The sequence below is a fragment of the Lepus europaeus genome, chromosome 16, assembly GCF_033115175.1.
Source record: "Lepus europaeus isolate LE1 chromosome 16, mLepTim1.pri, whole genome shotgun sequence".
NCBI classification, from domain to species: domain Eukaryota; kingdom Metazoa; phylum Chordata; class Mammalia; order Lagomorpha; family Leporidae; genus Lepus; species Lepus europaeus.
The window spans coordinates 39845634-39989812 of NC_084842.1; the positions used below are offsets into that span (position 1 = coordinate 39845634).

A 144179-nucleotide genomic window follows, 5' to 3' on the forward strand; every position below is an offset into this window, starting at 1 on the left:
AAGCAGTTTACACGATGTGATCCCATTTTGGTTTTGCTTAACAAAAGGGTATTTCTATCCGATCAATCATATATTTGAGTGTTGATAATGCCAAGCACCATTCTCAGGGCTTGTGACACATCAGTAAGTAAAGATTCTTGTTATCATGGAGCTCATACTCTAGGATGGGAAAGAGACCATCAGTAATAAATACAGTCATATGCCACATGATGGTATTTCCTGCATATATGACAGCGATCCCACAAGATTACATCAGCTAATGACACTGCACCCATCTCTGGTTGTGTGTAGACACTCTACAATGCTCATACAACTGTGAAATCCACTAACAATGCACTTCTAAAAACATATTCTTGTAGTTAAGTAAAGCATGATCATACATAATATGTTATCATAGAAGTTCAAAGGGTGAATTTATCTCAGGAGAGTCAAGATGGTTGAATAGGGAGGCAGCTTACTGCTCTAGACTAGGGGAAGATTGCTTAAAAAAAAAGTGGAGAGAGTGCAGTCTCAGGGAAGAGTTACGGAGAAAATGGCAGAAGAAATTCCATGCAAATTAGAGTGAGACTGTGGGCTCACGTGGAGGGTGTGGACATGTACAACTCAGGACCCCAGCAGCCGAAAGCCTTAGCACCAGCTTTAGAGTGAGGTGAGACCAGACTTCAGCAGCCCAAGCCACTGGCGATAAAGCTGTGAGAAGAGCCTGGCAGGAATCCAGCTTGGAGCCCTCTGGGGACAGTTATCTGCCAACCTAGAGGGTAAAAAGGGGGTCATATTTCTCTCTCTCCAACCACTCAGCATTGGTGTCTTGTTACTAGCTGAGAGAGTGGGCACCATTTTGGACATATGCAATAGCTGTGCCAGGTCATATCCATTTGCCCAGCAACCAGCAGAGAGGAGATGCTTGAGTCTGGCTGTGAGAATTGACAGGGCTAGGCGTTTGTGACTTTGGGGAGCCTTGTGTGTTGGAACTGTGAAAACACTGTGGCTGCGTGGGAAGGCCAGGGTGTGGCTGGGACTTCTGGCTGTCAGTGTGGGCAGCTCCACATAGTCAGGGCTCCCTAATCCCTTGGTGAGGGTCATTACTGTGGGATCTGTGCTCACACTGAGGACTGCATGGATCCTTTGTGTGGTTCTTATAGCAGCATGGATGAGAATTGCACCCACTTAGGCTAACACCCAGGCATTGGTCTCCTTTGAGGAGAAGATATAAGCACGAGACTATGACAACAGAGCTGAACAAACCTCCCCTCTAATAAAAAAAAAATTACCACACCCATCTGGGGTGTCACCTTAGACACTCCCCTCACACTGAAGCACTGAACAGAGTTCCCTGGCCACACCCAGCACACGCCTCAGGGTATTCAGTGAGAGAGCAGACACTCCACTAAGCCACAGAGGAAAGTTCAAAGATAAAAGCCATCACAGAGGAAAAAACAACAAGTATCACCACAAATGCCTAATAATAAACACAGCAATTCAAGAAATCAAGAATAAGGAAGACACATTAACACCTCCAAAGGAACACAACACTCCAACAGCAGAATGTGAAGATGAAGAGAATAATGAAATGCCAGAAACAGAATTCAAAAAACTTGACCATAGGATTACTTAGAAGTAATCAGAAGCAAATTCATGAACTAAAGAAATCCATACATGACATGAATGAGAATTGAAATTTTAAAGAAAATCAAAATAAAATCCTGCAAACGAAGGATTAAATAGAACAAATAAAAAATATGTTATAAAGCCATAAGAACAGTCTCCAGGAGGCAGAAGAAAAAATATCCAAGTTAGAAGACAAATTTCTGGAAATTTTATAGTAGATCTCCCAAAAAAAAAAAAAAAAAAAAAAAAAAGGAAGATGGAGGAGGAGGAGAAATAAGAAAACTAAAAAACAATGTCAGAGATTTATGGGATACTGTCAAACAACCCAATATAAAGGGCTTTGGAGTCCCTGAAGATGTGGAAATAGAGAGTGGATTAGAAGGCCTTTTTCGTGAAATAATTACAGAAAACTTCTCTAATTTGGAGAAAGAAAAGGACATCCAAGCACAAGAAGCATATAGAACTCCTAATAGACATGACCAGAAAAGATCTTCACCACTACACATGACAGTCAAACTCTCCACTGTAAAACATAAAGAAAATGTGTACGAGAGAAATGAAGATTACTTTCAGAGGATCTCCTATTAGACTCACAGCTGACCTCGCATCAGAAACCCTATAGGCTAGGAGAGAATGGTGAGATATACTCCAAGTCTTAAGAGAAAAAAAAAAAAAAAAAACTGTCAACCCAGAATACCATGCAAAACTCTCAATTATGAATGAAGGTAAAATAAAAACCTTCCATGAAAACAGAAGTTGAGAGAATTTGTCACCACTTGTCCAGCCTTACATGAGATGCTTAAGAATGTGCTACACACAGAAACATCGTTATCACTATGAAAGAGGGTGAAGGCAGAAAATCTCCCAGAAATAGTACAAAGGAAATCCAAAGTAAACAATAGGAATATTTATGGAAAAGTGGCACAACCAAGTCATTACTTTTCAATAGTCACCTTGAATGTAAATGGCCTCAGTTATCCAGTTAAAAGATAGACTGGCTGAATGGATTAAAAAACAAAGCCCATCTATTTGCTGCCTACAAGAAACACAACTCACCAACAAAGTTGCACACAGACTGAAAGTGGAAGGATTGAAAAAGATACTCCATGCTAGAAGAAACCAAAAAAGAGATGTTGTAGCCATCCTAATATCAGACAAAATAGACTAACATGAAAACTGTTAAAAGAGATAAAGAAGGACACTATGTAATGATTAAGGGATCAACTCAACAGGAAGATGTGACTATTATAAATGTATGTACTCCTAATTACAGGGCACCTAGCTATTTAAAAGAAATGTTAAGGGATCTAAGGGGAAACCTAGGCTCCAATACAGTAGTAATGGGGGACTTCAATGCTCCACTTTCAACAATGGACAGATCAGATAAGACAGAAAATCAGCAAAGAAACAACAGACTTAATCAACACTATAGACCAAATGGATCTAATGGACATCTACAGAACTCTTCATCCCACAGATACAGAATACACATTCTTCTCACCAGTGCAAGGAACTTTCTCTAAAAGAGAAATTTTAAAGTTTTGGATCCAAGCAACTGGGGGGTGGAGTTGACAATAATAGAGACGAATGGACAATGAAGTTGGTTTGGAGAGCAAGAACTGGAGTTTAGTTTTGCACATGTTGTTTTTGAAATATTTACTGGACACCTGTGCTACGCTGTTTTCAACTTAGCGTCAGGGACACCCTCTTCTCAGTTATCTCCTAAAAGAGGCTGAGGATGACATCTCCCAGAATCCCCTTCTCCAGGTAAGTCAGTCAGTGAGAAACCTGAGATTGGAAATACAAAACAAGACAGAGGCTGTCATTCTCTGGAAGCACTTGCGATCAGAGTGAGGTCCAACAAGTTGGCTTTGGAGTGAGGTTTCTGAGCATTGCTTGCTCTGAGAATTCCTTGTCATTCACAGCAGAGAGTTGATGGAAATGTGCCAGCAGTTCTTAAACTCCAAGACATCCTCCAGATGTGTGCTTGCTGAAGGATGACTTGGGAGTGACAGCCTGTTTGACTGTCCCTCCCACAGGGCCTTAACCATTGTTTACACTTGTAATTCCCTTTGGGCAAACCTTGTCTGCTCAGAATGCACAGACTATCTTCTGCTTTCCTGACTGATACAGTGTGCAAGTGGACATGTGGACCAGGCAATTGAAAATGGGAATCTGGAGTCAGGAGAGAGGTCAGGGCTGGAGATAAGATTTAGAAAATATCAGCAAATAATGGCAGAGGTTTAGAGAGAAAAATTCAAGAACTGAGCCTCAAGCAGACCAACAAGAACAGGCTGTAGGAAAAAAGAGAGAAAAGTAGATGGAGGAAGGACCAATGAGGTAGAAAGGGCCGGGGAGCACGGAGGCAGGGAGGCAAGCAGGAGAGGATGACCAGCTGTGCCAAGCTCTGCCCATCCATCAGGGGAGTTACCCAAGGACTGAGAATCGCTCCACCAGATTACACAAGGTGGAGGTTATTGGACCTGGACAAAAACAGTTTTTGTAGAGTAGATGGTATTTGAAACATGGATAGTAGTTAGGTTTAAGAGAGAATAGGAGGAAAATAATTAACCTTATAAAAAGCCTGGTAATAAACATGGAAATGAACAAGCAGTATTACTGGGTCATGAGATTATAAATGAGGTTTCTCATGTCTGTCTATCAAGTAACTGAAATGAATATGAACTCCTTCTCTAGTAAGTAAAATAAAAATTATTGGGGTCAGGATGGTTGCAGATGGGTTAAGCTGCTGCCTGCAATGATCGGGTCTCATGAGCACTAGTTTGAGTCCTGGCTGCTCTGCTTCTGATCCAGCTCCCTGCTAATGCACCTGGGAAAGCAGTAGAAGATGGTCCAAGTGCTTGGACCATGCTGCCCATATGGGAGACCCCAATGGGTTTTGGCTCCTGGCTTTGGCCTGGACCAGCCCCAGCTGGACCATCTTGTCTCTCCTTCTATGTGTCACTCTACCTATCAAAGAAAATAAAAATAAATCTTAAGAAATAAAATTTATTATAACCATCTGCCCCTAAATGCTTTAACCACTGTCTTGCTCTTTCCTGAGGCTGGCACCCTCATTCCAAGGGGCTCAGGTCTGAGAAACAGAAAGTACAGATGCAAGGCCTCGGATGTCAGTGTCAGTTCCCAGGCATTGCTCCACCTTTTCCTATTCCCAAGAAGTCAGAATTCTCCACGACCTGTTTGCTGCTCCCAAACCTAAATTACTGAATATATCAAAAGTAATGGTACTCTGACAACTTCAAAATGCTTTTCAATAAATAAATGTTTCAGTAAGTGTTTAAAGACCACTTTCCAGACAGCAAGAACATGCTAAACATTATGGCATTTAACAGGATGAACGTGTTTCCCAAATGCTTAATTTACACCATGAACAGCATGTATTCAGGATAGTCAGAGCTTCATTCAGCAGATGGAGTCATTCAGCTCTACTCAGGAAAGAAAGCAAACATGAGGAATTTCAGCGCTTGAAGTTTGTAAGTCCATAAAAGGTTAAAAATGGGGACATTGAGGTAAAGCCACCATTTGTATTGCCTGCATCTCTGACATCCCTTATTGGTGTTGGTTTGTGTCCCAGCTTCTTCACTTCTGATCCAGCTCCCTGCTGATAGCCTGGGAAAGCAGTGGAAGATGGCTCATGTGTGTGGTTTTTTGTTTTGTTTTGTTTGTTTGTTTTTTGTTTGTTTGTTTGTTTTTGACAGGCAGAGTGGACAGTGAGAGAGAGAGAGACAGAGAGAAAGGTCTTCCTTTTCTGTTGGTTCACCCCCCAAATGGCTACTATGGCCGGTGCGCTGCACCGATCCAAAGCCAGGAGCCAGGTACTTCCTCCTGGTCTCCCATGCGGGTGCAGGGACCCAAGCACTTGGGCCATCCTCCACTGCACTCCTGGGCCATAGCAGAGAGCTGGCCTGGAAGAGGAGCAGCCGGGACAGAATCCAGTGCCCCGACCGGGACTAGAACTCAGTGTGTCGGTGCCGCAGGCAGAGGATTAGCCAAATGAGCTGTGGCGCTGGCTCTGGCTCATGTGTTTTTGCCCCTGCCACTCCTGTGAGAGACCTGGATGACCTGACTCTTGGCTTTGGCCAGGCTGTTGCGAGCACTGGGGGAAGTGAACCAGCAGATAGAAGATCTTGCTCTCCCTCATTCTCCCTCTCTCTTTGTAACCCTTTTCAAATAAATAAAATCTTTTTTAAAAAAAGACGTTTAAAAACAACTTGCAAAATCAAAAATGTGACATTGTGTAATACCTATGAATGTTACCCTATTATTGGGATTAAATCAGTTAATTTTTTATGTAGTTTCGTACAGGCACTCTTTTCCTGCTCTTGTATTGCCAGTACCTCTCACAGGAGCTGCACATAGCATTTAATTAACGTTTATTGAACTAATCGTCTTACTTGCTCTTGTTTACTGGAAAAGTCATAACCATTATCTCCTCTCTCCAGCAACTGCAAATTTAGATTTAATGAGTACAGACTGAGAAGCAGACAGATAAAGCTGGAGATGCTGCAAACATAGGGTGGAGGCAGGAGGACGTCTCCCTGGACTCCCTGTGACTTCCGTCACACTACTGGTGATGCACTACATTCCCTAGTCCCCGGGATAGTATTCTGGAGAAGTATCTGCTGATAAGAGGGTCTTCCGAGTACATGAGTGGGGAAAACAAGGATAAAAAATGGATTTGTCAATATAGATGACAGGAATAATCATACTGTCACATCTCGGTGAATCTTCTAACGATTGATGATAGACATGCGTAATAGCATCTTATAAGGCTCAGAAGTAACAACAGTGAAGCCAAGTTCTTTTCCTGCATCACTTAACTTAATGCCCCCAGAAAACTGGAAGCAGAATTATCAGTCCCGCTTTATAAATGAGGAATATGAGGTTCTGGGAGGTTGCCACGTAAGTGGTTAGGGGAAGCACAGGCCTTCAAACTCAGACTTTCTGTCCACAGAGTCGCAGTGCAAACCTCTGCCACCTTAGTGATGGATGGCCCCTGGTCAGGCAGAGGCGGAAGAGCCAGCCTCAGGTTACGGTCTCAGAAGAGGAGCAAATAGCATTACCAACATATTTGCGAAGCAGTGGTCAGAAGAAGAGATAGAATAATAAAATTATTCAGCAGATTCAGCAACACATAGGGACCTCTCACTACAGATGGATGCTTGACTCATAATTGCTCAAGAGAAAGGAGACTGAATTGAACCCACTCCCTGACTCAAAGACTCAGAAATATGCAGCCATAGATTTGTTGTCAGCTATCATCAAGAGAGAAAAATGAGCACCAAAAGCTGGTGGGAATTACAGCTTTTGGAACACTCAGGTTTCAGTCATTTGTGACAGTCTAGCAGATCTCAGAAGCCTGTTTGTAGGGCTGCTTCAAATCGTTTCACATTCTAAGCAATAGTGAAAAAAAATGCCGTTTATTTGAAATGTAAAGTGAAGTAACAAACATTGACCAGCAGGTGGCTGCCTTTCCTCATGCTGCAGCCTAAAAGCTTACAGAAGATCCAATTAAATTTTTGATTCTGAATATAGCTCTAGAAATCCAGATATAACACATATTTAGAAGAAATTATTAATATAATATTATGTAGTCATACTGTGGCCTGAAGTTTTATGACTAACGTTGTCTAAACCTGGTCATCCAATTAACTGCAAGAATACAAGATAATACAAGCAGTCATTAAGTGAATCATGGAGACATATTTCTACATTAATAAAGATTATAATGTCCAAACCATCGTAAGTCATAGTGAAGGTAATATATTTAAGCACTAATATTTAATACTTTTGCCTTCCTATGTGAGGCCTGTGTAATTTTCTATTACATATGCCAAAAGATACTATTTTAAAAAGTGTTCTCATTCATTCTGAAGAAGTATTAAAATCTATTTTCAACTTTTAGAATGGTTAATATACAGTTGAGATTTCTAAAGTATTAAAAAGTATATTTCACATACTATTCAAAATTAAAATGGCAAACTCCACTTGTTAATTCACAGCAGATTTGTCTTGACTCTCTACTGAGTCCATGACAGTATGTTATCACATTTTTTTCTTACTGACCTTATTTGCATTGAAGAAATCTCTGGCTTCACTAAGTAGTGTAATAAATTAACAAGCATGCTTCTAGCAGTATGCTGGGCACTGAGAAGCAAGAGAAAAGGTTCTTGTCTTCAAAGAGAACATAATTTTGTTACAAAGATGGTCCAGTGGATTTCATATCTCCGGAAACTTTCTCAAATTCCTAAATACGTGCCTACATGTACACTCCCAACAACATGTGTACATTATCAAAGCTGGCTTGATTTTTGCATCACAAATACTCAGTTGGGTACTCTCAAAGAATTCAGTCACTCATTGCCACCTGACTCTTCAATCTCTTCATAGTTAACAGTTGATTAATCCACTTTTCAAAATGAAGGTGTTTAAAACTTTGATCTCAGAAAAGCTCATGTGCCTAAGTATCAGGATTCCTTTCAATGATAGACCCAGAAAATATTCAATCTATGGATGCCAGGTGTCTGGTAAATGCATGGCATGATTGATCACGTAAGGTGGGACGTGTGTTTCAAGTGCCAGAAAAACCAGGAGAGAGAACAAACCAAATTATTAAAGGTTGGTAATGCAGATTACTGATGCCGAGCTGGGGAAGGTCTGGCCACAGCAGTCAAAGATTTCTTGATGGCAATGAAGGTGACCTATAACTGGGGTGATGGGGTGACTCAGAGAGAGAGAGAAGAGCCATTAGGATTGGGAGGAAGGCATGAGAAAACACAAAAGAGCCCTATTAGGGAACATTGGGAGGACTCTGCGCAGAATTTTGAAAATAACATGTTGTTTACTAGCCAGTGATCCTAGGTGCAAAATAAGGCTTGTACCAGAAGCTGACTGGTGTTAATCCTCTATAAATTATCCTCATGCCAATCACACTATTAGGAGTGAATTGTGTGCTCCCCAAAAATGGATATGTGGAAATCCCAAGCACAAGTGTTTCAGAATGCGGCCTTATTTGGAAATGAGGTTGTTGCAGATGTAATAAATTAAGATGGGGTCATATGGGGTCAGGTGGGCCCTAATCCAATAAGGCTGGTATTCCTATAAAAAGGGGAAATTTTGGACTCAGACATGCACACACGGAGAACGCCATATAAAGACTGGAGTTACGCTGCTGCAAGACATGGAACTGCCAGAAGCAGAGAGAGGCCTGAATCCGATCCTACCTCACACTCATGGCCCTGCAAACAGCTCATCTCAGACTTCTTGATTCCAGAACTTTGAGTCAATAACAAATTTCTGTTGTTTAAGCCATTAGATTTGTGGTACTTTGTTACAGCAACATAGCAAACTAATAACACACATCAACCAAAATGCACTACCTTTAGTTCAATACTTTGTATGCATGAACACATGCAGTGAAATCAGGATTAAGACAGAGTCAACCCATCAGAATTGCAGATGGGGTGTGGTGTTCCATGCAGACGCTGTATAAATTCAAAGACTGGGTAAATCTTTTGCCAATGTATAATTCAATGTGGCTGGTAGTGGAGGGTAGTGGAAAAAATAGCAAAAGGGGCCAGCTGAGGCTCCTCTCCTGGCCCTGCAGCATATGGAAGGCTGCCTGCACCAAAGAGGTATACCTGTCAGCTCATTAGGAATATCATCCCGGCTTTACATGTTCACACTGCCCCCCCCCAACACACCCTCCGAATTGCTTTCTTTGCTCAAACAGTGCACTGGCTGGCACATGTTCCACCTGGAATGGGGTAGCTGGGCTTTAGCTCTGACTGCAGACCTGACAGATGATCCAAGAGGCTCCTGAGCCTGACCCTCAGACCTGTGCCCATCCATCTTCAGTGTACGCACCGCACTGATTCTGAAGAAAAACCTCCATCTCTCCCTGTGTATTTGGTGCACTTATTTAATTAACTTCCCTGTTTCCAAAAAGGAACTGAGGTGACCATCCATAGAACCCCACTATCAATGGCACAGCCTGAGAGGGACGGCAGGGCTACACGTTCTATCAGGTCTGCAAGGTCTGCTCTGACGCCCAGCGGGAATGTGTGTTTCTTCTGTGATATTGGAACAACCTGCGCTTTCAATGACTGAAGCAAGTTTTATCTGCCATGAATTTCCCTTTACATGCAAGCAGGTAATCAAAGAAAAACCCAGCAGTATAAATGACAAGGAAAAGAAGTATTCACTTCTCATTTGTATTTTCAAGGTACCATCTACGTATTTCCCCATAGCAAACTCAGTAACACAATGTAACTCCTTATGTGCAGAATGTTGGGATTTTTGTGCTTCTAATTTGCTTTTCTATATATTCTGAAGGTGACAATTTCTAAAACATAAAAAAGATAGAAAAAACAAGATGAGAACTTCTCACAGTTTTGGATGCTGAGTATCCCACAATGGCCCATGTGTTAAAGGCCTGGTTCCCATGGTGGTGGTGTTGGGAGGTGTTGGCACCTTTAGGAGGAGTTCCCAGTAAGAACTCCTTGGGCCAGTGGGGGCTTTGCCCTGAGAGGCAGTTCTCCTGGGAACCTCTTACACTCTTGCAAGAGGATTGTTATAGGAGCCCAAGTTTGGCCCCACCCATTCTCTCTTCCCCTTCTCGCTGACATGTGATCCTTCCTCCACACCGGCCCCACCATGCACTATCCTGGGCCCCTCACCAGAGCTGATGCCAGGACCAGGTTGTTTGAACTTTGAGTCTCCAAAACTGTGAGTTCAATAAACCTCTCTTTACTTCAAAAGTAGCCTATATCAGAGATTTCGTTGAAGTAATGAAAAGCTGCCTATTAGATAGAGAACCAAATAATATGACAGGAAACCACAGAGTGTAATTAATGAAATAAGTGAATAATCTTTTCTAAAAAATAACTCTCCAAGCACTACAAATCCTGAAAAGTGTTTCTCATGGAGAAACACAATTTAAGAAAAAAGGTAGGGCAGTGACATTGTGGCACCAGCATCCCATATGGGTGCTGGTTTGACTCCCAGTTGCTCCAGTTCCTATCCAGCTCCATGCTAATGCACCTGGGAAAGCAGTGGAAGATGGCCCAAGTGCTGGGGCCCCTGCACCCCTATGGAAGATCCAGATGAAACTTCTGGCTCCTGGCTTCAGTCTGGCCCAGCCCTAGCCATTGCAGCCATTTGGGGAATGAACCAGCAAAGGGGAGAGCTTTCTGTCTCTCCTTCTCTCTTTTTTTAATGGCACCTTTCAGATAAATAAATAAATCTTTTAAAAATGAAAAAATAAAAGAGGGTAGAGTGAGAAAATATCTGCAACATGTACATTTTTTTACAAATTAATTTTCTAAACTTTAAAAGAATAAACCAGAGCCTAAAAATGTATATTAGTAACAGCAAAATGACCATAGGCATTTTCTCTTAGAGATTTAAATTTTTCTAAAGTATTCCCAAATAAGCAAACACACACACACACGCACACACACACACACCAGAACCATTTCTTCAAGAACCATCTATATGGATGTTTACATTCAAACCAGGATTCCATACATATATCCCCCACAAACCACTTCATGGAAGACACGGCATGCTCTGTCCTGAAAGTTTCACTAAATTTCATTCAAAAAGAAAAACTTCTCAGTTCTTCCTCTGAGCAACACATTGCACTAACATTGTACTGGAGTTGGCCCCTTCTTAGGCTGCCAACCAGTTGTCCTGCTGTGAGCTGACTCCTCCATCCTGGGAGATGTGAGTCAGGGTAAGACTAACAAAGGGCGACACTATGTTCTAGATGAGTTGTTTTTCTGTTACTCATATGAGCCCAGCTCATAAACCCAGCAGGACTCAACCCAGTGTATTTTGAGTCTCCACCTTGGCTAAGATGGTGCTGTGCAGGACACCACGACAGCAATGGTTTATTTTTGTGTAGAGCATAGCAGTGAACATTCAAACACAGAATTCCCTTTGTATATGAGATCACAAACACTTGAAGGTGGGAGTCTTATCCCCATTTTCAAAATGAAATGCAACTCCAGTAGCAGGGCTACACAACTGCGAGAAAACGTTTGTGGCAGCTGGCCAGAAGATGCTGCAGAATACACAGTGAGTAAGACTCCCTCCCAAGTAATTCAAAGTTGGGAGGTCCAGCTACTTTGCCATCAGGTAAGGCCAGGCCAGCAGGAAAAGGGATTTTTTGTACTGTACTCTGGGTTAGAAGTATTAAGTATAATCAAGTGCAAAGAGCAGAAAACTTCATGGAGCCCACAGAACCCACACTCTATCATTCAGTTTCTGATCAACAATATGGCAAGTAATAGAAAACCATTCTGAAGCTGAAGTTCTCCATAGAATATTCAGGAATAATCTTTGTGAAGTTAAGATATCATGATCACTGATATTTGGAAGCTAAACTTTAGTCAGCATTCCTGGTATCTAAACTGTCAAGTTGTTTGGGGCTAAAAGTTGCACCAGCTTTGACAATTCAGTTCCCTTAAGCAGGTAAAATGAGGACCTTCGATGGCACTTAGATTAATAAGGATATCATTAAAAGAAAGGCTTAGATACATACAGTGAACACACACAAATGGATCAGAAATATTACACATTTTTCCAAAAGCATTATTAATAATGAACTTCAGACATAAAAATATAATCAGCTGCCCTCCAGATTTTGCATGTTTTTCTTTATAAAGGTGACAAGCTGCACTATATACTACGCCATATGCAATCTGCCTTGTGACCACCTTAAGATGGTTAGAAGGGCTGGCACTGTGGTGTAGCAGGAAAACTTCCGCCTGCAGTGCCGACATCCCATGGGCGCTGGTTCGATATCTGGCTGCTCCACTTCCAATCCAGCTCTCTGCTATGGCCTGGGAAAGCAGTAGAAGATGGCCCAAGTCCCTGGGCCCCTGCACTTGCATGGGAGACCCAGAGGAGGCTCCTGGCTTCTGGCTTTGGATCGGCTCAGCACCACCTGTTGAGGCCAACTGGGGAGTGAAACAGCAGATGGAAGGACCCCCCCCCCCCGCGCCTCTCCTTCTCTCTGTGTGTAACTCTGACTTTCAAATAAATATATCAATCTTAAAAAATATGCTTAGAAAGAGTCTTTCTGGGCCGGCGCCATGGCTTAACAGGCTAATCCTCCACCTTGTGGCGCCGGCACACTGGGTTCTAGTCCCGGTCGGGGCACCGGATTCTATCCCGGTTGCCCCTCTTCCAGTCCAGCTCTCTGCTGTGGCCCGGGAAGGCAGTGGAGGAGGGCCCAAGTCCTTGGGCCCTGCACCCGCATGGGAGACCAGGAAAAAGCACCTGGCTCCTGGCTTTGGATCAGAGCGATGCGCTGGCCGCAGTGGCCATTGGAGGGTGAACCAACGGCAAAAAGGAAGACCTTTCTCTCTGTCTCTCATTATCCACTCTGCCTGTCAAAAAAATAAAAATTAAAAAAAAAGAAAGAAAGAGTCTTTCTAAGACCCAGAACAAAGGAAGGTAAATTGCAAACATAAATGATATCTTGGATTTGCTGTCAAGAGGCAATATATTGTGAGCTGAGAGCAATAACTAGCCAAACAGGACTTCATCAAGCAATTCTTTGCTGAATCAAAACCTTTCTGGGCAAACTCCACTCCAGGATGCCTAAAGCATGGAGCCACATCAACTCTGAAACAATTTCAGTGAACCAGAAATTTCATGGACTTACAGTTTCACTTCACATCAGGTGAAGCCATATTTATAAGATAAAGGGCACTAGGTTGAATGACTTCCATTTCTAGCCCTTTCCAAATAAGATACAGAAAATGTGACTCTTCCCTATGTTCATCCTTAAAGTGATGTGTATTAAAGTTATATGAGTTTAATATTAAAGCAAAATGGAGTAAATCCTGGGGGCACACAGGAAGCCCAAATGTCTCCCCAGCCTCTATCACCTGGTCATCAAGTAGACACCTTACAGGCAATGACTGTGACTGCCACCCAGACATCTGCATAGAGATGTTCCTGTCATCCCTCTCTTTGGAAATTCTGTGCACATAAGAACTACTGTAGGCCGGCGCCGTGGCTTAACAGGCTAATCCTCCGCCTTGCAGCACCGGCACACAGGGTTCTAGTCCCGGTCCGGGCGCCGGATTCTGTCCCGGTTGCCCCTCTTCCAGGCCAGCTCTCTGCTATGGCCTTGGAAGGCAGTGGAGGATGGCCCAAGTCCTTGGGCCCTGCACCCGCATGGGAGACCGGGAGAAGCGCCTGGCTCCTGGCTTCGGATCCGCACGATGAACCGGCCGCAGCGGCCATTGGAGGGTGAACCAAAGGCAAAAAGGAAGACCTTTCTCTCTGTCTCTCTCTCACTACCCACTCTGCCTGTCAAAAAAACAAAAACAAAAACAAAAACAATAAAAAACAAAAACAAAAGAAAAAAAAAGAACTACTGTATAACAGCAGGCATTGTGGCACAGTGAGTTAAGCCGTCATGTGGGATGCTACATCCCATAACAGAGTGCCTGGGATTAAGTCCACCTGTGCTCCTGATCCAGCTTCCTGCTAATGTGCACCCTAGGATAAAGACAGTGATGACTCAAGTACTTGGGTCCCTAGCACCCTTATGGCAGACCCAGATGGAGTTCTGGTCTCCTGGTTTTGGCCTCCAGCCTGGATTTTGCAGACATTTGGGCAGTAAACCAGCAGATCTCTCTCTCTCTCTCTCTCTCTCTCTCTATATATATATATATGCCTTTCAAATAATTAAATATAAATAAATAAACTTTAAAAGAGAACTACCATATGGACAATATACTCAAACAGGTTTGTTAAATTTTATGGTCAATATAAGTGATTTTCTAGGTTAATCTTTACTACATTATAACTTTGAAAGCTCATCCTGCATGAAAAGCCATCTCCTCAAATATCAGTTACTTTTAATTTTAAAAAAAGTAAGTTTTGTTTTAGGCAACTATTCAAAATGAAGTCATTGCTTTTTCTGTCATATACCTCCTTTCCCAAAGTATACCAGTTTATTTGAAAACTGTATAAATCACTACTGAGTTTCTATTGTCATCGTAGACATTCAGCCAGTACCTCTATGTAATATCCAGGATATTACCTGAATGCAGAAGCCACAAGAACATGAGACATGTACATTAAATGTAGTTTGCATAATGAACCAGTTTTAATATTATGCAGATACAAATAAAATCATTTAATTTGCTGCTTATCAAAACTCTTTATACTTATTAAAAATGTAAAATTCATTGTTAAGGTTGCTGGCATTTTTTCTTGCTGTAATTATGTCACTGAAAATGCATTCATCATACTTAGTGTTTTTATTAATCTTTCATCATAAATAAATCATGGGATGAACATCACTCTCCAATTTGTTTTATGGCTAAAAAAAATAAGACATCCTAGCTCTTTCGCAAATGAACTGTCACTATAAATTATGCTATGACCCTAAATGGTTACACAAATCTGGAATATGTATTTTATAATAAATTAAAATGTATACATTATACTTGAATTTCCCACATATTTGCAGTACTAGTCTCATTGGTCCAAAATTTTACATCTAATCTCTTCTAAAAATTCATCAGTTATAGAGTTCACTTCTTGTGATAACATTAAGAGCAAATCACATAGATGCCCATTGTAATCCATAAGCTGTACACTGGAAATTTATATTCATTAAATAAAAGTTAAAAAAAAAATCACATAGATGCTCCTATAACATTACCCAACTTACCACTTCATAGACATGGTGGTGATCTATAGTCAGCTTAATGTTTAGCTTAACTTTAGCTTAGTGTTTAGTTTAACTCTCAGCTTACCTGAGAGTTAACGTAACAAATGAAAAATTTTCTCTCCCTAAAACTGTCAGTATGCATTTATTTATACTAAATATACTGATTCTGTTAAAAAGCGGCACTCCATGGATGAGAATTTGAACTGAAGACATACCCACACCACTTCTTAATTTTTTAGGTCCTGTCATTCCATTCATTCTGATGTACCTGTCATAAGTAGCCCTAAGCTACTCTTACGGAACTTACTGCTCCAACTGCAACTCCAGAGAAAGCTCCAGCTCTGAGAAGCTGGTGGGATTTGGAAAGACTCTAAGGAAATCCCCAGCCCTCCAGGCCCTTAAACAGGACAAAGAAAGATATAACAGTACCTCAGCACTGCAAACCGGAAGGCCATCAGCCATGCTTGGTGCAGCAGTACAGTCAGAGGACAGTGGGGAGTCCTTTGAGCCCCAACACAGGCTTCAACCTCTAATGCCACCATGAGGGGCTGGGAGGTTGTAGTTAAGATCAATGGCAAATGACCACCACATTCTTCCATCACCTCAACCCTGGTGACATAGGACACGGGCCAGGAAGCAGCTGAAGCCTGAAGCAGGACAGGATCCCTCCAACAAAAGGTCCCCATCACCCTGTGTTTTCATCTTGCTGTCCCTGGCTCCAGGCACTGCCCATGTAAAAGTATGTGTAGACCATCACCTTTTCCTATGGGAGGCGAAACCCTGACAGAGCCAGGGCAGAGCCACTCTTGGGAAGCCAGGGAAGTTGAACAGAAGAACTTCAAAGAGGAGATAGTAACACAATGGCCTCATCAAAGCTGGTAATGCTGCTTAATATGATTTCTTATTAGTTACATGTATTCTATAAGCAGATCTTAAAAGTATGCAAAGGTGCATTCACTGTGAGTCAAAAAGACAGAAGTCCATGAATCAGGTATTGTGGTGAAGGGAGAAGGCCATGCCAAGATGGCCACTGGCAAGCGAGCGTCAGTTACTCAGGAATGGCTTCAAAACCCACCTGGCAACGGAGCCTGCCTGGCAACAGGCTGTGATTGGTTAGGGCATAAACTGCCCCTTGACCGGATTGGCTGCCTTGGCTATATAAGCTGCTGTACCAACTGAAATAAACGAGTCTGTGGGCTGCTCGCCTCTGGCCTGCTTTCACCCGACTCCCAGGGTCTGTATGGTGACTCCGCGCCTCTTGCCCCCACCACGCTCCTCCTCTCAGAACAAATCCACAACAACAAGGTATCTCCCATGTTTCTGATGTACCTGTCATATTCCATCATGCTTTTAATAACTTGTTCGACACAAGTATTATTTAAAGGAAATCTATGCCTGAGCCAGAATCTTCTAAGAAATAATCAACCACTTAATAACATTGTCTTGGAGCCTGCATTGTGGTGCAGCTGGTGAAGCTTCTGCTTGTGACACCAGCACCCCCTACTGGAGTGCTGGTGCAAGTCCTGGTTGCTCTGCATCCATCCAGCTCCCTGCTATGGCCTGGGAAAACAGCGGAAGATGGCCCAAGTACTTGGGCCCCTACCACCCACAAGGGAGACATGGATGGAGTTCTGGGCTCCTAGATTCAGCCTGGCTCAGCCCTGTCTGTTATAACCATTTGGGGAGTGAAACAGTGGATGGAAGATCTCTTTCTCTCTGTGTCTCTCCCTCTCTTGTTCACTCTACCTTTCAAATAAATAAAGAATAAATCTTTAAAAAATAAAAAGACTTGGCCTTTGAAAATTGTACTGAAAGGCAAAGAAGGAATGCTATCAGAGGGCAACAGCTTGGCTTGGATCTGACAAGTGTCTAAAGTCCTTCCAGCTCCTCGTTTCCCCATCAGTGTTCTCCTGAGTCATCACACAACATTATGAAAGGACAGCGAACTCTCAAGAAAAATAAATAGCTTGAGTATGAGTGAAAACAAGAGACAGAAAATCGGGTTAAGACCTTTAGAACTCAAAGCAGCCAAGTGCCAAAAGGAGTACAAAGTCAAAATAAAAACAACTCCAAGCTGTGAAACGAATGGAAGCCAGAGTGAAGGGGCATGGCTTTCCTATAAGTGACTACTTTGGGATCCTTTTATAAGATTAACACCTTCCAAGCTGTCCCTGGTGACCTCAGAATGTGGGTCCAGCGCTGGGAGGATTAGAGGTTGGTAAATAGCTAACAGATAACGGGCAGTTTTGCTCCAAGTGAACTCATTACCCATTATGTCTCTTATGGGCAATAAGCAATAGTGGACTTTTAATGTAATTAAATCTAATATTCATGCAACAGTCAAAGATTCTGAAGAAGGCTAGGTATTCCCCTTTTAAGCTTAGTCCATTTTCAGTAATTAGAACTGAAGGCAAAAGCATACACATGGCACTATTAATCACTGAAATCAATCATGTCAAAGAGATCTGCATGGTCCTTTTTTACTCTGCTGTTCTCTCCCTGTCATTGCCAGCCAATGTCATTACATTTATTAGTAATTCTGAGCTGCACTTCTTATCCCATACACTCCTTTCTGTGAGCAGGAAGTCATAATTTCTATTCAGTTTAAGAAAATTGTCCCCATTTCGTTCTTACATACAATCACAACAATCCTCAATTTTAGGGACAGTTAAGTTAAACATGTCTTTAAAATTCCTATTAAAGCAGTAAGGAAGGCTTATTGAAAATAATAGCAGAGGGACTGGCGCTGTGGCACGGTGGGTTAACGCCCTGGCCTGAAGCGTCGGCATCCCATATGGGCACTGATTTGAGACCCGGTTGCTCCTCTTCCGATCCAGCTCTTTGCTGTGGCCTGGGAAAGCAGTAGAAGATGGCCCAAGACCTTGGGCCCCTGCACCCATGTGGCAGACCTGGAAGAAGCTCCTGGCTTTGGATTGGCACAGCTCCGGCCATTGCAGCCAATTGGGGAGTGAACCGTTGGATGGAAGACCTCTCTCTCGCCTCTCCTCTCTCTGTGTAACTCTGACTTTCAAATAAAAAAATAAATCTTAAAAAAAAAGAAAATAATAGCAGAAATGCTAAGCTAGTCAAACAAAAAACCTATGAACCATGATACTGAAAAAATAACCACTACTTTTCAGTTAGGTTGTTCATTCCAAGTTGTTCATATACTTTGCCAGACATTCATCTGAACATATTAGTATCTTGGTCTTTTTGCTGCCTGACCAAAATCCAGGAGAATTATATTGGTAATAGATCTGAAATATCTCAACAAAAAGAAAAGCAGGATCAATACCACATAGACGTGAGACCAAAGTCTTAATGGCATTCCCGACCAACCAAGAGGACTGACAGTATCTGTATTTTAAAATGTCTACCTCCAAGACATCCTAACAAGTGGCTCTAACACCAGCTACACTCTGTAAGTCAACAAGGCATCTGTTCTGTGCCAGAAATCATGCTGGATTGGATTGAAAAGACTCCTAAAGAGAAGCTGCAGAGCTGAGATAAGTATATGCCTGAAAATCAAGTGCAGTCCAAATAAGGAGGACTATTTCCTCAGGTGGGTAATTGCAGTTAAAACATAACCTCCACACAATTCCTCAATAAAGGAAAACTATTCATAAGCAGACTCATACTTGATAGAGATCAACATGAACAAAGCAATCACTCCTGGAATTCAGTACAAATTGTATTTACCTGGGGGGAAAGAGCAAGCATTTTAAGGGTGGGCGTTCGGCACAGCAGTGAAGACACTGCTTGAGACACCCACACCCCATGTTAGAGTGTCTGGTTTGAGTCCTGGCTCCATTCCCAATTTTCACTTCACTGCTAATGCACACCCTAGGAGGCAGCAGGTGATGGCTCCAATAGTTGAGTCCCTGCCTTCTATATGGGAGCCCCAGATCGAGTTCCAGAATCCTGGCTTTGGCCTGGCCCATCCCTGCAGGTGAGCATTTGGGAAGTGAATTCAATGACAGAAGACCTCTGCCTGTCCATCTCTGTCTCTGCCTTTCAGATGGAAAAAAGAAAAAGAAAAAAAGAAAAGAAAGGAAGGAAGAAAACCATACTGAAGTTTACCACACTTGGACTGTGCCTTTGTGGGGAAGAAAAAAGTTTCAATTGGTCAGGAAACTTCATTTCTGTGTAGGGTTGGATTTCAAAATTATGACATCATCCAAAGTAAATTTTAGTGCCAACCTTGCTTTCCTTTTGTAACAACTCACTTGTAGATGTCCTGGGGCTTCGGCTCCTCTCTGGTAGGGCCTGTCAGGGTGGGGCCTGGGCTTTGCACAACTGCTTTCCTGCTTTATGGAAACCTCACAGAGCAGAGGAGAAAGTCCTCAGAAAAGAAGCCATATGCCCATTTAAAACAAGGCTTTTTGGACTGGAAGTGTCCTCCAAATCCTTCCACAGGAAAGCCAATGTTCTCTACCTACCGACTGCCTGGCCAGTGCATTATTCTCCCAATTTTTGCCTCTGTGAGGACCCTGGGATCCCAAAAGACTTTTGTGACCCCCCTTCCATTCATCTTTGTCTTTTCTCTCCCTGCCTGTGCCACACTTCAAGGTTTCACCTCAGCCTTTGCCCTGGTAGGAGCTTGTGTCCACACCCAGACTTTTGGTTCCACATTTACCCAAAAGACAAAAAACAGAATTTGCTTTCCTTCCTCCTTAATTCTAGTAAAGTACTATTCAAAATAGACAGGGCCATGAAAACCACTCACACACAAAATCAGAAATCAACTTGCTGAGTTTACTACGAATTTCTCATCGAGCAGAAGCGAAGGCTAAGTTATTCCAGCTGAGGTTACAATGAAGTCGCCAAAACCTTCTGTGGGCCTTGAGAATCCTTATTCTGAGCAAAGTGGTTTCTGGGGACAAAGGATTCACCTGCGGGCCACACTCCTGGAGAAAACACGGATGTTGATTTCAGATGTTTGTCAGCCAGTGATGTCTGCTTGCCTGCTCATTTGATGATTTGGATCCCCTAACTCCAACCTCATATGGTGGGAATGGGGAAGCTTGGCCTCTCTCCTTCCTAGTGAAAGTGTATATATATAAGACTTGAATCTTCCAGAATCCAAGGACAAATCACTTGCTGTCAAGTTCTTTACAAAGAGTCCTCTCCGGAGCTCAGCCACCTCGCTAGTCAGTATGTCCAGAGCTATTTTATGCCTCTCTCACTTACAGCTTCCCTCTAACCTCCCCATGCAAACACTCACTCACTGCTTAGGAAATCCCCATCGCTGCACACAGGAGGCAGAATTCTGGTTCATCCTTTCTCTGACCAATATTTTATGTCCCTAAATCTGAGTCACTGTCTAGAATGAAGCTCTGGAGGGTGAAGTCTCATTTGTGTCATGGCCACTAGTGTCCCCAGCTGGCAAACTTGTGCAGGAGGGAGGATTCTGGTGTGGTCTTGGAGAGTGGTCCAGGAAGGGTGTGGATCTTTTGCCCCATGGGAGTTGCAGGCGTGCCGTTTGATCCTTTAATTGTCTGCTCTTTCCAGATGGAGAGCTACTTAGACCACACACCATGCATATCTCCAAAGGACCAACATTCATGCTCTAATTTCAGAAAGAGGAAGGAAACATTTGCCTAATACTGACTCAGCCTTCTTATTCTCCTGGGCCAGAGAGTCACAAGATATAGAGAGAAATATTTGCTTCCTTTTATTTTTTCCCCCAACTGTCTTCTTTAGTGTGTTCTTTCAAACTTCTAAGAAGAAGGAAATGGTATTTCAACTCAAATACAACTTTTAGTCCTCTTCCTGGAAGGGTATGAGATTGAAACTTCCAGTGTCCCACTCATTGTATGCCCAGGGAGGCAGAATTTAGGATAGAGGTGCAGGAGAGTGGCACCTGTCCTCCACTGGTTGGTGCCCAAGCAAAACCCTATGTAGCTCAACAAATGGAAAAACAGGTGGCTATTTCATTAGGTTAGTCTTCTACGTTTTCCAACCTCTCAAATATAAGCTAGGACTGTTCAACAAGTACGAACATATATCATGCATTTTTTAAATGGACTGATAATAGCCCTCCCATTCACATGTATCTTTTTGCCAAAGAAATCCAATACAAGTGGCCAGCATTGTGGCACATTTGCTCGAGCTCTCTCTCTCTCTCTCTGTCTTCCCCTCTCTCTCTTTCTGTAACTCTGCCTTTTAAATAAATGAATAAAATAAAAAAAAAATAGGGGCTCCATGAAGTTTTAGACCAGCAGTGATTATTTTCCATTTAATCTATATGATTTGGAACTATTTCTCAAATGTACTATACAGAAGCATCTGGGAAGCTTGCTAAAAAGCACTGCCTTTTGGACCAGTCTATCCAGCAAGGCTGGAATGCGTTCATCACCAACCAGGGGATGATGAAGGTAGTCTGTCCTCTATACTTAGTTCTAGGTGTTTTCAGCAGATAATATGAGCTGTTAGAGCTGCAAAAATTAGTTAATTCCTAAAGAGTTGATGTGCCCTCTGGGATGCCAGAGAAAAAATAAACAAAATCTATTCTGAGGAGTAAACACGTACTTAGAAGCTACACCAAGGAACAAAGTGCGGTGATAGAGAACAATGGAATTTGTGGCTTAATTAGCAACACCGTGCTGTGCTTCATGCAGTTACAGACCAATAAAACAAGTACAGCAGAGTGGTTTACAAAACCTCCCAGTTTTTAAAGTTGAAGAAAGTTCACTGGGTTTAAGGCAGTCAAACCTGAGATCTCAATCGTATTACCTAAAGGTGCATATCCACTCCACAGGTTGTATGTGATATGACTTTGTTCAGGTATTTTTTCTTTGTAATCTATTTACAACTTTCAAAAAGAGTTTTTGAAAAGTCATAAACTTTAAATATTACATGGATGCATATGTTTGTCTTTCATTTATTAAGCAGAATTCTAATGAGGACTGAAAACAAAGGCCATTGAGACATAGTCCTTGCTCTCAAGTTTGCTACAGTGTACTGGAGGCGATGAGGGAAAATGAATCAATGTTAGGTGTCCAAGTGGAGACGCAGCTGAAGCATTCATGAGGAAGTCACCTTGGAAGCTCAGAGGACATTCAACCTGGACTCAGTCTGAAGACGTAAGTTTCCCAGGTGAACAAAAGGAAAGGAGAGACAGAACAACTAACAGGTATGTGGAAGTCATATGATCTAATTCAGATTGGCTAAGACATGGGATACTAGGGGACACTGGCTGGAGACTTCTAACCTCAAAAGCAGGGACCTGTTCATACTCAAAACTGGGATCTTATCCTGAGGGTACTATGATTCATTTGTGGATTTTTAGCAGACATATTATATTATAATAAAATTTGCTTAAAAAGAAAAGTGTGGAGTGGGTGTTTAGCCAAATGGTTAAGATGACAAAGTTCCATATTCAAGTGCAATTCCCAGCTCCGGCTCCTGACTCAAGCTTCCTGCTAATTCAGACCCTGTGAGGCAACAGCGATGGCTCAGGTAATTGGTTTTTGCCACCCTTGTGGGAGACCTGGATTGCATTTCCAGCTCCCAGCTTCAGCCCTGCCTACCAGGGTGGACTGCGCCAGGTGACCAGCTGGCTAACAAGGGAGAGGTAGATGAACGCATCTAGGATAATACAGATTTATGATGTGCATGGCTGAAAAACTGGGAGTGCCAGCAATCAAACTAGGAAATATAAGCAGAACAGCTGCAGTTCACAGGTCCTGTAGGGGACATGGGGATCCAAGTTTCCTGAGGCGCAAACCTGAGCATGCCTGAAATAAACAACTATGGGAATGAACAACTGGCATGGCCACAGGGGCCACAGGGGGCACAGAGCCCCTAGACAATGGCAATCATCAAAGATGAGGGCAGAAAGATAAAGGTTACAAAACCATCCCCCAACCCCAACCTCCCTCAGCTGGGAGGTACAAAAGAGGAGAACCTGGAGAAGGAGGATGAGAAGGAACAGAAAGAAAGGGTCACATCATGAAAGCCTGGGGGAGCAGAAAGTTCACACAAGTGGGAATGGAGTACAGACTGTCAGACATCTTGCCCACCCTTACTCGGGCTAGACTACTTGTGGTGTGGATCTCTACCAAGTTCAAAAGCAGGGCGTGGGCTGTATCAACAATAATGGGATCTCAAAGCTCAGGAGGCACATGAGGGCGGTATCAGCACAGGTTAGGACTTGAGTGGGCAGCACCTAAGTGAACGTGTTCTTCCTGGAGTGACCTTCCACTAAGAAGATGTCTCCAACCAGGCGGAAGCTGATCTGGGGCTGGGTGAGGCTGAGACAAAACAAAGGTCAGCTCCTGCTAAGGTCATTTTCCATTGTTACACCACACTCCACTGGGCAGCTGATCCACCTGTCTTCTCCCTCCTCAGACAGAACACTGACAACCAACCCCGTTCCCCTCCTTGGGCTCAAAGAAAAGTTTTCTCTGGGTTCTGGAAGTTACTAATTTCAAGTCTGTAAAACCTTTCCTTTGTAATCTTTTTCCACGTGTCAGTCTTTCTTCTGTGCACGGGGATTGAAGGCAAGTTCCCACACCCACCTCAAGTATTTGTTAAGATAACAGGAGAGCATTTTGCAGCTTTTCATAGATTTTGGAAGACAAGGGTGAAGGGAGGAAATAGGCAATGCAGAAATGCCTGAGAAGGAAACCAAGTACAACACTGCTGCGGAATTATTTGAAAGTGGGGACACGGGTTAAATATTCATCAACAAGTGAAAATTTAGCTCTGTGGTGCAATTGTAAGTTATGGTTATTAAGCACTTAGATGTCGGTTTATTGGAAGAAAGTTCATTGATATAAGACGTAATAGTGAAATAAATAAAATTGTTACTGGAGACGCTATAAAAGTGATACCACCATAGGATCATTTCAGTCTTGCAGGGGAAAAGCAGGCTTCGGTTGCCTCCCAAGCTGGACACGGTGCTCCGACACCGCACGAGGCCCTCGGCGCGGGTGACCCGTCCGCGGCCCCAGGCCGTCGCGCCCGTCTGGAGCCCCCCATACGCCGCGTCCCGAGCGCCGGTGTGGTGAGGAGCGACAGCAGCCGCAGCCGCAGCCGCAGCCACCTGGGACGACCACGCGCGCCGTCCCGAGCATGCTCAGTCGGGTCCTGACCCACTTCTGCCCGTCGCAGGTCGGCGAGCGGGGTGAAGGCGCTGCCGGAATCCGAGAGGAGCCAAGAGACGGCGAGCAGCTGACAGCCTCCTCTCCCAGACATCGATTCCTGACCCGGCGGCGGACAGCCCGGGTCGGCTGCAGGCGCCACCGGGAGCGTCAGTCCGGAAAATCCACCTCTCCGGGTTTTCTTAGCCGCCGGAGCAGAAGAGGGCGGAGCCGAGCAGCAGGCGCGGGGAGGCGTGGCCGAAGGGGGCGGGCACAGAGGCGCCGGGGGGCGGGGCCTGGCCCGGACCGGGGCGAGCGGCGGTCTCTGTGAAGTCTGGAAAAAAAGTCTACACTGCAGGATCGTGCGGGGAAACTTCTGCGGGTGTCAAAAAATAAACACATTTAGGGCAGTCTTTTTTTTTTTTTAATTAAGAGCCATTTTTCATTAGAGAAAACGTAGAAACTATAAATTTAAAAAATATACGGAAAATTAATTTAAAAGTAACCCCGAACCCCACTGCCCCGCGGCAGCAGCGGGCGCCCCGCCGGCCTCCCGCGCCGCGCCGCGCTCTGACACGGCAGCCGGCCTCGCGCCGTCGCGTGGGCTGCGTGGCTCCCGCTCCCGGCCCGGCACGCGGCCCCGGCCAGGCGCCTCCTCAGCACTCGGGCGACGCATCGCCACGGCACGCGACACCGGAGCCCCGCGGCGTCGGAAAGAGATCGACTGAGCCCCGGCTGGCCGATCCGACCTCCTCTGAGGGAAGCTCCCGCCGCTCCCGCCGCTCCCGCACGATCGCCCGCCCCCGCCCCGCCCCGCCCCGCCCGCGGCCGCCGCCAAAACCCGGCGGCGACGCCCGCTCGGCTCCGCGCCTCCGCACCGCCCGGCGGGCCGCACTGGGCATGCTCGGCGCCGGCCGGCTCCGGCTCCGGGAGGTGGGAGGTCCGCACTCGCGGCCGCCCGCCGTGCAGCCCGCATCGCTGCCAGGCGCCGGCGGAGGCGGCTCGCCCGCAGCAGGCGCTGGCAGGCGTCGGGCGCAGGGCCGGGGGCGCGGCGGCAGCGGTGCGGCTGGCCATGGCGAGGGGTGCGCGGCGACCCCCCGAGTGGCGCTGCGGTGTCAGGTTAGCTGGGGCGTCCCTGGAAACGGCGCGGCGGGGCTCGGCGGGAGGGAGCCGTACCCGGTCGGCGGCCGGGGCCGCGGAACTTTCGGGTGCCTGGGCTGGCGGAGCCCGCCGCGAAGGCTGCGCGCGGGAAGACCGCAGCCGCCGGCCGCGGAGGGTCGCGGGATGCTGGGAGATCCGTCCCGGGCGGCGGCTGGCGGGCAGGGGACAGCCGCGTCCCGGGGTCGCGTCCTCACCTTCCGAGGGCGAGAGCCCCGGTGTCCCCTGCGCGCCTTCGGGGAGCCTCCCGCGTCTCCGGAGGAGAAAAGGACGCCAGGCAGTGGCGGGGGTGCGGTGGGGGGGGGCCTTCGCCCATCCGGGGGTCACTCGGAGCCCCGTGCCTCAGTTTACCCGCTTAGGCACGAGGCTGCCCCGGCCGCGGCGCCTAAGGTCTTGAGTGCGGGTTCCCCATCGGGAACCGAGAGGGCGCCGCGTCCTCCTGCCGCAGGAGTGCTGGAAGCTCCGAGTGCCACGAGCCGCCGCCTCTCGGCCGGAGCTCTTGGAGTTTGTCGCATTTGCCACCACAGCAGGTTGACAGCGAATTGCTTGTTGGCTTAAAGTGGGGAAACGTGCTTCAGTGGGCTTAGGAAATACAGTAATTGCAGAACTGATTTATTTTAAGCCTAATGTTTAACACCATTACCTCTTCCAAAAAAAATTACTTGACTTGCAAATTCCAAGATGCGTAAAGCGAGCTAGCAAAAAAGCAAGAAGAATCTTTGCAGGTCTATTATGTACTCATAATGTAGAAAATAATGTTATGGTTGAATTGTTATTTAAGAATACTTGTTAGCAGAAGAGCGGTTACTGTAGCAGTCTATTTTGCCTTATCTTGATTTTATTCTTAAAGTCTTGGAAACATAGCATTGCAGAAGAGCAATGTTTTTTGAGATTTTCTCACTTTTGTTTCTAAGTGAAACACATTTTTTCAGTTGCTACTATGTTGAAACATAGTAAAATTTCAGTATGAAATCCAAGATGGAAAAAGATGTCTTTTAAAACAACGTAGCTCTAGTGACATTTTACATATTACAGAAAAATGCACTTTGTGTGCCCCACTGCAGTTTTTGCAGTTTCTTCCTAAAACATTTAGCACTGCAGCTATAAGAATTACCTGCATCTAATAGGAGAATGGTAGACAATCCTTATTCTAGCAAGAACAAGTTCTGCCTCTAACCACAGCTAAATTCTCAAGCCTGTTTCCATAAGTATTGCTTAATGGGTTCAATTGTTTTACTTGTTAAGTTTGTTGTAAAACTTCTTGTTTGCATTTTTAATAGACCTTAATAGACTTTAAGATGGTATTGACTTTTCATTGGGTTGTGAATAGCTTTCAAAAGTAGGGGCTTGCTTATAAGCCGGAGATGGCTCCAGCTCTAATTCCAGATATTTGGGTGATTTTCCCAGATTGGCTGTGTGCTGTACTTGTACACAACTGAGATTTAATAACAGGAAAGCCTTGAGCTATTGGAACAGCAGTAGCAGCAGCAGCAGGATTACTATTTGTGAAAGTTAGACCTTCACTTCTCATTTTAGCCACATAGTTTGGTTGGGGATATTCATTGCTTCTAAATGTATTTCTAAGGACTTTTAGAAAAATTGAGAAGTTTAAAAAACTCAGACACAGATACTGAGTTGATTTAAATTTTTTGTTGACACATAATAATTGTCCATATTTATAGGCTACAACGTGATACTTTGATATATGTATATAAAATGTAATGAGCAAATCAGGTAGCTAGCTTTGTGCTTCCTTTTTCTTTAAAAATGCATCAGGTTTAAAATCTATGCATGGTTTGTTTCCTAATATGCATTTTCCATGAACTTTCTAAAGACTCCCTGGTATGAATGGATTTCAAAATTTTTTTGCACCAAAACAAACTTTTAATTCTATTTTCCGTGAAATTTTTGACATACCCTTCTATGCGGGTCTCATTCTCAGATTGCATTCCCAAATGGAAGCAACCTTAGCCTTGGGTTTTTCCTGACATAGAGGAAGCAGCTAGGCCTTATTTACCTTTTGTGAAGAAGAGGTTTAAGACAGATCAATAGCCCTTTTCCTGATCTAAAAATCCCAAGCCATGAAATTCAACCAAAGGCTTATACACACTGCCCTTAACTTCAAAACTTCTACATTCTCATAACCTAAAACCAACAAAAACCAACAGGGGTTAGGTTGAAGAGGGAGTCTGTTATTGCTCATGAAGGAAAAGTAACAAAGTAGAATTTGTATTTAAGTTACAAAACAGGTGATAATTGTTTATCTTTTGTACTAAACTATTGGGTTCTTGCAGCTCAACTGCTAGGGACATAATTTTTAGTTTTGTTTCCATCTTAGGTACTTTGATACGATGTTGTCACATCAACTATTCATGGCAAACTATTGCCTTTAAAAGTAGATCTTCCCCATTTATATATATATATATATGTATATATATTATATAATATAATATATATTCAAATTCTTTGGCTTGCAATTTAAATACTTGAGTCTATTTAAATTTGACTTGCTTTGGATTTTTATTCTATTTCTAAAGTGAGATACTGAAATACCAAATAAATATTCTAGCCAAGTTGTGTTTAACACAGCTCAAGCCAATTTCTTAGGCAAGTGGGATGGTTTTTTGCTTTTTTTTTTTTTTTTTTTAATATCACTTCTAACTCAGCCTCTAACCCAGCACTTGGAATGTGACTAATCTCGTCTAGCTTAGCTCAGGAGGACCCGTAAAACTTGGACAGTATTTTGTATTCCATGGTCAATCACATTAAAGTTAGGGATAGGGGCCCCGGTGCTAACATTCCATATAGGTGCCAGTTCAAGTCCTGGCTGTAAGGCTGCCACAAAACACCAAACACCAGAGTAAGGGAAAGGGTTTATTGGGGGAAACCCGACAGACGGGAGGGAAGGGGAGAAGAAGGAAAAGAGGGAGGAGAGCGTAAGAGAGTGAGAGACATCAAGAGACAGAGAGAGAGGCCATGAATTCAACACTGGTGGTTGGGCCATGGGGTCTCCTGGCTTCCAGCAACGGTGGTGGGAGCTAGAGCCTATGATGGTGTTCAGGCTGTAGATCGTACCATAGATAAGACTGCGCCATTATTTTTTTAAAAGATTTATTTATTTATTTATTTATTTAAAAGAGTTACACAGAGAGAGGAGAGGCAGAGAGAGAGAAAGAGGTCTTCCATCTGATGGTTCACTCCGGAGTCAAACTGGCCGCAACGGCCGGAGCTGTACCGATCGGAGTTTCTTCCAGGTCTCCCATGCGGGTGCAGGGGCCCAAGGACTTGGGCCATCCTCCACTGCATTCCTTTCCCAGGCCACAGCAGAGAGCTGGATCGGAAGTGGAGCAGCCGGTCTCAAGCAGGCGCCTATATGGGATACCTGCGCTTCAGGCCAACATGCCGGCCCCAGGACTGTGCCGTTTTACTAACACTGGCTGCTCTACTCCCAATCAAGCTCCCTGCAAAAGGCCTGGGAAAGCAGTGGAAAGTGGCCCAGGTACTTGGATCCCTGCACTGATGTAGGAGACCTGGAAGAAGCTCCTGGCTCGGATCAGCCCAGCTTCTGCTGTTTTGGCCATTTGGGGAGTGAATCAGTGGGTGGAAGATCGATCTCTCTCTGTCTCTCCCCCTCCTTCTCTCTAATTATGCCTTTCTAATAAATAAATAATTAATTAATCTAAAAAAAGTTACGGATAGCTTTAAGGTACCACTGGTTTAAATTTACCTTCCTGGAATGGTTAAAAGATTAAAGGGTTTGGTTCATTTGGTTTATATGTTATCCTCCAAACAGAAGCCCTGTAAATTTATTGGTCTTGACTCTGCCTCCACTTGAAATCTTTACTCATTAAAATATCACATTAATTTTTCCTTCCTACAGACTGTTATAGTTAGGCCTTGAGGCTGCAGAAATGAATAAGACGTGGTGACTCACCATCTAATTGGAGAGAGATGCCTGAGGATGAATAAATTGCAGTATGAGATAAGTGCTCCAGGAGAGGCATGCACATGGGACTGGGGAGACAGAGAGGGATGAGTTCCTTGGACTGGAGATGAGGAGGGTCTCAAGGAGGTGGTGACATTTCCATAGGACCTTGCCGAGTGCCTTAGGAATTGCTAAGAGTCTTCTAAGCCGAGGAGTAGACACTCCAGGCAGAAAGACCACCATTATGGTAGGCAGAATAATGGCACCCCCAAATATGGAGCTTTGGATTTTGCAGATATACAGGTAAGTTGGGGATTTTGAGATAGGGATGCTATTCTAGATTATCCAGGTGGGCCCAGTGTAATCACAAGAGGTAAGCAATAGAGCAATGCCATATGAGAAAGACTTGACTTGGCTTTGAAGATAGAAGGGGACTGTGAAACACAGAATGCAGGCAGCCTCTAGAAGCAGGCAAAGGCATGGAAACAGATTCTCCCCGAGTCTCCAGAAGGGACAGAGCCCTGTCAACTTTTTTATCTTAGCCCATTAAGACCCGTGTTAAACTTGCAAGCCACAAAACTTCAAGATAATATATTTGTTTTAAGTCACCATATTGGCAGTGATGTGTTCCTAGAGCCATGGAAAACAAGCAGAACCACATACAAAGAGAGGGTCGATATATTGGGAAAATGGGCAGGGACAGGAGGAAGGGATGAAGTGTTCCTTTTGTTGTGATGAGCCAATGTGATGCAAGGAAGTTTGGATTCTAGCCCATTATAGATAAATAATGGGAACCCAGCTAAGGATTTCTAAATAGCAACATGAAATGAACAGACTGCTGCCAGCTTGCTTCTCCTACAAAAGCAATGTGTAGAGCTAAACCCCAGTTTCACAGAGCAGTGTAGTAAAAGGTGTTTAACTAGAGGTGGCCAGTGGCCCATAGAGATCTAGAACCAGCGTGTTGTAAGTCAGATCTATGAGTTGATTCAAAATGACTTTGTGTGTGTGTAAGTTAATACTTTATGAAGAGTTCTATTCACAATTCTTAATAGAAGAAAGGCCTAGGAAGTAAAGCAGAAGGGGCAAGTCCCGTTTCAGTTACTTTGCTTCTTCTCATTGTACTCATAACAGTGGTCTGCTGTTCTGCTGTCTACAAACCATGCACATGTGAGCAGAAAGCTATGAAAGCTCAAGTTTAACAAAATTAACTTGAGAATGACCAGATTTCACATGGGTTAACCCGACAAGTCAGTAATAGCGGCTTCTAATGCCCCGTGCCTGTACTGGCTCAGCTGGAAAATTGCCACAATCAATTAGCAGTGTTTGCCATGGGCTCCATATTTGGCAGGGGATGGGTGACAGCTCTAATACTGGATGACCTAGCTTCTCTGTTTAAATATAAGTAATCCAGTCATTTTTTCCAAACATTCAGCCAGTCTCTTTTATGTACAAGGCCTCAATATCTGCCCTGTAAAAGTTTATGGTCTGGTTGAGTTGACTACTCTGTGTCTGGAAAACCTAAATGAAGCAATCTTCCACCTTGCTGTTACAGAATAACTTATTCAAAACTGAACTACATGTAAGAAAAACTTGGTAAGAGAGCAACTTATTTTCAGACAGTGTGTTAAAATAACCCTAAACTAGCAATATCTGATAGTAGAAACAACAGTAAAAGTTGATTAAAATTTATCTTAATAAAAACAAAACCATACTTTACATTGTGTAGCTTCCATCTGCATAATTTCACAAGATATTTTACTCAGACATCCTTATGTAATGATGCCATACTTCTCTGTCTCTCTCTTTCTCTAAGATTTATTTATTTATTTGAAAGGCAGAATTACAGACAGGCAGAGAGAGAGAGAGAGGTCTTCTATCCACTGGTTCACTCCCCAGATGGCTGCAATGCCCAAAGCTGCACCTATCCGAAGCCAGGAGCCGGGAGCTTCCTCCGGGTCTCCCATGCAGGTGCAGGAGCCCAAGGATTTGGGCCATCCTCCACTGCCTTCCCAGGCCATAGTAGAGAGCTGGATGAAAGTGGAGCAGCCAGTACCTGAACTGGTGCCTGTATGGGATACCGGCACTGTAGGTGGCAGCTTTACCTGTTATGCCACAGAGCTGGACCTGATGCCGTACTTCTCATTCTCCACTACAGAGTACCAGCTCAGTATAAAGCACTCTATTTCTTGGATCTTCTCTGCCTTGATCTTTGGGATACTGCACCCTTAGCTATTCCTATGATTTTTTTAATTGCCCTTTCTCCAAGGGTTTCTTTTCTGCATTCACTGGACCTTTACCTTGGTCTTCTCATCTGTGGCCCAATGTGTTCTTTTCTGGGTGATTTATTTTTCCTCATGACTGCATCAGTAATCCACATACCAGTGTCTGCACATCTTTATTTCAATCTAGCCTCTCTCAAGTCCATGTTCAATCCATTTACTAAGTTATTGATTTATTCAATACTGAGAACTTGAGGTTTTTTCATCCCAGGGAAGGTGTGCAAAAAAGACATGCGAGTGAAATATAAATTTGTGGATAAAGGCTGGGGCTACTTTGGGGAGTACTGGAGGGCTTTGACAGATATGCAAGGTAAAGAACGCAGCATGGCTGGGGACACAGAGCTGTTATGGGGAACTACTAGGAGCTCAGGAAAGGGTCTGTGATGGGGTGGGGGTGATGGCAGGTGGGAAAAGGGGCTGCTCCAGAGAAGAAGTCAAAGAGGTAGATGGGAATCAGGCGCGAAGGATCAAGCATGTCTGTCTTAGAACCTGAGTCTTACACTACTGACAAATGAAAACGTGGACCGTGTTGTAAATCAGCTCTTTTTTCAGTCTGACTTTCACAGCAGCAGGGAACATGGATTGGAGGCAGGCCAGACTAGAGACAGGACTTCAAGGAAGGAGGCTAGTTCAGTGGTGCCCGTAAGAGATGACAAGTACACCAGGGAAAAGCCAAGGGAGATGGTAGCCAGAAACAGGACTGAGAATCTCTGAGATGCAGTGATTGATTTGTATGCCTGGGCAGGGCAAGAAAGGAGGCATTTTAAACAACTCCCATGTAATTAATTAGAGTATCTTAGCCAGGTGCTGCAGTGAGGAGGCAGGCACACCTGTCTTGAGAGATGAGGGGCTGAGAGTGGTTGTGAGGGCTCACCTACAGGGCGAGGCTGGCAGCACCAGAATCATTTCTCAACACGTGGTACAACACTTATAAGAGAGGCATCGCTGATGCTACCACTGCCCCCAGTTCCCCAGCTTCTGGGCAGAGCACTGGGGGCTTGCTGATGGGACCAAAAGAACATTGGTGTGGGTGGATTTGCCTAGTTCTGGATTGAGACAGCAGCTCATTCAGAGCTGGGCCAAAATTGACTTCTTTGTAATCAGTGGGAATGGGAAGCTTGCCGAGCAGATACTTAGATACAATCCTAAGCTTGCCTTCCATTGAATATTTGAGTTTGCTTATGGTGCAAGGAATAACTTAAGGGAAGGGTTTGTTCTTTATTGAAGAAATTAAAAGAGTTGAGCAAAGGGCTCTAGAAGTATCCAATGATAGGGCCAACTGATTTCAGACAGGGCTGGCAGGCACAAGCTCGGGGCTAATTCAGATCACTCCCATTGGCATGTTACGGCTGTACCTGTCGTAGACAAGAAAGGAAGTGTATATTCCCCAGGGCTGTACTTTCTGTCCCTTCTTGAAATTAGTGCAGGCTCTATGTTTGCAGCAATAGGGCCCATGTCAAGGAGACCGGCCACCTCCTTTCTTGCCCAAAGGCCAGACTCCCCTGGCTGGCAGTTAGTACAGAGCAACTGTGTGGAAAGCTGCAAAGCCCACTCTCCCTGGTCCTCAGCAGGGGAAGGTATTTGAATGAAGACTGTGTTAGTGTTTGACTCCAAGCTTTACCCAGGGCTCTCTTCCAGGTCTTGCCAGGCTGCAATGGCTTAAACTTTTAGTAATAGAAGTGGGCATGAGCTGCATTACGCGGCTACTGGCCCAACCTGACTGCTGCTCTGCCTATTGCTTGCCTGTCTTTATGCTGTTTCTGCTGCCAGTCCCAAGATGGAAGAGTTTTTTTGTTTTTTTCCCCACATCTAGGCTATTAGACTTTCTGAAGATAACCTGTTTTTCTCTATTTCAAAATAATTTCAAGGCACTTGAAATTCATTCCCAGGAAACTGTGGAGTGTCACCAGTGCTTCACCTTGCTTAGCCTTTCTCCTCAGTGCCCAGGACCTACGGAGGACTTTGATTCCCTCCTGCCCTTGTGGGACTTCTCATCCTCAACGTGGCTGCCTCTTCTCCCTTCTCAGGGTGTCAGTGTTTGTGTCCTAAGGAATGGGTCATCTGTTCCAAAGCCCTCATTAGCATTCCCCCTTCTTATGAAATAGCATTTCTGGAGGAGGGCCCTACACTCCCAGAATTCTCAAGGTAAGCGTGCACAGCAGACACTCTGCAAGGCCCTGGGGAAAACATTCTGTATTGTGGACTTTTATTCCTCGGCATGCCAGGATTATTTCTGACCCCTACTTGTCTCAACTAAGCCATTACTCCTGCTGGGGGAACTGTCCTCTCTCTTTTATTCCCCTTTCAGGTGTTAGCTAACCCCAGGGAGCAATCTCACCTTCCTAGCTTGTCCTTCTCTGAATTTCTCTGTATTTCTAATACATAGTTAAGTGTATAATTTTTCTAGTGCATAATAATTGCTTTATATTCAGATGTCTCCAAGACTCCAAAGCACCTTTTGTGTAAAGACCTGGTCTTAAGTGTTTTTTAATCCCTACAGCAATTGGTATTCAGCTGCTAATACAGTCTTATAAATACTTTGAGTTTTGTGTAATTGATATGACTGGCTGCTGATTGTTTTTATCACTTAGATAAAGCTGGCTGGCCAGCTGACAGATCATTGAGAACACATGCAAAATGTGCTCGGCCTATCAGGGACTTTGCCCATCAAAGTGAGAGAAAAGCAAAGTTCCTCCCTTCAAAAATTCTGTGTGGAGACCATTGAATGCCTATTTTCTACTTTGTTCTCTTTATGATCATTTGCCGTATTGTCATATCAATATAATATCAGTTTGTCAATGGCACATGGTTTGGGGATGTCTCTGACAAGGCTGGTAGACAATTTTTCAGATCCAAACAAATCCTACAAAGGATTGTTTTATGCACAAAGTTTTAAAGTAACTATCTGGACATGCATGACAGATTGGACATCAGCCCAGGCTGTGTATTCAATCGTTGGTCACGGTGGACAGGGCACAATTGTACTGCACTGAGTCAGAAAATGTGGGCTCTGTGAGTGCTCTCTGTTCGTGGCTTGGGGACTTGGCCCCTGCTTCTCACACTGTCATGTGGGCAGAAAAGTGAAGATCTGCCCTCACTTAAAGAGGTGGTGAGGTTGGGGTGGGGTAACAACTTGGGGGGGGGGGTTGTAAATGTAAATACTGGGCAAATGTAAAGGAAGCTACTGTGCTCTTAAGAGTTACATCAAGGAATCAAGGAGAGTTTGAATTACAGGATCCCCTCTGTTTTTCCCTGAGAGCCAGTTCTTAGTGAAGGAAACTATGAAAACACTTCACTTGCAGGACTGGGAGGAATGTTCATTATGCAATTCTGCTTTGTGATCCTAGGCTGGTAAAGGCGGAAAAGCTATTTTACTGCCCTCTCAACGAGAAGCAAGAGAAGCAAATAGATGGAGTTTTATTCCAATGAAAGAAGAAACCCTAGGTGATCCCTTTCTGAGTCGTGAATCTAAGTGGCCTTACTCAAAAAACTAGAGATACAGGAGTGAGGCTGGTTCCGTATTTTGAAATGCAGGTTAAGTAGGCAATTGCTTTTCATTTCAACAATAAGGGCATATATTTCAGGCATGGAAAGTAGCCCCCACAAACTCACCCTTTTGCAGCCTCTGCCTCCTCTTCCAAGTGACTCAGGACCTCTGCACCCAGAGCCTCCTTTGGAGTACACGACCCTCTTCAGTTTCACAGGGAAAAAAAGGATGCATCTCTGAAATTGAATTTGAAAGAAATACTGGTCTATATTTTCAATTTAGTTTTTTGGTAAAAAAAATAGACATATTTACCTAAAATATCCAAGCAATGGGTGGATTTGTAGGAAATGTAGAGTCAGTGGAAAGGACCAGTAAGTTAGTACTAGATGGAATTTAAAGGGCCTAAAAGTAGAATAAATTCACTCAACATATATTCACATCCTTGCTGCAAAAGAAGCATGTTTTGAGACCCTGGGGACACAGTAGTGAATGACATCAGTGATAGAAGCCCAGCTCTCCAGAAGCTCACATCTTAATGGGGGCAGAAATAGCATATAAATATATAGAAGGGGGACAGCATTGTGATATAGTGGGTAAAGCTGTCACCTGCAGTGCAGGTGTCCCATATGGGCACCAGTTTGACACCCAGCTGCTCCAATTCCGATCCAGCGCCCTGCTGATGTCCCTGGGAAAGCAACGGAGGATGGCGCAAGTGCTTGGGCCCCTGCACCCATGGGGGAGTTCTGGAGGAGGCTCCTGGCTCCTGGCTTCATTCTGACTCATCCCTGGCCATTGTGGCCCTGGAGGGAGTGAACCAGTGGATGGAAGACTCCCCCCCCCCCCTTTCTCTAACTCTGCCTTTCAAGTAAAAAAAAAATCTTTAATAAATAAATATATAGAAGGGGAGTCTTTGAAAAGTTCATGGAAAATTCATATTATAAAAAAAGCATGGATTTCAGTTTTTTTGCACGAAAATAGACTTAGCCTTTAATTCCACTTTTTTCTCAGAGCATTTTGAAGTATCCTCATATACAGCAGTTAAAGCTGTGCAGACAAAGGCAGAGTTAAGGTAGAGAGTGATGGGATGGACACTAGTTTTGCATAGGTGACCAGGGAGGACCTTGTTAATAAGGTGGCATTGAGCGGAGCCCTAATGAGCAGAAAGGAGGCATCCACAACTTGTTCCAGACAGAGGCAATAGTAAGTGCAAGTGTTCTGGTGTGCCTGGCACATTCCAGGATTAGCAGAGCCCAGTGAGGCTAGCAGCTGGTGGGGAGTGTGCCAGGGGGACAGAGGTTGAAAATGCAAATTGTGCAAAAGCCAGGAGCCTACCCTCAGGTCACAGGAAGGCCTTCTCTGGCTCCTACCCTGAATGGAACATGGTTGGGGAACGTACATTACAGTAACTCATGAGTCTTAGTGTTCTCTTTTTTCAAATTTTTGTTTATTTGAGAGAGACAAGGAGGTTCCATCTGCTGGTTCACTCTTCCAACTGCCTGCAACAGCCAGGGCTGGACCACAGCTGAAGCCAGGATCCTGGAACTCAATCCAGGTCTTCCACATGGGTGGCAGGGATAATACATGGGGCGGGGGGCGGGGGAGAAGTGAGAAAAACACTTCCGCTAACAGTACCTTTAGAGTTTACAAAGTATCTAGAATCTGCAAGAAAATATAAGTTCACATTGGCTTCAGGCCAATATTGAAGAAAGTGTATTAAGAATATTGCTCTCTGCTTTGTAGCCATTGTACTCCAAAGGCTTCCCAGGGGACATGGGTTTGCCTCTTCCATCCTGGCAGCAGGGCTCTGTCAACCTGAACTTGCGGGCAGGTAGCTAGGGGTTAGCACTTCAATAAAACCTCTTTCTGATCCATGAGTTCCTCTGGCCTTTTCTTTCTTTCTTTTTTTTTTTTTTTTTAGGCTAGAAAATATTGTGACTCGTGGTGTCCAAGCTTCCAGATAGCCATCAGCTCCTACAGGACTTCACTCTGAATATAGGATTTAATATATTAAATACTCCCAGAGCTTCTTGAGAAATGGAGAAATGGACTTGGGAGCAAATGAAAACAAGAATCCCAAATTGGCAGGATTAGGGCTATAGATTATCAAGTGACATAGCAAATTCATTGGACTAGAATGAAAAATTAAATCTTCCTATGTATGCATTCCAAATACATCAGGAGGATGTGTTGAAAGGTCATTATTTTTAAAGAACAGAGGGGACTGTTGAGGGGAAAAAAAATCCTAACAGTAGTAATATGTTGGGATGGACAGGTGCTTCTGAACCAATAATAGTTTGAGTCAGGAATCTGCTAAGATTGGTGTTGATGCTGACACAGCATGGTGACCCTTTTATCTGCACCACAGTCAGTTTGGAGAACTCTCCTGACAGTATAAAGGTGCTATCAACCATCGACCAGTGCATCTGTCCTGTTTGTATTCAGTTCCTAAGTTTGATTTATTCCCTGGCTCATCAGATACGTGAGGAGATGGCTCTCTGATCAATTACAGACTTACCTTTACTGGATCTAAAACTGTTTTAGTCAACTCATCTACAATGAGACTTTGTGGACAACAAGTCCGTGATGAAACATCAATAAGCTCTTCTAAAAGATACACCTGTGATTAGAATGGCCTTTGTTTCATGTCTTAGTTGCTGACATTTAAAAATTACCTTTATAGAACCAAGAGATTTTAACATAATCTCCATAATCTCTGGCCCCACGTGCATCCCAGGCCCCATTTGGATGTGAGCAGCCATGGGCTTTTTATTCTGGTTTTAAGCCACTAAGTTAATTGTGTGACCCTGGGCAATCATTTATCTTCTCTGGGCTTCCCTTCTCATTTTGTATAAAGGAAAAACCTTTATGAAGACATCTAAAATTTCCTAGGTCTAATGTTCTAGTTCTGTGAATAAATATGTATGATAGACCTTATTTTCATCTTGTTATATTACACCTATAGATAAAAAGCCTTTAATAGAATTTTTTTCTCTCCCTGCTTTATAAGAGTTTGATTTTCAGTTTCTCTGCAGTAGTGAATCCTTGAGGACATCCCTTTTGGTGATCAAGTTAAACCAACTCTTGTGTTTAGTAGGATATCAGTATCTCACTTGCATATTAAAGTTACATTTTTAATGATTTGATGACCCAGGGTAATTTAAACATTTCTTAAAGCTGTACTTCGTATAATTCTTTCTTTCAATCAGAAAAAAATACCATGTAGAAAAAAGTGTGATGAAGATCCAAGAATAGTTTCTTACTACTGTGTACTATTGAAAATACAGTCATATGCTGCCATACAGCTCTCAGTTTGTAACAGTTTATACCTTTGAATTTCATCCCTGCTGCCTGTCATTGTAACACCCTCCATCAGTCAGGTGTTCAGAGAGAGACAGTGAAGCTAGGAGAGGTGAAGGGATCAGGAAGGAGATACCATGGCATCTGCTAGGCTACGCTGGCAGACAGGCCTTCCTCCAAATGCTGCAGCAACAGAGTGCTGCCCAAGAGACTGTTAGTTGAAATTCTTAATTTACGTACATTCCACTGGCAGTGCCAGACATCAGTTTTTGGCAAATGAGATGCTCCTTCCCTAAGAGAGTTGTTGCTATAATTGTAGACATCGCTGGTGTTGCTTTAACCTGCTATAAAATAGTCATTATATTCTGTATGTTCCAATTCTTTTGCCTGTTTGAATCTTCCCCACTGCTTTTAGTTCAGGCCCTTGTTTGTTCTTTCCTTCTTGGATGCTTAAATAGTCTAGGCCACCTCTTCATCAGCAGCCACGCTAAGTCAAGGCCATCTTTTTTTTTTTTTTCTTTTAAAAAATTTTATTTATTTGAAAGGTAGGGTTACAGAGAGGGGAGAGAAAAAATCTTCCATCCACTAGTTCACTCCCAAAATGGGACTGAGCCAGGCTGGAAGCCAGGAGCTTGATACTCCATCCGGGTCTCCCATGTAGGTAACAGGGCCCAAGCACTTGGGCTGTCTTCCACTGCCTTCTCAGGTGCATTAGCAGGAAGCTAGATTGGAAGCAGAGCAGCTGGGATGCCAGTGTAACCTGTAGCACCACAATGCCAGCCCCAATGTCATCTTTCTAAACACAGAACCAGCCATATGCCTATCCATGGCATTTATGGGTTTTAATTATGTGGGAAAGGAAGTTGCAGAACACATCCATAGTCATATACATTTCCCCAGCTGTGTCAGGTTCTCTTTAATCACTATTTCTTTGAATTTGTTGTTCCTTTTTTTGGGTCAACATCTCTCCTCTGCTCCATTTGGTGACTCCATTAAAATTAAACCAAGTATTCACTTCTTCCAGAAAATTCCTGGCTCTTCCAGACCATATGGTTTTCTCCTTATCCCAGGGGATCCTTGATACCCCATTGCTGGACAGTTGTCACATTGACATGTAATTGTGGACTTGTGGTTCTATATCTTCTACCTAGATTCTTGGAAGACCAAGAGTAAAGATTGTGTCTTACCTTTCTAGTCCCTAGTGTGCCTGGAAGGGTAATTTCTCAGTTATTGTGTGTTGATTTGAATTGACCTCCCCTGGATGCTTCTAAAAGTACCCCAGATGTGAGGCCATTCCATACTTTGATGTGATAGCATTTGCTGTCTGATTCGGATATTACCTTTGTCTAATCAGAGGCATCAAGGATCTGTGTACACATATAGACTCTAGAACATGTAGAAGGAAGGAGGGCCTATCTTTCTGAGATATGACTTTAGCCACTGAGACAAAACTTAATGGATTTATTGGTTAAATGATTTGATTCCAGGCTGCAGTAACTGCTATAGAAACATACCTGTCCTACAAATTTCTTGGTCATTAACCAGATTCCCATAGTCCATATTCAGAGACCACCTTAGCTCCTTAAAACTGTAGAATATGCTGGGTTCAGTACTGTGGCTCAGTGAGTTAAAGCCCCAGCCTGCAGTGCCAGCATCCTATATGGACACTGGTTCGAGTCCTGGCTGCTCCACTTCCAATCCAACTCCCTATTGATGGCCTGGGAAAGCAGTAGAAGATGGCCCAGGTGCTTGGGCTCCTGCACCTACGTGGGAGACCCAGAAGAAGCTCCTGGCTCCTGACTTTGGATCGGCTCAGTTCTGGTCACTGTGACCATTTGGAGAGTGAACCAGTAGACGGAAGACCTCTTTCTCTCTCTGTATCTACCTCTCTCTGTAATTCTGTCTTTCAAATAAATAAATCTTTTTTAAAAAGTTTAGTATATGCTGATCATGAAGAAATTAGGTGAGTCAGAATGGGTGATTGAGAATTTTAATGTTATAATTTTTCTCTAAAATGGCTTAAAACCACTTTTAAAATATGTTTTTAATAAACATTGTATGGATTTTATTTAATTTTAAATATGGGAAAGGAAGTTGCAGAATGTGTCCATAACTGACATGGCTTCAATTTGCTACCAGCCTTAAAGAGATAGTGTTAATGATTTAATGAATGTTATTCTCTTTCCAACTCATATGAATTTAATTTTCCACTTCTTGTTTCATGAGTAGAAATCTATTTTCAACCAGAGGCAGCTTTTGTGCCTTTGGTATCATTTGTGCACAGATCAAAATAGTGATGCATCTTAAGTAGATGCTGTGATAAAATCTCCTGTGTGACTATACAAATTTCTCATCATAATGGGTGGGAAAATGCCAGCACTAACACTGCCAAGAAAAAAACAATAACATGTCTTCATCCAGTTCAAAACACCCTTAAACAAGAGGGCCTTTTCCTCCCAGTTCCAGAAATGCATGGACAAAATAGTCTTGTTGATGATAGGTAGAGAAACAAGAAATAAAACTCAAAAAAGTGTTTTATTAAACATTTTTAGATAAAATACAATTGTTGAGAGGTAGGTACAGGGGACCATTAAAGAAGATACATTTGGTGTTTGCTAAATATTTTCTTTTGTTCTATTTATAGAAGGTAAAGTATTTTATGAAAGTTTTCCCAAAGGCCGTGTGCAAACACTTGAAGCTGCACAATTTGTTCATTGTAGCTTTTGTGTTAAAGCCTGGTTTTGAAATCTGTGGTCTTTGTTCTTGTATTTTGAAGGACTGCATTTTTAAGCTGCTGGATTATAATACTTATGGCCTACTCTTTAGTAGCTAAAATGTCTTTCACAATGTTAGAGTGCTATTAACTAACCTTTTTGTATTGCTGTCTAAGAGATCCTTGTCTAACATGCTAAAAAAGCTGCATTTATAGAATACATTCCCAAGATTCAGTTACATGATGTCTTGTGTTCTTGAGGTAATTACTCTTAAACAGTTACCAGTGGTTCTAAGTGTAGCTTCATATAGCAGGTATATAAGATTATGGGTGCCCAGTGTTAAGGAAACCCAACAGAACTATATGTGAGGGTTTCTGACCCCCAGGAGCACTCCTGAGAATTGGAAAGTTGTTTCCTCAACATAGAACAGGAAAGTGCAAGGATCATATGCCATGGAGAAGAGTGAGAAGTTTGGTACAACAGGAATTAGGTACTGCAGGAATTAGGGGAAGATTGGAAGACCTAGAACCTTGGTGAGCCCTGGAACTCACAGCAACAGGAAGGCAGAATCAGGGATGGATGCTGGGTAGGCATGCAACAAACACTGTCTGCAACACCTAGGCTGTCCAGTGCCCCTCGCACTATGAACCCCCAAGCCCATAGCACCCAGAGATCATACTGAAATTAACTCTCTCTCTTCCCAACCATATGAATGGATATGGCCTGTGTTTTTTTTATTTGTTTGTTGTTGTTGTTGTTGTTTGATTGATTGTTTGCTTTGGTTTTTATCAAAGAAGCAAACAGATATCTTCCCCTCATTTACCCTCTAAGTGCCCACAAGGCCAGTGCTAGGCCAGGTTAAAGCAGGGAACTTGGAACTCAATCCAGATCTCCTACATGGGTGACAGGGACCCAACCTCCTGAGCCATCACCTGCTGCCTTCCAGGGTACACATTAGCAGGAAGCTGGATTTGGGAGTGGAGCCAGGACTCCAACCCAGGCACTCTGATATGAGATGTGAACATCCCAAGCCCTCTCTTAACTCTTCAGCCAAACACCCACTCCTGGCCTGTGATTTGTTGAGCTTTGTAGAATTCCCCATTTCTTGAATCCCTGGCAGTGTGCCCAACACATAATAAATACATTTAAAAAAACTGAATGGAAAGAACGTGGTATGAGACACAGTGAATCCTTACTAAAACCACTAAGTTATTAGTGTTCACAAGTTCATTTATTTTCAGAAATAAGTTTTCATAGAGTTTCAGGGTAAAAGCACTCTGATGTCAATAACCTGTGAATTGTATATCGTGTTTTCTGCACCTTAGTAATTTTTCGGACTGGGAAAGGATGGGAGTGAGAATGGAGAAGAGGAGGAAATCAGTTTGCTGACTGAAATGCCTGCATTAAAACCAAAGTCCCTGCCTCTGTGTATCCTCAGGTCTCTAAGGGAGCTAGATGCAATTTCAGAACAGTTGCAATACTTCTGGCCCAAAGTGCCTGCTGACACTATTAAAATATAATAGCACAGCTGTCTCCCCTTCTTTATTCTTGCTGCCACAAACAATATGTTTGAAAGTAGAAACCAATGTGACTGGCCTCTGAAAACAGCTCTGGAGGTAACACATTTGAAAATTCGGTTTGATCTTCCATTTGTTGCATTCACTGTAGCTGTTGGAGGGGGGAGTTATAGTATATTTACTATGTATATTTATTAGAACCTGTCTCCTAGTGTGTCATTTATTTATTTATTTACTTATTTATTTAAAAGTCAGAGTTACACAGAGAGAGAAGGGGAGAGAGAGGGAGGGAGGGAGGGAGGGAGTGGGGAGAGAGAGAGAGAGAGAGAGAGAGAGAGATCTTCCATCCACTGGTTCACTCCCCAGTTGGCTGCAATGGCTGGAGCTGTGCTAATCCGAAGCCAGGAGCCAGGAGATTCTTCCAGGTCTCTCACGTGGGTATAGGGGCCTAAGGACTTGGGCCATCTTCTACTGCTTTCCCAGGCCATAGCAGAGAGCTGGATCAGAAGTGGAGCAGGCCAGGTCTCGAAATAGCACCCATATGGGATGCTGGCACTGCAGGTGGTGGCTTTACCTGTTATGCCACAGCACCGGCCTCTCCTACTATCTTTACTCTGACTCTCCCAAGATATTTAGTAGGGCGTCTGCTCTGACGTGGGCATCAGGGAGTCTAAGATGTATGACTCCAGCTCCTACTCTCAGATACTCACTGCAGCAAATGCCTAGATGGGCAGCTTGTGCCTTCTTGGACCGGGGTTCCTACAAAGGATCCCTGTGCTGAGAGTCACTTGTAATGACTTCTGGTGATGGCATGGCAGTCCGTAATGTATTAAATGAAACCACAGCCAAGGATTTCTGTTTTTTTAAGATTTATTTATTTGAAAGGCAGAGCTAAAAAAAAGAGAGAGAGAAAGAAAAAGAGATACTGGTTTATTCTTCAAATGGCCACAGTGGACAGGGCTGGGTCAGGCTGAAGCCAGGAGCCAAGAACTCCATCTGAGTACCTCATGTGGGTGGCAGGGGGCTAAGCACTTGGATCCACATCTGCTACCTTCGCATGCATAATAGCAGAGTGCTGGATTGTCAGCACTCAAACCAGTCTCATATGGTGTTGGCAGGCAGCAGTTTAACCCAGTGCACCACAATTGCTGGCCCCCAAATATGTCTCTTAAAATGCATAACTTAAAATATACTCAAGAAGCCCAGTTTGAAACAAGGGTATTTTATCCGTTATGCTAATTCTTGATCACCAAGACCAGCAATAGGTAAAAGCTTGGTGTACACGTGATTGTGAACCCTTATACTTGTACTGTGCTTAGTGAGTATTTAGCCAAAACAGCCAACTTAAGGGGTTAGAACTGGGGTCTTGGCCCAGTCTGTCTAAAACCCAAGCCCATGCTCTTAACTATTTTTTATTGAACGTAGGAGTTTTACAACCACCCTGATAAAAGGAACCACAAGGGTATTCAAGTAAAGAAAGGCAGTTGCAAAGTCACAGGAGGGCGTCAGTCACGTGCTGCAGCCTGCACTGCTCCTAGCCACAGGGGTTTGGCTGGCAGAGCAGTGTGCTGGCCTCTCCAGGGCAGGAAGGCCCTCCAGCCCTAAGGGGCATGTGGAAATCTACAACACCCCCGTGCTGAAGAAATATATGCCCTGAGGCTAATTAATCACCACCAGGTACCTCTTCAGTTTTATTGTATACAGAATTGGAATACTAATTTCTGCCTTTGGAGAAGTTCTTCATTCATCCAGCAGACAAATTCATTGAGCATCTAACATGTCAGGGGCAACTTCAGACACTGCAGATACAAAGATAAATGAGGCAGACAGTGTGGTCACTGTGGTATTGGTGTAAGGACAGGCATAATAGGTCAGTGGAACAGAATAAAACAGTTTAGACATAGCCCCACACACATGCGATTGTTTTCAAGAAAGTCATCCATTGGAGAAAAGATGGTTTTTCTTACAGAGGGTGCTGAATCCCCTGGACATATATATGAGGATTGGACCTTCACCCTTTTGTATACACAAAAATAACTGGAATAGGTCAGTGTGAAAACTGAAACTGGGAAGGAGTACAAGGAAACTCTTGGTAGCAATGGATATCTTCTGTATCTTGTTTATTGTGGTAGTTCCACAGGTGTATAGACTTGTCAAAACTCACAAACATGTGTACCTACAATGGGCACATTTTATTGTGTGTAAATTATACCACAGAAAGTCAGTTTTTAAAAGGAAATTATATCCTGTCACTCCCTTGCTTAAAAATGTCAAATGGGGGCTGGCGCTGTGGTGTAGTGGGTAAAGCCGCCGCCTGCAGTGCCGGCATCCCATATGGGTGCCAAGTCCCGGCTGCTCCACTTTTGATACAGCTCTCTGCTGTGGCCTGGGAAAGCAGTAGAAGATGGCCCAAGTTCTTGGGCCCCTGCACCCACGTGAGAGACCCAGAAGAAGCTCCTGGCTCCTGGCTTCAGATCAGCGCAGCTCCAGCCATTGTGGCCAACTGGGAGGTGAACTAGTGGATGGAAGACCTCTCTCTCTCTCTGTGTAATCTTTCAAATAAAAATAAATGTTTAAAAAAAATGTCAAATGAACATTAGATTAAGATACAAACTTCTTACTCTAGTCTAGGTGACTTGGGCTTGCATCTCTGACCCATCCTATAATTCCTCTACCCTTGCTTTCTTGCCCTGGTGGGCATTCATGGGCTGGTTTGCTTTTGTTTTCCTAGAGTACTCTTCTTTCAGCTGTCATATAGCTCAGGGCCATGAACACTGAAGGAGGACCGAAGTCCTCCCTGACTGCCTAACTCAGTAATGAGCACATTATGGTGTGTATTTTCAGTATGTATTTTTAAAAGATTTATTTATCTGAAAGAGTTAGAGAGAGAGAGAGAGAGAGGTCTTTCATCTGCTGGTTCATTCTCCAAGTGACTGCAGTGGTCAGGACTGAGCCAAGAACTCTATCCGGGTCTCACACATGTGTGGTGGGGGCCCAAACACTTGGGCCTTATCTTCTGTTTTTCCCAGGCCATTATCAGGGAGCTGGGATGGGAGTGGAGCAGACAGTACTTGAGCCAATATCCATATGGGATGTTGGGGTCACAGGCAGTGGCTTTAACCACCACACCACAACGCCATCCCCTATAGCATCATCACTACTGAAATTCGTATTTATACATGTAGTTATTTACTGTGTGCTCGTGCCTTTGAGAACATAAATTCCACATAACATTAAAGATTCTGTATCTCTAGGATTCAGAATAATGTCTATCCAATAAGAGATATTCACTAGATATTTTGAAAGAATAAAAAGGTAAGGAATTCATATCTTATAACATAGGCAGTAGAGACATTGAAGGTTGCTAAGTAAAGGAATGGCACTGCATAATTTGAGTTGTAGAATGGAAAGCTCTACCAGTGGTGTCTGGAACTGGAGTAAGACTGAAGGCAGGCAATCGTGTGGAATCTACCACATGATTTCTAGTAAGAAAATAAGGAGATCCAAACTGAGACTCATTGAGAGAAGACAGCAGGATGGAGTAGCGCCAAGCAGTGTTTAAGAGTGGAGTTGTTTGTAGTCAACAACATGTAATTCTTGGTGTTTTGAGGGCATGAGGGCAATAGTTGGATTGAGAAAGGTGCTGCTCTGAACTGAACTAAATGCTCTGAGAAATGCTGCGTGTTAACAGATAAGAAAATGAGTCAGGTTTGGGAATGTTAAATTTGAGTTACCGGAAATAAGCAGGTAAGATCCCTGCATGCCATACTGAAGTACCCGTGTTCAATTCCCAGCTCTGCTCCAGACTTCAGTTTTCTGCCAGTGCAGACTCTGGGAGGCAGTAGTGATGGCTCAACTCACTGGGTTTCTACCACCCATGTAGGAGACCTGGATAAGTTCCCAACTGCTAGCAATGGCCTGTCCCAGCTCTGGCCATTGCAAGCATCTGGGGAATGAACCAGGGGGTATGAACTCTATCTATCTACTTCTGTCTTTCTGCCTCTCAAATAAATAAATAAAATGTAAAATTTGAGTTACCTGTAAAAAATCCAGGTAAAAATGTCCAATGGACATTTCAGGAAAGAGTCAGGACTGAGGACATGGGTTTGGGAGTTATTAGGTATGGTGGCAATAAAGCCATGGCAGTAGAGCTGTGTGTTAGAAGACAAGAGGGCCAATATTGACTCCCCAGCAGTTAACTAACTTTTAAGGAGTAGAAAGCAAAAGAGGAGTTACTAAGGAATAATGAAAACAATTAGGAGGAACCAAGTTGGGAAGCTGTGGAGAATTTTGAGAAAGAATGCCAATAGTAGCCATTATAGAGATTTGGTAAAAGACTAAAAATTTGGCAACTAGGAGAACTGGTTCCTTGAGCAAGAGCTGTTCCAGGAAGGAGCAAATCAAATTCAAAATGTAGCTGTTTGAGGAATTGAGGAAAAAATGTAGGTTGCTTTTCTCAAGGTAGGAAGATGTATAGAAGGAATTCATGCTTACAAGCCTTAGCAGATGAACATTGGCTTTTGTTTTGTGTTTGAGAAGGTAGGATACCACAGGGCCAAAATGGTTGGCTTGAAAGCTGAAGATGGGGGCTGTTGCTGTGGCACAGTGGGTTAAAGCCCCGACCTGCAGTGCCAACATCCCATATGGGTGCCAGTTCAAAGTGCTGGCTGCTCCACTTCTGATTCAACTCCATGCTATTGTGCCTGGGAAAGCAGCAGAGGATGGTCCAAGTCCCTGGACCCCTGCACTCATGTGGGAGACTCAGAAAAAGCTCCTGGCTCCTGGCTTTGGATTGGCTTAGCTCTGGCCATTGTGGCCATTTGGAGAGTGAATCAGTGGATGGAAGACTGACTCTCTCTCTCTCTCTCTCTCTTCCTCCCCTGCTCCCCCTCCCCCCTCTACTTCTCTGTAACTCTGTCTTTCAAATAAATAAAATAAATCTTTAAAAAAAAAATAAAGCTGAAGATGTCTATAAGTATTGTGGGAAGAGGATACTGAACGTTCTAAGCCCTGATAAAACAGACTGTCAGATGTCACTGATGGCCTGGCAAGGATTGGAGATTGTTTGTTTATTTTGGCAAGAACTGCACAATTGTTATCATTTCCAAAGTAGTGCTGCTGTATCCTGGGTATAGGGGCCAGGATGACAAAGGGTTGGCATGATCAGGTTTTATATTGGCAAAGTAATTGTGGCATAGATAAGGGATGAAGTTATTGGGGTTTGAAGTTTGCATGTCTGGGTCTCAACTTAGAAATAAATTTTGCAGGTCAGCAGTAGTGGGGGATATAGACAGATTGAAAGATGTAGAAGAGCTAAAAATCCCAGTGAGGGGAGTAAGAAATCTGGAAGAATGGTTAGTAGAAGTTAAAAGATGGTTTGCTTAGAACTGCGCAATTGCTTGGAACTTTAGAATTTAGAATTTGGAGAAGTGAAAGGCCCTTGTTGTAGCCAAGGATTAGTGGGTAAAATGGAGGGTAGAAGAATAGAGGAAGGTTAGACCTTTGAACATGGAAGTAACAGCCACTTATATGCTACCCCCTACCTACTGATCTTTTTTCTCCAGCCTCTGGGAGTTAGATGAAGACTGAACCCAGGGAATTCAGTGAGTGATCAAGAATCAGTAGATGCCAGTAACACAGAGTGCAGACAGCAAGATGGGATGGAGCTCAAAGGAGCACAGGCACTGGCATAAGGGGGAAGGAGTATCCCAGAAGCCTTAGTGGAGTTACAAGAATGCCAGCATGACTCTGATGAAATCCTTCCAAACGCTGGCAGAGCCCAAGCTCTGACCCCTGGAATAAATGGGAGGTCATACTTACTGGAATAAAAGTGGTTAAGGAACACATGAGGTGAACAGTCAGGTCATTTCCAGTGAAAACAGGTGAGGGGGTGGAAAGAGTCCTTGTGATACTAAAGGAAAGAAGCCTGAAATGATTTTTTAACTCAGTGAAGTAATGTGATATGAAATAAATTCAGGCTAAGAAATGTATTTGTTCCCACTAAGAGTCCTATGTTCTAATGGCAAAAATAACAAAATTACATTGTTAAGACTTCTGTGAAAAACATAATTTAACTTTTGGAACATCTTCTGAATGTGTGTTTTAAAATTATATAGGTCTATATTTTACCTGGATTGCTAACTTTGTAAATATGAGTAGTATTTTTAAAAGTATGAATGCTAATATTTATGTATGTATGGCTTTTCTTTCTTAACAGATTCTTAATCAAGTACCAGCTCTGTGGATCCAGGACAGGTTCGTCCCATGGCCTGCTCTGAACAGTGTGTTGTCTAGTAGAAGATTCCATTGGCAAATCATCTCTCTATTGCCTTACAGAGCAAGCTAAGAAGATGGGTCGATTGAAGAGCCATCTGAAAGTGTGCTTTCTACCTTCTGTGCCCTTTTTAATCTTAGTATCCACTCTAGCCACTGCTAGGAGTGTGACAAACAGCACTTTAAATGGCACTGACATGGTCTTGGGCTCTGTGCCCGTAATCATGGCCAGAACTGACCATATCATAGTCAAGGAAGGGAACAGTGCCTTGATTAACTGTAGCGTTTATGGCGTCCCTGACCCGCAATTCAAGTGGTATAATTCCATGGGCAAGCTGCTGAAAGAAGAAGAAGATGAGAAGGAAAGAGGAGGAGGTAGGCCTTAACGTCGAATGTCATAAAATGGAAACACAGGCTTGAGAGTCAGCACCTACCATGTTAGTTGTTCTTATGCAGGTCATCTAATGATCTCATTTTGTCTCTGTTTTACAAAGGCAGAAGACAGACTAAACTTTCAAGGCTCAAAGTATTAATTCGTTTTTTGTTTTTTTTTTTTTTTCCCACTCATTGAATCAGAAGACAAAGGGCAAATGTTGAATTCTTTTAAAAGGCCTCTTGGAAATTTACAATGTAATGCATTCAGATCTTTATAGAGACATATGTAAAATGGATTTTCCTTAAGTATATGTTCCATTTACGAGGCAGTTTTGTTTTCTTCCATGGAGATGGCTCAAATAAACAATATAGCAGTTGTTGGAAAATGTCAGTTGAATTCATTGACTGTGAATTTAAAGACCACACTTGTTAAAAGAAGTCCACCCCAGCTTTAAACTCCTGGGGTCATTCTGTGCTCCTGGAGACCTGGCTGCAGTCTCTAGACTAAGGCTAAGAGGGAGAGTGGATGCAATAGTCAGAGATGACACATGGCAGTAGGAGAATGCTCGGTTTTTAATGAATGAGTTTCTGACCAAACAGTGTGAATCACCTTTATAAGCAGTGCATTTACTTCAGGGATGACTCCAGCCGGAGACAGGATTGGGTCACTGGGAATCAGTAGACTTTTTATTTTAGATGTGAGAAGTAATTGTCTGAAAACCCGAGGCTGATCTGATTGACCTGAAGGAGTTAATCTACTTTCTCAGCATGTACATGGTGATAAAGTGGGGACTGGCTGTGGGGGAGTAAAGAGACTATTGTTCTGAGGTAGCAGCTTATTAATTTCTTTCATTCATGTTGCACTCCCCGTTCTATAACCCTTTAACCAATGAACAGACCCCAGAGGACTTTCTGCTCCAGGAAAACCTACATTTTTAATCTCTTTCCTTCATTTTATCTTAATTGCTTTGAAAAAGAATAGAGGCTAATGCCTTATAACTTCCTCTGGAACTGAGTGAGTGAAATTTTATTGCAATTACATCTTTCTGGTTCACAGCTGTATTCCTAGTGGTCAGCCTGCTGGAAGTCCAGCTTACTTTTAATGTGCCGTTGACTGTGGTGCTATCACGTAGGTTCCTTTTGATCAGCCATTCAAGGTTGCACAGCAGAATAAAGCTTCTTCCCATAATTCGAAATATTATCCATTATCAATCATCTGCATGTGTAACCTGGGAGGGTGAAACTCCTTTCCCACCAAGTAAAGTTGTAAAACCATAGGAATTTTAAATTAGAAGGCATCATAGAAACATTATGGCCCAAATACCTTTTTTACTGACATTGGCCCAAGTTTCTGCTGTTACTAAGTGGCAGTGACTAGAACCTTCATGCTGACTGTGGAAAGATGAGGGATCACCACCCCTAGCCCATGGGCAGGTTTCCATTCCTGCAGCCCCTTCTTCCACAACTTCAAGTCAAAAGGAAAAGACATCACTCTTGTGAAGGGACTAGTAACCATGGTAACATATACACACTCGGGCCCCAGTACCTTATCATTCTTTCTACAGGGCTGGGCCAACTGCTAGGGGATCAGGGTGGCTGAATTGAGGAGAATGATGCCAGACCTGAACCTCGCTTTCACAAGGATTCTGAAATGCAGGTTACCCCTGGATATTAGAGTTGGGGCTGGCGCACTGAACCTTTGATTCCTAGGGAGAAGAAAGCCATTTGTACAGCATAGTGTTGAGGCTTGAATCTCAGTACCAGCATTTTGAGTATTGTCCCAAAGTGGTACCTTCAGAGATATAGGTGATGTCTTAATTGAAAAGACCCTTGTAACTACTGACTCAGTCTAGGCGAGTGGACTCTGTACCTTCTTTATCTGTGTATTGAGGGAGTTGATAGATGGGAGTCACATTTGGATCAGTTTTGTTTTGGGTGCTTAGGTGGTCTATAGCAGTAGCCTATCAGTAAACCCTAGTGAGTGTGAGGAAAGCACAGAAAATGGCTCATCAGAATGTAGCACTCTCATTTTATTTGCAGCCAGTAGCCTCGCTGATAAATCAGCTATTTTAAATCTCATAAGGAAGATGCATTTTAGATTTTTAAAAAGAACTCATGATACTAGTACTTGATGTTCCAGCTCAGCCTCTGTAATTACAATGCATAATAATAGTAATTTCAGGGAGCAAATAACATGGGATAATATACAAAGCATTATACCTAACAACCAGGCCCTACATAGAAAATAGCAGAAATGAGAGATTCATCATCATAAAAGATTAGAATTTTTTCTGCTGCAGTGGCTTTTTAGAAAACCCAGAGTTCTTAACTTTTCATTTCTAATGGGGAAAATGCTCACAACATGGACATCGATTTCATTTTCAGGCTGATAAGCTAGAAGTTTAAATGAAGCAGTGTTTCATTTATAACTAAAGGGAAGTGACTGAATGTAGTTGAAAAATGGTGCTAATATCCAAGAATTTTACCTAGGTACACCAGGACCATTATTAAAATCAAATAACAAAATTAAGATCATTAACAACTACTGCCATTTACTAAGCACCTGTACCAGGCAACTAATTTCTAATTTCCATAATAAGCATGGCAAAGAGATGATTAATCCTCATGGTTACAGAAGAAAAACAAGGTGATTGGAGAGGATGTTACGACACCAGAGTGTGACCAGCTGATCTTTAGTGTCCTGCCATGCCCAGAGAGCCTATGCAAATTGGTTAGGTCTTGGTAGGTGAAAAATGTTGAAGAGCATCCTGAGAATGTAGGAAGAATTCTTGGATGGAAGAGGCACTGTGGCCCCAACAGCAAAGACAAAGAGCGTTGGGTTCTGTGCTATAATGTGTGTGTATGTGTGTGTATGTGTTTAGACGTGTGTGTACATGGCATTTCATATACACAGATGTATTCAGAATCATCATGAGCTGTTCTGGCTGTAGTCTGTCATCTGCTTTGTGATTATCTAGAAAAGGAACAATTTCATTTTTTGTCTCTGCTGAAAAAGTGAGATAACTATGATTCATGCCAGCCCCGCCAATCCTAGAATGAATAGGGTGCTTTCCTGTCCTTGGCAGGAACCACAGCTGGTTTCCTTGGCTTTCCTAATGCTTGTCACTTCAATTCCTCAGGACCAGAAGAAGCTAATGTGTCATCTGTATCTGGGGGATTTCTTTTGGAAGTTCACCAAAGCACCTGCTTAGGGTGGTCTACTAACCATATTACAGAAATAACTCAGAATTCGAATAACACAAATAACCATAAATTACCAAGAAATGTGCTATTTTCAGGTTTCATTGAGTAGAAATGTAGAGTTGCCAGGATGTATTATGAAAAAGTCCCAATTATTTCAGGTACCAATTATCCAGTGTATTTCTCTCTGTAAAACAGAGAAAATCCTTTTTTTCTACTAAGTAGAGTTGTGCATCTTGAATAAACTATTATGTATTAAATATTTACCAGAGGACCTGGAATCCACCAAAGTCTCAAATAAATGGCAACTGCTATTATTGTTGTTAATATTGTCCTATATGCTCTCAGCAATAGACTCCAAATGCTTAAATCCCTGTTCCTTTAGGCAGTGTGTTATTGAACAGAAGGAAATGGTTTCAGAGTGATTTGTAATTCTCTATTTCAGTTTCTCAACCTTTAAAAAATTCAGTAAATACAGAAAAGCTTATATCCCTTAAATGTTGTTTGAAATTTCAAAATACTCATATGACTGCTATGATTGCAGTTTGGAATTCTGCCCTCCATCAAAGGTCTACCTTTCTCAACGTATCACTTTTGTGTACAAAGGGATCTTTGATGCCCAATATGATTCTACCTCTGAAAAAGCAATGTATGCAGAAATCACAAAATACATTATGCACAGGATGAATTGCACATTTGCCTAACCCAGTGAGTCTCAAGTGGGAGCCATTTTCTTCCTAGAGAACATGTGGCAAAGTCTGGAGACCTTTTCCATTGTGATAACAGGGCATGGGGAAGAGATCTTCAGTTGTGATAACAGGACAGGGGGAGGGAGTGTGGGTGGGAGAGGAGGGAGTTATGCTGTTGGCATCTAGTGAGTAGAGGATGCTAAATAGCTAAATAGCCTATAGTGCACAAAACAGGTCCTATCACAAAGAACTGTCCATCCCAAATGTCTGTAGTGCCAAATCTGAGAAGCTCTGTTCTATGGCCAACTGAAGATCATTCCTGAGTCAGGTATTTGAACACACGATGCATTTTCCCATAAAAGGGGTTTGATTTATGGTACTTAGGTTCACCACTGAGCTGTATCATGGGCTACCCTGGTAACCACCATTTGTTTGTTTCTTTAGTGAGTTTGGTGCACCAGTGGGATATGAACCCAGAAAACTTTAGTCTTATTGGTGAAAAAACCCCTGCAGATCTGTCTCAGATAAGGATGACACTGGGATTCCCAAAATGGAAGTTCCTTGTAGGATCTGCATATAGGGGGCTCTTGTTTTAGAAGACCTAGCTACTCAGACATGACTGTTGGTAGCCTGCATGGAATTACTTGCTTGGCATTTTTTTAAAATGAAGATTACTAGCCAGAGGATGAGATGTTTCCTTTTCTGGGATATAAAAAGACAGTGGGTTCCCTTCAGATATGATTACCTTTAAACAGAACTGCAGGTTCTGAACAACAAATTCTGTCCACCTCTACCTTCCTGAGCTGAAAGCTGAGCTGAGCCTGTGTTATCCCAGGCCACCTTTGCTCCACATGATGTAGGAAATAACTTGTTAAAGCTGCCCTTATAATCTCTTCTTGGGAGGCTTGGAGGGTGAGGGGCAGCACAGGAGCCCTTGCGGCTTGTGGTGTTGATAAACTGATTCTTTGCAATAGCTTCAGGGACCCATCTCTACTGCAAAGGCCTCCTAACAGGTGCACCCTACAGTGCTAAATTTGTTTTCAATTTTGTCTTGTAAAAAGGCATGGATCCTTTCTCTTTAGTGGCCTATATTTCAAGTAGTAGAAAATATGCACTACATTCATACACACACACGCACACAATTTTATGCTTATTTCTAAAGTCCCAATTCAGTGTGATACTCATTCAAGTGAATGTTGTACTTCATTGGTGTCTGAATCAACATTTGTTGGGACTCTGCCACCTGAATATTTTTATTTAAGTTGGTCTCAACCCCACTCCCAAGTGGAATGTGGGGGAGTTTCCTTTTCCCCATCTTCTCAGCAATATAACATATACTCAGTACTCCATCCTCCCCTCCATGTATTTTGCCAATCTGAAAGGTGAAAAGGCTATATCCTTAAAAATTTATTTAATCTCCTTACATCAAATTGTAATTTAATCCTGATTTCTTTTATGTTTTTCATTCATTTCTGTGAATCACCTAGTCACATCCTTTTTCCATTTTTAAAAAATATTTATTTATTTATTTATTTGGAAATCAGAGTTATAGAGAGAAAGAGATCTTCCATCTGCTCAAATGTTCATTGCTCAAATGGCCGCAATGGCTGGAGTGGGGCTGAGCCAAAGCCAGGAGCTTCTTCCAGGTCTCCCACATGAGTGAAGGGGCCCAAGCATTGGGGCCATCTTCCGCTGCTTTCCCAGGCACATTAGCAGGGAGCTTGATCAGAAGTGGAGCAGAGTGGAACTCAAATGGATGCCCATATGGGATGCCATCATTGCAGGCAGCAGCTTAACCCTCTATACCACAATACCAGCCTCTCTTTTATCCATTTTTTCTTTTGCGTTGCTTGTCTTGACTTGCTTGATGTATAGGATTTCTTGGGGGAACCCTGATCCTTCAAATATTTTTATTTTCATTTTATTTAAAGAACCAAGAGACAAAGAGATCTCCCATCTACTGGCTCACTCCCAGAACTCAGTTCAGTCTCCCATGTGAGTGGCAGAGCCCAAGTACTGCGCCATCACTTGCTGCCTCCCAGGGTCCGCATTAGCAGAAAGCTGGAATAAGAATCAGAGCTGGGACATGAACCCGGGCACTCTAATATGGGATGCAAATGTCCCCAGAGGTGTCTTAACTGCTACACCGAACAACTACCTCTCCTTCACAGCCTTTGAGATTCTTGAAATGTTTTTAAAAGGCTTTCTTCTTTCAAGATTATAAAAATATTTTTGTATCCTCTAAATTTTATACTTTAATTTTACATTTAGATCTTCAGAGTACTTGGAATTTATGTCTATGTATTATAAAGTAGGATATTACCTTTATTCTCCATCAGGTATCTAATCAATTATCCCAGGAGTCTTTCCCCACCACTGATGTGAAATGCTGTCTCCCTCATTTTTAAAACCCCTATGCTCAGTTCTGCTGATTTAATCAGGGGTCCATGAGTGGGATGGAAGGCTGGTGTCTGAAGTGGGCTAAGGAAGTGCTGAGTGGGGAGGAAGGAAGGCCTTCCAGGCGGAGGGGAAGCACAGGGAGAGGTCCTGTGGCGTAAGAAGTGAAGTAAGGCAAGTCTGTCTGTCATGCAAAATGAGGTTCTGAGTGAGGGGCCTCTCGGCCTCCCATGGGATGTACAGGAAGCTTTTGTGAATGTTGAGGCCCTTCCATAACAGACAAACTGACCTGGTTTTGTACCCTGCTTCTCTAGGAAACCCTTCCTTGCTGTCTCCCCACCCGCACCACGTGCCGTCACACTTGCCACAGGACACTGTAGCTGTCTGACAGTCTGTCCCTCTGTCGGGACTGGATGTTTTTTGCAGTCAGCTTCCTGTCGTACTCATCTTTGTATTCTCATCGTCTAGCATGGCATCTGGTGCAAAGACAGTTTGTTCAAGGGTATTTGTTCACTGAATGAGTGAACAAGATCAAAAAGGTCCCTGCCCTTCTAAAAATGTCAGCTTTGTTGTGTAGCACAGCCCATGCGCTGCAGTACAGCTAAGAAACAACAGCTGTTTTATCGCTACCGTCCTCGGCCTCACATGAAGATTTTCACTTAGGATTCTTGTGTCTGGAGCTTCTTGGGGAAGACAGCGGCAGGTTTCTGGGCACTCCTGTCTCCAGGAGACCTGCGGCAGCCCTTCTCCTGCGCGTGTTATACCTCACGTGTATATACCACCTGATAGGACAGCAGTGAGAAGAGAGGATGGAGAGATGGATTTCCGGGGGGAGGGGGAACACAAGCTGAGCAAAACACAGAAAAGGAGCAAGGGAACCAGTGTGAAGAGTGTTAAGGAAACACTTTATGCGTGACTTTTTGTATTATTTTCAGAATGGAATGTTAAAACATCTGCGCTCTTTTACTTCCTCCAGAACCATTGCATGGAGAACTGACTGACTTGGCATCAGTTGCTGACATTTTAAGTTTTCATTTGTGCTGAAGTGAAACAGCTTCATGAGAATTCAGTGCATTAGTTCGGCTTTTCCATTTGGTTTAAAATACACATGTGAACAATGTCATGTGTACCTGCTTCATGTAGCATGGGAGATTTCTTGTGATGGTCACTGAGGGGATTTTTATTTTTTTAACTTCTGGCAGTGAATGTCAGGACCCTTTCCAGAATGAGTTGCAGGGCAAGGTGTCGGTAGACCAAGCTGAAGGGTAATGTGCAGCACAGAGACTGCTCTCAAGATGTTCCTGGCTGGCTACACGGAGATTCTTCTTGAGCCTGGACCCAACTGATGTGGGAAGACCTCTAAAACACAGTTGTGCCATATTCATAGTTTTCAGAGCTGTAGGTATTACTAAACTATGCAGAAACCTATTTTTCAGTTAATTAAAGGAGAAGAGGCTTAGAGGAGATATTTGGGGTCATAGTTCTCAGGAAAAAATGAATGTATCAGGCTTTAAAAAGGAGAAAGAGACATATGTAACCTTTGAGGTCAGAGCTTCAGTTCTCCTGACGTTACAGTCCTTGGAAATGCATGTGTGTGTTTTGTGTGTATGTTTAGGCTTCAGTACACTTGAACTTGCTTTGTGGTCTGGTAATAAGAGTGTTTAATCCAGGTCACATATTCATTTTACCAAATCACACCTGAGCAGAATCCCAAGTGGCATTAATATCACCTTAATCCATAAAATAAATATTTTTTTCAAGAGAAGTGCAGTAAAGAACTGAAAACTCAAGAGATGTTTTAGTGTCTCTATCCTAGATTGGAAGTAGGAAATCTTATTTACCTAGGTGTTAGTGATAACTGTTTTAGGATCTTAATATATCTATTCATATTAGTCATGGGTTGTAGTTAAGGCAAAACAATAACTTTACACATACATGGCTGAGCTTCTCAAACTCTAAGAGCAGATAAGATTAAATGTTGGGTAAAGTATATAAAAGAGGGTACTCTAAGGACCCACTGTCATGGGCTGAAAATCAGAAGACACTCCTAAGTAATAATTTATCTGCTAGACATCTCACACTTTGCCCCAATATGAACCACACATATCACCTAATTGGATTGTATTTCATTCCAAACTATGCCTTTTTAACAAAGTGACAAGAAACCTTTGAAGTGTCTACCAGTTGTCTGAATTTAATTACTTGGTTCCAGGTTAGATAAGTACATGTTAGTAGACAATTATAAGCACTGAAAATAGCTATCAAGTTCAAGTTCAGGAACATTTAAAAATATTCACTAGAAAAAAGTATTAGCATGTTGTCACTGGTATATATTTCTACACTTTATTTTTCTAGAATGACCAGAATCAATCATCAGTAAAATGGCTACTTCGGTGTGGGGAGAAAACTATAATACCACCAGATGCTTGTCCTCCTAGTTTCGTATTCTTTCCTGCTTTTTTTCCTTTACATCCACATTTGAACTACTCTGTCAGATACAGATAATTTCTCCACAAAAGGGGTGCAGGTAGGAGGAGGAAATAAACAAGTTTATCCTAAGCATTTCCCTTCTTGCCCTCCCCACCCTTTTTTCTGCTATATTTTCCAACAAGAGAAGGTAGTCCAATACCATCCATAGACAATAAGCTTTTCGCAATAGGCTGGAGTTTTCCCCTTTGTCGACAGTGGTTTACTTTTATGAAATATGCAAATTATAAGAATGAATTGCTAAAGTAATTTCCTTGGCCTCAGGTCATTAAATATTTGGATGAATTTGCTGCTGAAGAATCAAAATTCATGTTCAGGGAATGAAAGGATGGAAACCCTGTTCATGCCCCATCTGAATGAGTGAGAATTTCACAGACGGGGTGCCAGGTTTGTCAGTTGATGCACATTCATAAGAAACTGAAACTTCACTAGGTTTTCCAAGCCAGTGTTGCTACTCTTAGGGAATATACACTGGCTGAATTGTTAGAGGAGGGTTACACAGGGACGCCAGGAACTGCTCTTCACAGATGTTCTTTTCAGAAGGCAAAGCAATGTGACAGCATCTATAGAGAGCCTCCAGCCAGATTCACCATGGCTGGCAAGAGGGAGGAACTTGGGGGCCCCCACGAGGCACCTCCTTGCTCCATCTGGCTTACGGATGTTCCTGGAGGAGAGGACACTGTCATACAACAGGCCCTCTGCTGCCTCCTTCCACAGTCCATCCAGCCCCTGGGTACTTCTGTGTTCATGAGATTGAATAAAAAACCAGCATGTTCCTTTTGGAAAACATCAGGCTTTTAATTAGAAGTAAAAGTCACTGCTCTAAAGGGAAGAAACAAGTAATATATAATGTGATAATAGATACTTGAAAGGAAACTCCATGGTAAATTGTCCCAACTCTCTGGAGAGGTTTCTCTGGTTGGCTTCAGGAACTAAAGTGCTTTCATGGAGAAATTCTGCCTGCTCCTTAGAATTCCCAAAGGCCTGGCTTGCAACCTGATTGTTTAATGGGACAGTCAAGGGAGAGAGTGGTATTTCAGAAGGGCTTGGACCCTAGACCCTGAGGCCAAATCCAGTATCATGTTTCACAGTGGTCCTCTGAGCAGCAGGTAGATGGGCTAAGAATTCATCCAAACTGCAGAATTGCACGGGACTCAGAACTCCAATCCCAGGGCAGTCCTTTCCAGGGAGGGGGATGAGGAGTTGCACTGGTCAGCATCTGCTCTCCTCTGAGTCAGGCTTATTTTCAACTTGATGGGTCTGTAATTTTTTTTTACAAGGCCAAAAGAAATTGATATTAGTTCATACCCTGTCTCTCAATCTTCACACTGTTAGCTTGTAACTTTAAGCATAGAAACAGTTCACTACAGATCCTCAAAATTCATGTCATAATTTATGCTTAATTAATTAAGGTCATATAGGGATAACTCCAATCTTAAGAGAAACCCAGGAAAACAATTATAATTTAATTGATTTACTGCAGATCTTTTGTTGAATCTCAACCACTTTGTATTCTGAGAGGCATTAAACTTCCCAGTGAACATAGATTCAGTACAGCCATGCTGACTGAGCAGGTTAGAAAACCAGATGCTACAGATAGGAGTTCTTGAATAAGAATACAGTATTCTCCAGATTGCTTATTTCTCTCATTTTTCACTAGGATGTAGAGTTATACAACATGGAGTTTGGTGATTAAAAGTATAGCCATTTGAGTTCAATTCATCTTCTAGTTTGTTTTTTTTTTTAAAGATTTTTTATTTATTTATTTGAGAGGTAGAGTTACAGACAGTGAGAGGGAGAGACAGAGAGAAAGGTCTTCTGTCCCTTGGTTCACTCTCCAAATGGCTACAACGGCCGGAGCTGTGCTGATCCAAAGCTAGGAGCCAGGTGCTTCTTCCCGGTCTCCGATGCGGGTGCAGGGACCCAAGTGCTTGGGCCATCTTCTACTGCTTTCCCAAGCCACAGCAGAGAGCTGGATTGGAAGAGGAGCAGCCGGGACTAGAACTAGCACCCATATGAGATGCTGGCACCGCAGGCAGAGGATTAACCTCCTGTGCCACGGCACCAGCCCCTCATCTTCTAGTTCTGTTCCCAAACTGATGACCTTGGGAAGATTGTTTAATCTGCCTGTGCCTCAGTTTCCTCATCTTGTAGAGTGGGGCCAGTATTAGTACGCACTTCATAGAGTTGTGAAGATTAAATGAGTAAATGCGTGTCACCAGCACATAGTTAGCATGCCAAGTTCGTCACTGTGAGTAGCAGGAGATGTTTCTAGAAATGTGTCCGTGTGTCTTAATGGGAACTGCACTGAATTCTCTTCTTGGTTGAATCCTCTTCTCTCCCCTCCAACAGGAAAATGGCAAATGCATGACAGCGGCCTCCTGAACATCACCAAGGTGTCTTTCTCAGACCGAGGTAAATACACGTGTGTGGCTTCCAACATCTATGGCACTGTGAACAACACGGTGACCCTGAGAGTCATCTTTACCTCTGGGGACATGGGCGTCTACTACATGGTTGTCTGCCTCGTGGCCTTCACCATCGTCATGGTCCTCAACATCACCCGCCTGTGCATGATGAGCAGCCACCTGAAGAAGACTGAGAAAGCCATCAACGAGTTCTTTAGGACAGAAGGCGCAGAGAAGCTGCAGAAGGCATTTGAGATTGCCAAGCGGATCCCCATCATCACCTCAGCCAAAACTCTAGAGCTTGCCAAAGTCACCCAGTTCAAAACCATGGAATTTGCCCGCTATATTGAAGAGCTCGCCAGGAGTGTGCCTCTGCCTCCTCTCATCATGAACTGCAGGACGATCATGGAGGAGATCATGGAAGTGGTGGGGCTGGAGGAGCAGGGGCAGAACTTTGTGAGGCACACTCCCGAAGGCCAGGAGGCTGCAGGCAGGGACGAGGTCTACACGATCCCCAACTCTCTGAAGCGAAGTGACTCTCCCACCGCCGACTCAGATGCCTCATCCCTGCACGAACAGCCTCAGCAGATTGCCATCAAGGTGTCCATTCACCCACAGTCCAAAAAGGATCACGGGGACGAGCAGGAGGGTGCACAATCTGAAGTCAAAGATGAAGAGGAGACAGAACCATCGGCCGAGCATTCCCCAGACACTGCAGAGCCTTCTACAGATGTAACATCCACGGAACTAACGTCTGAAGAGCCGACCCCTGTTGAGGTATCAGGTCGAGGGCTGCCACCACCTCACCCGGAGACTCCAGAGCCAGCAGTGACACATGACAAAAACACCTGCATTATTTACGAAAGCCATGTCTAATATCAATTCCGAAAAGCTATGCATATCAAGAAAATCAGGGGCTGCTCCTTGTAATACAGATGTAGTACGCACTTGCCGCTAAGCCTTACCAGGAGACTCTCATCCCTTAGGTAGGAGTGATGCCATTTTAAAAGGGGAAACACCTGTGTGCAGTGTATGTGACTGGAATTTCCCCAGTAGGAAAGGATGCAAGCAACATCAGGGTGCGAATTGATCATGCTGGACAGAAGGTGTCTGTCCACACGATGTGAATTTCAGAGGCCATTCTCTGTCGAATCCCTTAATTGGTGTTGCCCTTTTGGCAAAGAGTACACTACTGTAAGATATCCTGAGTTAAGAGCCCTGTCCAATGCATACTGCATTGCTTTTCCTTTTAAAAATTATAGGTCTGCTACAATAGCAAATGCACGTTCTTGGGTTTGTTGCACTTTCTTCTCAGTTTTACTTACTCTCCCTGTTCCTTTATAATGGAGTAGTTATTATTTAATACTACTTGCTCTGTGTTAGTCCTCTTTCCCAGTTTTGTCCTTATTTTTCCCTAGTACATTTACCTCACAGGCTTCGGTGTCTGTCATCAGTACCAGGGCTGATATCTACAGGTCATTTGTAATGTTTCAAACTAGCTTTCTAGGCTCATTTTTTTTTTTTTTTCATTCCCCAAGCCTATTTCCATGCATTGCTTTTTTTGTTTGTTTCCAGTGAAGCTGCTGTTATGAAACTGAGAAAAACTTTGCCCCCAGAATAGCACTTTAATAGTCAAATAAAAATGTATTTACTTATCCAATTCTGAGAGCCTTTTGATGAGCTCAACTGGAGGGAAATTGTAGCAGGTTAAATACACCCTTATTACCCACGAACACCTCTGTTTATGCTTAAGCAACATCAGCCTCCAAAGACTGATTCTTTACCTGGAAAACCTGTTACCTACAAAGACAGATACATTTGCTGAATTCCTGTAGGTTGGCTTTCCAGGAGGGCTTTTCAGGGACCATATGCCATAGGTTGATTCAAACACTTGATTTGACATTTGTGAACTAGTGTAACCAGATCTACTTTTCTTAAATGTATAGCTGACTTGTTGATGGTCAAGGGAGTGAAAAGTTAGCATAATGGTATCAAATTTCTTGTAGAGATTGTTCAATTATTGTTCAGTCACACAAGAAAGCAGGTACATATGAGGGTACATCATGTTATGGAAAGAAGACAAAACTAGTCATTGAAAAGTATAATACCTGACTGCCCATGACCAGCAGCCTGCTTTGCAAAGTCTGGGACTCGGTTTCCATATCTGTAAGAGCGAGCAGAACAGACGAACCCTGAGCACCATTTCAGTGGTCTCACTCTAACAGAACCAAACATGTTAGCATCCTTGCTCTCTTCCACAATTCCTTTATGGGTTTTTGCCTCTTCACTGGGCCCATCTAACTTTTTTATGCTGCATTACTTAAAGAAAGAGGATCAGTTTTAAAACATCATAGCATATTAAACAAATTGTGAATTGTCTCCCCCAACCCCCAAATCATTAGGACCACTTGTACAGTTTAGATTTAATCCTGTTGAGAATTAGTGTTATCATTTCATTTTCACTTAGAGGTAAGGGAGGCAGTAACCTTCAAACAGTTACAAGGTTATGACCATGTCAAGTGACAGGATTATGATGTTGGAGGTTCCATGGACCACACTGGCCATGAGAGAGCATGTCTAGATGTTTAGTCCTCATTCTGTCACCACCTGGGGAAGTGACCATGGGCAGCAGTCTTCCTCTCTGTGGTTTAGTTCTCCTCATCTATAAAATATGTAAGCAGCACTCGACCCACAAAATTGCTTCTAGCTCAAACACAGTTTTAAGGAAAATGTGTGATCTGTGATAGGCTCTATTGCACAGGATAAGCAAAACTTGAGCAAAACTGAAATCCCTGAGACTGGATCCTTTTGCTGATCAAACTTTATAGCAAACATAACTCAGCTCTGTAACTCAGGGCAGTTACAGAAGCAGCAGCTTAAATGGGTTTATTTATAAATCACTGGTATGGAAGGCAATCAGACAAGACATGGAGTTTGATCAGACATCTCTTTTAAGCAGTGAACTATTGCCATCTTGTTAGAAGTGTCTTAAGTGGCCACATTAGTCGTAAGCAATCAAGAGAAATGATGACTCCTGTTTGGGTTCCCTGAACTAAGCTTTTGTGCATTTGGATTATAGAAATATTTTATTTCCAGCTCTTAGAATATAAAACTTTTCCAGTTGCTATGGAAGTTACATTCTTACCATGGATTTTGTACCCTCAGAGCAACAACAATATAAGAAGCTCATTTTCTAATATTGTGTGAAATTTTCCCCCATCTGTTCAGGTCTCATTCCTTCTAAACCCATGTGAAGATTCTCACATGGAAACTACAGGAGAAGGTGTCTATTCCATCTAGGGAAAATAAGCTAAAATAGGGCAGATGTTTTAATGAAGCAAGAGCAGAAATGTGTGACCAAAGACTCTTTCCAGATTGGTTTCTGCTTCTGTAGTCTGCAGTCGATTCAGAGATTTTCAAAACCTTCTCCCTTTTGAAGGCATCAAAATGCTCTTCAAATAATAGTAGCCACTATAGAGGGAGGTTGCTTTATAATGGGAATTTCTCCTGCCAGAAATTCTACATTCTTCCTCTCCATCTTACAGCTTCTTTACGAAAAGAGAGACCTCCTGCTAGAATATGAAATGTAGACCTCATGACTTCCTGCTGATTTTTCAAAGATCAAATGAGCTGTTCAGCTTCATAAAAATTCACAGGAGTGCATGAATATGTGTGCACTCTCATGCACATTGGATGAACTGGGGCAGTTTTAAAGATTTAACACTACATCCTGAGCCCTGTCCTTAGCGTCTTATGTAGGCATTCTTGAAATCAAACAATTTCTGGTTTGAGTCATCCTGATCACATACCTATCTTGCAGTTATTTTCTTGACATCTGAAAATGATTCACACCTGTGTGCACATTTAATTCCTTTAGATGATCTGTAAACTTGGATGGTATTTATTCTAAATGGGGAAAATAGAATTTTATATGGAAAATCTATGTAATTTATAATGGTTTTGTTTTATATATTATATTTTCATATCTTTAGGGCACATCTACTATTCTCATCTTTTTGTACATCATACTTGGCAAAAAGAAATACTAATACTTGACTAAAATCTCTAGGAACCAAATGTGATATGTGTGATATATAATGTGTAGAAATGGCTCTAAAACTATCTGAATGTCTCATCCATCCCAAGCATTCTTGTGTCACTGTATCTAGAGTGATTTGTCTTGGATCTGTATATCTTTTTTGCAATTAAGGCTCAAAGGCTTGACATATCCCTCACAATGGATTCTAGAATCCCCTTCCCTTTCTTTCTTATTGTATGTCTTATTTTTAATTGCATAAGTCTGTGTCATTTCCTTTTGAAGAACAAATGTGAGAACTCAAGAAAGCAACTTAATGGAAAAGAACGAATGAATTTAACTATGGCTGTGTAAATGATTTTTCAATAGACAGATAACATGGTTCAAATCTAATGCTTGGGGTGTTATTTACCAGTGATCCAAGAACTGCTTGACTGTTTAGCATGTGAAGAAAATGTGAGGCACAAAGAATATTTGCATGTTTTGAACAGGCACACTTGAAACAGTGCAACCAACACAAATCAGCTTGACCAATCCTAGCCCCTGGAAGAAATATTTTAAAAAAACAGACTCTTTTTGTTATACCATTCAAAATATGGTGTTGTAGCACTGCTGAAATCCTTGAGTGGCAGTCCCTGTGGTTCTGTCAACTTGGGATTTCCTTTCTGATTTTCATTTGGTCTGAAAATGGAGCATTTAGCTTGTATTTCAGAGCCTCAAATTTCTCAGCGCAGTTAAAGTGCTATCCTTTACCCACATTCACATATCCTTCGGTAGTCCTTTAATTCCCGTTTCTCTTATTGCTTTTTAAACTAACTTATTGGTACTCTTTAAAGAGCTACAAAATTTCATTATATTCACATACATATTTTGAGTACCTGTTATCTTCAAGATATTGATATTCACCTATTCACTTAAAAATCCTCCAGTTGATAACCAAGTTAATTTTCCTAGTTTTCAGTGATTAACTGAGTTTAGGTTAAGCCAATCAATTTGTGGAGTGCGGGGTGGAGGGGGTGAGGGGTGGAAAAAATAAAACAGCCTTGCTTATTGTATTTTTCAAAGGACTGAGTGTTTATCTGTTATCCAAGAAAATATCATACGAGGATGCTAATGATCTTTAACTCAGATTTTTTAGAGATGGAATTTATAAAGGGGCTAGTACTAACACTACCAGCATCATAATTGAAGCCAGAGGATATAAACATAGAAAGTTCCAAGAATATTCTGACAGATTATTTTTAACTGACAATAAAAGCCCCCGAATGTATCTATCAGACACCATAGAACTGCTGTAGTTGAGTTAGGATCAAAGATGTCCACATTTGTGTTTGGTTTGCTGTATTACAGTAGTTCTGGATGTCGTTGGTTAAGTGGAAAAAGAAAATAAATGTTATCTGGGCAGAAATGTTAATCTGGTGATTTTGTGAACTATAAAATGTTCACTTTTTAAAAGAGATAAAATAAATGACTAATATATAGGTTGATATTACAGTAGCAAAAACAACCATGTTACCCATCCTGTATTTGATTTTTGCTTTAATAAAGGGTTTGCACAGGTCTATGGAATGTGTGTCGTGTCCTGCCTGAAGGGCATGTAATTGTGGCCTGATTTACTATTTCCAATTATGTGAAACCTGTCGTTAATTCTTGTCCCTACCTTTTGCATCTGCAGCATTTCTTGGGAACAGTAAAAAATGAAATAATTATTATGCAAAACCTTATCCAAATTCAGAAGACTTAACTATGTCCAAGTTTTATAGCAATTTATTTTTATCTATATCAAGAAGTAATTTTTAGCACTTAACATCAAGCTTGCTATACAGAATTCAAAAAGACCAGGACAAGCATATCCCCAGAAATTCCACAGAGAGAAGGCCCTAAGGACAAAACTGCCACAGAACACCTGGACAACACAAAATCCAGGCCAAAGCCAAGAACACACTACATTCTGTAACAATCAGTAAGCTCCAGAAGCTAAAGTCCTCTCAGATGAGATGAGCTGCAGGATGTGTAAGAGAACCAAGAACAGGAGTGGGTATTTGGCCTAGCAGTTAAGACAATATTATAAGATGAAATATTCCACATCAGAATGACTGGGGTTTGAGTCCCAGCTCCTTTCCCAATTCTAGCTTCCTGCTAATGTGCACCTTGGGAGGCAGAAGGTGATGGTTCATGCAGTTAGGTCCCTGACGTCCACTTGGGTCACCTGGATTGAGTTCCCTGCCTCAGCCTGACCCAGTCCTGGGGATTGCAGGTATTTGGTGAGTGAACCAGTGAATGGGAGTGCTCTCAGTCTCTGTCTCTCTCCTTATCAAATAAAAAAAAAATTACTGAGTTATCAAACTGTATATATAGCCACTCAGAATCAAGCTTCAAAAAATTTAAGAAAAATATACTGGGGGCAGGCGTTTGGCACAGTGGTTAAGTCACTCCTTGAAACACCCACAGTCCACATCAGAGTGGCCAGTGTAAGCCCCAGCTCTTCTGCTTCCCATCCAGTTTCCTGATAATGCATATCCTGGAAGGCAGCAGATGATGGCCCAGACCTTGGGCCCCTGCCAACCATATTGATATTGAAGAGTTCCAGGCACCTGGCTTCAGCCCTACCCAGCCCTGGCTGTGGCAGGCATTTGAGGCGTGAAACAGCAGGTGGAAAATCTCTTTCAAATAAAATGAAATTTTAAAAATGTTTAAAATATGCTGGCATTATTGAAAAAGTTAAGAGTCACATTATCATAGCAGAGAAAATAGGAAAATTTTGTCCTGAGAAATTTTGGTGAATGTTTTCAAGACCCAGAACAAACAGCTGCTAAATACTTTTGCAGGTTTAGAGATGCCATGTTCTGCTTGGGGTTAAATCAAAGGATACAGGTAAGGTTTAGTATTATGAGTGATTTTCAAAGAAGTATATTATACTCTCAGAGTTGGAAAACAGGTGTGAGGCTACCTGATTTTTCCCCCACAATGTCACTGAGGAATAAATAGCTCAGCTCTGTTTCCAAACCTCTAGTAAGTGGGGAGCTGATGATCATACCGTCATTGATAGGTTTTAACTGCTGAGTCAAAGATCTTAAAAGTCATATCCCTGGTTCTTGACCCATCTGTGCCTCGAAGCATGGGTCAGTCCTGCCACTATAAAATTGCCTTCTTGAACTCAGTGTTGTGGTGAAGCCTGTAACACTAGCAGCCCATATCTGAGTGCTAATTCAAGCCTGGCTACTCCACTTCTAATCCAGCTGCCTGCTAATGCACTTGGGAAAGCAGCAAATGATGGTCCTAGTACTTGGGCCCCTTTGACTCACATGGGAAACCCTGATGGAGTTTCTGGCTCCTGGATCTTGGCTTCAGCCTGGCCCAGTCCTGGTCATTGTAGCCATCTGGGAAGTGAAACAGCAAATGGAAGATTCTCTCGCTCTCTTACTCCTTGCCCTCTCTCTCAGTTACTGCCTTTTAAGTAAGTTTTAAAAAACTTTTTAAAAATTGTCACCTTTACTGTCAACACAGCACTAAGAACCAAATATATAAATATATTCATATAAAAGAGGATTACAACAAAAGCACAAGTACCCTGAATTCTACTATATTAACTGTATGCCACATGGTAAACATCCTTCTAAGTGAAAATTTTCTATCAACATGTACGTTAAAGCAAAATCAAATACTCTCTCCATCTCTCAAGATACCCTAAGGCTAAAACTCATTAAATAAAGTGTTGCTCAAAACCAGAAAAAAAATGGAACCAGCAGATTTGCTGCCTCAGCAGATTAGTGCTTCTGAAGGAATATTAGAATTGACCTCCTGAAAGAAGTATATTTGATGGTACTTCAAAAAGTTCCTAGGAATTGCATTAATATACTAGCATAGATTACAAAAATTGTCTGAACCAAAGTAAACATCTTTTAATTCCATATTTTTACAAACTTTATGAAGGATAAAATAAGTTTTCCTAAGACAGCTATTAGCAAATATTAAATAAGTTTAAAAGAATGAAATTAATATTGCAATATATATTTTTTCAAACAAATTTCTTACTACCCCTATATTTTCGGCCTCTGGCCCAATGTTCATTGAAAAAGTAAATTATTTTGGTGAGCACCTGCAGGCAGCTAACTGAACACAGGGGGTTGTTTAACCATTGGCTCATGTTTTAAATGTTCATCATGAAACGGGAAGACCAATGACCCATGTGAAAAATCACCTAGGCACAGAACTCCAAGAGAAATAGGAGAATTTTATCTTGTTCAGTGTAAATGCTATACAGTATCTATTTCCCGAAAATCTTCCTAACTTGGGTGCAACTAATGGATAATGGAGCCCCTTGAGTGATCACTGCCTCTGGTTTGCAGTCTGATTACCAAATAAGTAAAGTCCCAGACCTTTAAGAGGATAAATTATTCTAACTGCCTAGGTTTGTCCACAATGTGGGCAAAAACAAAAACAAGTTTGTCTGAAGAAGGTAAAATTATTCTGTAACAGCATTTCCGATAACCCTCACTGTTACAGTGTTTCCATTCTCTTCCCTGCTGGCATTACATCAGCTGTCCAGGCCACACATTTAGTTATTATGCATGGGCTAAAATGTTTAGTTATGGAATGTATTCTATCAGAAAACTCATCTGTATGTAGTAGATACCTCATAAGTTCAACATAAAAGAGCTCAAATTTAATGCTGACTATGTCTGCAACTATTTGAAATATAAAAACCAGGACCTGGAAGTATATTTGTAGAAATATATTCATCTAATAAAAAAATTTTAAAGCATTAAAACCTCAGAAAATTTAACTGCATGGTCTCCATTCTATGTGAAGGAGAAAAGTGACAACTAATAAGGGGAACCTATGACCAATATTTTTTAAATGGCAGAATATCAAATCAGCCTAAATTATCTTCACAATAATAACCAAAATGCATTAATGATATATCTGAACAATTCCAGAACCTGAAAAAAAATCCAGATTTAAACTACTTGTATTTTGTATTCTTGTTTCATATTGACTATTTTAAGTTACCTTCTCTCATTCTAAAATAGATTGGGGGTGACTAAACCGTATTTTACTTTGTGTAAATCCTTTGAAATTGGTAATTGCTGTGTTTCATGCAAGCTTACAAACTCACAGGCTACTTTATTAAATATTCCACTCCCAATCATTCTGAATCAATGAGAGATTTACAGTAGGATTATAAAAGCACAGCAGCTGGATGATCTATAATGTTTATCTGGTGCTAAAAAGGGAAGGCTTTCTGCTGTGACACAAATGAGACATTGTTATTAAACTATGCTTACACAGAGGGTGTAGGGTGGAAAACAGTTCAAGAACACATAAAACATTCAATGTCCTTCCTTCAAGTCCTTATATATAGATTTGGTTTGCCTTTTTAAATTATTTGAGATTTTTTTAAAAACAACTGAAAATAAACATCAATACACACAAAATTATGAACCTTTAGGCTATTTTCCTATGTCATTAAACATTTACATTAATCAGCATATAAAATGCTAACATAGTCATAGTTTTCCCTTTTGTGTAAGGTCTAAGGAAGGTGGTTATTCTTATGATATCTGATTTAGCTAGCTTATTTCCAAAACAAAAATGGTCATCCAATTGCTTGCAAAACTGTATATACACTCATTGTGACTGTCTAAGCCCTGACTACCATTGTGAATGAGTGGGTTCACTTATGTATTGCCTGTGTTGAGTTTTATCTTTCTGAATTCTCTGAGCCTTGGACATAGAACACATTTTTTAATTAGCCTTTTTGTTTTGAGATTATTGTAGTTTCACATGTAGTTGTAATAAATTGCTGTGGCCCGGGAGAGCAGTGGAGGATGGCCCAGGTCCTTGGGCCCTGCACCCGCGTGGGAGACCAGGAGGAGGCACCTGGCTCCTGGCTTCAGATCAGCACAGTGTGCCAGCCATAGCGGCCATTTTGGGGGTGAACCAACGGAAGGAAGACCTTTCTCTCTGTTTTTCTCTAACTCTGCCTATCAAAAAAAAAAAAAAAAAGAGTATTCTAGTATGTAAAATGTCTGAAATTCACAAGTCCCAAAACTACGGCTCCAGAGTTGCAGGTAGAAAATCATAGGTAGGGGCCAGTGCTATGGCACAGTGGATTAACACCCTGGCCTGAAGCACCAGCATCCCATATGGGCACCGGTTTGAGACCCGACTGCTCCACTTCCTGTCCAGCTCTCTGCTATGGCCTGGGAAAGCAGTGGAAGATGGCCCAAGTCCTTGGGCCCCTGCACCCACATGGGGGACCCGGAAGAAACTCCTGGCTCCTGGCTCCTGGCTCCTGGTTCCTGGTTCCTGTCTCCTGGCTCCTGGCTCCTAGCTCCTGGCTTCTGGCTTCGGATCGGCGCAGCTCCGGCCATTGCGGCCATTTGGGGAGTGAACTATTAGATGGAAGACCTCTCTCTCTCTTTCTCTCTCTGCCTCTTCTCTCTCTGTGTAACTCTGACTTTCAAATAAGTAAATAAATCTTAAAAAAAAGAAAAGAAAATCATGGGTAAAGTCTCAAACAGCCTCCATAACATTGGTGGTCTGTTATCTTTGCATTCTCCTCCCTTGGACAAGACAGGATTTAGTATTAAATGTCCAGTACCTTGGTGATAATGAAATATCTATCAATTCTGATTTTATATTAAAAATATATAAGGCCTTGGTTAAAATCTAATACCAACTCAAGTACTGGAATTAAGACAGCTTGTCACAGTGTTTAGACCAGCTCAAAGGAAGATGCAGAAAGTAGACCACTGAACTTGGTAAGTCTGCAATGTTCTCGTTCATAGCAACTGAAACACTACCATGAAAGAGCCATTCCTTCAAAGTTACATTTTTCTTACTACACAAGAGCCCTAGACCTAGACACACCATTACCCTGTAAGGAATTATTAATTAAGTCATAGTATGAATTGGTTTAATCCTATCACTCAACTTCATCCCCTAAAATCTGAGTGACTGAAGAGATAAGAGTGTTGGAGGCCAGTGCTGTGGCACAGCAGTAAAGCTACTGCCTGCAATGCTCATCCCTTTTGGGCACCAGCTGTTCCACTTCCGATCCAGCTCTCTGCTGTGGCCTGGGAAAGCAATGGAAGATGGCCCAAGTCCTTGGGCCCCTGACCCTTGTGGGAGACCTAGAAGAAGCTCCAAGCTCCTGACTTCGGATTGGCCCAGTTCCAGCCATTGTTGCCATTTGCAGAGTGAACCCTTAGATGGAAGATTTCTCTCTCCCTTTTTCTGACTCTGCCTCGCTGTAACTCTGCCTTTCAAATAAAAATAAATAAATATGAAAAAAGAAAAAGAGTGTTGAAGAGAATAGCAAACAAGAGTGACGTTGACTCCAAGGAAACATCAGCAGAGCTGGCCTTGGGTGTGGAAGTCTGGAGTACTCAGAAAGCATAAGAAATGCTGATCTCCTGAAGTCTAAGATAAGAGTTGCCAAAGGGAAGCATGAAAAAGTAGAAAGCAACTTTGACTTCATGCTGCTACCCAGGACCAGCCATGCCCAGATAGCAATGAGTATTTTTTTTAAATATATTATTTATTTTTTTAAATAAAGATTTATTTATTTATTTGAAAGTTGGAGTTACACAGAGAGGAGAGGCAGAGAGAGAGAGAGAGAGAGAGAGAGAATGAGAGAGAGAGAAAGAGAGAGAGAGAGAGTCTTCCATCCACTGGTTCACTCCCCAATTGGCCACACGGCCAGAACTGTGCTGATCCGAAGTCAGGAGTTTCTTCCGGATCTCCTTCGCAGGTGTAGGGACCCAAGGACTTGGGCCATATTCTACTGCCATCCCAGTCCATACAGAGAGCTGGATCGGAAGTGGAGCAGCCAGGAGTTGAACCAGCGCCCATATGGGATGCCGGTACCGCAGGCAGCGGCCCTACCTGCTACACCACAGTGCCGCCCCCCAGCAATGAGTTTTTAAACACAACATAGAGTATATGAATCAGCTGGTGTAAACTGATCATTAAAATCACAGAAGATGATATTCATTGCCCAATTTCTAGCCAAGAAATCCCTTCAGTCTAAATCGTGCTTGTCTCTTCAATTACTGGAACCTCAATGCTTAACCATTTTGGTCTAAGTTCTTGGTATTTTGTTATAAAAATTAAGTTTTCGCCGGCGCCGCGGCTCACTAGGCTAATCCTCCACCTTGCGGCGCCGGCACACCGGGTTCTAGTCCCGGTCGGGGCACCGATCCTGTCCCAGTTGCCCCTCTTCCAGGCCAGCTCTCTGCTGTGGCCAGGGAGTGCAGTGGAGGATGGCCCAAGTGCTTGGGCCCTGCACCCCATGGGAGACCAGGAGAAGGCCCTGGCTCCTGCCATCGGATCAGCGCGGTGCGCCGGCCGCAGCGCGCCTACTGCGGCGGCCATTGGAGGGTGAACCAACGGCAAAAGGAAGACCTTTCTCTCTGTCTCTCTCTCTCACTATCCACTCTGTCTGTCAAAAAAAAAAAAAAAATTAAGTCTTCAAATCATTTCCAAAAAGTAATTCCACTGATTGTGGAGGGCAGATTTTAGTCAAGTAACAAAATTAAATCTTTCAAATACTTGTTCTTTTGAATATGATTAATTAGTATACTTTATTTCCATTGGGCTCAAAATTATTATTATTGCCACACGGTGTTGCTATTCTGTATTTTCACTCAAAATTCAGGAGTATGCCCAAAAATCTATCTACCATACTCCAACTATGGCGTTCAATTTTATTCTGTTTTGATTCTAAGCTTTGCTGTATTTGCTCTGTATGTGATATATTTCACAGACTTACAAAATTGTTTATACTCATTTATCAACAGTGGGCTATGATATTTCCTGTCCTCCTTTTTTGGTATCAAAGAACATTTAGATAAAGCCAGATAAACCTTTAATTCTCTTCCCCTTCATTTCAATACTTGCCCTTTTTTCTTCCCTGTCTTACACACAGGTTAGCTCAAGTAATATAAGCTTTTAGGCTCTAAAAAACCAAAAAGTTGGTTCTGGCACTGTGGCATATTGGGTAAAGCCTCCACCTGCCATGCCAGCATCCCATATGGGCGACAGTTCAAATCCTGGCTCTCTACTTCCAATCCAGCTCCCTGCTAATGCATCCGGGAAAGTAGCAGAAGATGGCCCAAGTGCTTGGGCCCCTGCACCAATGTGCGGGATCTGGGAGAAGTTCCTGGCTCCTGGCTCCTGACCTGCCCAGCTCCGGAAATTGCAGCCATTTGGGGAATGGTTTTCTCTCTCTCTCTCTTTCTCTCTCTCTCTCTCTTTCAAATAAATAAATAAATCTTTATTTAAAAAAAAGTTAAGTAATTTCCCCAAGACCACAATACCAAGTCCAGAAGAGATTTTGCCACTGTTAGACTGTGAGTTCTACAAAGACGGGAATCGCATCTCTATCTCCACAATGCTCTCAAGAAACTTTCCTTGAATAAATGAAAGCAGTGTGTCACCCAGCTAATAAAGATTTAGCAGAGCTGGATTAAATGCATTTATTCTTAGGGCCCAGTTAAGGGTAAAAAAGTATACTTGGAGGATCACTTTGAACCTAAGCCATCCTGGCACACACCCCCTTTCCCAGGGTGGTGGCTGCGGTCTGGATGTTTGAAACCCACTCTCCCCCCTTCCCCAGTCTCAAATGCACAGCTCAAGATCCAAACCCCAAAGGGAGAGTATTAAGAGGGGTGGCCGTTAGGAGGTAATCAGGTCATGAGGATGAAGCCTACATGCATGGAATCTGTTTTCTCATAAAGGAGACCCCAAGGGAGCATGTTTACCCTGCCCACCACACGGAGACCACGCAGGAAGGTGCTGTCTGAGAAAGCAGGCCTTCTCCTGATACCTTACCTGCCAGCACCTTGATCATGGACTTCCAAGACTCCAGCACGGCAGAAATAAAGTTCTGTTATTGATGAGGCACTCGGTTTACGGTATTTATGTTATAGGAACCCTAACAGACTAAGACAGTGGTTTTTCTGGGTGATTTTTTTTCCCAGAACAAAAATTACTTAAAACTTTTTCCATTTTATTTTCTTGCCACTTTAATGCAATATTTGAAAGGGTGGTTGAAAGTGGTTTTGTCCACTCTGGTTCTGTCATGCAGAGGCAATTTTCTACAATTAGATATCCATGGTGAATTCAGAAGAAATAAACTGTGACACTGAAATGATTTCCATGTCATTATGTGTCATGTTCTCTGCAAGCACTTTATAGTGACCGGAGAATTGAGAGAAACAAATTACCTCCTTTTCTGATTGGCAGATAATAGGCAGGGACAGTAAATGCAGCCCAGTTATAGGTTAACATATTAACTGTCTGGAGTGCTCTGGCTTCACACTATGTTTCTTTTTCTCAAAATTATTTACCTCCAGTAATCTGACTCCTCCTTACTGTCCCAAACTCCGCAACTTACAAGCTCATTTCATTCTCCCTTTTGGAGCCCACCCTCCACTTACCTGCACCCTGCACTGTCACCACCACCAGTCTTTGTTTGCCCTTATTCTTCAGAGTGAACAAATTCATCTTTGAGACTTTGAGCTCTTGGGCACCAAACCCTTTCCCTATGGGACAACTGCTCTTGCAAATTTTTATTTATTCAACTTTACTTCATCTGAAAGTCAAATAGAGAGAGATCTTCCATCTATTGGTTCACACTCCAAATGCCTACAAGAGCTGGAGAAGCACAAGGCTGAAACTAGGAACACAGAACTCCATCTAGATCTCCCACATGGGTGACAGGGACTCAAGGACCTCAGCCATCACCTGATGTCTCCCAGGGTACACATCAGTAGGAAGCTGGATTAAAAGCTGAGGAGCAGACACTCCGATAAGGGATATAGGGACCTCAAGCAACATCTTACCTGTTTTGTGAAATGCCTGCCCCTATGGCAAACTTCTTACACACCCATGTGTCCTACTTTGCATCACACCTGCACAGGTGTGTGCAGATATGTTCACACTCACACACCTTACACACAACCTAGCACTCCATTGGCCACCAGGAGCAGGCCAGCAGAAGGAGGAAGTAGTAACAGGGTTGTAATGCATCGTGATCATTCCCACAAACAGTGAGTGTGGAAAATCAAGAAGGCCTGTCTTACAAGAGCAGGAACCGTATCTGCAACCACACGCTGCAGACAGAAATGCCCTCACCATAGAAACAGTGGATCTGTGTCTTGGTTCTAACTTGATCTTCCCATTCTAGAGGCGGAAGAGAGGATGGAGCACCGAGACAGAGTCCCAACTTATTTCTGCTGGAGCCCATTTACAGCTGCTCTGTCACACTCTCCTTAACGGCCAAATCTTATCATTGCTACTATAGAAGTCTGAGAAGGGTCTTAGATCCCAGGGCTGTTCTCCAACCTGGTATCCAGCAGAGTTGCCAGTGCTACTCTCTTACGTAACATCAGCCTGCCCCACAGCATTTGCACAGTCACGAGAAGCTGGGCTCTAGGTATTATTTAACTCAATGGTAGAAATCCTATTGAGCCCTCTTTGTAAATCACTTCTTTTGTGGCTGTGCTTCTCTGAGCACTTCTTGATCTCTTTATTACCATCTGATAAAGGCATGGTTAGATTTAAATATGCATAGAAAGTGGGCCCAATTTTTAAATATTTTTATGAGATTATATAAATAAAATCTTAATTGTTCTTGCTAAATACTCAGGAATTTAATCTTATCAGTTATGAAAGTGCTTATTTTGTAATCTGTTCTTAAACTAACTGGGTCAAAACAAATCCTACTGTGGCACAGAATTACATTATCTTCTTACCCACTAGGCAATGAGTTTATGGAAATGAACAAGATATATTTACTATATAATTTTCCTGATCTAAAAAACTTGGGTCTATTTCTACTTCATACTTTTTCATACTGTGTGTTAAATGTAAGGTATATAGCTGGAAGAAATTTAAGGGTAAGAAAATATCCAGTGATTTTAGATTATTCTCAGAATTCCCCCTTGCATGGGTGTTATTTTTCTGCAGACCAGCTCATTATGGATTCCTGAGGTTCAACAGGATCTCCTGTGTGTTAATTGGTAACTAGGTAATTGTGCATCTCATCAGGATGCCTTCACATGAAAAGCAGTGCACTAACTTTGATAAGTAGAGAAGTCTGCCAGGAGGACAGTAAGCATTTATTTTTATAAAAGTATCTGTCATCCTGATACATATGATGCCCTGACTCATCACAAAATGGCATTTTTTTCTTTTTTTAGTAGAGCAAAACAATCATTCTTTTAAAAAGTTGAAGTGATGATCTTCAGGTGCAAAGCCAAAAAATACAAGAGTTTGAATAATAATACTGAAGCATTTAGTTATTCAAACTATCAGAGTGAGAGAATCTCTGCATTAGAAAACTAAGTGTAGATCCCCTTTTGTAGTTGATATGAGGCTGAATTCGTCATCCTTTAAACAATTCTCCCCATGTAGTCTATGCATGAGCAGCTGAACACAATGATTTATTTTTTGAAATTTTATTACTTTTTTATTACAATGTTATTACAAATTATGAGGAGGTTTAGCTACACAGAAGATACAACAGAAAGCCAGTCGTTCTTTTAGTAATTCAGCTCTACTGAGTGCAATAGTCAAGGAAATAATAGGCTGCAAGGAGAGCACAAAAATGAGTAAGACCAGGGATGGGGAGACAGGTGTGCAGCACAGCAGTAAGTGGCCACTTGAAACATTCATAGCCCACACTGGAATGCCCGGTTCAAAGCCTGGCCATTCTGTTTCAAATCCAGCTTCCTACTAATTGTACATCCTGGGAGACAACAGATGATGACTCAAGTATGGGGATCCCTGACACCCATGTGGTAGACCCAGATGCATTTCCTGGTTCCTGGTTTTGGCCTGGCCCAGCTTGGCTGTTGCAGGCATTTGGGGAGTGAATCAATGAATGGAAGACCTTTATTCACCTGTCTCTCTTTCTCTCTGCCTTTCAAATAAAATGAAAACAAATGAATAGAAAATTTTTTAAATAACAAAAATAGTCCTTGTCCTGAAAGACTTCGCCTGTCTGAAGAGAATAGAAGATTTGTAGCAAATGACTAGACAGCAAGACGCAACAATGTCTTCATTGGTAAAAAGACAAAATCCTAGGGAAATACAAGGGAAGAATAGCATCCTTTGGGCAGGAAAGAAACAGGAGAACTTGGTCAAGAAAACTGTAACTTCAGATAATCGGTGATAAAGATACAGGTAAGGAAGAAACTCACTGTGGGATAAGGGGTTGAGGAAACACAGCAAAAGCTTCTCCTGAGCCAGAATGCAGGATGTAAGAAAGGAGGCTGGAGGGTCACTGGGAACCTCCTCATCGACCTTGAGAGCCCAAGTGCAGAGCTCTGGCCTTGTCCTTGGGCAGCGGTAGCTTCACTAAGGAGAGAGTGAGTACAATAAACCTCTGTTTAGAAACATGAATGGAGAGAAAGTGGAGGCAGACAGCTGCTCAGGAGACTATTGATGAGGGTCTGATCTAGGTTAGTGGCACTGAAGGCAGAGGAAAAGGAAGGGATACAAGAGATATATCTAAGACGGCACCATCAAGACTTGGCAACACATGGATTCTGAATCAAGAGAGAAGGAGGAGCTGAAAATAAATCTGAGGTTTTGAGCCTGGGTAACTAAAAGAATGATGCTTCCATTAGCAGAAGCAGAGAACACTAAGTTATTAATGTCATTGTTAAAAATCCACTTCAACTGGTTAAGATTGACATAAAGTATATAGAAAGACATCATTTGACAGAAATGGTTTTTGTCTCCCTCAGTGTATTGGGATTAAACAGCTTCTTCTCCTTGGACTCCCTCAAGTGGCAGGACTGTAAGAGCTTGCTGAGTTAGGAAAACATGCAATGGCATTTGGTATACTGAAAATAAAACACAAAAAGCCCGGGTTTCCTAGCACTTAAAAATGGAATCAATAATTAGTCTTCTGTTGGAAACAGAGGCTCATCATCTTTGAGCTCTTGACATAGTAATTACTTGAAAATCTTACTGTTCAGAAGTTCCTACACCAGTGAAAAAAAGAATTAAAAAGACATGTTGAACAAACAAGTGGAGATGGCTTAGAGAGGATGTTTTTGGCTGTCAGTAGGAGAAAACTCAAAATGGCTTAAACAATATTGAGACCTTAAAAAAAATCCCAAGGAATAAAGAATAAGAACTCTGGAGGTGGAGAGGTTCCCAGATTGGAGAGATCATCGCATAATTAAGTGTAGTTTTAACATTCCTAATGCAAAATCCAAAATGCTCCCAAATTTGAAATTTTTTGAGCAGTAGTATGACACAACAAGTGGAAAATTTCACATCTGACCTCACGTATAGTTCAGTCAAAATGCAGATGTCCTGAAACTATTACATAAAATTACCCTCAGGCCATGTATGTAAGAGGCAACAGGAAACAAAAATGAATGTTGTGTTCTGACTTGGGTCCTTCTCCAAGACAATTCACCATGTATGTGCAAATACACAAAATCAAAGAAAACTGAAAGCCCAAAATACTTCTGGGCTGTGCATTTTGGATAAGGGATTCCCAACCTGTCCCAAGGCTATCTTCAGCTTCCAACAGCCCTACTTCCCTATTTGTCCTTCAGCTAGGTTCCCTCATGACCTCCAGATGGCAAAAGCAACTGCAAGCCTCATCTGTTCGTGCTTGCTATTTGACAAAAAAAAAAACAAAAAGGCTATTTCTTCTTGTTTGTCTTGTTTTGTTTCGAGGAGGGAAATGTTTCTCCTAAGTATAGTCAGCAGACTTCTCCCATATCTCATTGTCCAGGACTGAGTGAAATGTCCACCCCTAAATCAGGCTCTGACTTAGACCAGTCACAACGGACATCCTACGGTTTGTGACACCTCTCCTGACATCCTGAAATCAACAGCTAGTAAGAGGAGTGAACGAGAGCAGGGTTATGTTAGCAAGGAGGACAAAAGTAGAGACAAATGGTAGTTGAGATGTTACAATCCCAGTGGTGGAGGGGCAGTCAAGAGAGAGAATAAGCAACTTGAGAATGAATTTAGGTGGAGGGCTTTTAAAAACATTTTATATCCATGAATTCAGAAAATTGAGAACAATCTGCCCTTATTTTCTGTCAGTCACAAGGAACTTTTGTAGCCATAGAAACTAGGACTGATTGGCATGAAGTTCTTGGGCTCTGCAGCCACCCTCATCACTAGGAAGGGAATTCTAAGTCACCAAAGAGCTAACGCTTGTTCTTGGGAGAATGTGAGAGCAAACCTTCTCATGCTGCCAAACTGGCACAGGATAGCACAGCCACTCTGCAAATGAACAGCGCACAATGCACAAGGCGAGGGGAAAAGCTTAAAGTTCTAAATACCCTCTTGAGGGAAAAGAGAAGTTAGTTCCTGGGAACAGTGAACAAATCCTTTCAGAAAAGTGGAATCATTGATTTCAAACATGAATGACTAATGATCACGATGGTGTGGTTTAGAACAGAAAGGCAGCTTCTGCAGCCAAGAGAACTACCAACCTTGTCTCCTGTGATGTTCCATTTACACTTGCTTGATAAAAGCATCCCAGTAAATTAGACCATCTTAGGTTTGTTTAAATGCATCCATTTCACTTACATGAAGCATTTACCCATGAATCCAATTTTCATTTGCATTTGTTGTGCCTATGGGACTTTTCTTACTCAATTAGAGATGACTGATACATGTGTAGGGTTTGGGCAATATAAATATTACATATACAGCTGAGCTCTCAATATCTTCATGTCAATACACATGGTCTTTTTGGCATGCCAATTTGCTTGATTTGTGCATTTGCCATCAATAGGCAATACAAAGGCCTTGAAAAATTCATCCTGAACTATCCAAATCTAACTGACTGCCCACCTATCCTTGCCCAAGCAAGTTAACAGATCACCCTGTTTGGGATTCTCAACTCCATGAATCATAGATAAGCACTACCACAGTCTAGCAGTCAAAGATATTCTAGTCTATTTGTTAACTGTACCATCCCCCATTCTCCTCTGTTCATGCAAATCAGCATGAAGAATATGTGTCAAAACACCAAGACCAAAACATGCTGCCACAGCAAATTATGATGATGATGATCAGGAGCTGGCATTTAGACTAGCGGGACACAGGTGTCTCATGTTGGGCTGCTTGGGTTCAATTCCCAGCTCCAGCTCTTGATTCCAACTTCCTGTCCGTGGAGATACTGAGAGGCAGTGTTGAAAACTCAAATAGTTCAGTTCCTGCCACCTATATGGGATTCCTGGACTGTATCCCTGGCACTTGGCTCTTGCCCCAGCTATTATGATTATTTGGTGAGTGAACAGGTAGAAAAGAGTTCTGTCCATCTGTCTGTCTCTCTGCATCACAAATAAATAAATAAATAATTTAAAAATATTAGATTGTTTGGTATAACAGTCATGGCACTGGTAAGTTGCCTATATTTCAGGCATTGTGGCACACCAGGTTAAGCCACCACTTGATGTCCACATCCAATATCAGAACATCAGTTTGGGTCCCAGGTCCTCTGCTTCTGCTCCAGCTTCCTGATGATGCATCCTGGAAAGCAGCAGATGATGGCCCAACTCACACAGAGATCTGCATAGAGTTCTGAGCTCCTGGCTTCAGCCTGGTCTTGCCCTGGCTGTTGTAAGCATTTGGGGAGTGAATCAACAGATAGCAGATCGGGGGGGGGGGGGGTTAAAATACATAAAAATAAATACATATTTCTTAAAGATGCCTGGATTCCATATTAAAGTACTTGAGTTGAAGTCCCAGCTCCACTCCTGATTCCAGCTTCCTGCTAAGGTGGACTTTGGGAGGCAATAGGCATGGTCAAGTAGTTGGGTTCCTGCCCTCCATGGGGGAAACTCAAACTGAGTTCCAGGCTCCTGGCTTCAGCCTGGCCCAGCCCCAGCTACTGCTGCATTGCCCAGGCACTTGGAGAGTGAATCAGTGAATGCGACTTTCTTTTTTTCTTTCCTCTTTCTCACTGTGCCTCTCAAATAAGGAAAGAAAAACAGTTTTAAAAGAATTATGACATTAATGATAATTAAGTTTATCATTCATTCAACAAACACTGTTAATTGACTACTAGCATATATGCTAGATACTACTGTAGACTTTGGAAACATAACAGTGAACACAGCAAAGTACCTGCCATTATGGAGCTTATGATCTAGTTAGCACAGACAGTGAACAAGGAGCTCATTCAAATAAGATAACATTAAAAAGTGGTTATTGCTATGAAGAAAATGAATTGATATATGATGTAGTGTAGAAAGTTGTAACAACAAGATAACCTCTTATAGGTGTGTATCTCTTCCTTACGTACAAATTTATAAATATTACTAAAACTCTTGCCATAGATATGCATGAATCCACATAGAAACTTCCTCCAGATGGGCACATCCAAAATTTTATTTTATAAAAATACCAAGTTGCTTCAGAACAAATGTATCAAACCTAACAAGTCTTTAACCTACCCAACAGATATTTACTGAGTGTAACCAACAGGTAGGCACCATTACAAACACTGGAGACACATCATCTAAAACAATAAAATTCCTTCTCTCATGTCACTAAAATTCTAGGAGGGCAATGCAGAAAATAAACAAAAAGACAAATGTATAATACAGTAGATGGTGATAAGTGCTAAGGTAAAAAATGATTCAGAGTTAGGAGGAAAGGGAGTGTGCTGATGGAGGTATGTCTTTATTTCCTATGGGGTCATTATACGAAGGCCTCAATAATGAGAACAAATGTGACTCCCCGGAGCAGAGAGTGCTCAGTTAGTGAGGAGAAGCAATGGGAGCTAAAGCAGAAGAGAGGCAGATTGGGTAGTGATTTGTCAGCAGTGTTATGAACGGTGACTCTAATTTTTTTTGAAGTTTTAAGGATTTTATTCAGTGAGAGAAACAGAAATGCACAGGAGAGTGGGGGCTTTATTTAGCGGAGAAAGAGAAGTCTAGAAGCTAAGTTGGGACCATACCAAACAGAGAATAGGCCAGAAGCAGACCACGTGGAACAAGCATGTAGCTAGGAAAGCAGGGAGCCAGCGGCCCAAGGTCACACGTCCCGAAGGCAACAGGGGCAGCAAAGAGTGAGGGGACCCACTGTGCTCCAGGCCTTTTATCCACTTCCAAAAGAGAGTGGTTACATAGTCTGATTAGCAGGTGGCGTACAGGTGGGGTCAGATAGGGGCATGAGATCCCACAGGGGTGTGGTGAAGTCATGGTCTTCCAGGTCACAAATCTAATCAATTTTATTATATCTGCCTACTTACATCATTCCCCTCTCAGAGATTCCAGTCCCTTAATCTTAAGGGATGTTGAAGTGCATAGACTCATCTTCTTCTCACAGGCATGGGAAGCCAAGATACTGTGGCAAAAACGACCTGAATGAAAGATCTTGGTGAACAAGATCCCAGCAGAAAGAACGGGCCATCAAAGAAGGAGGCGCCTTTCTCTGAAGGGAGGAAGGAACCTCCACTGTGATATGGCCTTGACTAAATAAGTTCATTCAGAGTTGGTGAACTCAAGGGGCTTCCATAGCTTTGACAGCTCATGGCAAGAGCCTCAGGTAATTACTAATGTCATAAATAATAGCGTCAATTGTTAAATCAACAACGGGAGTCACTGTGCACCTGCTCCCCACATAGGATCTCTGTCCTTAATGTGTTTTACTATGAGAGTTAATGGTAAAACTATTAGTCGAACAGTACTCTATGTCTTGTGTGGTTGTGTGGGTGCAGTCTGTTGAAATCTTTACTTAGTATATACCAAGTTGATCTTCTGTATATAAAGATAATTGAAAAGGAATCTTGAAGAAGAGTGGGATGGGAGAGGGAGGGGGAGATAGGATGGCTTCAGGTGGGAGGGAGGTTATGGGGGAAAAAGCCACAACAATGCAAAAGTTGCACTTTGTAAATTTACATTTATTAAATAAAAAATAAAAAAAGAATCATATTTTCTATAGCTGCTTCCTGCTTAAGAGGGGTTTAGCACAGGCCTTGCCTGTCCTGGGTCTGGAAGTCTGCCTATCTCATCTAACAAATTCACTTTATGAGCTAGGACACTTTCAGTCACCACCAATGGCTATGTCCCCTGCATGGGGTGACTAATATGAGGCAGGAAGCCTTTGGAAGGTTTTGGTCATGGGTATGGCATGACCTGGAGAGCTGTAAAATAGGTAGGTAACTTAATTACTAACCTAAAGTCTAAGGTTTAAAAGGAAAATGTGTGGGGTAACAAGCCTGAAGTCTTGCCTTCATTAAACTGGGCCTGGTAGAGTATGGCACCTCTTTCTTGGAACCCCATCCCTTCACACCACCTCACCTTTAGCCCAGGTAACTCATTCTGTCAAACTGCACACATTAGAGAATAGTTGTCATTATTTTCGGCAGCTCAGTGGCTAAACTCCTTTCCTGTGTTTAAGGAATACCCTATCCTTCTGAAACAGAGGCTGGCTCTCACTTGAGAAGCTGAAAATTCTGAAATTCTACCAGCTTTCCCTGTAGCTAAGACATGGCCCCACAAATCAGATATACCCTCCATAGAGGCTGAATAGGAAGACAGCAACCTGTGGAACCAGACCCCATGCAACATCCACCCTCCTGAGGGCACAGGGTGGCAGCTCTTCTATTCCTCTCTAGCCAACAGTAGCAGTGGTTTTGTTGCCCATTCTACCACATGTGATTATAGTGGTAAAAGTAGCATCTGTACCCACAAACTGAGGAGGTACATTGTTCTGGTTTTCTATTGTTGTACAAGAAACCACTAAATAGCAATTATTTTGTTATACACACAGAATCTGTGGGTCAGGAATTTGCACATAGTGAAGATGTCTTGTATTTGTTCCATGATATCTGGCACCTTAGATTTGATTCTAAAATACATGGAGGTGACTCTGATGCTCGGAGGTTAGAATCATGTGGATGCTTGACACTCATATCTTGGGGCTGGACTGGGAGAATTCAAGCAACTGGATGCTCACTAAACATCCCTTTCTCCTATAGTCATAAGACCTTTCCTTATGGTCTCTCTGCAAAACCATGGGAAGCTGGACCTTATACATAGTAGCTTAGGGCTCCAAGAGCAAGGACCTAGCCCGGGAAGTCGCATAGCATCACTTCTGCCATATTCTAATTTTCAAAGCAGTCACAAACCCACCTGAGTCAATAGGAGGGAACATAGGCAATAGACATAGGGCAAATAATTTGCAGCCATGTTTTAAAATCACTTCAGCTGTCTTTATGGAATCATGTGCCTGATTTTATCCCTGGCTAGCAGTCTCTAAACCTGGCTATTCTGCTCTCTTCAGAAATTTGGTGGACTACACAATATCCTTTCATAAACTCCTTTTCTAGTTAAATTATCCAGAATTCATTCCTGGTGCTGTCTGTGGCATCTCTGACTGGGACAAACGTCAACCTCACTGAAGAATTATCACCCCAGACAATTCACTAAAACTGATAAATACCAATGGCCTTAAAGCAAGGTAATATAGCTCCTCATTTCTGGAATGCAAGCCTTTGCATCAGGGCCAACTGCACATTTCCTACCTATTACTGAATTCATTCCTCACATTCAATCCCTATTACTGCTTCCCATGTTCAGCCTTTCATCTTCGCTTACTCCTTGTCTATAATCTTGTCCCTGTTCAATCTATTTTCCAACTTGTTCACAGAAAGAACTACCAGTTCAGGTAAGCTCCCATGCTGCCTTCCACTCAAAACCCTCCTTATCTGGCCCTACAAAGGCCACCTACTCATTTCCTTCCGCAACCTCATCCTTATCGCAGCACCACAGGCTTCGATCTCTTTCCTCAACTTTATGCTTTGGCTTTCCTTGTCTCTAGTTTTCTGCTTCAAAAACAACAAGCAGCTCAAATACTCTCCTCTTCTGTCTTGCTCAAGGGACTCCCTCTACTTAGAATGCTTCCCTTCTTTCTTTTCTTTCCAACCTCCCTCTACATATTCCTGGCTAACTCCTGCTCATTCTAGATCACCTCTCAGAATTCTTCCCTTCTTAGTCTGAGTTGGTTCCTCTCCTATGATTATCTCTGAGGCTGTAGTTAGCATACTGTATCTGCCTTTCAGAACTGTGAATCCATGAAGACAAGAGGTAGATCTTGAACATTAATGAGTCCTTGCTGTCAAGGTTAATACCAGCTAACAGTAAATGAATTTTGGTTAAATAAGTAAACGAAATAGACGGTGGGTTTTGTGTCTGATTGCATTTGTGCTCATGGATGCAGCCAGACTCTTGTGATTAAGCAGACACAGAACACAGTGAAGTCCATTGTGTCAGCTTTTTTATTATGGAGGCTAATACTTAATAAATGATGGCAGAAAGAGTTTAGTAAATAATGGCAGCTTTTTCATATGGTGCTTTCTCTGTTGAGACCCAAGGGGTATGTGGAGCAGTCTGCTGACTTCATGCTGTGTTCTAGCAAAGACTTGCAGGCTCCAAATCTAGAACATTTTTGTTACTGCTGCCATCTCTGAAATCACTTGATAGTTGTTGTTGTGATCATAGAACTATCTTGGGTCTAAGGGCTTTTCTCCTTTTACTCTGTTCTAGCATTTTGAATCCCTTCAATTGCTGCCATGGATTAAAAAAAATTTGAGAAGTCCCTGCCAGATTGAAAACCTCCATCCACTTTCAGTATGTCAGTCTATATACAAGAGCTATCATACTGCTGGGTCTAAGGGCACAGACACAGACAACCAATTGAAATAGCAGAAGAAAGAAATAGAAATTAAGAGTACCTACTGCTGCACATTTTTGACTACTCTTAAAACTTACAAGTTGAGAGTTACCCATACAAACAATAATATTTTATGGGGAAGCTTGGGTTTTTAAATCTCACTATTCTACCAATTTATTATTTATGAATAGTTTTCCAATAGATAGTCCATGATATATCTAGAAACAGCATCTTGCCATGTACTTTCCAAGAATAGCTGTCCTAAGGATCGGTAAGCAAATACTATTCTGAAATGTCATGCACCCTATAACCAGCAGATTAAACACACACAACATCATCAACCACAGTCGGAGCAATTCATATAAAATGTTACAAAACATGGTTTCTTTGTTTCTTTGCTTGTTTTCCAATGGAGGATGGACATCAAATGTTGGTGGGCTGGGGGGAGTGCAGTATGCACAGATTCATCAGGTTGAAATATCTCAGAGGCTAAAATACATTTCCAGTGGCTTCCCATGTAACTATTTTAAGCCATAGCATTTCTCATAGATTGGATGTGTGCCTAATCATACAATCAGATTGCTTCAGCTACCAGATGCATATGGGCAAAAATAATAATTCCACACCAAGTTATTATTAGCTTTTATGCCCAAATCATGACTAAGACCCATTTAGTTTTATTCTTTTCCTTAAATATATTTTTATTTCAAATTGACACAGAGTAATTATACATACTTATGGGGTACAGCATGACACTTTCAATGTAGGTATACAATGTGTAATGACCAGATCAGGGTGACCTATTTTTTTTTAGAAGTGATGTGGTCATAATCATTATAGCCAACTTGAATATTTTCCTCCTAGCTTGTGCCCATATTAACAGTTCCCAGTAAGAAATCCTCTTATTAATGAAGTTTCCTTCCTTATGTGTCATCATTTTAATCATAAACCTTTAAGGAAATCCTACTACATATGTTATGTAACATGTTTTCCTTATAAAGCATTGGCACTAGACATTGCTATTATTATTAGGTCTAGGGCTCTGAAATAAAAGCCAATCACCCAGAATAAGAAATTCTGAAACAATGAGAAATACCTACTACACAAAGGAATAGAATCAGAATGGTCAAGTCCATAGTGATAACATGAGGATGCTCTTTACCTGACAGAAACCATGGAGTACAGGAATCACTACACAAATGTGTATGTGTGTGTATGTGTTACTGAATAACAACTTGGGGAGTTTTATTTCAATAGGATTGATAAGCTTTAAGATCTAACACCATTGGCCCAACTAACTAAAAAAAGAGGAGAAAAGACCCAAATCAATAAAATCAGAGAGCAAAAACAGAATGTAACAACAGACACCACAGAAATAAAAAGAATCATCAGAAATTACTACAAAGAGTTGTATGCCAGCAAACAGGGAAATCTATCAGAAATGGATAGGTTACTGGACATGTGCAACCTACCTAAATTGAACCATGAAGACACAGAAAACCTAAACAGACCCATAACTGAGACAGAAATTGAAACAGTAATAAAGGCCCTGCCAACAAAAAAAGCCCAGGATCAGCTGGATTCACTGCTGAATTCTACCAGACATTTAAAGAAGAACTAACTCCAATTCTTCCCAAACTATTCAGAACAATCAAAAAAGAGGGAATCCTCCCAAATACTTTCTATGAAGCCAGCATCACCTTAATTCCTAAGCCAGAAAAAGATACAGCATTGAAAGAAAGTTACAGACCAATATTCCTGATGAACATAGATGCAAAAATCCTCAATAAAATTCTGGCCAATAGAATGCAACAACACATCAGAAAGATCATCCACCCAGACCAAGTGGGATTTATCCCTGATATGCAGGGAAGGTTCATTGTTTGCAAAACAATCAATGTGATACACCACATTAACAGACTGCAGAAGAAAAACCATATGATTATCTCAACAGATGCAGAGAAAGCATTTGATAAAATACAACACCCTTTCATGATGAAAACTCTAAGCAAACTGGGTATGGAAGGGACATTCCTCAATACAATCAAAGCAATTTAAGAAAAACCTACGGCCAGTATCCTATTGAACGGGGAAAAGTTGGAAGCATTTCCACAGAGATCTGGTACCAGACAGGGATGCCCACTCTCACCACTGCTATTCAATATAGTTCTGGAAGTATTAGCCAGAGCTATTAGGCAAGAAAAAGAAATTAAAGGGATACAAATTGGGAAGGAAGAACTCAAACTATCCCTCTTTGCAGATGATATGATTCCTTATTTAGGGGACCCAAAGAACTCTACTAAGAGACTATTGGAACTCATCGAAGAGTTTGGCAAAGTAGCAGGATATAAAATCAATGCACAAAAATCAACAGCCTTTGTATACACAGGCAATGCCATGGCTGAGGAAGAACTTCTAAGATCAATCCCATTCACAATAGCTACAAAAACAATCAAATACCTTGGAATAAACTTAACCAAGGATATTAAAGATCTCTACGATGAAAATTACAAAACCTTAACGAAAGAAATAGAAGAGGATACCAAAAAATGGAGAAATCTTCCATGCTCATGGATTGCAAGAATCAATATCATCAAAATGTCCATTCTGCCAAAAGCAATTTATACATTCAATGCAATACCAATCAAAATACCAAAGACATTCTTCTCAGATCTGGAAAAAATGATGCTGACATTTACATGGAGACACAGGAGACCTCGAATAGCCAAAGCAATCTTGTACAACAAAAACAAAGCCGGAGGCATCACAATACCAGATTTCAGGACGTACTACAGGGCAGTTGTTATCAAAACAGCATGGTACTGGTACAGAAACAGATGGATAGACCAATGGAACAGAATAGAAACACCAGAAATCAATCCAAACATCTACAGCCAACTTACATTTGATCAAGAATTCGAAACCAATTCCTGGAGTAAGGACACTCTATTCAATAAATGGTGCGGGGAAAATTGGATTTCCACGTGCAGAAGCATGAATCAAGAACCACCTTTCACCTTACACAAAAATTCACTCAACATGGATTAAAGACTTAAATCTACGACCCAAAACCATCAAATTATTAGAGAGCATTGGAGAAACCCTGCAAGATATTGGCACCGGCAAAGACTTCTTGGAAAAGACACCAGAAGCACAGGCAGTCAAAGCCAAAATTAACATTTGGGATTGTATCAAATTGAGAAGTTTCTGTACTTCAAAAGAAACAGTCAGGAAAGTGAAGAGGCAACCGACAGAATGGGAAAAAATATTTGCAAAGTATGCAACAGATAAAGGGTTGATAACCAGAATCTACAAAGAAATCAAGAAAATCCACAACAACAGAACAAACAACCCACTTAAGAGATGGGCCAAGGACCTCAATAGACATTTTTCAAAAGAGGAAATCCAAAGGGCCAACAGACTCATGAAAAAATGTTCAAGATTACTAGCAATCAGGGAAATGCAAATCAAAACCACAATGAGGTTTCACCTCACCCCAGTTAGAATGGCTCACATTCAGAAATCCACCAACAATAGATGCTGGAGAGAATGTGGGGGAAAAGGGACACTAACCCACTGTTGGTGGGAAGGCAAACTGGTTAAGCCACTATGGAAGTCAGTCTGGAGATTCCTCAGAAACCTGAATATAACCCTACCATACAACCCAGCCATCCCACTCCTTGGAATTTACCCAAAGGAAATTAAATTGGCAAACAAAAAAGCTGTCTGCACATTGTTTATTGCAGCTCAATTCACAATAGCTAAGACCTGGAACCAACCCAAATGCCCATCAGCAGTAGACTGGATAAAGAAATTATGGGACATGTACTCTATAGAATACTATACAGCAGTCAAAAACAATGAAACCCAGTCATTTGCAACAAGATGGAGGAATCTGGAAAACATTATGCTGAGTGAGATAAGCCAGTCCCAAAGGGACAAATATCATATGTTCTCCCTGATCAGCGACAACTGAGCACCAAAGGGGAAACCTGTTGAAGTGAAATGGACACTATGAGAAACAGTGATTTGATCAGTTCTTGTCCTTACTGTTGATGTACAATGCAATATTTTATCCATTTTTTTTTTTGTTCTAGTACTATTGGTTGAACTCTGTAATTAACACACATTTATTCTTAGGTGTTTAAATTTTAACTGAAAAGTGATCCCCCTTAAATATAAGAGTGGGAATAAGAGAGGGAGGAGACGTACAATTTGGGACATGCTCAACTGGACTTGCCCCAAATGGTGGAGTTAGAAACGTGCCAGGGGATTCCAATACAATCCCATCAAGGTGGCATGTACCAATGCCACCTCACTAGTCCAAGTGATCAATTTCAGTTCACAAATGATCACACTATAGGTCTAAGAGTCAAAGGGATCACACAAACAAGACTAGTGTCTGCTAATACTAACTGATAGAATCAAAAAGGGAAAAAACGATCCAACATGGGAAGCGGGATACACAGCAGACTCATAGAATGGCAGATGTCCTAAATAGCACTCTGGCCTCAGAATCAGTCCTTAAGGCATTGGGATATGGCTGAAAAGCCCATGAGAGTATTTTAGGCATGGAAAGCCAAGACACTCTGGAAAAAAAAAAGAAGAAGAAGACTTAAATGAAAGATCTCTGTGAGTGAGATCCTAATCGAAAAAACGGGGCCATCAAAGAAGGAGGTACCTTTCTCTGAAGGGAGGAGAGAAATTCCACTTTGACTATGACCCTATCAGAATAAGATCGAAGTCGGCGAACTCAAAAGGCTTCCATAGCCTTGGCAACTCATGACTAGAGCCTAGGGAGATTACTGACGCCATAAACAAGAGTGTCAAATTGTTAAGTCAACAATAGGAGTCACTGTGTACTTACTCCTCATGTGGGATCTGTCCTTAATGTGTTGTCCAATGTGAAGTAATGCTATAACTAGTACTGAAACAGTATTTTACACTTTGTGTTTCTGTGTGGGTGCAAACTGATGCAATCTTTTCTTAATATATACTAAATCGATCTTCTGTATATAAAGATAATTGAAAATGAATCTTGATGTGAATGGAATGGGAGAGTGGGAGATGGGAGGGGTGCGAGTGGGAGGGAAATTATGGGGGGGGGGGGAGCCATTGTAATCCATAAACTGTACTTTGGAAACTTATATTTACTAAATTAAAAAAAAATCTCATTAATACTAAAAAAAAAAAAAGATCTAATGTTAACAATTCTAAGCCACTTAAAATTCTATTAGTGTTATAATAAAAGTAGATTACATGGAAGTATAGCTATAACAACAAAAAGTGTTTCATTATTCAGAAGGTATGAGTTGGGTGTTACTTATACAAACAATATTTGGTGTTTTCTGAGACAAGAAGTTCAGGTTTAACATGAATTTAACTAGGCTAATTAACCCTCTGTTAGGAAACAGCCCTTCATGGAAAGTAAACAAACTTTTAAGTGAGTGTGTGTAATGCCAGTAAAAACTGACTTGCTTCCCTGTCTTTGAGGCCCACCACTTACCAGGCTGAGGAATGCACTTGTGGAGCCACAGGGGAAGAGAAGAAGGTGAAGTATGAAAGACCCGGCTTTGTTAGTTTTCCACCATTCCTTTCATTTTTGCACCTCATTCCTGATCCCTCAGATTCTCCAATTTCTCATCTTATATCCTATTTCTACTGGGTCTTATGTTTGTCCAGCTATTCTAAATCTCCAGGTTTGAACCTGATAACTTATTAAACAAGATCAAAGAAATGCCTTTGTTATGTTTCAGATATGCTTTGAGTGTGTTTACCAAAGGCTCATATGCTGGAGGCTTGGTCCCCAGTATGTCAGTATTAGGAGACAGCAGAACAACTAGGAGCTATGGCCAAATGGGAATAAGTAGGTCTCTGGGGGATGTTCCCAGAAGAGATCAATGTAGTTTTCTCAGAAACCCAGTTAGTTCCCATGAAAGCTAGCCTGGTCCCGTATCTCTCTGGCTTCCTTTCTTGCTGTGTGTTCTCTCGCTGCTACCCATGCTCCCTCCTTGATGCCATTCTCTATAATGTAATGTTTTCAGAAGGCTCTCACTAGAGCCAAGAAATACCATTGTCATGCTCTAGATCCCCAGAACTGTAAGTTAAATAACCCTCTTTTTGTTGTAAAGTGGCCAGCATTAGGTATTTTGTCCTAGTGACACAAAATGGATGCAGACAACCTCTGATGGAATTTCAGGAAGATAGCAATAAGTAATTTAGACCAAAAATGGGTGCTTGGAAAAAATGTGACAAAAGAATTTTAAACCCTTAGCCTTCTCCAATCTACCTACACTTAGGTTCTCAGGGTCAGAGGTCAAGAATGTTGGGAACATCTCATTATTCCTATTTTTGCCTGTCACAAGCTTTGGCCAGACCAACCCCTAAATAATACCCTTAAAATAGATGAGCCAGAGACATTGGCTCACTCTGATCTATCATTCTTCTGTCAATAAAACATTTTAAGTAACTATAAATAACTTTGAACATAGTTACTGGAAAATGGCAAAGCAAAGAGCTCATTCTACAGTGACATAAAAGTAACATTTAAATCAGATTGGACTGAAGCACTGACAACATTTAATAAAATGTTTCTAAGCAACAGGGTTAGAAGAATCAAAAGTTTCAATAGAGCTGACATTAATAGAATGAAGAATCCAAAAATAGCCTCTTGTTCTTATAAGCAATTTGCCCTGGAAGGTAAAGCAAACTCCTTCCCCAAACCCAATTTATTGAATAATAAAGTCTTTCCAAACATCCCATGTATGGTCTCAGCATGGAATGCCCATCTTAATAGCCAAGGCTTAGGATGTAGAAAACACTTGGAGACTAAGAATTGGGAACAACCAGAATTTGAATGTCCTCACCACAGGAAAGCTGCTCCTTCAACCCGTGGGTATTAACATAACATGCAAATAAAAGGAAATGCTTAATATCCCCTTTTATGGATGCATTCAGCCCATCTAAGTAGAAATTTTGATATCCCATTGCTTGTTATGCCCTAGCTTTGTCAGCAGGAAAGATTTTCTGAAGAGAAATGAGTGTCTGTAATAGACCCGAATAAGTGCTTAACAGATTCTTCTCTGGAAGAGAGTATGCAATCTTTTCATGTCACATTAGTGCCACAAAATCAAAAGCCTTTTCATACTTGAGATCAATTCTCCCACCATTGTTTTTGAAATGATAGCTTACAAATCAGTGAAATGTCACATTAGCTTATCCAAGAAATGAGTGCAGTATGTGTGAATGTCCCTTTTAAATAACAGTATGAAGAAAAAGCTTGTGACATACAAATGTGTATTCTTGGCTCTCTATTACCAAAAAAAAAAGTATAATGAAGTAAAAAAAATTTAAAAAGGAAGCCATTGTTTTGGGCACTAGTCTGATTGACAAACAGGTACTGGATATTTTGATTTCTTCATCCCTTCTGCCAGCTGGCACTAGCTATACAGAATCAAGGTACAGAGTGTGTAGATCATTTGGTGTGGGAAAACGGAGTTTGTGTGGAATAGACATATGTTCACATATACGTCTATGCAGAAAGCATACTTTAGAGTTGCTTATTTAACATTTCTTAACACACACACACACACACACATACACTCATAGTACCTTATATCCACTTAAGCAAACCAGAGATAACCTATGAGGTTAAGGGCACATAACTGCTCTGACCCCAGTGATCATACACCATAATAAGCCTGATTTTTCTCCCACATTAGGTCTTTATATATTCCATATACAAATTCTAGAACTATCATTTTGCTTTTAAACTACCTTTCGTTTGAAAAGTAATCAAATGGGCCAGCACCATCGATAGTGCTGGCATCCCATATGGGTGCTGGTTCGTGTCCTGGCTGCTCCTCTTCCAATCCAGCTCCCTGCTAATGCATCTGGGAAAGAAGCAGAGGATGGCCCTGCATCCACATGCAAGACTCAGAAGAAACTCCCTGGCCATGCGTCCATTTGGGGAGTGAACCAGTGGATAGAAGGTGTCTCTCTCTCTCTCTCTCTCTCTCTCTCTCTCTCTCTCTCTCCTCTTTATAACTCCGATATTCAAATACATAAATATTTTTTTAAATTAAAAAAAGAAACATGATCAAATTAACCCACTTCTTGGTAGACCTTTTTTTTTTTTAAACATTTATCTTTATTTAATTGAGAGGCAGAAGAACAGAGAAGACAAAGAGCTCCTCCCGACTCGTTTACTTCCCAAATGCCCATCACAGCTGTGGCTGGGCCAGGCCAAAGCCACAAGCCCAGAATCTGGGTCTCCCAAGTGGGTTCCAGGAAGCCAGCTACTTGAGTCATCACCTGCTAACTCTCAGGGTGTGTATTAGCAGAAGCTGGAGGCAGGAATGAAGCTAGACTTGAACACAGATAACCCATCATGGGATGGGGCCATCCCACATGGTGGCTAAACCACTAGGCCCAATAACTGTCCCATTGGTAGGCATTTCTAAGACAAGGATTTGATGTTAGAGTTTTTGTTGTTTCTGTTACTCCCATCACTTTCCAATGTATCTCAGTGAAGGTGTAAAGCCTATCACAAAGGAAAATGTTTTCAATTGTTACAGAAAAAGATTAGTGCAAAGTTCATTTAAAGTGTATGAAACCTAAAATCAAGCTGCCTATTGCCCCTATCATTTTTCTTAGGTAGCTGTGATCATGCATCCCCCCACTGTTTTTTTTTTTTTTAACCATTATGTATCTTAGATTCTAATATAAGTGCTCAAAGGAATCAGATATGTGAGACGAAAATTGAATGCAAGGCTAATGTTTTTTTACTCAGCTTGTAGCCCTAATACTCTGTTTGCTAATATAGCTACCTTTCATTTTGGTAATGTAATATTGTTTTCATTCAGACATAGTGCCTACATTAATACTGCCTGACCCAACTGACATCAGCACAGATACTTAAATGGCACCCCGCCGTGCAGCGAAGCACTAGGTCAACAGCAGCTCATGGCAGAACAAAACAGTGCCGCTTTGATGGAGAAACAGCTCCTTCTAATTTACACACTGTGTTTCATCCTTGAGAATCAAACTGCAGAAGAATGTTCTGCATTGTTCTAGATTAGCCTTAAAACAATTTTGTAGGTGAGTCAAGTGATTTGGCCTAAGCTGGGGGCATCCCCTGCAGATAAAACCAAACTGGAAGGGCCATGAATTACCTCCATCACTTCACCAAGAATCCAGGCTCTTACATTATTGTTTAGGAGGTTCACAAATGATATGAACACATAAAAAAGTATCTCCAGGCACAAGAGCCGTAGGGAACAGTGAGGTACGCTGAATTAAAAAACTAGAGACGTATTCTAGTCTTGGCTCATTCACTGCCTACCATCATGCATTCAGTGGAAGCCATACTTAGTTCCCTCTCAGACGTGCTGTAGCTCACAGCTGCCATTTATATCAAATTTAAGTTCATAGTGTTGTCTTCAGCCTCAACCACTGTTCTGCTCCAGCTGTCTGAGGGGGATCTAATGCAGAGAGGAGGTGCTCCAACTCTGAAACTGAAATACTTGCACTTGAGTCCTTGGGCTGCCAATGGCCAGCTATATGACCTTGGGCAAGTTATTCAATCTCTCTGGGACTCAATTTCTTAATCTGTAATGGAAAGATGACACCTATCTTGTAGGGCCTTGGTGAAGACTGAGTTGAAATTGTGATATCTGTAGTACCTGACAGAGAGCAGGTATTATGTGTTTGCTAAAGAAACAGTAGTTCCTTCACTGTAATCTTCAGCTTTAAACCCATCTGCTCCACAGAGCTTTCCCAAATAAATAGATGTGGTTTAAGAATCAACAGACAGTTGCTGAGCTGGATTAGCAGTTCCACTATGCTGGTGTATGCATGGTGTCTGGAAGCAACAAGCCGGGCTACTCTTAGATGCTTGATCTACTTCATAGTCACCCCCATGTCTTTATTGTTCTTCTTGTTCCCTGTGTATGTGGCAGCCTGAATGGTGGTGTTCTCTATGGGGAATCATTTGTCACCCACCCTACGGCTCCTGGAAAACTTCTATTCCTCTTTCAACATGAAGCCCAAATATCACCTCCTCTGTGAAACCTTCCTGATTTCCTGGGTTAAGAAGACACTCTCTTTGCATGTTAGTGTTTTAAATGGCCACAAAATTATTTGATATTCCTCACACTGAAAATTAAGGTCAGGGCCAGAATTGTGGATTAAGCTGCCACTTGTGATACCAGCATCCCATACTGGAGTGTTGATTCCAGTCCCAGTGGCTCTCCATTGAACCAGCTCCCTGCTAATGAGCCTGAGAAAGCAGCAGAAGATGGCCCAAATACTTGGGCCCCTGCCACCCATGTGGGAGACCCAGTAGGAGTTCTGGCTCCTGGCTTTGGCCTGGCCCACACCAGGCCATTGTGGCCATTTGGGGAGTGAACCAGCAGATGAAAGATCTCTTTCCTTCTGTCACTATGCATTTCAAATAAATAAATCTGAAAGAAGAAAAAAAAGTTAGGGTTTACATCCCTTCGCCTTGAATTTGAGTGGGCTTAAGGCTGACACATCCAAGACTATGGCAGAAGTGATGCTGGAGTCTTTTTTTTTTTTTTAAAGATTTGTTTATTTATTTGAAACACAGAGTTACAGAAGCCGAGAGAGAGAGAGAGAGAGAGAGAGAGAGAGAGAGGTGTCTTTCATCTGCTTCCAGGTCTCCCACTGTGGATGAAACAGCCCAAGGACTTACACCATCTTCTACTGTTTTCCTTGACCATAACAGAGAGCTGGATTGGAAGTGGAGCAGCTGGGACTTGAACTGGCACCCATATGGGATGCTGGCAGTGCAGGCAGCTGCTTTACCCAATGCTGGCCCCAGACACTAGAGTCTTACAAGGCCAAATCACAAAAGGGGATGTAGCTTTTACCTTATCTGCTGGCACACGCTCACGTGGAGCTTGAGCCTGCCATGCTGGGAGGAAGCTTGGCTCTTTGGAAAGGCCATGTGTCGGCAGCCCTAGTCATTTTTTTCCACTTGGGGTCCCAGATGTCATGGAACAGAGACAAACCATCTCTTCTCTGTGTCTTCTGTGCCCTCCTCTCCAAATTCCTAATCCACTAAATTTGTAAGAATAATAACATAGTTGCTTTAGGCCTGTAAATCCTGGTCTAATTTATTGCAGTAAAATTAACCGGAGGAGCCGGTGCTGTGCTGTAGCAAGTAAAGCCACCTCCTGTGGTGCTGGCATCCCATACGGATGCTGGTTCAAGTCCTGGCTGCTCCATTTCCAAGCCAGTTCTCTGCTATGGCCTGGGAAAGCAATGTAAGATGGCCCAAGTTCTTGGGCCCCTACACCCACGTGGGAGACCCAGAAGAAGCTCCTGGCTGCTGGCTTCATATTGGCCCAGCTCAGCCATTGCAGCCATCTGGGGAGTGAACCAGCGGATGGAAGACCTCCATCTCTCTGTGTCTCTGCCCCTCTAGCAAATAAATAAATCTTTAAAAAAAATGTAATTGGAAAAAATTTTCTATGATTCCAAAAGACTTTGCTTATACAAATATTAAAGCACTCAATCACAGTGCAGAATCATGATTTTTATTTATCACACTCTCTGGATAGCAAATTTCCCAAGGCAAGAACTCTGGTTTATTTACCTTTGGATGCCAAGAGCCAAATATGGTTTCTGGCATAAGATAGATGCTCAATATATCTATAGAATAAATTTCTTTTTGAACGTACAGCCATCAAATAATATTGAATTAAATTACAATAAAATTATAATATGTAATCATAAATTTTTGTTCAATGCCTCAAATTCTGTGAATTCACAAGAACTCTCTGGCTGTGCATATACATTTAACACCTGTGAATATACACACACCTTTTGTGTGAGAATCAGCTCTCCCCAGATACACTGCCCAACATGTTGGGTTCATCATTCAAAGATATCTCCTAAGTTGGACTAGCTTAGAGAAAATTCCTATTTCTTTTTTTTTTTTTTTAAAGATTTATTTATGGAGCCGGCACTGTGGCACAGCGGGTTAAAGCCCTGGCCTGAAGCACCAGCATCCCATATAGGCGCCAGTTCTAGTCCTGGCTGATCCTCTTCCGATCCAGCTCTCTGCTATGGCCTGGGAAAGCAGTAGAAGATGACTCAAGTCCTTGGGCCCCTGCACCCATGTGGGAGACCTGGAAGAAGCTCCTGGCTCCTGGCTTCATATTGGCACAGCTCTGGCCATTGTGGCCATCTGGGGAGTGAACCAGCGGATGGAAGACCTCTCTGCTCTACCTCTCTGTAACTCTTTCAAATAAATAAAATAAATCTTAAAAAAAAGATTTATTTTATTTATTTGAAAGTCAGATTTACTCAGAGGGAGAAGGAGAGGCAGAGAGAGAGAGAGAGAGGTCTTCCATCCACTGGTTCACTCCCCAATTGGCCTCAACAACTGGAGCTATGCCGATCCAAAGCCAGGAGCCAGGAGCTTCCTCCGGGTCTCCCGTGCCGGTGCAGGGGCCCAAGCATGTGGGCCATCTTCTACTGCTTTCCCAGGCCAAAGCAGAGAGCTGGATAGGAAGTGGAACAGCTGGGTCTCAAACCAGCGCCCATATGCGATGCCGCCACTGCAGGTGGCGGCTTTACCCGCTATGCCACAGTGCCAGCCCCAAAGAAAATTCCTATTTCTTCCCTGCTACATAAACTAGGCCTTAGCATAAAACCCTCTTTGAAGTCATCCCTGTTGAATTAGCCTGGAACTTGACAAAGAGCTGCCCTCTGGCTTCTGAACCAATCAGGCAGGCAGACTGCAAGAATCTTAACAGATTCTTTCATGCCCACACCCTTTAACGAGCAGTAGCTTGCACATTGTTCCTTTGATTATCAAACACTCTATTTTTATGCATGTTGAGTAAGCCAAGAAAGTGCAGAGTTTTTGTTTTCATCCCAGCTTTGGCTGCCTATATATAGATCCAGATCATATGTTCACATAGATATGTAACATATATCTGTATATTCACACCACGTTCTCTCCATCGGGTTAGCAGCCTGATTTGGCTCCACTCTGTAGCTTAGAGCTCCTGCTAACACTTCAGGGAATGCTGTTCACTTGCTCCTCTGTGTGTTATGGAGGAAGAATCTGCCAATCCTGCTAAATGCCAAGCAGAAGCTTCATTCTGGCTTCGTTTATTCTGTTGAATTTGAGGTGAATCTTTGATTCAGTGTGCACATGCTAATCAATTACGTCACTTCTCAGATGTCTACTTCCGTAAAAAGCATTTCAAGAGGTCACACAAGTCAACAGCTCATGGAAAGGGGCTGGGATGAAAATATACATAACATTTACCTAAAACTTCAAGACTCTGAGATTTGGATTTATGGAAGGATGCTAATTTGTGAACCATAAAAGTGGGAGATGGGAATTTCTGGGATGGGGTGTAGGTATATGTGTGGCCAATGCAAGGTGTGATAGATGGTGATGGGCCCTGTGGGACAGGATCAAGCTGGCCAAGCAGCCATGGACTTGAAGGCTTATGACCTGAGAAATTTGGGAACCTGGTAAACTACATAAAAAGAGGGACCGGTGCTGTGGTATAGCGGGTTAAACTCCTGGTCTGTGGCTCCAGCAACCCCTATGGGCATGGGTTAACCTCCAGGCCACTCCACTTCTGATCCAGCTCCCTGCTGATGTGCCTGGGAAAGCAATGAAGGATAGCCCAAGTCCTTGAGCCCCTGCACCCATGTGGGAGATCCAGAGGAAGCTCTTAGCTCCTGGTTTCGGACTGGCTCAGCTCCAGCCGTTGTGGCCATTTTGGGGAGTTAACCAGTGGATGGAAGACCTCTCTCTGTCTCCACCTCTCTCTGTAACGCTTTCAAATAAATAAAATAAAATCTTAAAAAAATAAAAATAGAGAGGCCAAACAGTTTCTGAGCACCAATTGATTGTGTGCTTAGGATTGTCTAGCTATATGCCACTTGTGTGCTTTGCCCCAGCCTCATGGCAGGCAATTTTTTTTAAAGATTTATTTATTTATTTGAATGTCAGAGCTAGAGAGAGGGAGGGAGTAATAGAGACAGAAAAGTCTTCTATCCTCTGGTTCACTCCCCAGATGGCCACAATGGCTGGGGCTGGATCAGGCCTAAGCCAGGAGTCAGGAGTTTTATCTGGGTCTCCTGTGTGGGTGGCAGAGGTCCAACCACTTGAGCTATCTTCCATTGCCTTTTCCAGGCCATCAGGGAGCTGGATGAGAAGTGGAGCAGCTAGAACTTGAACTGGTACCCATACGGGATGTTAGCATTGCAGGCAGCAGCTTTTACCCTCTATGCCAAAACACTGGTCCCATGGCAGGTGACTTTGACCCCGCTGAGCCTATCTCTGTCTGTGATAGTGGCTCTTCCTGCCAAGAGTGGTCCACCTCTTGCTTTTAACAAGAAGCCTCTCTCTCTTCACTGTGTCCAGGGTTGCCTAGCACGATCCCATTCCACCTTCAAATTTCATCTCAACTTTTATTTATTGCTTTTCTTTCCTGACTTCAGAAAACCTGTCCAAGTCTCCATATTGGATCTCAATTTTCCTGTCTCATATCTTCAGATATTACCTCTGAATTGGCTGTTTCCCCCTAGCCTATGAATGTTCTCAAATCTAGACACACCTTGTCGACTGTTGTCTCCTCCAGAGATCTCATTGTCTATTTCAAGAAATGTTAAACCCCTGAGAATGATGTTCAAGTCCCTCTAAATATGCTTGAAATAGTTTTTTCCAACCTTATCTCCACTTCCCTCCATTCACGTCATCATTGCTGCATCTATCAGATTCTGAACCCTATGCCTCTAACCGCCTGAATTTGCCACATGTATATCTTTACTAAACTCTTCCCTTTGCTTTTCTGTCCACTGAAATCCCATTTACTCCTCTAAGTAAATCTTAAATCACATTCCTTCCAGAATCAACCGTAAAATGAAATTTTTTTCATGGGTACCAATATATTTCAGCACAATAACAACCAACCCCCAAATCTAAGTAACTTGCAATAAAACCTGATTACCTGATTTCTTACTCTTTGTATGTATTAGCTGTGGATCATCTCATTCTAGGGCCCAGGCTAAAGGAGCAGCCCAATCTGGGTCATTCTTGTGGCTAAGGAAGAACAAGTGAGAGGAGAAATCTGCAATGAACCTTACATATTTTGCTTGGAGATGGCATCTATCTGGTTCTCTCGCATTGCATTAGCCAAGCCACATTGTATGGCCAAATCAAGGTCTGGGAGGGTGGGGACATCTAATCCTCTTCTATGGAAGGGAAAAGTCAATAACTGCAAATATGATCTTATAGTGTTTTGTCTTCATCTTTATTAATGTAAAGTAGTATGCTTTCTATTCATTTTATTAGAAGAACTGTGCTTTGATCTTTGTATCTCCATCTTATTCTTGAGATAATAGAATATTTAGAGATTATAAAATACATTTGTCTAATGTAGGATACGTAATTTTGTTTTTACTTAAATGTCTTTATAGTGGATAAGAACTGCATTTAGTAAATATTTATAGAACACTTACTTTGTTTATAAAGCATTGTATGTCACACTGGAGAGTCCAAGACAGTTCTATATAGTGAATTTGACTGATTGCTTAGTGAAATTTTAACCAATAGGACAGTTATAGTCAGGGTTTTTATGTATAAAGCTATTTTATAATAGGACATTAAGCACCTACAAAATCATAGTCTAGTGGAAGAGCAGCTGAGAGGCATGATCAGATTCCTGATTTCAGAGCACACCACTATGGGTGAGATTCAGAGACAGAAGGCTGATCTTGTTGTCAGCTCTGGTGCTGGCACAAATGACTCCCATGCTCACAAGACTGAGTCCTACACACTGGAATGCTGAATCCAATGACCTGGCCTCAATGACCAGGCAAGGTGTCGACCTCAAAAGCACAAAAGAAGCCTCTGCTCCTCTTCCACATTTCACAAGTGCATCTCATCGACAGAAAATGTTCACTTCCAGAGCCCCAGCTGCAAGAGGATCAAGACAGTGCAGTTTGAGGTTATCTATATATCTGTGGTTTGGGGATTTTAAAATTTCATTTGGAAGGCAAAGTGACACAGAGGGAGATATAGGGAAAGAGAGAGAGACAGAGAGATCTTCCATCTGCTGGTTCACTCCCCAAATGGCTGCAACAGTCAAGTCTGGGCTAGCTGAAGCCAGGAACCAGCAACTCCAGCCAGGTCTCCCACTTGGGTAGCAGGGGTCCAGGCACTTGGGTCATCTTCCACTGCATGCCTAAGCTCAATCGCAGGGAGCTGGATCAGAAGTGGAGCAGCTGAGACTTGAACTGGCACTCCTATATGAAATGCCAGCATCACAAGTGACATCTTAATTCACTGCATCACAGTGCCTCCCCAACTTAATTTTTTTAAGGCAGAGAGAGACAAAGATAGAAACAGATGGACAGAGAGATCTTTCATCTACTGGCTCATGCTCTAAATGCCTGTAACAACAAGGGTAGTCCAGGTTGAAGCCAGGAACCTAGAACTTAATCTGGATTTCCTATGTGAGGGACCCATGGGACCCAACAACTTAAGCCATCCCCTGCTGCCTCTCAGGATGTGTGCTACTAGGAAGCTAGAATCAGAAGAGGAGCTGGGGTTGAACCTAGATACTTCAATATGGAGTGCAGGCACATGAAGCAGTGTCTTAACCACGTGCCAAATGCCAGCTCTCCCTGTGTTTTATAAAAGTAGAAGCATATGCCAAATGCCTTATACTATAGGCAGCGTACTCCATGAGGCTACCTGAGCTCTCTGGCATGGAATCATGGAACTGAGTTATCTGCTACCCACATACTCTCCTGTTTTATACAAGTTGCTTAATAGGTTGTCTTGAAAATGGAGACTGACTTCACAGTATTGCTGTATGAAATATATTATTCTGAAATACATAAAATAGGTGTTAATTAGTATAATTTGTCTATTAAAGTGCAAATTAAGTTCAGTATCAGTAGGTTTGATGGGCTCAGACTGAATTTGATGCAAAAATGGGACTCGGGGTGGGGCGGGGGAGGGCTTGTGGCACAATAGGTTAATTCACTATTTGGGATTCCCACATCCCATATCAGAGTGTTGGTTTGAGTTCTGGCTCCTCTGCTTCCAATCTAGTTTTCTGCTAATAAGGCAAGGCAAGTGCTTGACAGTTCAAGTACTTGGGTCCCTAACACCTACGTGAGAGACCCAGATAGAGTTCTGGGCTTCTGTCTTTGGCCTGGCTCAGCCCTGGATGTTGCTGGCATTTGGGGAGTGAACCAGCTGGTGGAAAATCTCTCACTCATTTGCTCACTCCCTCTGCCTTTCAAATAAACAAATAACATTTTTTAAATAGGGGCTCTGAAAACTGTACCTCTTCACCAGTGTTTTGTGAAGGATGAAGTGACGATGGAAGACAAGTGGATAAAAGGAGTGAGAGGGAAGATACTGGGTAATAAGCAAAGCACCTGACAAGCTATGAGTTTCCACTCTTCTCCTAGAAGATGTGATGGCTGAGACTCCCTTGGCTATCTAGGGAAATAGAATTCCATGAAGGGAGGTCTTTAATTTTACAGATTTCCTCATTAAGCTATGCAACCTAGGATGAAAATCAGTGCTAGCAAGTTGAACAATATAGAGGGAAAGTGTAATGTTAGGTCTTATCTTTGGAATAGGTACTGATGATTAAGATTGATTTTCAATGATATTTTTAGTAGTGAAATACTAAGTCCACTACTGAAGGAAGTCCTATTCTAATCACACAAATACCTTCATTTTTTTCATGTTTTGTTCCAGTCTCAGTCATGGGCATATCCTTTCAATTGACAGTTGCTGTGGTATAGGTATGGTTTGTCCCTCAAACAGTTCACGGACTAGAATCATGGCCCCAATGTGGTGATGCTGCGAGGTGGTAAGTGGAGATGAGGGGGTGGGAGTGTACTTACAACAATGGTGACAGGGTTGTCAGAGGAAGCATCCCAAAAGCGAGGAAGCTGCCAAGCCAGAATGACAAAGTGTCACTTCTACCATGTTGTATTTTTTTAAGGACTCACAGAGTCTATGCAAATCTAATGCAGGAGTGACAGAGCCCATTGTAGACGACCATGTACTTTGGGAAATATTGTGGGCATTGTTGGAAAATACAATCAGCCACACTACCCTAGTGTCAAGATTAAAACAGTAAGATTTGAAAGAGATCTTGTTCATTGTGATGCAGAATAAAAATCGGGGAGCTATAATCATGTTGGTGAAAATTTCTATGAGAATAACCTTCCTCCTCTCTTTTATATTTTGCAATAAACTTACTCAGAAACCTCACAGGTCTATAGCGTTGTGGAGGACAGGGAGAATGGCTTCTGGGTTTCCTGTTGTTGCAGGGGTTAGTACTACAGAATCTAGAAGGTGCTCATGGTTACAGCCATACCATAGGGTCAGTACACTCAGGGATAGTGCTCCTCACAGCTCCATTCACAGTCATTTCTACAACACCTTTGCTCATCAGCCTTTAACAGTCAAAGTTCTAAAAGATCATGTTTCAAGGAAATTTCCCAAATATTTTTCTAGCTTCCACGATCTCAGCAGGGAAGAAAGGAGGATCTAGGAAAACCAATCTGAGAGGGAATCCAATTCAACGAGAGAGGACCTTTGGAGGCATACTGACACTTCTTAAGGCTTCTTTTACTTTCATCCTCACAATGTTAGAGTTAGAAATCATCATAATCTGTGGCCGGTGCTGTGGTGCAGCAGATTAAAGCCCTGGCCTGAAGCACCAGCATCCCATATAGGCGCCGGTTCTAGTCCCGGCTGCTCCTCTTCTAATCCAGCTCTCTGCTATGGCCTGGGATAGCGGTAAAAGATGGCGCAAGTCCTTGGGCCCCTGCACCCACATGGGAGACCCAGAAGAAGCTCCTGGCTCCTGGCTTCAGATCGGCACAGCTCTGGCCATTGTGGCCATCTGGGAAGTGAATCAGGGGTTGGAAGACACTTCTCTCCCTCTCTGCCTCTCCTCTCTCTGTAACTCTGTCTTTCAAATAAATAAAATAAATCTTTAAAAAAAATCATAATTTGCATAATGAATAAAGAGGATCTATATTTTTAGGCTTTGATTGTGACAGCAAAATCCATTTTCTCCTCTGAATCATGTATTCAAATGACCACCCCTTCTTTACTAGTCCACATCCCAGTACACTAGAATTTGCATTCTGATCCCACACTATTCAGCTGAAGCTGTTCTTAGTGTGGTCATCTAAACACTGATCACATCAACATGTAAGAGAGTAAGAAGGGAATTTCATAGGCTGAGCCTAGAACTTTTGGTGCCACTCTTCCCCTAAATTCTACCCAACTGAGCTACTGTGAAGTGTTCCTAAAACACCTTTTGTATCTGCAAGCCTCTGCACATGAGCCATTTTCCTGGTGTTCACTTTCCCCATTGGTCTATCTTTGGACTCTATCTTTTTTTTTTTTTTTTTTTTTTCTGACAGGCAGAGTGGATAGTGAGAGAGACAGAGAGAAAGGTCTTCCTTTTTGCCGTTGGTTCACCCCCCAATGGCCGCTGCGGACGGCGCATCTCACTGATCCAAAGCCAGGAGCCAGGTGCTTTTCCTGGTCTCCCATGCGGGTGCAGGGCCCAAGCACTTGGGCCATCCTCCACTGCCTTCCTGGGCCATAGCAGAGAGCTGGCCTGGAAGAGGGGCAACCGGGATAGAATCTGGCGCCTCAACCGGGACTAGAACCTGGTGTGCCGGCGCTGCAAGGCGGAGGATTAGCCTGTTAAGCCACGGCGCCGGCCCTGGACTCTATCTTAAGGACAGTACCAGTGTTACTTCCTTTTTATACCTCTCCTTAATACTTCCTCTCTCATCCCATTAATTGCTCCTTATCTATATTTTCTATACTTTATAGTCTCCTCTTATACCATATTTGAAGTACTTTAGATGTTTAGATTTACTTCTCCTTACAGTGCATTGCACACAAAATGATAATAATTAAAATTTGTTGAATTCATGCCTCTAATTTTCCTTTGAAAGAAAGGAATTGTCCCCACTTGTTTTCTATCACCCTACATAGGCAGTCTCCCCAAAGCAGATGGATACGAGCTCAGGAGCATACACACAGTATGCTCTGGTTCTGGAAGAAGGCTGCTCGGGAGCTTAGAGGAAATCCAAATACTTACAAGCGTACTGAGGTTCACATGAGTGGTTGTGATGAGTCTAACATAGATCTAGGATAACTCTTTAAGGCTTTTACTGCAAAAATAATGACAGAAATTGAAGACATGAGATGGTGATGGAGGAAGTTACAGAGACAGGAGGCATCCCCGATCTTTCTCTGCTTCAAGTACTCTCTGGAATTGTGTGACCCAAATTGTATTCTACGTAAGCCCAGTTGGCAGCCATTGCATTTTCTCAGACTACTATTCAATGTTCTTGAGATACAGTTTTATTTCATCATTACTTAAAGAATATAACTTCTAAATTTACCTTATTAGACAACCTCTTGGCAGCAGGGAATAAAAATCATATGAGCTTATTACCTGTGGTTACTAAACTACTCAGGCAAAGTTCCAGCCCAGCATGGTCAAGGTTTCCTGGAGGGGCTGACACTGTGGCGCAGCAGGTAAGGCCGCTGCCTGCAGGGTCAGCATCCCATATGGACGCCAGTTCAAGTTCTGGCTGCTTCATTTCCAATCCAGCTCTCTGCTATGGCCTGGGATGGCAGCAGAAGATGGCCCAAGTGCTTGGACCCCTGCACCTGCATAGGAGACCTGGAAGAAGCTCCTGGTTCCTGGCTTTGGATAGGCACAGCTCTGGCCATTGTGGCCATGTGGGGAGTGAACCAGCAGATGGAAGACCTTTCTCTCTCCCTCTCTCTCTCTCTGCCTCTGCCTCTTTGTAACTGTGCCTCTCAAATAAATAAATATTAAAAAAAAAAAAAACAAGTTTCATGTATATCAGGATCACCTGAACAGTGAAGAACACAAATTGCTGTGTCCTGTCCTTAGATTGAGCAGATCTGAACTGGGACCTGAGTACTCACCTTTCTAACAACACAGTCCCAGGTGATGCTGATGCTCCATGTCTGGGGACCTCACATTTTAAAAATATTACTTATATATTTGATATTATTTTTGTGAAAGAGAGAGAGAGGGGTCTTCTGTTTGATATTTTACTCTCCAAATGCCCACAATGGCTAGGCCTGGGCCCGCGGAAGCCAGGATCCAGGAATGTAGTAAAGGTGCCTCACATGGGTGGCAGGAGGACAAGTATCCGAGTCATCATTGCTGACTCCCAGTGTCTGCATCAGCAGGAAGCTAGAGTCAGGAGCTGGAGGTGGGCACTCAACCCAGTCCCTCCAATAGGACATGTGAGCATCTTAATTGCTAGGTCAAATGTCCAGTCCCCGTGACCTCACTTTGAGAACTGGTGCTTTTGCTCATTTCGCATGTCCTTCTCCAGGTAGGATTTTGTAGGTCTTCTTGGCTTCATATAATGCTCCATAGCATCCCCATGTAATGGGGTGTGATCACAGGCAATGAATATCAATAATGTGAGGCATGCTGCATCAGAAAATAACAGAGAGGTGGGTATTAGCCACAGTGACTTACGTTGCCACTTGGGATGCTTGCATCCAATATCAGAGTGCCTAGTTCAAGTCCAAGCTACTCTACTTCCAATGTTCTAGTGCACATCCTGGCGAGCAAATGATGGTGTAAGTACTTGGGTCACTGTCACCCATGTGGGAGACCCAGAAGGAATTCCAGGCTCCCTGCTTAAGTCCGGCCCAACCTGCCTATGTGGGCATTTGGGGAATTAACCAGTGGATAGAAGATCAATCTTTTCTCTCTCTCTCTTTTTCTCACTGCCTTTCAAATAAAATGAAAATCAATAAAATGAAAATAACAGAGACAAAGTTTCCAAAAAAGAAAGACATACATTTAACTAGTAAGAAAAAAGTAGGTATCTCACAAATTCTATTACACCAATTTTTACCTATGTCAAGGGTAAGCGTGCCTCCCTTTGATCTCTTTTGCAAAGACTTAAAAAAATTATCTCACCTAAAGAAGTTCTGTTTGATTTTCCTCAAAAACATATTCTCTTTACCCAATTGTTTGGCCAATCCTCCCTCCCATTGTTCTATGCAAAAACAATGCTGAATGACTTAAGGTCATTATGTTAATAAGAGTAATCACATATATACACACATTTTTCACAACTTGGTGTCAACTGGCATGTCACTTTGTGCTTTGGAATCAAATAAAATTGGCTCAAGTCCCCAGCTCACACATTGTGGGAAATTATCTGACCTTCCAATGTTTCCATGTACTTTGTGGGCTTCTGTTTTTGCCTAGTCATCTTTAGCTACTGTTTTCTTTTCTTTAATTTTAAATCATTCTCATTCATTGCTTTTTGAATTTGACACTTACACAGTTCAATCACCTAAATGGGAACCTGTATTCTCACAAACACTAGTCCTCCAAGACTTTTTTGTATCATGGGCCCTACTGAATATTTGTGGATAACAGAAAAGGATTAGATAATTCTAATCTAATTTAAAAATTTGAGTGTTAGACATCTTTTTAAATGCTAAAAAAAAAAAAAAAAAGGCTGGGGCTGGCACTGTGGCATGGTAGGTTAAGCCTCCACCTGCAGCACTGGCATCCCAAATGGGCACCGGTTCTGTTACCAGCTGCTCTGTTTCCAATCCAGCTCCCTGCTAATGGCCTAGGAAAGCAGTGGAGGATGGCCCAAGTACTTGGGCCCCGGCACCCATGTGGGAAACCCAGAAGAAGCTCTTGGCTCCTGGCTTCAGATCAGCCCACCTTCAATACTGTGGCCATTTGAAAAGTGAACCAGTGGGTGGAAGACCTTTGTCTCTGTCTCTCCCTCTTTCTGTCTGTGACGCTCTCAAATAAATAAATCTTTTTAAAGAAAAAAAAAAGTTATCAACTTAGAAAAAGATAGGAGATGGCATGGAGCCACACAAAAAGCCACTTCTTTGAACTCTATCAACGCTTGGAATTGCTTGGCCTCCAAGATTCTTTCATTCATTCAACATGTATTTATTGAGCAACTGCCGTGAATCAGGTACAATGAAAGACACTGCAGGTATAATAACTACTAAGACAGAGTAGTGCTGGGGAGAGAAAATGAGGTTAGTAAACTAGACTGTGATAGATTTGTGTTCGTAAGAAAGGTTTAACCTAGGCTAAGTGTGACTTCCTCTATATAGGTAGTAACCTTAGCTCCTTCTTGAAAGGTGAGTTGGAATGAGCCAGTTAAAGAGAGAGGAAAGAGAAGGATGAGGTTAGAGGATTTAAGTAATGAATATCCTGAAATAACATGCCAAGGGATTTGTATTTCAATGGTAAAATGTGAATCATAGTGCCTAGTATAAAATGAATTCTTATTAAATCTTATCCTTCATTTTTTATGCTATGGGCAATAGAAGTCAGTGAAGGATTTTAAGTGGTGTGTGTGTGTGTGTGTGTGAGGGTGGGGGATGGTGTTGACACAATAAAATTTACAGCGTGGAGCTCCCTTTGGCTACAGGGAGGAAAGAGATTACAGAAGATCACTATCAGAAGCAGTGAGGCAGCATGGAGCCTGATGGAGTAATCTGGCAAAGTATGATGCTGGCTATAGAAGAAGAATAGCAGTGGGGAAGAGAAAAAAGTGGTAAAGTGTTATATAGATGGGTATGGGGGTGACAAAAAGGGTGGTGTCAAGCAAATAACTAGTGATGATGCCTTCTCTCAGATAGGGATCCCTGGGGAGAGGGGAGGAGCTAGGAGGAGAAGGAAATGATGCTTTCAATGTCCAGGTTTAATGCCTATGGGACATACAGGCAGCTGGACATAGTTTGAAACTAATGAGAAAATCTGCACTAGAAACATGAGCTTTGAAATTTGGCAGCCTGTAGAGTAACTAAGTCCAGAGAGTGTATGAAGTCGCCCTGAGGCAGATGAGGGAAGAACCTTGACAGCCAGCTTTAGTCAGAGGATGAACAGAGGAACAACAGCTGCTCCACAGGAACAAGACTCCAGAGAAACAGGAGAAAACCCAGAGAGAGCAATGCTATGGAAGCCAAGAGGGAAAGTATTTCAAGAAGATAGTGTTGCAAATTTCAGTGGAAATTCAAATCAGATTAAAAATGTAGAGGCTGGCATTACAGCATAGTGGGTTAAGCTGCTGTTTATACACCAGCATCCCACATGGGTACTGGTTCATGTCCCGGCTGCTCCACTGCTCATCCAGCTCTCGGTTAACTGTGTCTGGGAAAGCAAGGGAAAATGGCCCAGGTCCTTGGGTCCCTGAACCCACATGAGAGACCTGGATGAAGTTCCAGTCTCCTGGCTTCCTTCTGGTCCAGCCACGGCCACTGTGGCCATTTGGGGAGTGAACAAGTAGATGGAAGATATCTCTCACTCTCTTTCCCTTTCTCTCTCTCTGTAACTCTACCATTCAAATAAATTAATTTTTTAAAAGGATTTTAAAAATTTCTTAACTATTCTCTCAGTCTTAGTTGAAACTACTATACACTTTTGTGGGAATATGCCCTCTCAACTCTATTATTAGAATTTTTATTTATCCTTGACCTCATTTGCCCCCTTACATAGCTTAAATCCCTTAATCAGACACTCTAAGGTTGTCCTGGTGTAGCAGTTCTGAAACAACTCATGTTAAACAACCTAGGCTGGCACTGTCTGCTGTTTATTATCCCTTTTTCTCCCTGTTTCCACTTCTTAATCAGCGTCTAAAACCTACCTCATTGTATGTGTTTGAAACATTTTCCATTTTCCTCCCCCAACTCTCAAACTCAGCAAAAACATCCACTGGTGTGAGCTTCCTTGGAAACCTCCATCTCACACTCAGACTGTCTTATCTTTTCCCCTTCTTTCCCTCTTTCAGTCTCCCTTTCTCAATCTGACCTCCTGTGACCCTCACTACTGCTCACAAACTACCCCTGAATGTATCTGATTTCCTTTCTACCTTTGCCATGGCATTCTAGTCTGTTACGAACTTGAACTGTTATGTGCTAGACAGACTCTAGGATGCCCCATAACCCTTGCCTAATTAATTCATGCCCTTTACCCCAAAATAGCCCTTCCCTAAAACCTCTATGTCCTCCAACAACCATTATTTTTCTCTTTTTCCTTTGTTAGAATAGTTCTAGAAAGGTAAATAATCTAGATTAGCTGCATTCGCATTCTTATTACTCACTCTGTAGTGCATTAAAAATGACCTCAAATTCTTGGACATTCCTTCCACTGAGAAGTAGAATCTATTTCTCATCCCCTTGACTCTGGGGGAGCTTTGTGACTTCCTTTTATGAACAGAATGTGGTTCAAACAATACTGCGTAACTTTAGAGAATGGGACTTAAGACATCTACAGCTTTAACTCTTATGCACTTAGAAGATACCCTCCTGCAATCCCACTAACATGCTATGAAAAGCCCAAGCCTCAAGCATACACCATGGGAGGCATAAGCAATGCTCTCACATCAACAGCCCCAGTTGAGTTCTCAGCCAACAGCCAGCACTGACTGCCTATTCTATGAACGAGTCATTTTTAACATTCCTACTCAATCAAGCCTCCAGACGACTTCAGCCACCAGTGCCCTCACCAGCATCATTTGGAGCTGAAGAATCACCACACTGAGCCCAGTCAATTTACAGAAATGTGAGAAAGAATGAATTATGCTATTATTTCTTTTTTTTCCTTTTCTTTTTTTTAAACTTTTATTTAGTAAATATAAATTTCCAAAGTACAGTTTATGGATTACAATGGCTTTTTTCCCCCCATAACTTCCCTCCCACCCGCAACCCTCCCATCTCCTGTTCCCTCTCCCAGTCCATTCACATCAAGATTCATTTTCAATTATCTTTATATACAGAAGATTGATTTAGTATATATTAAGTAAAGATTTCATCAGTTTGCACCCACACAGAAACACAAAGTGTAAAATACTGTTTCAGTACTAGTTATAGCATTACTTAACATTGGACAACACATTAAGGACAGAGATCTCACATGAGGAGTAAGTACACAGTGACTCCTGTTGTTGACTTAACAATTTGACACTCTTGTTTATGGCATCAGTAATCTCCCTAGGCTCTGGTCATGAGTTGCCAAGGCTATGGAAGCCTTTTGAGTTCGCTGACTTTGATCTTATTCCGACAGGGTCATAGTCAAAGTGGAAGTTCTCTCCTCCCTTCAGAGAAAGGTACCTCCTTCTTTGATGGCCCCGTTCTTTCTACCAGGATCTCACTCACAGAGATCTTTCATTTAGGTTTTTTTTTTTTTTTTTTCCAGAGTGCCTTGGCTTTCCATGCCTAAAATACTCTCATGGGCTTTTCAGCCATATCCCAATGCCTTAAGGGCTGATTCTGAGCCAGAGTGCTGTTTAGGACATCTGCCATTCTATGAGTCTGCTGTGTATCCCGCTTCCCATGTTGGATCGTTCTCTCCCTTTTTGATTCTATCAGTTAGTATTAGCAGACACTAGTCTTGTTTGTGTGATCCCTTTGACTCTTAGACCAATTGATCACTTGGACTAGTGAGATGGCATTGGTACATGCCACCTTGATGGGATTGTATTGGAATCCCCTGGCACGTTTCTAACTCCACCATTTGGGGCAAGTCAGATTGAGCATGTCCCAAATTGTACATCTCCTCCCTCTCTTATTCCCACTCTTATATTTAACAGGGATCACTTTTATGCTATTATTTCAAGACACTGCATCTGGAGGTATGTAATAAGCAGCAATAATTAACTAAAACACTCAATGCTTTTCATCTATCTGTGCTGTTGAATAAAATGTATAGGATGCCATTGGTTTGGACTGAGTTCCTGCACTTGGCTCAACAGACCAAACAAAAATGAAGTCACTCCCATTGAAGTTCCACATCACCAAGCTGAAACTGAATTCTTTATCCCACCTTCCAAGAAATCACATAAGTGAGAGATAACAGCCAAATCCCCAAACAAGCCAGTTATAGCAGAATAAGGAAGTCCCCTCTGCTCTAACCTTTACAGAGAAAATAACTTTCATCAATACACTTTTTCTGTTTTTTCTTTTCTCAGCCCTTTACTGTGTATAAAGGCAACCTCCCCTGTTCAGCTCAGCAGAACATCCATTTTATTTTACAAAATGTTGCCAGATTCTAGAATTTTGTTGAAAATGCCAATTAAGATCCTTAAAATGCATTTGTTGTAATTTTGTGATCCAACATTACTGGAGAAATTCTTTTTGAGAAGCTAGTTACCTTTGGCTCAAAATTCAGGTTTTTGGTTTTTGTTTTGTTTTGAAACAGCTCCAAGGCATATGACACTAGTGACATTCTTTCTCTCTATTGGTGCAACTTTTTCTCCCTTCATTTCCATAGCAAAACCTGGCACTCAATTTCTTCTCTTCATTCCCTAAATATAGATGCCCCTCCAGGCACTGTCCTTGGACATTATTTTCTATGTTCTTTTACACAGAAGTCGCCAATCTTATTTTTTTTTTTACTTTTATTTAATAAATATAAATTTCCAAAGTACAGCTTATGGATTACAGTGGCTTCCCCCCACATAACTTCCCTCCCACCCATCTCCCATCTCCCACTCCCTCGCCCATTCCATTCACATCAAGATTCATTTTCAATTATCTTTATATACAGATCAATTTAGCATATATTAAGTAAAGATTTCAACAGTTTGCACCCACACAGAAATACAAAGTGTAAAATACTGTTTGAGTACTAGTTATAGCACTAATTCACATTGTACAACACATTAAGGACAGAGATCCTACATGGGGAGTAAGTGCACAGTGACTCCTGTTGTTGATTTAACAAGTAACACTCTTGTTTATGGCATCAGTAATCACCCTAGGCTCTTGTCATGGGTTGCCAAGACTATGGAAGCCTTTTGAGTTCGCCAACTCCGATCTTATTCAGAAAAAGTCATAGTCAAAGTGGAAGTTCTCTCCTCCCTCAGAGAAAGGCACCTCCTTCTTTGATGGCCCGTTCTTTCCACTGGGGCCAATCTCATTTAAATAACACCACTATGCAATAACGTTCAAATCCTTTAAAAGGCATAATAACCCAAAGCTCAATGTTTGGAAATGGGCCAAACAGGATTTTAATCTTGGACATGTGGCATTAGGCAAATGGTTTAACCTCTCTAACCCTTCATTTTCTCTGCTCATAAATCTGTATAATAGGGTCTTGCTCTTAGAGATACCACATCATCCTGCCACAGAAAAAGTATTGAGGATATCAGTGCTTTCCAATGTTTTACACAGCTTACATACAAAAAACAGAACAATGGTTATACGCGCTCTGGGGTTAAATGGAGGCAGCTGCTCAGGTCAAAGAAAATACGGCATGAGGGCTCAGCCTCTCCAGCCCCTCGCCCAGCCCCCATCCTAGGCCATGATCAATATTTAGACCCATCAGCCCATTATTGGCATACCAATGGGAAGCACTACAGGAAATGGAAGCAATTATCATCCTCCTATCAGGTCCTGACCTTTCTCTAGGGCTCCAAGCCCACAGTAACAACCTCTGCTGGACACGTTCCACTACTTCATGCCAAGACCAAACGGTGGCTCTAAAAGTGAGGTAACTGGGCCAGCAGCAGCATCTCCTGAGAGCCTGGTAGAAATGCAAATTCTCAAGCTTCAACCCAGACCTACAGAATCATCAGCCCTGGAAAGGAGCCCACCGGAGTCCATTTTAACAAGCCCTCCAAATCATTGTGATGCAGGCTAACATTCAAGGACCACTGGTCTATGGTGATTTCAACTCTGACTGGCTAATCCTGCTCCTCTCCCTCTGCTACCTAAGTTGATTTATTCCACAGCCCTCCCAGCTACCCTGGCCCCAAACCTCCCACTCATTCCTCATTCCTTCAGTCACCTGCCTTCTGCATCTAATCAGGCACCAATCCTGTCTTATTCACAGTGCTTCCTTTTTCCTCCGTGTTCGCAAGACCATTCCTCAAAGGGGAAGCTAGTCAGTGTCTCCCGCACCAATTCATTTAAAAGTCAATTTGCCCATAACCAATTACACTAATTGCCAGTTAGAATAAAGCAAATCTATTTAACAATTAATTGCATGAAGTCAAAACTGCCCATAATTCATGACTTCTATTACTTCTAAGTTTACTGAGTTCTTGCTGCTCTCCAGATATTTGATAAATATCTAATTCTATTTTTCTAGTTGATATTTTTTAATGTTTTAGTTTTCTTGCAGTAAATTGGAGTTTATTTTGGCTTTGGGTATAAAATGAAGGTCAAATTGTCTCTCTGCCTGCTTACTCTGTCAGGGAGAAAGCTCCTCATTTATAATTCGAAGTTCTGAAATCTAAGCCACTTACAACCTTATTGCCCCCCAGACCGAGCAGAAGCATCAAAGTCCATAGCCAGGAAGACTGAAGTGCTGTGAATGTCCTCTCACAAGGGGGTGACTGTCCCACTTTCTACATTTAGCCCATTTTTCATGAGTAGTTAAAATGGGTTAATTTTCTGGAAACTAAGACAGAAATATCCTTGGACAACTCAACTGTAAATCCTTAAACTCCCCAAAATTAGTACAGTTGACTCTCCATATCTTTGGTCTCTACATCTATAGATTCAATCAACAGCAGATTGAAAATGTCCCCCCCTCCAAAATGTTACATTGTACAGTTAAGTCTACATAGATGCATGTGTACCAAATACGTGCAGACTTTTTTCCTTATTATTCCATGAATGAAGGATGGCAACTATTTACATAATATTTCCATTGTATGTGAAGGATTATGGCCTAGAGATGATTTAAATTATAAGGAAGATTGTGTAGATTATATGCAAATACTATACCAATTTATATAAAGACCTTGAATATGCATATATTTTGGTATCTGGAGGGTCTAGGAATCAACCCATTCCTGGAAGATAATGAGGAATGACCTTTCAGGGCAACTAAATTTTCTGGATCTTTCCTTACTCTGAGACAGTTTCTCTATATGCCCCTCAAGGCAATCATGGCCCTAAGGAAGGAAGCAGGAAGGAGGAAATAGAGTAGGAGACTGCTTGGTAAGAGAAAAAGGTGAGCCCAACCCTTCTGCCCTCAATGAATGTATAAAGAAAGAGGAAGGCACTAGGTTCAAGGCTGAGAACCCATACAACAAATGAAAGATGAAGAGAGAAGCATACAAGACTATTTATTATATGTGTTACACAACACAGAAGCTTTCAGAAATGAAGGTCCATGAATACAGAAAATCTATACATCTTCATGGACAAGCGGGCAGAGGTGTGGCTGGAGGGCAAAGGGGTGTGATATTAGGCTAATGAACTGATAGGAAGTGGGGGCAAGAGTAGCAAGCCTTGTTTGTTCAGATTCTTCTGTGTGATATTCCTTCACCTGGGATGTGAGGTAGAACACCTGTCACATGTGGGTCCTTAAGCGAGAGGGAAAAGGAGGCGGTCAGAGAGTGACCTTTAGAAAATATTCATTCAGGTGAGCTCTTTGTTCCTCTCCAGGTATCTGGGACCTGGGGAGTGGCACAGGGAAGGAGGCTCTAGTCTACACCCTCTTGCTGTACTCTGGAGCCTTGCTGTGACCATTCAGGACTGCTGCTCTGGTCTTGCCCAGGAGGCGAAGGTGGGGTACTTTCTGTTACCACTTGGATCCAACAGGTCCTGATGGATTTCCCATGCTGATTTGACCTCATATATTCTATGGCATAGAATATATATATCCTGTATCCTGAAGAAGAGCAAGGGAAAGTGACAGTGGTCTTTCTGCTTCTGTTTTTTTGTTTGTTTGTTTTTTCCCCGATTTCCAAGTTGCCATGTTCCGGGTAGTGTTTCCTATACCCCAGCAGGAGACAAGGGTTGGACACATGAGGGATCACTACTCCCTGCCAGCCTTACATCCAGCAGTGGCAGCAGCTTCCTATCAGAAGGAAGGGAAAGCCAAACCCAGAGAGGGACTCTGCAACAGGATGCCTCCTGCGGGTTCCGTACCAGGAGCAGCTGCAGCTGAGTGGCAGGGGAGGGCAGCCTGGTTAGGCAGAGCAAGCCTGAGCTCCTGGTCTGAGCGGCCCTCGGCTTCCGTGCCACAGGAAGGCAAGTCCTTTCATGCCGCAGTGTGGAATGCAAAGCCACTGGGCTGAGAGCAGTGGACCTGAACTGGGGCTGTGATGGCCCGGGGAAAAGTGACCCTTCTGCAGAGGTTTCAGAGGATTGAGGGAGATTCGTTGCCCCCACTTCCCTACCCCCTGCAAAGCTGTAACAGGACCTGCTTCCCTCACCTGGGCTCTCTTGACCTCTCTGTCTCTATCCCTCTCCCTCTTGCCCTCTCCTGCTCTCTCCCTCCAGCCTGTCAGGGTTTTCCCACCTAACAATAAACCTTTCCTGTAACTCCAGTGTTTGGTGTGTAATATGGTGACCTTTCACTGCTGTTAATTTAGCAAAAGGCTTTCCAAAAGTATTAAACCCATTTATGTTTCCCACCAGCAGTGGATGAAAGTTCATGTTAATCTATATCCTTGGCCACATTTATTGTCCAACTTTTAAATTTTTATTAATCTGGTAGATATGAAGTACATTTTATTATTTTCTATTAACTTCAATTTTGAGATCATTGTAGATTCACTTAGAAACAGAACAGAGAGCTCCCTGGGGCCCTTCCCTTGGTCTACCCCAATGGTAATATTCTGCAAAGCTATAGCATGATATCACAATCAGGACACTAGCATGAATACAGTCACCCATCCTGTTCAGAGTTCCCTGGTTTAATCTGTTCTTATGTGTGTCTGTTTAGTTCTAGGCAATGTAATCACATGTGTACCTTTGAATAACCACCATCACAGAAAAGATAGAGAGCACTTCCATTACCACAAGGATCCCGAGTGTCCCCACATCTAACTATACCCACTGCCTCCCCAGCCATCCTCTACTACCAAGCCCCTTCCATCCCCAGCTCCTGACAGTCACTCATCTATTGTCCATTTCTATAATTTTTTAATTTTAGGAATGTTTATAAATGGAATCATATAATATACAGCCACTTGAGACTTCTCTTTTCACTCAGTACAATGCCCTTAAAATCCATTCAGGTTGTCATTCGTATCACTGGTTCTTCTGTTTTATGACTGAGTAGTGTTCCATGCTATAAATGTACATAGTCTGTTAATCACTCATTCAACTTAGGAGATGAGTTGTTTCCAGGTTTTGGCTATCAAAAATAAAGATGCTATGAACATTTGCATACTTTTGCATAGAGTCCTTTTGTGCTTTAAAAATGAATTCCCCTGAAAACTCAAGTTAAACACTTTCTCATTTATTTACAGGCTTTCCAGCTGCCGAATAGCTCTGGTGAGTTTTCATGATGATGGGCCCCTGGAATTCAAGTTTCCAGTGATGATGTCCTTCCCACCAGTGCTGGGGTAGGCAGAATGGCCTGCAGGGATGTCCACGCCCTAATCCTGAAGCGAATATGTTACCCTCCACAGCAAACAGGACTTTGCAGATGTAATTTCAGATACAGACCCTTAAAGGTTGGGAGATTGTCAGCTAAACCCAAGCTAACTACATGAGCGCTTAAAAGCTACAGACAGAAGAGATAAGGCAGAAAGGGAGGTGAGAAAGAAAGAAAGAGTGAGAAGGACTCAACCTGCCCTTGTTGACTTTGAAGATAATAGCAGTTCCTGGAAGTAGGAAATGTCCTTCAGGTGACTTGGGTAACAAGTGATACTACATTCTATCAACAACCCAAGGCAGATTTTTTCCCAGAGTCTTCAGATAAGAGCATTAGGCCCTGTCTAGCGTACTTGGGCCTCATTCCTTTGTAATCATAACCTCTACTCTACCACCAATGGCTCTACTCCCAACCTGTGTGTACTGATGGTTCTCTTCCCCACTTAATGCTGTATAATTGTTCAAACCTGGTAAATGCCACTCTTAGGATCATTGGTTACTATCCTCACTCTGTCTTTTATGACCTTGTCTAAATATGATCAGAGTCGGTGAACTTGGAAGGCTTCCATAGCCTTGGCAACTCATGACGACAGCCTAGGATGGTTACTGGCGCCATAAACTAGAGTGTCAATTTGTTGGGTCAACAACAGGAGCCACTGTGCACTTGCTCCTCATGTGGGATCTCTGTCCTTAATGTGCTGTACATTGTGATTTAATGCTATAACTAGTACTCAAACAGTATGTTTCACTTTGTGTTTCTATGTAGGTGCAAACTGTTGAAATCTTTATACTAAATTGATCTTCTGTATATAAAGAAAATTGAAAATGAATCTTGATGCAAATGGAAGGGGAGAGGGAGCGGGAGAGGGGAGGGTTGTGGGTGGGAGGGAAGTTATAGGAGGGGGAAGCCACTGTAATCCATAAGCTGTACACTGGAAATTTATATTCATTAAATAAAAGTTAAAAAAAAAAAAAAGAGCCTGGGGCCAGCCAACACTTTGATTTCAGTAGAGAGACCACACAAGCCCACCCAGGCTTTGACCTAAACAATGGTGAGATAATAAATTTGTGTTGTTGGTAGCAATATAAAGTAGTACAAGTGCCTAACAATGGGAAGAGTACTGATGTCTGGCAGTACCTTCAGTCCTATCCCTGTGTTACCAAGGATCATGTAGGAATTCAGATGTGAGAGAGTAGTGGTAAGCATTCCAACAAAGTTGGAAGAGAACCAATGAAGAGACGACCAGACCACATCTCAGTGAAGAACTGAGAGCCTAGTCTGCATTCAGATCGGGTGTGGGCCTTCCTTCTCCTCCCCCTATACCCTCCCTGGAATATTGCTAGCTGGAGGGCTTTCTGGGTGTGGAATCCCTCCCAGAACTGGATGAAGGGCAGATGAGATTCCTCTACGCTTTCCCTAGGGAGAGGGCTGGGACCCAGCAAACCAGGTTATTGAACAATGGCAAGATATGTAAATGTTGATTTGCTTCCAAGGCTTGCTTCTTCCATCACACAGAAATTCCTCTTTTTCTTCAGCCTCTCAGACACACATAGGCGCTTGTCTACTCAGGTACCTTAACATCCCTGTCACAAGTATTAGCTTTTCAACTGTTCTGGGATTCTGTATCCTGATTGTTGAAAAGGACTGTAAATTCCTGTTTAGCATGGCTCACAGAGGCAGTGGGGAATGTGATAACTTGTATAAAGTGCCTCATGGATGATAGTGAGGTAGGGACTTTCAAGGGGGAAAGTTAAGGGCCCTCCCAGATCAAAGGGAAGGTTGAGGACTCTCCCAGAACAAAGGAAGGGCAACATAGCCTATCCAGTAACTGTGCACACACTCACAACCTTGTAGCCACCTTATAGCGATCCTATAGCCCAAAGTACCCAATCAGAAGGTATGCAACCATATAAGGGAGACAAAGAAACTAACATTGTATAAAAGGTAATTCCCGTCTTTTTGGGGGCTCAGATTTTTTGGATATGAACCCCACCCAGCCTTATGCCAGTATAAATAAATCCTGCTTCCTGCTAGAACCTCAGTGTTGCAATTCTCTCTCCCAGTATCCAGCAACAATAGAGTGACCAAAAATAGCCTCCTGGGGCCAGTGCTGTGGTGTAGCAGGTAAAGCTGCTGCCTGCAACACCAGAATCCCATATGGGTTGCTGGTTCAAGACCCAGCTGCCCCATTTTCAATCCAGCTCCCTAGTAATGGCCTAGGAAAGCAGCAGAGGATGGTCCAAGTGCTTGAGCCCCTGTTACCATGTGAGAGACCCGGGAAAAGCTTCTGACTCCTGGCTTCAGCCTGACCCTGCACTGGCCATTGCAGTCATCTGAGGAGAAAACTAGCGGATGGAAGACCTCTCTCTGTCTCTTTGTCACTCCAACTTTCAGATAAATATATTAAAAAATTTTTTCTTGAAAAAGAAGAAAGCTTCTTCCCTTACCTAGGCCACACATTCCCACATTCATGCCTCTGCCTTGGCACTGATGTTCTAACTTCATCACTTTCACCTGCTGCCCATTCACCATGGCCCACAGGGATTTTGCCCCTTTCAAAAAGCCTCTGTGACCCATCAAATAGACAGTCACATCCCACTCTTGTGAATTCTTGCCCCTTGCTTTTTTTTTTTTTTTTTTACAGGCAGAGTTAGACAGTGAGAGAGAGACAGAGACAAAGGTCTTCCTTTTTTCCGTTGGTTCACCCCCCCAAGTGGCCACAACAGCTGGTGCGTTGTGGCTGGTGCGCTGCGCGGATCGGAAGCCAGGAGCCAGGTGCTTCCTCCTGGTCTCCCATGTGGGTGCACGGCCCAAGGACCTGGGCCATTCTCTGCTGGACTGGAAGAGGAGCAACCGGCACAGAACCGGCGCCCCAACTGGGACTAGAACCCAGGGTGCCGGCGCCACAGGCGGAGGATTAGCCTAGTGAGCCCCTTGCTATTCTTATCTCAGAGCAAGATTCGGGATCAAGTCTCTTATTTCTGTCAAATCTCAGGAAATGCAGAACTTTAAAAGTTTCGATTAGGATTAATTCATTTCACAAATGATATGTGGGAACAAGCATGAGGTGCCCCTACATTCTGCTCTTTCCCCTCCCCAACCCCAACATCCATCAGCATTCTTTCAGTTCTCTGAATCCTAGTTGTCTTAAACCATTTTGTGCTGTGATAACAGAATACACGAGATGGGATATTTTACAAAGAAAAGAAATTTATTTGGCTCACCGTTGTGGACACTGGGAAGCTTGCATCTGGTAAGGGTCTTGCTGCTTCATCCTGTGACAGAAGTTAGAATGCCAAGATAGCAAGGCTGGAGCCGTGGCGCAGTAGGTTAATCCTCCGCCTGCGGTGCTGGCATTCCATATGGGCACTGGTTCTGGTCCTGGCTGCCCCTCCTCCGATCCAGCTCTCTGCTGTAGCCTGGGAAAGCAGTGGAAGATGCTCTAAGTGCTTGGGCCTCTGCACCCATGTGGGAGACCAGGAGGAGGCACCTGGCTCCTGGCTTTGGATCAGTGCAGCTCCAGCCGTTGCAGCCATCTGGGGAGTGAACCAACGGAAGGAAGACCTTTCTCTCTGTCTCTTCCTCTCACTGTCTGTAACTCTACCTCTCAAATAAACAAATAAAATCTCAAAAAAGAAAAAAAGCCAAGATAGCACACACACTCACAGCAGAAGACAAAGTGGGTGGGAAAGGGAGCCAAACTCATCCTTTTATAAGAAATTCATCCCCTGCAATAACTGGCCCATTCCCAAGATCACAGCAACTAATACATTCATGAGGGCAGAGCCCTGATAATCTAATCACCTCTTAAAGGTCCCACCTCTCAACAAAGTTGCATTAGGGACTCAGTTTCCAACACAAGAACTTTGGGAGAGACATTCAAACACAGCACTGGTCATAGCTTCTTGGGACATAAGCCATATACAGAAAATCTCAAGTTGCAATGGTTCAACTTACAATGTTTTGACTTTATGATGACATAAAAGTGAGACATATTCAGTAGAAACTATACACGTAATTTTGAATTTTGACCTTTCTCCAGGCTAGCGGTATGTGGTCTGATACATACAATACTGGGTGGCAGCAGTTTCTAGTCATCTGTGTGATCACAAAGGGAAACAACTATACCCTGGCATACTGTGCTGCTAAGCTGTGATGTTCAGAAGCTGAGCTGGATCACATGCATTTCCAGTTAACAATATTTTCAACTTAGGATAGGTTTATTGGGATGTAGCCCTGTCCTAAATTGAGGAGCATCTGCGCTAGGATTAGGAAGTTAGGTTAGGTCCCTGTCAGCATGAGAAAAAGAGAAGTCAAAATGCTGGCTTCTCCCCAGCAGCTGCCTGTAGAAAGACAAAAGACCAATCCCACTCCTTTGAGTTTCTAGTTTTATCATGAGAATAGAAAGACAAAGTTACCTATCCCACCCTTGTGAATTATGTTTCCTCTCTCAAACTCATACACCCAAGCCCTAACCTAGATTACCTTATTTGAAGACACAGCCTTGAAGGAAGTGAATAATTACATTGAGAAGGTGAGCTTGGGTCCTAATCCAATTGACTGATATCATTTCAAGGCCAGAAAATTTGGACACACACAGAGATACCAGTCATACACACACACACACACAGGAAAGGCCACGTTGTTGTGGGGAAATGGCAACGAAGGAAGATGACCTTGGTTCTTGTCTCCCATGGAAGAATTTCCACATGGACAGGACAGTGTGCAAGATTTATTTAAGTCAGAAACCTCCCACCACAGCAATCAGGAGGGCGGCTCCAAGAGAGGAAGACCCAAGAAATTTGTCAAAGCAGTGCCTTTTAAGCGCAATTTGTGTGAACAGAATAACAGCAATCAATCAGAGGGCAGGGACAAAACCCAGCAGAAGGCCAGAATTGTAATCGTGTCTACTTGCTCATGATGAAACAAAAAAGCCATGCATCAGAAGGGTGGGGTAGGTAACTTTGATATCCTATTCTTATGATAAAACTCAGAGGAGTGGATTGGTATTTTATCTTTCTAAGGCAGATACTGGGGAGAAGCCATCATTTTGACTCTCCTTTTCTCATTCCAACAGGGACCTGACCTAACTGCCTATTAGCTCATCTAACTCCTCACAATGTGGACACAACAGGAATATAGTTGTCTGCAAGTTAACCAGAGACATTTCAGGAGAAACCAAATCCTATTAATACCTTGCTCTTGGGCTTCCAGCTTCCAAAACTGTAAGAAAATTAATTTTGGCTTAAGCTACCTAGTCTGTGGCATTTTGTTATGCTAGTACTAGCTGACTGATACTGGAAAAAATATACTATAGAATAGACACCTGATAATAGGTAAATATCAGTCACAAGGTGTATCTGGTTTTGCTTAAAGTTGATTTTACATTAAGGAATTTCCATTTCTTTTTAATTCACTTTGTATTTTGTCAGAGTAGATCTTTAAGAGCCACCACGAAGAGTTCAGAGTAATGGTCCAAGATGAAACACAAATCTGTATAACCCAAGGATATTTGAATCTATCTTCCTTCACAGAAATAACCAAGTTCTGGGGCACAAGAGAGAGAACTAAGTTATAAGCTAAGACACCCTGCAATTCTCTAAGCAAACATTTCTATCCAACCCAGATCACTGATCACTTTTAGTAGCTGCCTTTAGTATCCTGGAGGAGGCTGTGGATACTCTTGTGTGTAGGCCCTTATTATTCTACCAGTGAAAGTTACTGAATAGCCACTCTGTGCCTCTTCAAACTGAATGAAAAGCTCCCACTGCTACTTGCCCTCTAACATGCTTACGTGCTTCATCAGTTTTATCCTGACAGTAGGCGCTGCCAATAGGTAAAAGTTTTTTGTGCATTGTTCAGTTTATATATTGTCTCACCACTGGCAACTAAATAATTAACTGGTAGTGCTATCTAAAGGTAAGAGAGAGACAGAGACAGAAGGAGGAGGAGGGAAAGGAAGAGGCTTTACCTTAATCCACGGTACCTATGCCTTCACACCTGTAGTTTCATGTTTTGTCACAGGCTACAAAAGGGGGATAGCCGCATTGCTGTCCTTCCTGACACACTGTAGTACAAATAGCCTTGCAAATAACCTAAATAATAGCATCCCCTCTTCTCCAAACCATCCCCTTTATCCCTTCCTACAAGTATAAAATAATTTATCTGATATATATATATATATATATATAATTTATTGGCTTTTACACTTAAATCACTACTACAAATTTATTTACCTCCTTAGAGAGATTAAAAGCTCACAGGCCTGTGATAAATTCCAGCAACAAGCACAGAGTCTGGTACATATTTATTTAGTGAATAAAACCCAGTTCCCAAAAATAATAGCACCAAAGCCTTAGAGAGGAAAGCCATGCCTTAATAAATCACCTTCAGTCACATTTATTTATTTCTGTAAGTCCCAATATGAACTCCTTTGACTGAGTATTTGAGCATTCTAACCCTCCATTTTTGAGTAGAACCTAATGCAGTGTCTTATCCGTTGAAGAGTAAAATCTGGCACAAAACAATACTTGTTCCCACCTCTTTTCCTCCATCACAACAATCCCTCTGCCTCTGAAGCCCTTTTCCTCTTTGTCTTCTCAGATTCTCTGCCTTCATGTGTTACAGACAATTCTACTTCTTTCATGAAGCTTAGTCCAACTACTGAATTTCATTTTTCCTTCTAGAAATTCCTGTTGCGTTTATTAGAACACACAATTCCCTTTTTGTTGATTCATTATTGCAGTTCCCCACCTACCACCAGACAGTATGTTCTCAGAACTCAGTAACTTGTTTAATTGGTTTAACAGTCCCTACACATGCTACTTGATTCATATCAGGAATTCAATACTTGGCTTGTTAACTAGTTATCTAAACTGAGAGGCAAGCATTTGCCCATTGGCCCACATCTCTGATACTTCCTTCTCACGTCTCCCCAAAAGGCAGAGACACCAAATCAATTTATCCTATTGCAAAACATCAAATGGGCCACATGTACTGCTGGAGGGGGGGGTGGTGACTGTTAAAAATCATTCATCTATTTAGCCAATATCCATTGAGAACTGGTTGAGCAAAGATGACACTATTTTATGACAAGCCAAGCCCAGGAGATGTAGCAGAAGACTTATAATGTCCCTTGTAGACAGAGAAGGTAATAAGTACATCAGCAAATAAATGAGATCATTTTAGCTAGTAAAGAAAGCTAAGAATAAAACAGAACAGAGTAATGGGGCTGGGTAAAGAGGTGATCATTTACTTTAAGTTATCAAGAAAGGTCTCTCTAAGTAAGTAACAATTTAGATGACCATTAAATTCTCTGTTTAAGAGAATTTATTTCATCTAAATTGTTCTGTAACAATCAGATGATGGGCAGAGGAACAGAAGCAAGGCCAAAGAGTCTGGAGCAGATTTAGGGGGTAGATAGTGTCAACAGCGGTTAAGTGCAAGAAGAAGACAGCTGCTGGATCATGAAGAACCATGAAGGGCCATGATGACCAGGATGGCCAAGAGGTTGGGATTTTACTTTAAATGCTTTGGGAAGACACTGCAAGATTTTACACAGGAAAGGATATTAATTGACTACAGTTGGACCCTGAATTCTGGCTGCAGTGTTGGGAATCATTGTTTTAAGGCAGGCATACAAGCAGGGCTGTAGTTACCAAACTAGCAGAGTGATCCAGGCAGGAAACAGCAGAATCCTGGACAAAGGCAACAGCAGGAAAAGTAGTGAGAAGTGTATAGATTCAGAAGACATTCTGGTGCTAAAACAACAGGATTTGCTAATGGATTGAATATTGTGGGTGAGAATAAAGAAGCAGGAATCTGGGCCAGCACTGTGGCGTAGTAGGTGAGGACGCTGCCTCTGGTGCCGGCATCCCATGTGGCCGCTGGTCCTAGTCCTGGCTGCTCCACTTCTGATCCAGCTCTCTGTTATGGCCTGGGAAGGCAGTGGAGGATGGCCCAACTCCTTGGGCCCCTGCACCTGAGTGGGAGACCTGGAAGATGCTCCTGGCTTCAGATCGGTACAGCTCTGGCCATTACACCCAATTGGGGAGGGAACCAGCGGATGGAGGACCTCTCTCTCTCTCTCATCTCTCTCTCTCTGTGTGTGTGTAACTCCGACTTTCAAATAAATAAATAAATCTTTAAAAAAGAAAGAAAGAAGAGAGAGAAGGGGAGGGAGGGGAGGGGAGGGGAGGGAAGGGGGAAGGAGGGAAGGAAGGAAGGAAGGAAGGAAGGAAGGAAGGAAGGAAGGAAGGAAGGAAGGAAGGAAGGAAGAAAAGGCAGGAATCCAGAGTGACTCTCAGATTTTTGGCTCAAGCAACTGGGTGCTATAATTGATATGGAGAAGACTTGGGAATGTGCAGGTTTAGAATATGGATTGGATATGGAGACTCCTGTTTTGGACATAACTGTTAGACATCATTTAAGCTCATACGGAAGGCTCAGTAAACTCATCATGCTTGTCTTAGGAACACACAGTTGTGTCTTTCTTCTTGTATGGTTACCTGAACTGACTGAGCTTATTATGACTTATACAAGTTATTCTTGTAACATAGCTGTCCAGAAGGAGTGATAGCAGTATTTCAATTTTTAGGATAATGAAGATGTAAAAGCTTCACGGGACCTCTAGCCTAAAGTCCACATGCACCATTCTAGAGGTATGGATAATAATGAAGGGTCAATTCATACAGGACCAAAATGGTCCTAGAATCTCAGCTTTTACCCCTTTACAATAGTCATTTACCATATAGTTTATTGTTTCTATTTTTGTACTCCTATCTATATGTATATGTATTTTATATAGGAAGAAACTGGAAAATATATGTTGATCACATGAATTTCTCTTGAGGCTTGCTTTAATATTATCTTATTCTCTAAGCTTTTGGTCTTGGGAGTTCCCAGTAATCAAACATTTCTTGGATTAGATTCTCTGAAGTTACCTGAATCCTTTGTATTGCACTGCTAAATAATTTTTCCATTGCCTAAAATTTTTCATTTTGGAGTTAGTGGTGATACCAGGATTAGACCAGGTTCAAAAAGTTTTTTAAAAGCAGGTATGCTACTGATGAAATTTGTATTCCTTTAAAAAATAAATTAAAAAAGAAACAAAAAAGGCAGGTGTGCTATTTTTTGTTGTTCTTTCTAAAATAGCTCTCCTGAGACTCTCATAGGAGGTTAATACCATCAAATAATACCAGTTCTTAACTGCATCTTATTATATAGCTGATATTGTTTTCATACAAAATTGTACTACAGTAATTCCATTAGCATATATCATGACTAAAAGCATCAGAAAACAAATAGGTACTAAATTGTGCCTACAATAGAATTATTCACAATTCTTTTAAAGGAGCTTTGAGATTTTTTAAAATAACCTAACAATTAATTGATGTAGAAAACAGACAAAAATTTAATTATCAATTTGAGACATACTAATAACTCCGTAAAAATATCAACCAGTAATTCACTTACACACTAGATTGAGAATACAAAAGTCAAATCATGCACACACAATAGTTCCTTAGTTATTGAAAGTCATTAGATGTTGACAGGGATTTTCATAATTCTATACATGCATATTTTAAAATATCCATATTCATACATGTATCTATTTCAATATTTTAATAGCTACTCCAAACAAAAGAAACATATTTGAAATAAATTGAAATTCTCTTTCTTTGTCTTTACCAAGGCTCTAGAAAGCCAAAGGGTCATGTTTGTCTCAAAGCCACCAGAGATTTACTAGGCACAGTATTAAGGAAAAAAAATGGGCAAAGGTCCTCTGCTTCTCATGACAAATGGGTCAAAATTGAAGTCTTCCCCAGAGGAGGTCCAGCAATCTCCCTCAGCAAAAAGATTCCTCTTGTTCTCTTCCTCATATTAGCAGCTTGTGCAGCAACTCTACATTATACTTTAAGAAACTGGGGATATTTACATTTAGAGTCCTGGGCAAAATATAATTGTTGTGAGTCCTTAGAGATGTGAGAAAGTGTCTTTCTACTTGACCTGGCTTATCCGGTTCCTGTCTGGAGGACAGGAATTTTCTGCTCATCTTCCAACCTGGCACCCAGAGGGTCTGAAAAGACTTAAAGGCTTCACAAATCTAGTCCTGTTGATTTAGCACCAATCCAGCCTGATTTTTGAAGTAACTTTCTCAATTGATTGAAACTTTTCTCATTTTTATGTTATTAATCACTGGTCTAAGTGTTTTATGTTCTTTCTCACTAAACATGGCATTTTCTCATAAGTAATCAAATTGGAGGAATTCATTCAACAATGTCAGAGTTGAAGGTATAAATCCAAAAAGACAAGGACCCCATCACCCCCTTACCAACTACATTCAAGTTGCTCTAACTTAAGTGCCTCTCTCTGCACCCAATTTAATTTTTCAGAGACAATATCTGAGATCTTGTGTGACTTTTAAATTTAATTCTTATTCAATAGAAGAAGAAAAAAGAGAATTACGAGCTTCTCTTTGTGGTTTTAATATGTACTAACCTCAGCAGCGCAGCATGAAGGGGTGGGTGTAAAACAGAAAGCAAAGCAAGGCTTGTGTCTATTTTTGTGGGTTTTCCCAGCTCACTGGGAGGCAGTTACATGTGCCATGCCCCTCTCTTTTTCCTTTCCACCCTCCCAACTAAAAATAACTTCCCTAAAATCCAGTGTTGTCTTGCAGGAGTTATACAATGTTGTTTTTTTAAAGTAGTGGATGTGGAAGGATAATTATTCAGTTGCCATCCACTTTGCTTCATAATCATTCATCTGTAACTGAGTATTTGTTGGTGATAATGTACCACTGGATACACAGGGATTTCTATTTCAATGAGGAAGAAAAATTTAAAAAGTTTGTCACTGACTTTGATGAAGTAGAAGTCTAAATGGCGTCATAACACAAATAAATGCAAGCCACATTTTTCTAAAGCTACTCTCACTGAAAAAACAAAACACACAACAGCAATGACAAAAGGATCCCTTAGCATTTATGCTATAAATATTAATAGTATCATGTATAAGCACCACATCATTACAAAGAGATTTCTCATTTAACCTTTTATTTGTTCCCCCACAACACCTCCTGAGATAAAGGAAGGAATACTATTGTTATTTCTTTTTCCACATGGTACCAAACCTGGTACAGAGGCTCAAGGTCACACATTTTGTGAACAACAAGAGCTTGAATCTAGAACTAGCACTCCCTCACTATATTAATAATGTGCCATCCTTGAAATATAAGGCCAAGGTTTTGTGCTGCTTTTCCAGTAATTGTGATAGACAGTATAAGCCATAAACATTCTGTAGCCTGGTCATCAAATATCCTGTGATGTACATTGCTTAAAAGGCTAGTCCCAATCTGTAAATATGAACTAGACTTTTTATTTGATTGGCCTATGTGGAGAATTATACTGTGATCCTGGTTACACTCCTGCCATGCTTTAACCAGAATATTTTTTTTCCACCTTACTAAAGTAACTTTATAAATACCTATCCACCCTCCTGCTGAATGCAAATTTTTAAAAGGAACAAAAATATAATTTCTGACCAGAACAGAGAATATGACATTTCACTGGTCATAGTAATTACTACATAGTTATTGTACTCTATTGAGACTGGCACTACTCTTCTCTCCTCCTATTGTCATCCCTGTGTTCCAGCGTATTTTACAATCATTCAGCCCTTTTGAATAACCTTAACAGGACAGTAATTGTTGGAACTGAGATGTTATATTCATCAGACTAGGGCAGAGATTTACCTCCCTGGGTGGTACTTCTACAGTCTTCAGCTGCTCTGGGTTTTTGTTTGTTTTCATCAGATACAGCAACAGGTTATCATGTGCATTCTGCTTTAACTTTGAATACTGATCAACTTTCCTCTACTTTCTATGTAGGATTTATGTAGTTTTGCCATTCTGCTTTCACTGGGGTTGACCATTAGGAAAGAAATTTGTGGATCCAATTGATACCCTTGACACCCAGGTTTCCTGGATTCACCTTGAGCACTCCAAAGCTTGTGGATGCATTAGGGTGACAGGCTGCCTAGAGAATGAGAAGGGAAGCTTACTGGACACATCCTCTGAATTGGAGATAGGTTTTATGTGCTGTAAAGTGTTCCCATCTATTTTGACAATGACTCAATTTTTATAGTGGTGAGGATGGGAGGGTTGTGGGAAAAAAGTGTTTCCATGGAGAAAAGGAGTTTAATTTTGGAAAATTTGGTTAAAATGCATTCCATTGAACCGAGCACGCAGCTTCACAGTACAGCTCTCATGATACTGGTAGACATTAGGAGGCCAGTGTTTCTGAGATCCCACAAGCTTCACACCTACTCCTAGAACCGCATAAAGGCTACAGGCTTTTGAAGGAGTAATTCTAGGGACAGAAACTCAATTCTGTTCTCCTGTTGGTGCAGTAATGGGAAAAAGAGAATAGAGAATTTTATAAAAGAGGAAACTCACACCTGCTAAAACATTTAGTAGCATTATAAGGTAAGTCAAGACCAAAATCAGTGGGCCGGTGCCATGGCTCATGTGGTTAATCCTCTGCCTGTGGTGCCGGCATCCCATACAGGCGCCAGTTCTAGTCCCAGTTGCTCCTTTTCCAGTCCAGCTCTCTGCTGTGGCCCGGGAGGGCAGTGGAGGATGGCCCAGGAAGAAGCACCTGGATCCTGGCTTCAGATTGGCACAGCACCAGCCATGGCAGCCATTTGGGGAGTGAACCAACAGAAGGAAGACCTTTCTCTCTCTCTCTGTCTCTCTCTGTCTATAACTCTAGCTATCAAATAAATAATAATAATAAAAGACCAAAACCATTGCTTTCTTATCCTGAATTGGGAAATAGAACCACAAGGTCATCAAGAGACAACATACTGGGGCAGGCATTGTGACACAGCACATTAAGCTGCCACTTGGAACACCCACATATCAGAAGGAATGAGATGGAGTCCCATGTCCACTTTCTATCCAGCTTCCTGTTAACATGCCTGAGAGGCAACAGATGATGACCCAATTAATTAGGTTCTTTCCACCTAACTAAGAGACATAGACAGGGTTTCTGGCTCTGGGTTTTGGCCTGGCCCAGCCCTGGCTCTTGTAGGCATCTAGGGACTGAATGAGTGGATGGAAGATCTTGATTCTCTTTCTCAAAATAAATAGTAAATAAATGAATATTAAATACAACTTACTTCTTTCTATATTAATTCATAGTTACAGCTAACATGCATTGAGAAGTTACTATATACACAGGCACTTTAGATGAATTACTTCTTTTAATCTGCATAAGAAGGCTATTAGGTTTCAATAGTATATTCATTTTACCAGTGAGGAAAATGAAGTTTAAAGAGGTTAAGTATCCTACATGAAGGATCTCTGTGAGAGAGACACCAGTGGTAAGAAATGCCATCAAAGAAAGATACGCTTTTCCCTGAAGGAAGGAGAGAATTTCCACTTTGCTCATGGTCTTGTTTAAATACTGACAGAGACTGTGGACTCAAAAGGCTTCCACAGTCTTGGCAGCTCATGTGAAGAGCCTCAGGTGATCACTGACATCATACATAAGAGTATTGTTAAATTAACAACAGGAGTCACTGTGCACTTTCCATGCAAGACTTCTATCCTCAATGAGTTGTATTCTGAGAATTGTAAAACTTGTTTTCAAACAGTTTGTGTGTGTGTACATGTGTGCGTGTGCAAGTTGTTGAAATCTTTACTTAGTATAGAGTTGGTCTTCTGTGTATAATGTTAATTGAAAATGAATCTTACTGGAGAATGGGATTGGGAATGGGAGAGGGAGGAGTAGGGGTGGAAGGGCGAGTATGTTGGGTAGAATCACTATATTCCTAAAGTTGTATTTATGAAATTTGTAATTGTTAAATAAAAGGTTTCTCTGGGAAAAAAAAACAATTAAAAAATTTTTTTAAAACAGAGGTTAAGTAACATGTGCATGTTTTCTTCCTAGACTGTTACCAATCCTCTGTCTCCTTGATCTTGGAGTCTGTACTGTTTCCCACTGGCGTTTTGCCAAGGCAGAGACGCTTCTGTTCTGTGGGGCTGCCCTAATTCGGCCTAAATACTTAGGCAGCTTCCCAAGTCTTAACCCTTCTCAGAGACTTCGATGAAAGGCAGCTGCGTGTAACAGAAAGAGACCAAACTAAGAGTCAAAAGCTTCTTTTTCCAGCAGTTGCACTTAATGATCACATGAACCTGATATAATCTTGTGGCCTCTTAGAACCTCAGACGTAAGGGGGGGATACTTTCTCTTCCAATCTGACACAGTTGTTGAAAAGAGCAAATAAGGAATACTGTCTGTGTGAACCAGCTTCGAAAACCATGAAGTGTGTCAAATGTATTAGAGTGAAGATGAGGGCGGATTTGAAGGGTAGCATCTATTTTGGTAATTTCATATACCACCCATGCTAGGTGGGTGGCTTCTAGTTATTTCAAGAGATTCAAAATAAAGGTTGAACCAGGAAGCAGTCTAAAAACACTAATGTACCCATCTCATTCATCTTTTTTCTTTTTCCCAATTTCTCCTTAATGAAGATTGGCTGAAAATATTGATGTTACATTTTACCAGTGCTTTGGCCTTATGAGAGCCTCTCTATTTCCTTACCTGCCAAATGAGCTTGATAGTCTAGATCTGCATTATCAACCCAGAACCAACCATAGATGGCTATTTCAATTCAATTCAATAAGATTTTAGTTTCTCAGTCATATCATTCCTTCATTGTCTGAGGAAGTTATATGAACAGCATGAGTCTAGATCATTTGTAAAGGCCAGTTGAATTCTAACTCCTATTGAATTGTTTAACATCATTTATTGTTTTTATATGCTTTGTGTTAAGTCCTCTTGCATTTGATACATGCATATACCTGCACACTATGAAAAAGGTACTGGTTTAGTCAATAAAGTACATAGTAACCTTGGCACATTACATATGTTGAATATTGTTCAATTTCTAATTAAAACATTTCCTGAGACAATATATTTACATTAAAATCCTGAAAGAGGGAACTTTTAGTGTACTTAGAAAGAGGAGCCTTATTTATACCAACATTTCCTCACTTTCTTTTGAACCTAGAAAGGGGTTTCTCCTATATGTCTTTGTTGTTCACCTAACCTAATTCGGCTTTAGACAAATGGATAAAGTGGATGCCTCTGCCCAATAACCTTGCCCTCTAAAACCAGTGGCAGTTTCCCGAGTAGCAGCTGCTGCTTCCCTGGGGGTTTCAGCCTTTTCAAACAGTTACATGGAAGAAAAAAATAGAGTACATTAGTCTTCCATTTTTCTAAAATGCTGACACAAGCATCACTCAATCATAAGCTGAAAATAAGCACTGAAATCTCCTAGCACTTAAGGACAAAAAAGTCAAAGATTAACATTTTCCAGGTGGTTGTATCAGTTTCTTTCTCTCTGACAATACTTGGGACTACCTATTTCCATCTTCTCTCTAATTGTTTTGACCTAAGAGAGGCCTTGGTGTATGTCTTTATTCTCCCTGAGTTATAAGCTTTCACAGCTATAGGTATAAAGGCACCGTGTTGTGAGAAGTTTGGAAACCTGGAGAAAACGGTGAAAGGGAGTATCTGAAGTCCCACTAGAGGCTCACAATGCTATTACTACTTTGACCAACTTCAAGTCTTCTCCTATAAACACTTGCTTTTATCTTATTTCCCTTTTTTCTTATATAGACATCTTTATTATATAGGTAAGCAGCTGTATACTTAAAAAAAGTAACACTTCTATGTTTTACATTTACCAACATAAAATTAGTAGTCTAAATAGAGCACCTATTTGTTTTTACTCATTCCTTCTAAAACAATTCCAGTGTTAAAGGAGGAGACAAGAAGCTTTTCTCCCTTTAAAATTAGTGTTGAGCCAGTTAAGTATGGTCAAATTTACTGATGCCAAGCTATTAAATAAGCTTTTGATGGGGACAGAGGAGGAACTTCCTGCACAAAGGAAAGTCTATGCAAGTTGAGAGTGGTCAAAAGAAAGTGCAGCCATCCCTTACCCATGTATAAGAAAACAAGTTTGTTCATAGACTGTATAACTATTTATTCAGATTCCCGCTGGGGTAGTCCAAATACCAGGGCATTCTACAGCATATATGGATTGCAATTCTCAATTTTAAGAATCCTTCAAATTTCCAGTGGATTTGAGTCCAAAACAATAGTGTCCACTCTCCTACCCCAAAGACACTCAAGGACAAGTCAAAGCTCACCATCCTCCTCTTTAGAAAGCAACCACCAATGTGGCTCTGCCCTGAAAACTCCCAAGCCCTGTGCCTCCCAAGTCCAAATTTCAAATTCCTAGGTAAAATATTGGAACAGTTCAGTTTGGTCAAGCATATATCTTGCCCAAGCTAAATGGGCCAGGGGACATTGTCAATGGATGCTAAAAGCTCCTCCATGCAAGCTGAACAATGATACCTACAGCCACAATTACTGTCTAGCTTCATGTAAAGAACTCTTATCCTGAATAACACATTTTATAATGAGTTCTTTTTTACTAGACCTTTTTATTAGGCTAACTAAAAATATGATAGGAGTATAAGAACAGAAAAAGTAGAAAGCCTGGAGCAGGCATTTAGCCTAGTGGTTAATATACCTGCCTCTCACATCCCATATCAGAGTACCTGCTTAGGTTCCTGGAACCACCTTCTTTTCTTTTTTTTTTATTTTTTTATTTAAAGGATTCATCTAATTTATTTGAAAGGCAGAATTACAGAGAGAGTGGGAGAGACAGAGAAAGGTATTCCATCTGCCGATTCACTCCCCAAATGGCCACAACATCTGGGTCTGAGCTAGGCTTAAACTAAGTGCCAGTAGCTTCTTCTGGTTCTCCCACGTGAGTGCAGGGGCCCAAGGACTTGGGCCATCCTCCACTGCTTTTCCAGGCACATCAGCAGGGAGCTGGATTGGAGTGGAGCAGTCGGGACATGAACCAGCCCCAAAATGGATGCTGACATCTCAGGCAGTAGCTTTACCAGTGGCTCCACTTTCTTACCCTATCCTCTCACTAAGGCAGACCCTGGGAGGCGGCGGTGATGAATCAAGTAACTGGGTTCTTACCATCAACACAGAAGACATGGATTGTACTCCTGGCTAGAGGTTTCCCATTCCTAGCTTTGGTCCTGGCCTCCTACCCCAGCTGTTTCAGGAATTTCAGATGTGAATCAATGGGATCACATCTAACTAGCTCTCTCTCTCCCTCCTTCTCTCCCTCTCTCTCTCTCCCTCCCTTTATCTCTCTCTCTCTCTCTCTCTCTCTCTCTCTCTCTCTGTGCCTCTCAAATAAAAAAAAAAAGAGTAGAAAGCCTATTTTGGGGCAAATGCTATTTGGGAGATTAATATAAGCACTCCAGAGTCAGAGGAAGAAGTTTCTCATGTGCTTCAAATCCAAACTGCAGCTAAAGTCACATTTGGCTAGTAGAGCAGCTATACTTTTCCCAAAGGCCACTGTAGTGAGAACAGTTCCTGGTCACTGCTCAGTAGGCTGACCATGTGATATCTGGTTACATTCTGTGGTACAAGTGCAGCAATGGGCAGAGCTGGCAGCACAAATTTCAAACACAGTCTCACCAATGAAGTCTTCCCTCTCCATCCAGCTAAAAGTCCTCATCTTCCTCATCTTGCAAAAATGGTGGACCTCTGGGGCATGGCATTACTATAAAGTATTCTATTAATTCATCCACATGATCTCCCATCTTATCATTAGGCCAAATGATATGTTTCACCCATATAGTTTCTATGACTCAATCTATGTTACTGTTAGGACCTATGTTCCTGACTTTACAATATAAATTAATTAATTCTAAATTACATAAATATATAATTCCTCAAACAAAAAATAATCAAAGTAATTACCACATGTGACGATCTCCTGATGGTCTGACGTTAAAAAAGGGCAGCTCAAGATGTGATGTGACAGGGAAGAGTACAAAAGGACACAAACAGGACCAAGGCAGATGTGGCTTTCTCAGCAGCATCTGACTATAACTTTAGTAAGGCAAAATTTGAAGCTAACTCTGAAACCATTCTTCATATAAATTGTGCTAAATGACATATGAGTAAAATTATGTCATATAATAACTATGTGCAGTGAGCAAGTATGTAGCCTAGGTTACAATGCCCACATTCTACATCAGAGTGCCTTGGTCTGACTCCTGACTCAGACTCCTGACCATGGCTTCCTGCTAACGCTGATCCTGAGAGGTAATAGGTGGTAGCTCACGTAACTGGGTTCCTGCTACTCATGTGGAAGATCGGGACTGAGTTTCTGCAGGACTCCTGGCCCTGGCCCTGGCCAGGTGCCTGTTATTACGAGCATCTGAACTCACGGTTGGGAGCTCTCTGTCTCTCTGCCTCTCAAACAAACAAAAAGTCATTAAAGATTTTTTTTCTTATGTTCAACTTAATGACTTACTAAATAAGTACATGTATTTATATAAGTAGCTTTTTTATTCGCTAAAATGAATTAGCATGTTCATACACTTAATCAAATAGAACTCAATAAAGTTAAACTCAATGAGAAAAAAAATAATGATTCATGCTCAAACCCATTAGAGATTACTTTAATCTGTGCCAGTCCTGTGGCAAAATACGACCTTGTAAGTGATCTTTGTCATTTATGCACACATTATCTCTTCTTATTCTTTATTGTCTCTTGCTCTCTCTGTGTTTTGTACGAAGGAAGTATTCAATAAATATTTGTTTTGGCTGGCGCCGTGGCTTAACAGGCTAATCCTCCGCCTTGCGGCGCCGGCACACCGGCTTCTAGTCCAGGTTGGGGCACCGGATTCTATCCCGGTTGCCCCTCTTTCAGGCCAGCTCTCTGCTATGGCCCAGGAAGGCAGTGGAGGATGGCCCAAGTCCTTGGGCCCTGCACCCGCATGGGAGACCAGGAGAAGCACCTGGCTTCTGGCTTCAGATCAGCACAATGCACCAGCTGCAGCGGCCAAAGGAGGGTGAACCAACGGCAAAAAGGAAGACCTTTCTCTCTGTCTCTCTCTCACTATCCACTCTGCCTGTCAAAAAAAAAAAAAAAAAAAAAGAAAAAGAAAAAGAAAATAAATAGATAAAATAAATAAATATTTGTTTCTGAAAGTTTACTCTCTCCTGGGCAAAATGAAATTGTTGGGCAGAATCACTACAGAATGTCAAAGTCTGGCTGGGCTCTTCTCTCCTATCCTCTGCCTGTGCCCTGTGCCCCATGGGGGTTACATAACGGGCTGTTCAGCTCCGAGCCACACCTTCTCATGATTCCTCCCTCTCCTTATTCCCACTCTACCCACTGTGAATCCTGCCTCCCTTCTTCCCCTCTTCAGAACATTAATTTTTGCAGTCTAAGACTAAGAAAACAGTGTTTCTCTGAATCTCGTTAGGAGAAATATTTAAACCAGCAACTCATGTCTATTTATAAAAATTTAACTCGTACACCAAGAAAAGTCTAACAAACCAAAACCTTTTGCTAACCATTTCAATTCAGATTTAACCACACATACAGGAGACCATTAAAGGGCCAGTGAACTAGAGCTTTAACCTGGCCTAATGCACAATATTTAGCAGTGAAGATGAATTTCGATTGCACGCTCCATTATATTGAATTTGATTTTCCCGTATGGTGAGTAATGCTGCTTTGAAATTTGACTTTGCTAAGTCATTTTTCCCTACCAGATCTCTAGAAGACTAAGTTCAAATTTTGCGTAAATGCCTCAATTGCTGAGCCAAAAAGCTGGTACAATGCTAATGCTATTTTCCAGACAAATGACCATGCAGAGCAACCTTTTGTTGTCCCTGTCTGGAACCTGTGTGGCAGAACAAAGAATCTGAGGCACAGGTGAGAGCTTTGCCAATCGAGACCCTGACACCTGGACAGTGGCCATTCAGCAGCTCCCTGTGTCCTCAGAGGATGTCACAATCACATTTAGAACAGATCGAGGCTCCACCAGCAGCAGGAGCATTTTGTTTCCTGTCCTAACTCACAGTCTTGCAGGACTGCTAAAGCCTTCATTTCCTTTTGTGCTCTAGAAGAGAAATTATAGCCTGATGTCAGCATAGTGATTACTAGGCCAAAATGGAATTATGTTATAGACTGGGAGACCAGCACCTTCTGGTTCCCAACAAAGATTTCAATCCTTTTTCTATCTCCCTTCCCATCACCCTGCATTCTCTTCAGTGTCTCTTTCTCTCTCAATAGAATAAAATAGAAAAACAGATAGATAATCTCCATCTCCATCCCCATCTCCCCTCTCTTCCTAATGCAATTCACATCTACAGGTCTGGAGGCTCCTTGGGCCTCCAGAATCCAAATAAACAGCTAGAGGAATCTGGACGCATCACTCAGAGTCAGGCAGATCTAATTGTATGCAGCTATTTTCCACCAAGGAAAAAAGAGAGCAAATTCAGGAACATTAAGAGACAAAAATTAAAGACTTTTTGTTCTGTTCTTTTTCTCTAGGGCTGTGAATAGCGTCTTTATATCATTATGTGTTTAAGTTCTTGGTTTTTAGGTCTAAAATGTCCTGCCTGTCCAATGGAAATATTAAGTCACCAGACCAATGATGGTGCAGTCTGCATTGTTGCTAGGGCGCATTACAGTAAATGATAATGTTAGTTACCTTTCCTTATTTATTCTTAGTGCAATGCAGCCATGCAGTGCGTGCTGTAACTCTCCAACTCCCTATAGCACATCTGCTGTTTGTTTCTCATTGTGCCCAGAATGTGAACCCGCAGTCACTGCATCCTGTAGCATAGTTGTCGGGTATTGTGGAAGGCATGAGGGAAAAGGATGAGAGAGGAAGAATGATAAGCACAGTAAGATAGGCAGGGGCAGAGAAAATGTGTATATGCAATCATATTCTGGAAAAAGAGAGACTGCCCAACCATGCTCGTCCTAATACTTTCTCTACCTGGGGTCCAGGCACACATACAACTGCCACACACTTTGTACTACACGTCACTGCAAGTGGTTCCTACCAAATATGGAAGCGACCCAAGTGTTCTTCCAGAGAAGCTGAAAGAATACACTTCTATTGTGGTCCTCTTAGCACGCTTTGTCCCAGCTCAGAAGGGGAATGCTTGAAGGACTTAAACAGCACAAGTTGCATTCAACACCATAGTGGGGGCAGGCGCCGTGGCTCAATAGGCTAATCCTCCGCCTGCAGCACCGGCACACCGGGTTCTAGTCCTGGTTGGGACACTGGATTCTGTCCCAGTTGCCCCTCTTCCAGGCCAGCTCTCTGCTGTGGCCCAGGAGTGCAGTGGAGGATGGCCCAAGTGCTTGGGCCCTGTACCCACATGGGAGACCAAGAGAAGCACCTGGCTCCTAGCTTCAGATCAGCGCGGTACGCCGGCCGAAGCACATTGGCCGGAGTGGCCAGTGGGGGGTGAACCAATGGCAAAAGGAAGACCTTTCTCTCTGTCTCTCTCTCTCATTGTCCACTCTGCCTGTCAAAAAAAAAAAACAAAAACAAAAAACAAAAAACAAACAAACAAAAAACACCATAGTGGGAAGAGAGGGGACAGCATCTTGTTAAGACACTCCAGGATTACCTTTGCATTTGTATTACATGTGGGCTTCAGGAACCAAAGCCTTCCTTTTGAATAATACTCTGGTATGTTTTCAGCTTAGGAGCCTGAGTAGTACTGGATGGACCAGTAAAACAGTGAAGGTAATGGGAAAGCATTACTTTTCCCAATGGTGAATCTCTATTCCACTTCAGCAACAGGCCCCAAATTGGGCATCACAGCTGTCTTCTTCATCATTACTACAATTTTCCATTCAATACAGCCAAGTGAAAAACAAGTATGTCTTTGCATTTGCTGTTAAATTTAATCAGAGACCACCTTTACAGCCACTCTGGATCATTATCATCAGCATAATTACTGTTTAGTGAACAATAATCACACATTTATGTAGCACAGATATGCAGGGAATCAACTACAGGAAGGCAGGAGAGCAAGGAATGCCTGTTAAGATTTTACAGAAGCAGTAATTAATATTGAAAATTAACTAATTTATATAAAGGGACAACTCTGTATAAATATTATTGACTCAGTGGGTTGGGAAAAGTAGAATGAAGACAGAGCAAAAGAGACAAAGAACACCTGAAATTCCACAATTAGAAGTAATCTGTATTTTTCAGGTTTAAAAATTATCTCCAGTTAAAACGTATTATCGGGGCTGGCACTGTGATGTAGCAGGTAAAGCCACCGCCTGCAGTGCCAGCAACCCATATGGACACAGGTTCAAGTCCTGGCTGTACCACTTCTGATCCAGCTCTCTACTATGGCCTGGGAAAGCAGCAGAAGATGGCTCAAGTCCTTGGGCCTCTGTACCAGCATGGGAGACCCGGAAGAAGCTCCTGGCTCCTGGCTTCGGATTGGCTCAGCTCTGACCATTGCGGCCATCTGGGGAGTGAACCAGTGGATGGAAGATCTCTCTTTCTGCCTCTGCCTCTCTGTAGCTCTGTCTTTCAAATAAATAAATCTTTAAAAAAATAAAATAAACGTATTATCTTGGATGAGGTTGTCCACTGACTCCAGAGCCAGCACTTATGTCTATGCATGTCCATGTATGCTGCAAAATGAGTTGAAACATGTTCATATTCTTTTTTTCCCTCACTTTTTTTGCACATGACATTTTCCTTCTTCAACCACAGGACCCCACTGGCCTGAGGGAGGATCTGAAGCACTATAGAAACGTAAAGACAAAGAAAGCTTTTGGCTCCCAGAATAGGACTTTGAAACCCACAGAAACCTAACAGTCTTGAAAACCTAAAAGTTTGAGACAGAAACTAATTTCTGAAGCCTCAAATATTTACTTTCCATCTCAGGAGCAAAACTAACAGAACTGATCATAAATTAACTCTAAGCTACTGGCAGGAAGACCTCATGAGATGCCACCAAAAAAATTCCAGCCAGAAAAAAACTGTACTTTGCATGTTTTTTTGCAATTTTAAATTTATGACGAGGGAGTTGTGAAAATTAATTAAATAATATGCCTGAAGCATTTATCACAATTCTTTTTTTTTTTTTTTTTTTTTTTTTTTTTTTTTTTTTTTTACAGGCAGAGTGGACAGTGAGAGAGAGAGAGAAAGGTCTTCCTTTTTGCCGTTGGTTCACTCTCCAATGGCCGCCGCGGTAGGTGCGCTGCGGCCGGTGCACCACGCTGATCCGATGGCAGGAGCCAGGTGCTTCTCCTGGTCTCCCATGGGGTGCAGGGCCCAAGGACTTGGGCCATCCTCCACTGCACTCCCTGGCCACAGCAGAGAGCTGACCTGGAAGAGGGGCAACCGGGACAGAATCGGTGCCCCGACCGGGACTAGAACCCCGTGTGCCGGCGCCGCAAGGCGGAGGATTAGCCTATTGAGCCGCGGCGCCGGCCTATCACAATTCTTAGCATGTGATAAACACTCTCATGTTTATAATAAATATTGTACTCACCACACTACCTAGTACATATTACCTCTCTTCTTGTCTGCTTCCTTCCACCTAAGCCATAACTGGATTGTGCACAGGGTTTCCCTTTTATTCATCAATTCATTTTGGACTCCCATCACAGAGCTTGGTGCTTAATAAATATTTATTGAGGGGATGCACCTCACCAGTTCCATGTGCAGTGAGAAGGGGAAAGTGGCCCTTGCTCTCTGTTATCTATCTGCCTGACACCATTACCTCTAGCACCAGTCTATGACTGGTTGTGTAAAAGAAATGAAAATCTAAAAATCAATCATCTGAGTTTTAGATTAAGCATGAGGGTGTTTTTCCTCTCAAGATGCTAAAATAAAAATCATCTGTCTCCTTAAAAATGTGGGGACTTTCTATTCTCACTGAGTTCCTTTTTGATGTGAATTACATCTGTCCTGGATGATTTAGACATTGCTTTGTTGGAAGACAGAGAGATTGGGGGTGGAGAGCTGTATTTGTTACAATGACTAAGACACTGCTTGGGAGCATGAATCCCATATCAGGGTGCCTGGTTTGAGTCCTGGCTGCTCTGCTTCTAATCCAGCTTCCTGATAATACATGCCCTGGGAGACAGCATGTAAACAGCTCAAGTACTTGACTCCCTACCACCCACGTGAGGGACCTAGATGGAATTCCAACATTCTGGCTGGGGCTAGCTCAGCTCTGGCCACTGCAAGCATCTGGGGAGTGAACCAGCAGGTGGAAGATTTCTCTTTCTCTCTCTCTCCCCCTCTTTCTCTCCCTCTGTGCCTCTCTGTCTCTCCACACATCCATCTGCCTTTCGAATAAAATAAGTAATTTTTTTTAAAAAGACCAGATTATCTTTGAAAGAACCTTCAACTCTATGATCCTATGATTCTATTAAGTAGTTAATATTGTTCAAGTTGCTCTTAGCAACAGACTGATAAAATTACAGTTTCTTCCATACCATGCAAATCTAATACCACATGCCCACTATGCCTGCTCCAACAATGTTACTCACTCAGCAATCCTGAAGAACTATTCAAGGACACTTTCTTTTCTTTTGTTCAACTAAATAAAGGGCATTCTTAGAATCTTTTATAAAATATATTTAATATTTGACATTGATTTTATTTAAATTTATTTTATGTAAATATTTGATTTTCAATTTACTCAAAAGACAAAGATCTTTCTCCTTCTGGTTTACTTCTCAAATGTCTGCAACATATAAAGCTAGGCCAGGCAAGTCAGGAGCCAGGGATTCTTTTGGTTTGGTTTGGTTTGGTTTGGTTTTTAGAGTGAGAAGAGAAGGATTTATTGAACATACTGCAAGAAACAGCAGGCAGGCAAGTCAAATAGGGGTTGACAACTGCTGCAGGAACGAAAGATCCCATCCAGGTCTCTCAGGTGGGTGACAGGGACCCAAGTACTTGCCACACCTGATACCGCCAAGAGTGTACATTAGCAGGAAACTGTAATGAAGAGTAGAACAAAGACTCAAACCCAGGCACTACAAATATAGGATGTATGATCCCAAGTGGCATCTTAATTGCCACATCAGATGCCCAGTCTAAGAGCTTTAAACTACTACCTGTCATAGGCTTACTACTTATTAAAATTCTACTGGAGTTTCAGACATGTCATTCACTAGGCCTTAAATTCCTCCTTTTCCTTCTTTCATTGCACCGCAGTTGTATCTACAAGGGTACTTCAAAAAGTTCATGGAAACGTGTATTATGAGAAAAAAAAAACTGTTTGATATTCAAAAATTTTTTGCACTAAAATAAATCTACTGATTTCATTTTCCATGAACTTTCTGAAGCCCCCTCATGTATAAATTAAGCCTGTGTCATTTTTTCCCCTTTTAGCACAGACCTAGAACACCAAATTCTCTCTTTTTTTTTTTTTTTTTTTGACAGGCAGAGTGGACAGTGAGAGAGAGAGAGACAGAGAGAAAGGGCTTCCTTTGCC

The 144179-nt window shown here is 42.1% G+C and overlaps 1 protein-coding gene across 1 annotated transcript; it reads left to right on the forward strand.

Moving 5' to 3' along the window:
- The first annotated feature begins 25457 nt into the window (after window positions 1–25457).
- On the forward strand, window positions 25458–66214 carry MFAP3L (microfibril associated protein 3 like). Its single transcript, XM_062213467.1, has 4 exons — window positions 25458–25536; window positions 49012–49049; window positions 49131–49442; window positions 60569–66214. Exons 1-4 carry the CDS (start codon window positions 25490–25492, stop codon window positions 61498–61500), a joined length of 1329 nt encoding a protein of 442 aa, XP_062069451.1. The 5' UTR covers window positions 25458–25489; the 3' UTR covers window positions 61501–66214.
- The last annotated feature ends 77965 nt before the right edge of the window (window positions 66215–144179 follow it).

Coding starts and splice junctions, on each gene's coding strand:
- MFAP3L (XM_062213467.1), top strand. CDS start 25,490: ATGGCGAGGGGTGCGCGGCGACCCCCCGAGTGGCGCTGCGGTGTCAG. Junction 49,050..49,130: donor GCTCTGTGGATCCAGGACAG/GTTCGTCCCATG, acceptor ATTGCCTTACAG/AGCAAGCTAAGAAGATGGGT. Junction 49,443..60,568: donor TGAGAAGGAAAGAGGAGGAG/GTAGGCCTTAAC, acceptor CCCCTCCAACAG/GAAAATGGCAAATGCATGAC.